This window comes from Stenella coeruleoalba, assembly GCF_951394435.1.
Source record: "Stenella coeruleoalba genome assembly, chromosome: 20".
Lineage (NCBI taxonomy): Eukaryota > Metazoa > Chordata > Mammalia > Artiodactyla > Delphinidae > Stenella > Stenella coeruleoalba.
The window spans coordinates 49,251,478-49,376,658 of NC_137166.1; the positions used below are offsets into that span (position 1 = coordinate 49,251,478).

Consider the following 125,181-nt stretch of genomic DNA (forward strand, 5'->3'; position numbering starts at 1 on the left):
CCGCGGTGGCCTAGAGACCCAGTTTGCAGCGGCAAAACATTGGTCTCCGGGCAACAGGCCCCGCCCGCCCCAGGGCGGCCCGCTGCGAGCCCAGCCGCGCCGAGGCCGAGACTGCGCGCGGAGGCGGGGCGGGCTCTCAGGGCAGGGGCCTTCGCCTCCGGAGGCCCGCAGGGCGCAGAAACCCGGGGAGACGGCAACGCGGAAGTAGAGATTCAGGGCCCCGGAGCCAGAAAACCTCGAGAAATTCGTGGAGGCTGAAGCCACAGGGAGCTGTCTGGGGCGCAGTGATAAAGATACCGCGCGACAAAGCAAACAAGGACCGGGCCCCGAAATAAACTCGGGGATGGCGAGGCTAAACACAGACACCCCACGTGTCCGCAGGGACGCCCCTGAAGGCAGGATAATCTGCCTCAGATCGTCTGGGCCATTGCGCTTCTGTCTCAGGGCCTCCCTCTCTGACCCTCAGTTTCCGTATTTGTAAAATGGGTAGCGCCCAGCACAGAGGGCTGTCGTGACAATAGGGCTGTCGTAAGGATTCAGTGAATTCACCGACCTGGAGCTCGTGGCACACTCCTGGCACATCCCATCCGTCATTCATTCGTTCAACAGATATTTATCGAGCACCCATTATGTGCCCTGCACTGTGGTAAGTGCTGGGAATTCAACAGAGAGCAAAACAAAGATCCCTGTCTTCGTGGGAGCTTCCACTTCGGGAGTGGGGAAGGAGGTGATGGACGATATAGAAGCACAAATTAGCACATTATGTAACACGCTGGAAAGTGGTCATTGCCGGGGAGGTGGAGAGGGAGGGAGGGTTGGGGCAGCCGTTTTAAATAGGGTGGTCAGAGAAGGCCGACCTGAGAAGGTGATGCTTGAGCAAAGCCTGGAAGTTGGTGAGAGAGGAGCCTGCAGATATCCCGGCCAAGAGCATGCCCGTCAGAGGGAGAAGCGGGTGCAAAGGCCTTAAGGTGGGAACATGCCTGGTGTGTTGGTTTAACAGCCGGAGGCCCATGTGGTTGGAGCAGAGAAAGCAAGGAGAGAGGGAGTGGCAGAGACACGGGGCCTGTGGGCCATGGTGAGCGCTTTGGTTTTTATTCTGAGTGAGTTAGGAGCCATGGGAAGGTTTTGAGCAAAAGAGGGACATGGACTGATTTTGATTTAAATAGCATCCCTCTGGCTGTATGTGGGGAATAGACTTTGGGAGGCCAGAGTGGAGGCAGGGAGACCAGTGAGGATCCCCAGGCAATCGTCCAGGCAAGAGGTGATGGTGACTTGGAAGGTGCAGCAGGGATCAGATTCTGGAGGTGTTTGAACATAGAGCTGTAGAATTTGCTGACAGGCACATTCATGGCAAGCCCGCAGTAGATGGCATTAGTTACCATGATGTTAGGGGGTGCTCACAAAATCTTCATAGAAGTCCTTATCATCCCCATTTTACAGATGCAGAAACTGAGGCCCCAGGAGGTCACTCAACTTGCCCAAGGACTCAGCTCAGTCTGGCTCCAAAGATGGTACCCCTCTATTAGGTTGGCTATTCCCAAATCCAAAACACCCTCAGAGTCTGGAACTATACCTAAACTTATCCATGTGGGCCCCAGGACCCCTGGAGCTATATCCTCATCAACCACACCCAGTGGGTGTAGAAAGTGGTGGCCTGATGGAGAATGCTGCCTGACTGGTGTTCCGGTTGTCAGGTAGTCACCCATGCTGGCCCGGAACACTTGCTTAAAGGCAGGCATGTACATGTAGAGAGGGTACACCCAGAACCTCCCAGCCCAGCATCCGCTTCCCGCACTCAGTCCCAGCACTGGACCCAGGCACACCCCAGTGCTGCCTGCAGTGACCTGTTTAATACAGTCACACACTCACAGGCAGATAGGTACGTGGCCCTCCCCCGTGGAGGTACCTTTTCAGGTGATGTGCAGCAAACGCAATTTCTGGCTTTATCTCTTTGTGTTTCCATATCTCTCGGTCTCTTTCTCTCTCTCTCTCTCTCTCTCTCTCTCCCTCTCTCTCTCTCTCTCTCTCTCTCTCTCTCTCTTTCTGTCTTGCTATCTTTGTCTCTCTCTGTCCCCACCCTGACCCCCAGATCTGTCTCTCTGACTCCTCACACTCAGGACCCTCTACCTGCAGGGGAAATCACTCTTCTCCCTGGCCACGTGTCTCCACAGAACCTCACCTATTATGTGACATCAGAACCTGGCATCAGCCAACAAGGACCTACTGTATAGCAGAGAAAACTATACTCAATATTTTGTGATAATCTATAAGAGAAAAGAATCTGAAAAATATATATATATATAAACTGAATCACTTTGCTGTACACCTGAAACTAACACAACCTTGTAAATCAACTATACTTCAATTAAAAAAAACATTTAAAAAAAACTGGCATTGGGACACATGTGTGGAGGCCTCAGGTCAGCTGCTCAGAATTACTCAGGCAGGATCTCACACGTCATAATCCCTGCCACTTCTTTCTCTGAGATTCCGACCCACAGCTTTTGGGTGTGGGACTGGGGCAATCCACTTTTATCAAGCTCCCCAGGTGATGGGGACTTGCACTAGCTACTCCATCTAATTTTGCACAAAAGGAAGAGCAGAGGTCCAGAGAGCAGAGGAGCCATCCCAGCACCCCACAGCACTCAGCTGTGAGGGGCTTGGAGCTGTCCAGAATCGATGGGAACAAGTTTGGGAGTTAAATTAAATAATAAAAGAGAATCACAAAGACACAGAGGCAGACCCAGAAATGGATAAAGGCTCAGAGAAAGGGAAGTGGGAGGGGGGCAGAAATCCAGAAAGGGACTCAGGGGAACAGAGACACAGAGTGACAGAAATGCACAGAGATGGTGCCACAGAGACAGAGAGACAGGGGTCAGAAAGATGCAGAGAGAAATTGGAGGCATATTAAGAGACAGAGACTGAGAGACAGACAGTCATTTCGGGGGATAGAGAGACCCCAAGAGGGGCACGTTTTCAACAGTATACATGTGGCCCACATTTTATAGGCTCTACTTCCTAGAAGCCACCAGTGCCGTAGTTTGACAATTGCAGGCTTACCAAGCCAGGTTCCCTCCCTAGGCCCTACATGTAGGATGCACGTTAAACACGTTTATATAACCTGCCCTCTGTGCAGAATCTAGGAGCTTTACATAACATAGCCCCATGAGTCATGCTGCAGACGTGGGGCAGTGACCTGACACGCCCAATGAGAGGGGACCCCTCACCCAGGACTGTTACCTGGAAGTGACTCTGTGAGAAGTGAGAGATCATAGGTTTCACTGAGGAGGACGTAGAGGGTCAGAGAGGGCAAGGCACTTGCTCTGGGGTCACACAGCCAGGGTCCAGTAGGACAAGAATTCCAACCTCATCTGCCTGATTCCATTGCCTTTGCACGCCAAGACACCAAGAAAGGCAATGACTGCCAATGCCCTGTGATGCGCTCCTTTACAGACTGGAGGAAATAATAAAAATATCAGTGATAATATGACAGCTCCCGTGTATTAAGCACGCTGTGCTGCAATAAGTACTTTACAAACACCATATCATTTATTCCAAATCCCAGTGAAGAAGGGACAGAACCCAGTTGTTAAATAACATAATTATACTTGTTATGTACGGAGCACTTACTATGTACTAAGTGCTTAACAGGATTTCATACACTCACAATTCTGGAGGCGGGTGATGTTTTCACTCCCAATTCAGGAAGGAAAGAGGCTCAGAAAAAGGAAGTTACAGGTCAAGGTCACAGAGTGGGTATTTGAACCCAGGGCTCTCTCTCCGTTTATTTCTGCCACCTACTGCCCCGTGGACGTGCGTGCCCACAAGTGCGCCTATGCACATGTGCAATCAACCTAACATCTTACACTAACATCTCAAAAACTTTAGTCCAAATATCAACAGCTCCTGCCTCGTATTCTTCCTCTACTCCAAGAGGGCGTAACCCGGTCTCCAATCCCCTAAACCTCCCCGACACCTGGGGAGCAACCCTCTCCTCTCCCAGCAGCGCCTCAGTCCCGCGACGCGGTCCGAGCTGGAGCCAGTAAAGTGTTCCTGGCCCTTTAAGAGAAGGAACAGTCGGCCGGCGTTGCCCGGCAGCGCCACGGCGGTTGCCAGGCAACGTCAACAAACGACACGGCCACTGTCTCCGCACACCCCCCTCCCCCCGCCCGCGCCGACGCGGTGACGCGACGGGCTGTGGAACGCCGTCGCTTAGCAACGTGAAGGCTGTTTGTCCCGGGCCTGGCCGCGCGGCCGCACAGGGCGCAACCAGGACCAGCCAGGGCGGACAGACTGGCCGGCCGGGAGCCTGGTGGTGGGGGGTGGGGGGGCGCTGCGGTGATGGGAGCGGGGGAGAACCAGGTCCCCAAATTGCCGGTTTCCCTTTAGACAGCCGCCGTCTGCTTGTCACCAGCTCCTCCTGTCTGACCTGGGACCGCCTCCGCTGGGTATCTGTCCGTCTGCGCCCCCTCGTCCCAGGCATGTCTGTCTGTCCAGCATCTCCTGCGCCGTGGCTGTCTCATATTCCCCCAAACAATAACAACTGAAATAGATCCAAGCACTCTTCTCTGGCCTGCTGCTTTTGCCTCCGACTCCTGGGTTTCTGGGTGCACTGTTCCGTTTGGGGTCCCAACCAGTGGAGACAGGCACAGTGAACAACCTGTGCGCGCCCATACATACTCAGAGCCACAGCGCGAGAGCTCCCTCCCGTTCCTTTCCCCGCTCCCCTCGGGTTTTCTTTTCTTGCGTGTCTTTCTGGAGGCTCTTTCATCAGACAAGCAGCCCGAGGTCCTTCCATCCTGTGTCCAGGAAGCTGTCCACAGCTGGAAGGCTTTAATAGCTCATCCCCAACACACACCCCCGACACCCCCCATTCAGTAGCTTCATGTGACCAGGGCTGGGGCGAATGTCCAAGGAGAGAGAAGAAATTGGGTGTGTGACTGTGAATGGCTGTGACTGTTGGTGAGTGATTCTGTCGGTGACAATGTGTCTACCTGGGATTTCCTGTGTGAGAGCATGCTCAGGAAGGCTTCCTTCGTGTGTGAGAGCAACTGCTGGACTGAGTGAGTGGTTTCCCCAGTTTGCATTTGTGTATCTGGATGTATGGGTATTTGAGCCCTGCTGACTTATGTTCATGTATGTGTTCACGTGTGTGTACTTGTGAGAGTCTTTTTGTGTGGTCATACATGAAACAATGTGTGTGTAGGTACCTATGGATGTGTACGGTTTTGCCTCTAGCTTGCATTTCTGGCTGTGTATGTGTGTAGTTCTGGATCTCAATGTACGGTCATCTGTGTGTAACTATGCAGGTAACTGTTTGTCAGCCAGTTGTCTCTCACAGTTCTTTCCACAGTGTTTATCACAATTTTTCATTATATATTTGTTTGTTTACTGTCTCCCCAACTGGGCTGCGTGCCCCACGAGGGCAGGGCCCAGGGCTGTTGTGGTCACCACTGGGTCCTCAGCACTGCCCTGCACACAGTAGGTGCTCAGTAATTATTTGTTGAGCAAATGAATCAGTGACTCGCGTGTGTCCATGTCAAGTGCACACATTTGTGTAACTGTGTGAATGGTTCTGTGCTTCTGGGTGGCAGTCTCCTCTGTGTGCCTTCCAGCTTTGTAGCTGCATCTGGCTGTGTAGCTCTAATTTTCAGCACCCACCACACTGTGAAATATAGCAGAGCTTCAGTCAATATTTGTGGACTTGAACTGTATTAGCATTAGGACCTCTGTGTACCTCAGGTTTCTCATCTGTAAAATGGGAATAATTGTACTCACTCATGGGACTGCTGTGGGGAGTAAATGAGTTCATGTAGAGAACATTTGGAAAGTGCTCGGCACAGAATAAATGTTTACAAAATACCACACTTGACTGTCAGCAGTATTACTACTTCCTCTCTGTGTGCCCCTGTATGCATGTGTCCAGAATCCGAGCTACAGACTCAGGCGTGGTTCTGAGCTAGTGGGTACCAAAATACCTCTGTGTGTCAGTTTCCTTCCTACAAAATGGCAACAGGCCTCCTCCAGGGGTGGCTGTGACCAAATGAAGCTGTGTCTCTAAGTCTTGACCCTGGTGTAAGGACCTAGGGAGCGCTCAGTGTCTGCAAGGCCAATCATGATCATCACTGTGAAGCTCAGGTTCTGGGGAAGGCAGTGGAGGGGCAGAGTTTGGGGATGGGGAAAGTAGAGGTTCAAATCATTCAATGGGACTGGGAATGAGTAAAGTCCATGAGGGAAGAAAAGGCTGCAGCAGGCTGGCTGAAGGTCAGAATCCTGAAAGGACTTCCCTCAAGGGACGGTTTGGGGGCTAAGGATTAAAAGTAACTGGAACTGTTTGGAGAGCTGCCTGGAGGAACAGAAACCAGCCTGCGTCTTGCAGGCTGGTGGAATTTCGGGAGGGGGTAACGATAGCAATAATAATGTTGTACAGTGTTCAGGCTCTGATGGGCCTTTGTGAGGAATTTCTGTCTTGTTCTCAGCTCTGTCTCTGTTGCCTAGAGAGCCTGACACAGGGGAGGTGCTGAGAACATGTGTTTGAATGGCTGATTGAATGAATAAATGAATGAATGAATTTCATCCTACAATAACCTGTGAGTTCTGGTCTCCAGGGGAGGTCCTGGTGGGCTGCCACCAGGTGGGCCCCTAGTCTCTGAGATCTGCCTGGTGCCTGTCCCCAAGCCCGCTGTTCCCACAGCTCACGGGTGTGGAGGGTGTGGAGGGCGTGGAGGAGGCCGGGAAGGGAGGGTCAGGCTGCTGGCTGCCGGCCCTGGAGAGCTGCCCAGAGTGTCTGCAGGAGGGAGAGGGTAGCTCAGGCGCCTGAGTCACCTCGGAGAAACCCCGGCCGCATACCTGGCCGCTGACATCACCGGCCAGGGCACCCCCCAGTGGCCCAGACAAGCCGACTGAATCACAGGTGGAATTCAGCCACCCGGGGCGGCGCGGGCACGTGGCCCGCTGTGAACCCCCCCATGACACCCCCCCCCGTGTCCGTCTGGCTGCGGGGGCCGGGCAGGCCGCATTCGGGTCAGTGAGGGGGCGTGGGGCCTGAGTCAGGGACGGGGCAGCTCCAGCCTGAGACCACCCAGTCCAGCCGCAGGCGTCCTCAAGGTGCAGGAAGGGGAGGCGGGGGAGAGCCGGTGGGGAGGCCCCTGGGCCGTGAAGAGGAAGCCCGCTCGGGTATGACTGGGAGGCTGTGGGTTGTGGCCAGCAGCTGGTTGACCTGCTGGGGGTGGGATGGGGTCTGGGTGTTTGCGCAGAGAACAATGGAATCACCATACGTGCGCTCACGCATGCAAACACCCCAGAGCGGGGAGGCCCTGCCTCCGTCCACCCACAACTGTGAAGCCTCACCACCTGGGTTGTAACCGGCCCTCACTCCGCAGAAATCCACAGGTCAGGCAAGTTCCCTAAGGGCTCCTGGCCTCAGTTTACTCATCTGTTGAGTGGGGATAATAATAATTGCCATTGTAGCTTATACTTACAGGGAATATACTTTCTGCCAGGCACTGTTCTAGGCATTTTTACATACAACCTCATTTACTCCTCAAAATGCTGGGAGGGAGGTACTATTATTAACCCTGCTTTACAGATGAGGAAATTGAGGTCCAGAGAACTTAAGTTACTTGCCTGCTGTCACACAGCTAGTGCCCTCCTTATAATGGTATTGGAAGAGTTAAACAAGAAAATACAGTGGATCTGTATGTAGCACCTGGCACCTGTTTAGTTTTCTTAAGTGACTGCCAGCTATATTATTAATTCTACTCATATTATTTTCACTCAGAGTGCAGCTGGAAAGGTCTCCAAAACCGTTATCCGCACCACCTTGGTCCAGTCCTTCCTTTTAGCTTCCCACAGTCTCCTGCTTCCTCTTCTTTGTTCTTACATGTCTACAGTAGGGAGAGAGGGACTTTCCGGGACTCCCTCCTTATCTGAATCTTTTCAGGACTTGACAGTAGTCCAAACACCTCCACCAGGAAGTCCTCATGGTTTGCTCAGGCCTCCCTGAGCACTCCTGCCACCCAATGCCTGGAGTGGTTATAGTCAGTGATACACCACCACACTGTGAGGGTCTGGGTTGGGGTGGGTGAGAGGTTGGCCCCTACAAGAGAGAGGTTGGTCCACAGCGCACCTGGACCAGGGCCTGAGACAAGCCAGCATCTGAGGGTGGCCTCTACTTAGCTGTGTCTGCATGCCCGCACATGTGAAACTATGCGTGTGTGTAATTGTGAGCATACATGGGAAAGAGTGTACACGATAATGGGATCTGAGTGTGTGATGCTGTGTATCTGTGTGCCTTGTCCTGTAGGCATTTATGCAGATCTGAGCAAGACAGATATGTTTCCGTCCAAGGCAGTCTGTCAGAGTTTATGGATGAATAAATGAGTGGGTGGTGAAGATTCATTTAATCAACAAATATTTACTGAGCACCTGCTGAGTGCGTGGCACGGTGCTGGGGACTTGGCCGTGACCTGGACAGCCTTGGCCCGGGCCTGAATAATAATACAGACCAGTGAAGAAGACCAGACTGTCCCCAGACAGTAATGAACCCAGAGAGGCAGAGAGGAGAGGGGGGCTCTCAGGGGGAGGGGTACTGACCCAGGGAGGGCTTCCTGGAGGAGGGGATACAGGAGCTGAGAACTGGAGGAAGAGAGTATGAGCTAGAGGGAGGAAAAAGGGGCATGCTCCAGGCAGAGGGAAGAGCACATACAAAGTCCCTGAAGACTAGGGAGAGAGACCACGGCATGTAGAACATGGCAAAGAGGAGGGGGAGGTAAGGCTGCAGCGGTCGGCCTAGGCCAGGTCATGCCGGACCTTGTGGGCTGTGGTGAGTGAGGAGTTTGAATGCAGGATGCAGGGGTATTGGGAGGGTCAAGCTAAGAGTTTCCAATCTGGACCACTCTGCTTCCTTGAAACACCACAGACACCCTCTCCAGGAGGCAACCAGGATTGCTCAGTGGGGAGTGGGCCCAGCCAGCCAGTAACACTCACTACTCAATGCTGGACATGGAGAAGCCAGCAGTTACTAACCACCTGGGCTCTACCCTCACGGAGGTCACAGCAGGACACACACCCAAACATGCACACCCCACTCCTCTCGTGCTTCAGAAATTCTCACAGACATTTCTTTTGGAGCCAGAGCCTTGGCATCACCCAGGGGCTGCATGGAAACACAAAAGACTATACCAGATGTGAGTTGTAACCAGATTCCCCAGCTTACTTGATTTCACATAACAGCTGAGAAGCACTGTTCTCAGGTTTAACCTCCCTGTGCCTCGGTTTGCTTCTCTGTACAATGGGGACAATAACTTACTTATGGGGCTGATGTGCTATGAGGATTAACCGAGATAATGCATGTGAACAGAGCTAAGTGTTTACTTTCCGTATCTTCCTCCTCATTTTTATTATGAAATTTCAGAACTGGAAAGGACTTTCAGAGCCCATGGTCATCCAACCTTCTTGCTTTATGGATGGGGAAACTGAGGAATAGAGTAGCAAGGGTTTTGCCAAAAGAAGAATGGAAGAATGTGCTGAGGGCTCCCTTTGGCAGAGTTGGGTCCCCAGGGCTATTTACAGGATGCTGTGAGCAAACAGAGCTGGCACTGCCACCCCACCCCCAACAGGGGCAGAAGGCTGAGGGCTCTGCCTGCTCCCACACACACAGATCCAAGCCCTCGGGAGCCAGAGCAGGGGTCCTGCCCTCTCCCCTACACTCAAGTCCTCCTCCTCCTGGAAGTTCCCTGGGATTCAGCCTCATGGCAAGAGACTTGCCTTGCCCATGCCATGCTCTGGGGGCAAGGTGTTCACGTCCATGTGTATGTTTGAGTAAGACTCTGTGTGTGTGAGAGTGTGAGTGAGTGTGTGTGTGTGTGTGTGTGTGTGTGTGTGTGTGTGTCTCCAGGGCCAATTTTTACCTTAGGCCCTAGGGCCCATGATAATTTTAGAGGCCCATGAAAGTGTTTAATTTCTTTTAAAATCAAGGAAGAACTAAACTTCTAGGTCAAATGAAATGTTTTAATACTTAATATTTGTCTTTATACCAATGTAGTCATGATAAATAATTTTAAAGATGTCTTTATGGAGCAAGAGGCCCACAAAGGCAAAAGTGCCTGGACCCATGAAAGCTATAATGGGATCTTGTGTGTCTCTGCTTCTGGTCACGTCTCTATGAGAGTCTGCAAAGGTCACGGTTCTATGAGGGTCTGCAAAGGTCTGCATAGCTTTGTTTCAAAAACAAAATAAGGCCTTCCCTGGTGGCGCAGTGGTTAAGAATCCGCCTGCCAATGCAGGGGACACAGGTTTGAGCCCTCCTCCCAGAAGATCCCACATGCGGCAGAGCAACAAAGCCCTTAAGCCACAACTACTGAAGCCGGCGCGCTTAGAGCCCGTGCTCTGCAACAAGAGAAGCCACCACAATGAGAAGCCTGCGCAATGCAAGGAAGAGTAGCCCCCGCTTGCCGCAACTAGAGAAAGCCCGCGCGCAGCAACGAAGACCCAATGCAGCCAAAAACAAAATAAATAACTTTTTTTAAAATTAAAAAACAAAACAAAACAAGTGCCTACAATGTGCCAGGCATGTTCCCGAAGCTTTACTGATATTCATTTCACATAATCCCCTCACCAGCCCCATGAGCTGGGCACTATTCCTGCCCTCCTTTCCCCAGTGAGGAAACTGAGGCTCCAGACATCACTAGCTCAAGTTCACCCAACTACTAAGTGGTGGGGCCAGAATGTAAGCCCAGGCCACCTAGATTCTGGGTCTGCCTGTCGGGGGTTGAATGTCCAATGTCTGCATGAGTGTGACCATCTGCATGTGGATATATCGACATATATAACTCATTTAATAATAATTAAAAGCAAAGGCTCTGAAGCCCTGCAGGCTACATTCTTATCCCAGCTCTGCCACTAATTTGCTGTGTGACTCTAGGCAAGTGACTTCACCTCTCTGGGCCTCCATTTCCTTGCCTGTAACATGATAGTTCCTACCTCATAGGAGTGTTGTGAGAATTAAATAAGTTAATATGAGTGCTCAGAAGAATTACTCTTGTTATTGTGTGTGAGGAACACCACGTGCATCTATAGTGAGGATGTGTGTGTCATGTGTGTTGGTAACCGTGTGAAGGTGTGTGTTTCTATCTGCAGGTGTGTGTGCGCGTGAAGCTGTTTCTCTGTGTGGCGGTGTGTGTTGCTGCTTGTGGGTGGATGTCTGAATGCCTGTGTGCCCCTGTGAGAATATGTGTGGATGTATGGGCCACCTGGGGCGGGGTGTGAAGGTCTTTGGGCAGCTAGGGTAGGTATTTGTGTGTCTCCTTTATTCCGTGGGAGAGGAGATGAGGGGCTTGGACAGGACAGGAATGAGGGGTCACTCCCTGTCTGATGCTGGGGCCGAGTCACTGCCTGCTGGTGGTTGCCGTGTCATCTCCTAGTCCCTATCCCTCCTCCCAGACTGGTTGCAGACAGAGGGGGCGTGGGGGAAGAGGTGTTTGAGGCTGGGCTTTTGTCTGGAAACCTCAGTCTCCCTGTATTGTCCCCCTGTCCCCTCAGCCTTCCAGGTCTCCCTACCCCTTCCCCACTATTGGGACAGAGAATCAAGACTCTCCTGGGAATTAGGAACCACCCAACCCCTCCAGCTTGGCTTCATACCTGCTGTGTGACCATGAGCCAGGCCGTCCCCCTCTCTGGGCCTGTGGGATTCAACAATTTTAAAGTGCTTCACCCTCTGTGCCCTGGCTGGGCCAGGCTCTGCACTGGGAGGCAAGGGCCAGGAAGTCAGGTTTCTGAAGCAGCTAGTGAGATCCTTACCAGTGGATGCCCAAGAGTTGGAGGCCGTGGTGTTTGAAATACCCTAATTAGACTCTTGAACTACATTTCCTAACTGGGTGGCTAGGTAAGCAGCTTTCCCCTCTGAGCCTGGGTTACAACAGTGTACGCTGTGAGCAGACAGGATAGGTCTGCAAAGCTTATAACTCCCCACCAATGGAACTGTCATTAAACAATCCCAACACCCAGGTTTTTCAGGGAGTTTCACTGAACCAGGCAGCTCTCAGAAGTCAGGAAGAGAATAGGAATCCTGGGTTTGAATTTCTTGATGGGATGGGATGAGATGGGATCTTGGGCAAGTCACAAACTCTCTATCATTTTCCTCTTCTATAAAATGAAGATTTTTCCTCCCTTAACCTTCCAAAGCTGTTTTAACGATTGTAAATCTTGTATTGAAAGGCTTAGTACAAGAGCCGGTATTTGGTAAGTGCTAAATACATGGCATTTATTATTACTATTTCATCATCATCATTATTATTACTATTATTATTAATTATGCCCCCACACACATACATTATTTCTGACTACGGATAGAATGATAAAGTAGAAAGGAGAGGTTAACAACACCATCAGCAGGAGGGACACTTCACCCTGTTTTATTCCCCATCCCCACCAAACCCGCGTACCTCCCAAACGCCGCCGGATCTCTGGGGGCAGCGGGGTCCAAGACACACATCCTTTGTCCATCCGGGAAAAGTGAAGCCGAAGCTCAGAGAGAAAAGACATTTTTCAAGGTCGCACAGCCAGTCAGGGCAGAAGCTGGTATGAGCCTCGGGACTCCACCCCCACTTCCACTTTCACCTGGAGCATCACAGCCCCTCCCACCCGGTTCGGGACTCAGTTTCCCCGCCTATGCGACTACACCACAGAGCCAGAGCTGCTTTTGGAGATTGACCTTATTCTTGAGAGAGAGCGCTGCACCACCAGGGGAAATGGGAGGGGCGGCCAGAGGTGAGGGGCACCCCCATCTGGGGTCTTCCCTGCGGGGATCCTCCGCTGGGTCAGTCTAATAGCCTATTAATATCAGCCCCCGGGGCGGCGCTGCACTGCGCAGGCGCGGGCGGGTTCCGCAGGCGCGCGGGGCGAGCGCACGAGCGAGCGAGGGATTCCCTCTGACGTAATTGCTAGGATACCAAACAAACACTCAGCGGCGCCGGCCAAGCTCCTTATATGGCTAATTGCGTCACAGGAACTCCGGGGAGACCAGGCCGGGATCCCCTCCCGCCGAGTGCTTCAGAACGCAGCCCCCGAGACCCTCAGGGCCGCGAGGGTGATGCAGGTGATCAGATCGAGGCTAGGGCAGGCCTGTTGCCGGACGGTGCGTGGCTGGGTTCACCAGGGCCGGAGATATTGAGAAGTTCGCGGAGCGCGGGAAGGGTGACGTAAGCAGGGGGGCCGGGCCCCGGGCATATAAATACAGCGGCTCTGGGCTTCATTCATAAGACTCAGAGCTACGGCCAAGGCTGGGATACGCGGAGCTGGGACTTGATTGTAGTGGTTCTTCGTCTTGGGGGCTGTGAAATTCAGTTTATTATTTTTCCGGAAAGTTTTTGGAAGGATTCTTCTGGATAATTCTACATTTTATTTTGGAGGATCGACTTACTTTTTTTCGTCTTCCTTATTACTCCCCTCCCCCCGTGGGACCCGCCGGACGCGTGGAGGGGACCGCACCCGAAGCAGATTCTGTACAGCAGGACAGAGCTTTCCGCCTCTGGGGGAGCGATCCCCCCTCGCCCCCGGGTCCTACGGAGCCTGGACTTTCAGGAGGCACAGCGGCATCTTGTGGGGGCCTGGGCACCGCAAAAGAATTACACAGAAACTTTGCCTTTGTTGGAGCGGGACGCTGCCCCCATCCCGAGTTTCCCCGGACTCTCACCTTTCTTTCCCCCACCCGGCCATAGCCTTGGCTTCCCGGCGACCTCAGCGTGGTCACAGGGGCCCCCCTGTGCCCAGGGAAATGTTTCAAGCTTTCCCCGGAGACTACGACTCCGGCTCCCGGTGCAGCTCCTCACCCTCCGCCGAGTCTCAATATCTGTCTTCGGTGGACTCCTTCGGCAGTCCACCCACCGCCGCCGCCTCCCAGGTAAGTTCTAGAGGGTTGGGGTGATGCTTTGTGGTTTATAATTTTTTTAAAGTCAAGGGTGGAGCGAGCAGTCCCCCCACCCCAAATAAAGACGCGTCAAAATCCAGGATCTGAGAGGGGATAGGCTCACGGCGCACTCTGCAAACTGCAGAGTCCGGACGTGCTTGCAATTGGTTGTGTGCGTGGAACGCAGGGAGGGAGCACAGAGGGGTGAGCTTTGGGGGTGGGGTGAGTACGCCGTTCAGTGCAACGTGTATGAGGTAGCAGGGCTGAGAACTTTTAGCCGGCTCGGGGACTGCCCCCCACTCAGGTCACCAACCTGAAGCTAGCGCCGTTAGGCAGGTGGGGGAAATCCCGGGGAAGCTTCCAGTAGCCTCCTCCCTTTTTCCTCCTCCATCCGAGCGCCTACTCCGGCGCCGGGTCACCCTCGACCCAGTGGGAAGGCGGGCCTCGAACCCTCAGTGGCGCTGCCTCCGCCTCCTGCGCGGAGACGTAACGGGGAACCCGTGCGTAACGGCTGACGCGCTGGAATCCTCCGTCTGACGCGGGGCACGCACGGCGCGTGGCGCCCCCTTCGTCCGCCCCGCCCCTGACGTCCCGGGAGCGTTCTATTTTGGAACGCCGGGGCCACGTTGCTAAGGGAGGGGGCAGCCCGGCGTTCCGATTGGCCGCCGCGGCGCAAGCTTTGGCCAATCAACTTTCCCTTCCTATTTGTAGGGTGCAGTTTCCTTCCCCCAGTTCGTCCCCGGAACCCGTGGTTCTTCGGCACTAGGGTCTCTTTTACGGGCCTCTAGAGGAAGAGCGAGGGGATTCCTGTCGCTACAGGAGCGATCTTCTGCGATCCAATGAGTCCGCAAGGACCTTGCCGGGATCCTGTCCCTCCGCTCTCAGGGTCAGAGGGTGTCTGTGTGCCGGAATTTCTTTGGGAGACATAGTGACCGTCACCCACTTCTCCAGGCACACACAGATACATTCCCACTCCTAATGCTCCCGACGCCGGGTGTCTCCGGTTTGTCCGAAGACAGGACTAGAACCGCTAGCCCTAGGGGAACCAGCCAGGTGGTCTCCAGGAGCCCCGCCCCCTCTGGGTTTCCAGGATGCTGATTGGCCAGCGAGCCAGCCTGTCCCTCACCACGCCCCCTGGGAGAGTAGTTAAGCCTTCCGAGCAGTTCTAGGATTACATTTTGGGGGTGGGGGAGATGAACGGTGCTTGGGCTTGGGGCCTCGGGACCTACACCACTCCACCTCCGCGACAGTCTGAGGGAGCCTGGCTGCTCACTTTCTCTCCTTGTCTGCCCACCGTAAACTGTCGCTTGTCAGTCTTACTCTGGGGAGAGACAATTACTTGAAACGTTGTTCTAAACTCCTAGGCCCGTCCCCCAACACCCTTTTAACTGGGACCCCCGCCCCTGCACGGGGGTCTCATGGACCCTCCAGTCTCTCATCCCCTCGCTCAGAGGGGTGTGTATATGTGTGTGAGTGTAGAGGGAGGCTTAGCCTAAGGCCTCTCCCTCTCCCTCCCCTTGCCTCTGGGGTGGGGGTGGGGTGTTGTGGCTGTGTGTGTGGCTGTGACTCCATCCCGGGGGTTCTGTCACCCGGCTGTGTCCAGCCTCCTCCCCACCCCCCACACCTAAGAGTCACCAACCCGGGGTGTGATTCACCACCCGCTGGAACCGTGCAACCTTTCCCCGAGGAAGAAGGAGGAGGTAGAAGCCAGTTGCACAGAAATCCTCTCATTAACCACTGCGTCACGGTGTAGTGGAAGGGTGGGTGTTGTGGCTTTTTGCCTGTGACACACACATCCACACCCGCTGGCCCTGTGCTCACTCACAGGGTCGGTGTGTGTATGTGTGTTGGGTGTGTGTGTGTCGGTGTCTCTGTTTGTGTGTCTACGCCTGTGTGTGTATGTGTCACCCTGTAGGAGTGCGCCGGTCTTGGGGAAATGCCCGGTTCCTTCGTGCCCACGGTCACCGCGATCACAACCAGCCAGGACCTCCAGTGGCTCGTGCAACCTACCCTCATCTCTTCCATGGCCCAGTCCCAGGGGCAGCCACTGGCCTCCCAGCCCACAGCCGTTGACCCCTATGACATGCCAGGAACCAGTTACTCCACGCCGGGCATAAGTGGCTACAGCAGTGGCGGAGCTAGTGGCAGTGGTGGGCCTTCCACCAGCGGAACCACCAGTGGACCTGGGACTGGACCTGGGCCCCGCCCAGCCCGAGCCCGGCCTAGGAGACCCCGAGAGGAGACGGTGAGTAAAGGGCATCAGAGCTTGCTCTGGGTGCAGGGGCAGGGGTGGGGGCAGGGGAAGAAGCAAGAGAGGCAGGAACTTTCCCACTGTTGGGGTGAGGGACCATCTGTAGCCTCAATGCTGCAGAAACCCTATCATCCTCCCCACAGTCAGTGAGGTCTAGAAGGTTCTTTTCTGACTCCTGGGGATTCTTGAAGAAGAGGAGGTTTGGGGTGGATGGGGAGGAACACATGTCCCCCAAATCTCACTATCTCTTATCTCCCCTACTCAGCTCACTCCAGAGGAGGAGGAGAAGAGAAGGGTTCGCCGAGAACGAAACAAACTGGCAGCAGCAAAGTGTAGGAACCGGCGAAGGGAGCTGACTGACCGACTCCAGGCGGTGAGGATGGTCCCTGGGGTGGGGTGAGGGTATGCTGAAGGGGGGCTCTCTCCCCATCTTCTGTTACCCACCACCACCTGTGCCCTTATCCTGGACTGAGAACCAGAGGTTCCACATGTGGAACGAGATACAGACGGGGTCACCCAGCTCATACACGCAGGCTCTCACCTACTCCTGGCTGCTTCCTGTCCTGGTTTATGACCCCGGATCTCCCCCACCACACACACCACTTGCCTGGCCTTCACTTCATCCTGAGGGGACATATGAGCGAACTTTAATAGAGGGGCGCTCCAGTCATTTCCCCTTTTTGGTCTTGGGCAAGTGATAACCCATTTTTGCCTCAGTTTCTCCATCTCTTCAACTCCTCAGTGAATCTCCCAGGTTCCTGCTAGATTTAACATTCTGGAGAGTCTGTGAAACGAAATTCTTTGATTCTATATCAATTCCCCCACCACCTGCCCCGGCCACCCGTAGTTCTCAGAGCTTGGACTGGTGGCCTCTGCCACGATGCCCCTCTATTTTCATGCCCTACCTCAGTCTGAGAGTTTTCTACTTTATACTTGCAGGGGGTTCCCTGCTAAATCAGGGAAATTCTTTACTTCCCTGAGCTACCTGGTCTCTTCCCTGGGAGGCAGAGGGAGAAAAGTAACAGAGGGGAATAGGTGGCCTTAGAAACATATGACGATCGTTCACTCACTCAACAAACCTCTGAGTGCCTCTTGCAACCAGAGACTTCCTATGTGTACCTGGCCCTTTCCCAACCATCCACTGGACAGACGGGGAAACTGAGGCTCCTAGAAAGCAAGACCCTTGCCCCAAGTCCCATAGCACACCAGGCCTCCATCTCAGGGGGTCTTTCAGTCCAGAGCTGCCTTCCAACCCTGGGCCTCCGCAGTCAGTCTAGGAGAGATGGCTTCAGCCATGACTCACCTTCTCTAGTCGCTCACGGCCTTTTTCTCCTTCCTCGCTCTTCTCTGCGACCTGGCCGCCCGGGCCTCAGGAGACAGACCAACTGGAGGAAGAAAAGGCGGAGCTGGAGTCGGAGATCGCCGAGCTCCAAAAGGAGAAGGAACGTCTGGAGTTTGTGCTGGTGGCCCACAAACCGGGCTGCAAGATCCCCTACGAAGAGGGGCCCGGGCCGGGCCCGCTGGCGGAGGTGAGAGATTTGCCGGGGTCAGCATCCACTAAGGAAGATGGTTTCAGCTGGCTGCTTCCGCCCCCGCCACCACCGCCCCTGCCCTTCCAGACCAGCCAAGACGCACCCCCCAACCTGACAGCTTCTCTCTTTACACACAGTGAAGTTCAAGTCCTCGGCGACCCCTTCCCCGTTGTTAACCCTTCGTACACTTCCTCGTTTGTCCTCACCTGCCCGGAGGTCTCCGCGTTCGCCGGCGCCCAACGCACCAGCGGCAGCGACCAGCCTTCCGACCCCCTGAACTCGCCCTCCCTTCTCGCTCTGTGAACTCTTTAGACACAAAACAAACAAACACACAAGGGAGAGAGAGATTTGGATGAGGAGGAGAGAGGGGAAGAGACAAAGCGGGCGAGTGGCCTCCCTGCCTCTCCTGTCTGACCCTCCGCTGCCACTGCCGTCGGACAGGAGGACTTCCTTGTGTTTTGTGCCGCCTCTTGTTTCTGTGGCCCGGCGAGACCAGAGAGCTGGTGACTTTGGGGACAGGGGGTGGGGAGGGGATGGACACCGCCCCCCGGCTGCCTGTCGGCTGTCTGGCTTCAACCCAACCTCTGGGGATGGGGGAGTGGGGGCGGGGGTGACGCCCACCTTTGGGCTGGAGGGAGAGGGGTGCTGGCGGTGGGCTTTGGGGTGAGCTGTAGTCCTCTGCAGAGAGGCCCAACAAGGAAATGCCACAGGACCCCCAAAGAGTCTCCCACGCCCACCCTTCAAGGGGTGACCAGGCTGGTTCTCCCTGCTCGCCCCCCACCACGACCTTAGCTTATTTATCTAACATTTCCATGTGGGTAGGTCCTCCCCTGAATTGAGCCCCCCTTTCAAGGGAAGTTGATGCCCCCCTATGATGATCCCCTTCCCCCCCCCCCCCCCGACCCAGACTTAGTCTGAAATGTGAACCTCCCTCCCTGACCGTCCAGCTGCTCCCTCCCAGCGAGACTGGCTCTGATTTAAATTTCCTGAACCCTAAGGATCCCCCGCACATTCAGCCCCCAGCCCTCTTTTGGGATTCCAGTGTTAGTCTACCCTCCCCCACCGCCCGTCAGCCTCCCCTCCGGGCCTTCCTTGTTGGGCCTCTCTGATTCAGGCAGCAGTGGGTGCTGTGATGCCTGTCCCGCGGGAGTGTTTTATACTGTGAAATGAGTTGGCCGGATTGGGCGGGGGGAGGAGCCCGGTGGGACAGAACCCCTCCGGAGGGACTGTGCCGCCCACTCCCCAAAGCCGTTCCGTGGTCTCCCCTCCCCCACCTGCCTCCTTCCTCCCCTCAAAATGAGTTTGACTCAAGGGGGTGACAGAATCGAGAGGGGCTGACACTTACCCATTCGCGTGGCCTCTCTCCTCAGGACCCCCGCCCCTCCCCCCAGACCAAGCCCTGGCCTTTTCCTTTAAGGCCTGTCACCCTAACCCAGCCTAGGACGCCAATTTCTCCCTCCCCTCGGCACCCCACATCCTTTCTAGAAAGGGAGCAAGGGGAGATTGCCAGGGGGCCCGACGTTTTTCCGGAGAAGATTTAAAGGCTGAGGCTTTGAACCCGAAGGGGCTGGGCTCCCGCCCTCCCAGCTTCCCCTCCCCCTGCCCCAGCCCCAATTCTTGGTTTCGGCTCCCTCCCCCCTCCCCCCGCCTTTCCCTGTGTTTCACCTCATGAGAATTTTATCATGAGGCCAATTGATATTTTTTAATATCGGGTGGGTCACGCCGCCCTCCGTGCTGCATGGAGAACATTCCACTGCCCCGTCCCGCAGCTCCCGCCCTGAACCCAGACCCCCCCCCCCCCGCTATTTATCCCTTTCCTGATTTCCGAAAGGCACTTATATCTATTATGTATAAATAAATATATTATATGTGGGTGTGTGTGTGCGCGTGAGTATGTGAGAGCTTCCGCAACCTTGTTCTAGGTCATGTTGGCCCTCAAAGCCATGCCGTTGAATTGGAAACACTGCTTCTGGAAACTTCGAGGCGGCCTGTCTTGGGCTGCCTCTGTCTCTAGCTGTCTCTTTTCTGATTGTCTCGGCCCCTCTGGTTGTTTTCTGGCCGTCTCTGCCTGTCTCTTTCCCGAGTGTCCCTTCCCCTCTGTCTTTTCTCTGCCTGTTTTTACTTGACCGTTTCCATCTGACTGTCCCTGATCCTCCAGCGGTCTTCCGACTCCGGGTTCGTTGGGGACCTGAGATTTTATTTTTGTGAGTAAGCCTGTGGGATTATAGATGTTTGTAATCTGTATCTTTGAGGATTCTGGGTGTGAGTGTGAAGCTGTGAGCAGGGCCTGCCGCTGCAGACCACAATTTATTGAATATCCAACTACCCCCACCCCATGCTGTATTTGTGATTCTCTTTTTGTATTTTGCACCTAACCCCTGGGGGGCTGGGGCTGGCTGGCACTGGGCCGCTACCCTCCCCTTCGTGGTTCTGCACTGTCGCCAATAAAAAGCTCTTAAAAGTGCATCCACCAAGCTTCAGGGTCTGTTTGCTCCTGACACCCATCGCCTGCCTTCCTTTCAGCATGAAGGAGTGAGGTTAGATTGCTATGGGACTGCACACGCACGCACACACGCTGGAACTCTTACTAGTGAATCAGCCAACAGCAGGATGGAGGGAGGCTAGACAGTCAGGAGGACTTCCCACACACACAGGCTGTACCTCCTCCTTGAAGAAGTAATGAGGCAGAATATAAGCCATGAGGTGTCTGATACCAGAATGCTAAAGGTCAGGGAGGTTTCCTGGTGAGGGAAGAATTTATACAGTAAGCCCCCTACATACAAATAAGTTCTGTTCCGAGGTGGCGTTCGTTAAGTCCAATTTGTTCATAAGCCCAACAGAGTTAGCCTAGGTACCCAGCTAACACAATCGGCTACATAGTACTGCACTGTAATAGGTTTATAATACTTTTCGCACAAATAATACATAAACACAAAAAATAAAACATTTAAAATTTTACAGTACAGTACCTTGAAAAGTACAGTAGTACAGTACAACAGCTGGCATACAGGGGCCGGCATGAAGAGGCAAGAAGAGTTACTGACTGGAGGAGGGAGAGGAGGTGGGAGATGGTAGAGCTGAAGGATAGTCAACAATAAGAGACGGAGGGCGAGCTGCAATTTCACTCGTGCCTGACGTTGATGGCAGAGGTTCTGGTTTCTTGCTGGCTTCAATTCTATCTACCCTCTTGAAAAAACGATCCAGTGATGTCTGGGTAGTACCTCTTTTTTTGCTAGTCATCCAGTGATGTCTAGGTAGTCTCTCTGTTTTTCTCGTCATAGATGACATGGTAGCACTGGATTGCATTCTGAACGGCTGCTGCAACCTTCGTGTATCATTGCACGTGAACTAACTTACATGATTAGGCATGCAAATGAATGTTCACATCTTTGAAAACTCACAACTTGAAGGTTCATATATAGGGAACTTATTGTACTTGACCCTGTAATGTTCTGGGAATTGTCTGAGCAAAATTTAGAGGTAGAAGAAGTTTATGCTGCTGAAGACCACTCAGGCATATGGCAACTCCTCAGGGTTATATGACTCACAAAACTTGGATCACTTTTACCGTGAAGATCAGTTTCCTTTTGCTTTTTCACATGATCACTTCTTCTGGGTTTGGAACATATTGGGGACAAACCAAGATTGACTAAACCAAAACCATTGCCACTTTGTCCAAAGATACAGCTGAGCCATCCCCATTGCAAGATCCAAACCTGCTCTCATTTGCATAGCAGCAAGCACTCTGGGAATGGAAGTACTGGTCCAGAGGTCAGATGTCTTAGTAAATGACTAAGCAGGGGTATTTGTCAGGATGGAATTACTTAATTTCTTAGTTAATTCACAAAATTTGCTAAGCATTTATTGTGTGCCCAGCCCTGTGCTGGGCAGGGTTGGGGATAGTGCAGAGACTGAGACAGCCCCAGGCTCCCCCCTCCTAAGGTTCACAGTCCAGTGGGGGACACAGACCTGTTCATAGGCAGGGATGATCTAAATTGGACAAGGTTGGGGGAGTCCATGGGACTTGAGGGGCCCGGTGGAGGCACCTAACCTGACCTGGGAGTCAGGAAAGACTTCCTGAAGGAGAGGATAGCTAAGCTGAGCCTTAGAGGATAAATAGACAGCATAGAAGGGAATAGAAAAAGGCTGAGTCTAATGAAATAGTGAGTGCAAACAGCTGTGAGTGGGGAGAGGGCTTGATACATTGAGGGAGCTAGAGGTTCACAGGCGCTAGAACAAAAGATGTGAAGAGAAAGGTTACCAGGGAGCAGATTCTGCAGGCTGAAATTCCAGTCTAAGAGTTTAGATCTTCTCTTGAGGGTACTGGGGAGCTCTGGCAGGTTTTGAGCATAAGAAGGTCAGGGACAGGTTTGTGCTTTAGGAAGACTCCTCTAGCTGCCAGGTTGAGGGTAGCTGGGAGAGGAAGGGGGCAAGGATAAGGCAGAAGATCAGAGATGAGGCTAGGGCGAGGACACTGAGATGTGAGGGGGAGCCTGGAATAGGACCAGGGCTGTGGGAGAGAGAGGAGGGGAAGGATTCAAAAGACTTTGAGGAGGCAGAACAGACAGGACGTGGTGAGTAGCTGATTTGGGAAAGACAGCACAGGGCAGTGGTAAATAGCACTGGCCAGAGGTCTGAGAGCCCTGGGGCTGGAGGCTTCCCAAAGCTGGGTGACCTTGGACAAGAGACTTCATCTTTCTGAACCTCAGTTTCCTCAGCTGCAGAATGGGGCTGAGGGGAATCAGTGAGCTAGTACACACCAGCGCTGAGCGCAGAGTAAAATGCAGTTATCACCATCTTCATCGCTGTTATTGGGGCCACCCTGTTTCCCCACCTGGAATATTCCCCCTCTCTGCTGGCTAATCCACTCTCTCATCCTTCAGGTGTATATTCAGTTATTACCCTGACACCCTACCTGAACTCAGGTCTCCTTGTAAGATGTCCTCATAGGTTCTGTGCCTGCCTTCCCCGTACTTACCACTTTTGTAGTTGTTAATTAAATGGGTAATTGATTAGTGTTTAAAGTTTGTCTCCCCCACTTGACTGGGAGCACCATGAAGTCAGGGTCAGGGTTTTGTCGTCACCAGTGTGTCCCCAGGACCGCTCAGTGCAGGGCCGGGCATAGAGCAACCACCCCGCAGATACTTGTTGAATGAGTGAATGAATGAATGAATGATCAAATGAATAAATATTTGCTTAGTAAGTGCATGCGTGATTAAGTACATGAGTGAGTAAATGAATAAGTGAGTAAGCAAGTGAAGGGGAGGAATCCAGGATCACTCTCAAACTGTAAATATCCTAGAACAGAGAGTGTAGACGAATTTTTCTTAATCTTTTGGAGTTCTTTGTTATTCGCGGAAAAAAAGAAATGCATTGTCGAGCGCAAAAGTGAAACAACGTTCTCCGTGCCAATTCGCACGCTATAACGGATAGCTTAGAGGAAGGAACTGAGTACAACGCCCGAAAGGTGGAATTGAACCACTCTGTCGCTAGACAGCTACAGGTTTGAAGCCTGCACCCCAGACCACTGAGGATCATCCGGGCGAATAACTTTCCTTCCCACACAGCTATATAAAACCCATAAATTTCCACTTTTTTAACCTATGGTGATGTAGTTTCGGAGAGTGTGATACTGTTGACTTCAATATACATAAATTCTCCCAAGCTATTTATTACGGTGCATATCCTTCCAAAATGTTGAGTTTGCCTCATGAGTTGAATCATTGTCGCTTTAGAAACTGTCGCATTTGCATTGCGCCGTGCATTCTGGGAAACGGCGCCAGGGGACCTGGAGCCCTCCCTTCTTGCTGTTAAAGGGCCAGAAGCCCCTTTTTTCCAAGTAAGAAGTCCATTTTTTAAGAGAAAAGATTCATAATTCGGCATTCAGAGGCCCCTTTCCTGAAAAATCCGAATTCGAGTGGGTGGGTTCCTGCTAGAGTCTGATTTAGCCCAGCCCCGGAGGCTCCGAGCTGGCGGCTATAGGGCTGGGGCGACACCTGCTGTTCTTTTGTGGAACTTCAGCGATCTACAGAGCCCTACGTTTTTTCACATGTTCAGTGAGCACCTAGAGTCCCAGACGCAGTCCTAGGTTCTGGGGATGACAGAATTTCTGTCCCCATTGAGCTTAGGCACTAGAGATCATCAGTTTTTGCATCTGCATTTTATGGACGAGGAAAGTGAGGCGTAGAAACGGATAGTACCCTACCCTATCCACACAGCCCAACCACTTGGGAGAACAGAACTTGTGCCATTGTAATTATATTATTACAAAAAAAGTGATCCTTTTAAAATCCAAGTCAGTGCTCCTTTGACAATATCATTCCCCGACATGAAAGCTTCCCAATGGCTCCCGTCTCAGAGTAAAAGTCAAAGTTCTCATCACAGCCTTACAAACCCGATGATTAGACCTTTGCACTCCTCGGACCCGATCTCCTACTCCTCTCTCCTCATATACTCGGTTTCTGGCTCACAGATCTCTTGCTGCACACATCAGGCATGCTCCCTTCTCAGGGCCATTGCGTTTGTTGATCCCCCTGACTGAATCTCCTTTCCTCCGCATGTTCCCATGACTCACTGCCTCTCTTCACTCTGGCCTCTGCTTAAATATCACTACTTAATGAAGCCTTCCCTGAGCACCCAATCTAAAATAGCAAGCCCTGTCACTCTATCCCCTTCCACTTCTGGACTTTTCTCCATCACCCTGATCACCACCTGCCATATTCTACTTCTGTTTGCTTATTGTCTGGCTGCTCCCGCTAGAATATCAGCTCCATGAAACCGTGGACTTTGTTTCGGTGGATTTTGTTTGTTTATTTGGCCAGGCCGCGAAGCTGATGTGATCCTAGTTCCCTAGCCAGGAACTGAACCCAGGCCCTAGGCAGTGAGAGCACGGAGTCCTAACCACTTTGGTTCATTTCTATGTCCCTGGTACCCAAAGCGTGCTTGAGCACTTGCCGGATGCTCACTAAATGTTTGTAGGATGAACGCAAGAATATTATCACTATCCTTTTCTGAGCCTCAGTTTCCCCATCTGGAAAACAAGACTAGTGCAACTCGGGGGAATCATAACGAGCAGCTGGCTATAGAAGGCTGACATGGCACCAGGCAACTGGCAGTCACTCAATAAAGGCTGTTTCCATCTCCAACCTGTTTCTTGCCTCCAGTGGGGGTACCAAGGATGGGCTTGGGGCTTTAGCCATTCCTGAACCCATAATCGCAACCAGTCCATCTTCCTCCTTTCTTTGAGATGGACAAACGGACACTTTGTCTTATGGAAAGTATGAATAAAAGTATCTTTAGGAAAGGTTGCTCTTTTATCTGGAAGTTTAAAACACTACCCCTGCTTGGCAAATTCAGATTTAAGAGAAGCCCCCCTAAGTCCTGTTTCTTTCAGTTAGCTAGCTGCTGCTAGGCAACCCCTGTATACAAAACCCGAGGCTGTAACTACTACGCCTGTAACATCATTATCTATCTCCTAAAATGTGACATGCATCACAGGAGGCAAGATTTTAGGTGATGCACAAACATTTTTTTTTTATATATAATTTTTATTTTTTTTTTTGCTGTACGCGGGCCTCTCACTGTTGTGGCCTCTCCCGTTGCGGAGCACAGGCTCTGGACGCGCAGGCTCAGCGGCCATGGCTCACAGGCCCAGCCACTCTGCGGCATGTGGGATCTTCCCAGACCGGGGTACGAACCCGTGTCCCCTGCATCAGCAGGCGAACTCTCAACCATCTGCGCCACCAGGGAAGCCCCCAAACATTTTAAATGGTAATAGTTTCGTGTTTAACTGTTATCTTCTATTTCTGGCAAGCGATACTGACTTCCTTGGTGGTGGAGTAACATTTCCTTTTAAAAGACATTTGTTTTATTTTTTTAATAAACCAATTTAAAGAAAAAATTAGGCAAATAGCAGAACAGGTGATATAAAGATCATCAAGGTCCTGAGGGCTGACTGAGGTTTGGGAAACAATGTCATAGCTAACAATGCAGCTTCTGTTTACTGGACATTTATTCTATGCCAGGCCCTGTAACAAGGGCTTTACATGTAGGTAGTTTATGGCGACAATTTTCTATTTGAGGAAATGAGCCTTCAAGAGGTGAGTTCACTTGCTCAGGGTTACGCAGCCAAAAAGTGAAGATGATTCAATCCAGGTCTGTCGGTCTTTAGACTCCAGTCTCCTGCCTCCTCCTCCCCCAATTTAGTTTTGGAAACTGAGGCCCAAAGAGGCCACGAGGCCCTATGCTTATTCCCAAGGCAGTTGGAATGGAGAGAAACGGGTGGAGAGGTTGGAAAGAGAGAAAAGACATGGCTTGCTGACTGACTAGATGTGGGGGGTGAGGGATTAGGAGTCCAGGGCCATACCTGGGTCTCTGGCTGGGCAGGAGGGGATGTCCCTGAGTAGGAAATCAGATAGGACAAGAAAGAGGTTTAGATGTGTTTGAGGGGGGAGTCTTCCATTAGGCAGTTGGATACATGGTTCTCGGACTCAGGTGAAATGGTTGCCCAGCAGGGAGAGTGTGGGGATCGACTCGCGATGTCTGCCTTGAGCACAGGCATGGAAAGTGGCTGTCAAGGTTTGGCTAGCCCTGGGATCAGCCAACTCTCAGATGGCAGAGGGGAAGTTTCTTCCTCCGCAGAGATGGGGAAGGTTCCTCCTTGAGTATCACTTACCTGCTTTTCAGTACAGGAAGGTGAAAACTGGACGGGGCTGGAAGCACAGGAGGCCTTGGGTTTTCCACAGAAGTCTTTATTACAGTGTAAATCCAAGCTCAGGCCTCCCCTGGGCCCCATGCAAAGCCCCAGCGTTGGGGCCAGTGGCATCCAGGAGACACCACCCCCTCACGGCGCCTCCAGCGGTGGGGTCCCGGAAGTGCAGGGCGTGTGCCCTATCTAGGCAACTACAAGTCCCAGCAGGCCCCGTGGCCAAGGTGCCTTGCCTTTCCAAGACTCCTAGAGCAGAGCCTCTTGGGAAATGTAGTCCTGGCCACTCAGGCAATTTGCGCAAACTCCCTGGTGTGAGCGATCCTGACACCCACTGGGAAATGGCTTGGGATGAGGCAGGGAGAGGGTGGGGATGGAAGGGAAATGGAGGAGGGCAGAGGGCTACAGGGGGTGGGGGCAGGCGTCCCGCAGGCAGAGGCACCCCTTTCATTCGGCTTTGGCTTTGGATCCGGAGACTGCGGCTGCTGCCGAGGCAAGGGCTCCGGTCCCTGGGAACTTAGCTCGGATCCTGAGGGAGAAACAGGTGGAGTCAAGGGGTGGGGCAAGCGACAGGATAAGTAGTATCTAGGAACTAAAAACTCGATGGAGGAACTGAGTGCTCAAGCCAGCCCCTGCCCTCCACCTACTGGCCTGCGATGGAACTGTCTCTCACCTTTTAAGAAAAGCAGGCACTCAGCCCCAGGAGACTTAGGGACAGGGAATATTGGGGGTGGGGGCGCGGAGGAGCATTCCCAAGTTTTCTCATTCCCCAGCCCATCCGTCTCTACCACATGCCCTTACTTAGCTTTGATGTGGCTCAACTGATTGGTCACCAATCCCACATACTGGTCAATCTGGGCCTGGGGAGACAAGAAGGGGTGAAAGGAGAGATTGGAGGGGGTTCTTCTCCCTAATTCATTAAGAAAGCTTCTTCCTCCCCCACCCCCAGATCAGGAGTTGGGAGGAGTGGCCCACCACTCCACCATCAACTCTAAACCTGATAAAATACCCTTGGAAATCAGAAGTCCAAGGTGAAGTGTCAAGTCAATTGGACCACACTCTGTGTGGGAAGTGATGTCAGGTAGACACACAAGAATCTGCCGGTGGCTTTGCGTCCTGGGAACTACTGTTAATCTTTGAGCGAGTTTTGTGTGTGTGTGTGTTTAGGGGCAGCATAAGAATAGAGGGTGTTAGTGTTGGTTGTCGCGTCCCTGAGTGGATTGATTTAAATATTAGTTTAATTCAGTGTTAACTGACTTTGTGAGCCTCAGCGATTCCAGCATGTGAGGGAGTTAGGGCTATCTCCCTGGCAGGAACATGTATCGTTTGGCTCTCAGCTGTGCCGGAGAATGTTAAAAATGGAATGTTGGTCCATCTGCCTGTCTCTGGATAGGATATATGTCAGTTGGCCCTGGTTCTGTCAGTGTTCTGGGCTGGGATGGGTGTCAGTCAGACCCAGACTATGTGTAGGGATAGATGGCGTCAGTCTGTCTGCAAATGGAATATGTGTTTGTCAGTCTCTGGTGGTATCAGGGGAGACAGGGTATCGGGGTATCAGGAGAAGGCATTCATCTGTCTGCCTGTTTCTGGCTAGAAAGAGTGTTGTTCAGCCTCGTGCTATGTCAGGGAGAGAAGACACCAGTCAGGCTGCCTCTCTGGAGGTAGGACGTGTCAAGGCAGACCTTGGATCATTGTTGGGGAGAAGCATCAGTTAGTCTACCTGCCTTGGGTTGGAATGTGTCAGATCCTGGCTCTGTCACGGGCCACCTATTGAAATGCCTGTCTCTGGCTGTGGAAACGTCTTAGGTAGACCCTAGCTGCATGGAGGAGGGGCAGCAGGCAGACCACCTGTGCCTAGCATGTGTCAGTCAGAGCCTGATTCTGTCAGGGGTGGGAACACCAGCTTGTCCTCCTGTCTCTGGCTGGGACATCTGTCACGGACCCCGGCTGTGTGTGTGTGGGGGGTGGTTTGGCCGGGGTACTACCAACTGAGGGCCTGTCGCACTTACCTGGTGCTGCCGGTACAGCAGAGGGACTGTGAATAAACCGATCACTCCTGCGGGCACAGAGATGGGGGTCAGGGCTCTCCAGGGAGATTAACAGCTCCATTCAGAGCCCTGTCCTCCAGCAGACCCCAGCAACCCACCTCCCCGCGCCGCCCCTCACAGCCTTCCCAGCTCACCCAGAATGAGAAGAGTCAAACCATTGAAGACGGCACCCACGAAGGTCAAGATGTAGAAGAGAAGGGCCAGCTGAAGGTGAGGGTCGGGGTCAGCAGAGTCTATGGGGTACACCCTGGGCTGGGAACTTCCCCAGCAATGGCCCTTCTCCCCTCCTCCCCCCAGGGGCAGGGAGTTGAATGTTGGGACCCAGGAGGGAGTGTGGGGCTTCAGGGCACCTTGAGGGAATCCACGAAGTCTTCTACCAGAAAGAAATGCCGCAGCTGCATGGCCGCAGAGACCACACAGGAGGCAATCTGTTGGGACATACGTTCTGTCTGCTCCCGAGTCAGTGTCAGGTCCACATCCAGGTAGGCCCTGAGAGAACAGAGGTGTGTGAGGCCACTCAATGGGTGGATGGGACCCAGGCTGAGGGGCGTGGCTGAGTCAAGGGCAAGAAGTGAGGGTTGGGGAGTAAGGCCAGGTGTAGCATGCTAGGGTGGAGGTCAGGGTCAGGAGACGGGATCAAGGATTAAGGGTAAGAGGTTAGGGTCTGAGGTTACGGCTGGAAGTCAAGGGTCAGAGTCTGGTTTAATGTCAGGGTCAGGCTGGAGTCAGGAACAGGAACAGGATGGGTCAGGGCCAGGGTGAGAAGTCAGTGCCTGATCTGAGGTCATGGGTCATGACTTAGGGTCAGCGCTGAGGTCTGGACAGAGGTCAGGTTTGGGGGCCAGGCTGCAGGCTCTCACTGGAAGGGGTTGGCGCCGTCTCCCCGGTGCACGGCCTGCAGCACTTTTCGGTAAACCCTGAGAGAGATGGTGCCGCAGAGCAGCAACAGGGCCACGTGGGCCGCCACGGACACGATGCTAAAACGCAGGAGGCTGAGCAGGGAGACCATGAGGCCTGTGAAGACCACTCCCGACGTCCTCGTGTCCTTCCAGTACAGCAGGTCTGCCACTGTGGAGGGAGGGGGCGGCAATCAGGCTGGGGTTTGGAGCTGGCCTGGCTGACCTCCTGACCTCCTATTTCCTGTCTCGGGGCCGAAACATCACCTCTCGACACACCTGTCAGAGCCTTAACCCAATTTCCAGATTTTTATTTATCTTCTTTTATTCCATGCTTGCCTCCTGGAAAACCCAAGTTAACTGTCTAGCAAGGCCCCTCAAGCTTACTCCTGCCCATAGATAATGTGTGAACACAATTTTGGGTGAAAAATCAATCTTCTGCATCATGCATATCTCACTCTATTTTCCTCCTAGAATTCCCTCCTAGTCAACGGGAATAGCTATTAATTCATTCATTTTAAGGGCTACACGATATTCCATGGTGTGGCTACACCATCATTCATTTTATTCAACCATGCAGCTATTGCTGGGTCGTTTACTCTGTTTCCTCCCCCATCCTCTTCCCTGACAGTACTACAAGGACCAGCCTCCTGCAGATATTCTTACCTCCGGGAGGTTCTATTTCTGAGATAGAGTGCCAGGGGTCGAATCGCTGGGTGGACTAAGTATGTATTTTTGAATGTCGTAATTATTATCAGATTGCTTACTAGCAAGACTGTAACAATCCTTATTTCTATGAGCAACACGCAAGTGATCTTTTCCCAGCATCCTGCCCAGCAATGGGTGTTACTGTTCTTTTTATTTTTTGCACCCTGACAGGTGTAAAGTCACATCTCCTTGATACCCCTACCAACACAAACATCGAAGTCCTAAATGTATTAATAACATCATCCTCCTTCTTAGGCCCTAACTCAAACTTCTGACCCCTTTCAGAGATCCTAAACTCACCTCCCAAGCCCAGCCTCTGTCCTGATCAGTGACCTTTGGACCTCAACCTTTCATCTCACTCATCTTAACTTTTAACAGCCGTCCCTATAATCGGCTCTGCTTTGAGCCCTGAACTGAGAGCCCAGTACCCTGCCATCTATTTCCAGACAGTCTCCATCCTCCCACCCTTAACTCCAATCAAACTGACCCATCCCAACCAGTCCCCCTCAGAGTCTGACTCTCCTCACTTCTGTATCTTCCCTATGCACATCCTCCCGTCTACCTCTAACTAGGGTAGACCTCCCCTCAACCCCTCCCCTGCAGGCTCCCCAAAGCCTGAGCCAGTGGTGGGGGAGGGGCCGGGTCGCCTGAGGCGGGGTCTAAGTTTAGGCACGATGGGGGGAGGGTGCCTCTCAGGCAGCTGTGCTGGCCTGTCCAGCTACTGAGTGACAGCACCGCCTGGGCCTGAGGCTGGGGGAGGGGGCCTCGCTGCTCTTGGGCCCCAAAGCTCCGGCTCGAGAGAGAGGGAACCCCATACTCCCTCCACGCCCTCCCTAGACACCCCCGCAGCCCCTCTGCCCCAGCCTGCCGCTCTGGGGAATCTGGGACCAAGAGGAAACATCCCCCAGATTTGAGGGCGATAAAAGTGAATCTGGGTCCCTTTCCACGGTCCCCCAGCGCCCGCGTTCCAACCCGCCCCGAAAGCCCACCTTTACTCCCCATCTCGGCTCCGAGTGAGAGGCTACAGACACTGCTGCTTCTCAGGGATTTTGCCCACTTCAGTGGAACCCGGAGGGAGGGAGTAAGGGGGCGGGGCCCCTTTGTACCCAGCCAATGACTCTCCATTGCGGTGGGAACAATTCCAAAACGGGGTGGCTCTCTTTGTAAACAGCCCAAAGCAGTGATGTCTATAACCTACCTATAGGAACCGTTCGTGGAGGCTGAGCATACTTTAAAGTAAGGCGGGGTCTATTTACAATTGGCCAATTCATGTGGTCAGGGAAGAGGAGAGTTTTTAAAACGCACGGAGTTTACTTTTACTTGCCCGGTGGCCACATTCAGAAAAGAGCATTATTTTTTCAGGGATTTGGCCTGTCCAAAATCAGCCTCTAGGGGGAGCACTCCAAAAGAGGGATTATTTTTTAGCAATTAGCCAATCCTAATGCTTCTTCCAACTTCTCAGGTGGGAGGGCTAACTTCTCAAGTGGGCGGGGGAACCATTTAAAAAGAGCCAATAGCAATCTCAGGTAACGGGAAAATTTTTTTAAAGGGTGGAGTTTACAATGTCTTGCCAGTAGCAATACCTCCTCGCTTCTCCATTCTCCTCCCTTCCTTCCAGAGGATGGTCCCTTTTAAAAATCAATCCTCCACCCTCGCTGTAGTCCAAAGGAGCACGTTCCCTCATGCACTTTACCTAGAAAGTGTGGTTCCAATGTGAATTCTGATTGGTCCGTGCTATCGAGGCGCTGCCCCGTGATTGGCTCCCGCTCCAGCCCTCCCCACGGCTCTTCCTCCTCCTTCTTGTCCAGCGAGGGCTCATCTGGCCAAGAGTTCGAATCCCGAGATCGATGTGGAGATGGGGTACGGGCCTGAGGGATTCCAGAGCCAGGGCTGGGCTGTGGAGTCAAGACTTCGGGCAGTGAGGACTGAGCGAGTCCGAGTTGTAGGTCCAGTTCTGGTGCGTTAGAGAGAGAAGGCTGTGAGCTTTCACCATGGAGGTGCCCTAAGGAGAGACCACCCACCCCTGGTGGCTTTTGTCCCAGCACCTGGGACATCTCACCTTTCCCAGCCTCTCCAACCTCTGATCCGTCGGGCTCTTCGTCATCCAGCGGGGTGGAGCTACTGGTGGCAGAGTCTTCCCCGGACCCTGCTCCCCGGGCCGCCCAGCCCACTTGGTCCAGTTGGAGCCCCAGGTCCTCCAGGGGGCGCTCAGCTGGAGGGGCAGAATCGGGGTGACCACGGCGCCCAGGCTCCGGGGATTGGCTCAGGCTGGGGATGCTCTCCAAGCTGTCGCCCAGGCCAGGTTGCGGGGGCGGCTCTCGCGGCTCCGAGACTGAGCGGCCCTGGGGCCGTGGGCGGCGAGCAGCTGAATCCCTGCGGGCCCCAGAGCCCAGCACGCCATCGAAGGCGATGTAGGAGAAGGTCAGCTCCCGGGGAGTGCCCCAGTCCTGCGATGTGGTCTCCTCCTCGTCTTCCTCTGAGAATTCCCGGGCTGTATGCAGCTCCCGAAAATCCGAGTCGTCGTTCCCTCCTGCCATGAGCAAAGGAGGGCATGAACTCCTCTGACCAAGACCCTAGCCCACTCCCCTTAACCCCTTTACCCAGCTCTGAGCCCCCTTCAAGTCCCACTCTCACACCCTCCCTCTCTGCTTACCTTCTGTGGAGTCAGGAGTAGAGGAAGCTGTAGACGGAGCTTCTTCTGCAAGAGGGAAAGAATCAAAGACTCTTAGAAGCTTAGATTGCCCGAGTTACAGAAGTAGTGTGCTAGTCCTGGAAACCTGTCTGAATTAAGGAACCTTAGAGTTTTAATTACAGGACCTCTAGAACATTCTGTATACAGACTGTAAAACCTTAGTATCCCTGCTGTCTGAAGCTCAGTCTTAGAAGTTCAAATCCAGGAATCTCGATCTTAGTGTCTTTAAATTAGGGATTTTAGGAGGCTTCAATTAATTAATTCTTTCAACAACCATTAACTGAGTGTTTAATACATGCCAGGCACTGTTTTAGATCCTGAGGATACAACTGTGAACAAAACAGACAAAATGTCTAGTCTCATAGAGCTTACACTCTATAGGGGAGATAGACAGTAACAATTAAACTTATGATGTTGGGTGCTAAGTGTGTGGAGAAAAATTAAGGTAAGGGAAGAGAAAGTAAGGGGGTGCTATTTCAGACAGGTTGGTGAGGAAGACTTCCCGGATGCCATTTGAACAGAAACCTGAATGATGTGAGGAAACCATGCGGATATCTAGGGAAGCGTCTTCCAGGCAGAGGGAAAAGCCAGTGCAAAGGCCCTGAGGCAAGCACTAAGCTTTGCATATCTGAGGAACTGAGAAGTGTGCAGATGGGACTGGAACAGGGTGACTGATGGGGAGATGGAAGGGAGATGAGGGCAGAGAGGAAAGGCGGGGTGGGGTGGGGGTGGGGAGATCACGTAGGGCTTTCCTTTGTAAGCCCAGGTAAGGATAAGATATTAGAATGTTGGGATGATACTCTAAAATGTTCAAATAACAAATTCTCAGAATTTTGGCATGTTGACTCCCAAGACGTGCAAGTGGCTAGGTCGGCGTTGCAATCCCCAGCTGTCAGAACCATAGGGGTGTGAGACAGAGCATGTTAGACAAGGACTGTTAGAGCCCTGGGCTCAGAAATCATAAGGCTCAGGCAAGGCGTTTTCAATTATGGAATTCAGCCTCTCAGAGTTAGCTTGGGGCTTTGCCTACAGGAGATGCTCAGTACCGTTTGGAGATTGAAATCAGATGCCCCCCCGCCCCCACCTCGTTTCTTCAGCTAGGGAATAGGAGGCCAGGAGTCAGAGACCTGGAGTGGTAAAACCTAAGGACCCAGGAGTCCTAGTCCCAACCCAGGGATGGCTGTATCCCGGGGACAGGGGATTGTACAATTCGGGCGAGGTCGGGGCTGCCTCTGAGTCTGGGGAGAAAACGGAGGTGGGATGCGAAGATGGGTGATGCGGGGGAAGGGGGGAGTCAGACCCTCTTCTCCATCGTGGCTCTACGCCTCTATTCGAATCCCCTCACCGCTGGCTGTGGCCAGCACCAGGGCGAGGGGACAGCTCCCGGAGAGCTTCCTCATCCCCGGGCGGAGCCCCGGGGCACATTCAAGGGCCCAGAGCGCCCCCCGTCGGCTATCTCAGTGCCCCCAGCCTCTGCCCAGTCTCACTCAGGTTGTCCGGGTCAAGTCGCCCCCATCGCCGCTAGAACACGGTGGGGAGGGAGAGCTTCCTTTGTCTCCTTCGCTTCCTCCCCATCTCGGCTCTCCCGCGGCCCAGGTCGGAGGGGAAACCGGGGAGGAGCCCACCCGGGCCTCTGGGCCCCACACCAGGCCTGAGCCTCCCCCTACTCACTGCAGTGGGCGAAGACCGGCAGGACCTGCCCCATGGCCCCCTTCGGGCCTGCATCGGGACCCCCGCCCACTCCGGCCACGCCGCCCTGGGCCTGGGGCCGCGAGCGCTCATCTCCGCCGCGCCCAGGACGCCGCCGCCGCCATCCTCGCTGCCTCCTCCTCCCGGGCCGCTCCAGCAGCCGCCACAGCCGCCGCCACCACCGCCGCCGCCGCCGCCGCCGCCCTCGGTTCGGCTCAGCGGTGGCGGGCGGGGCCGCTGTGGGGCGACTGCAGCGCGGGGCCCGGGGGCGGGGCCAGAGAACGGGGGGCGGAACATGAGGGAGGGCGAGGGGGAGGGGAAACACCCGGGAGGCTGGAGGTGGGCGTGGCCTTCCTAATAGAGGGGCGGAGCTAGGACCGTAGGCTACCCGTCGAGAAGGCCTGGAAGGCGGTCTGAAGGGCGGGGTCTAGGCAGAAGAGGGCGGGGCCTTTAGGGGGAGAGAAGCGGGACCGAGGGTAGCGTGAGGGGCTCCGGGAAATGATGATGAAGGAGCCTAGGCGGAGAGGATGGGGGCGTGGATCTCAGAGTGGGTTGGGGTGGAGCTAGAGGTGGCATTGAGGGGAGGATATAAAGATTTTACCGCTGAGAGGTAGAGGTATAAGCCTAGATTCTCAATGGGAGTGGGAAAGGGGGCGGGGAGAAACTACTCGGAAAGTTTTGAGACAAGGGGAGGAACTCAGACTTGGGGAGGTTTAAGCCAATTTAGAATTGTTCTAAATTGGGTGGGGTCAGTCCGAGACTGAGGAGCTAGAGGCGTGGCCTAGAGGGAATAGGGCAGAACAATCAAGGGTGGTGGTGCTGCCCAGAAGGTGAGCTGAACCTGGAGTGAGGCGAGGAGAGGGGAGGGGTCGAAATAACAAGATTAAGCATGTAAAGCTTTTGGAACCCGGATGGGACCACTGATGTGGGCAGGGATTGAACAGAGTCGGGCTGGGCAGCCGAAGCCGAGTGTTGTGTTGAGAAAACGGATTCTAGAGATTGTTTCCTTGTAACACTGTTTACTTCTGTGACTCAGTTTCCTCTTCGGTAAATTGGAGATGATGATGTATAACAGTGTGTAGCTCATGGTAAACGCTAGTTTGGTACTATTATCTTTTTTCCCTGACCCAAACCCCAATCCTCACTTTGAAAGTGCGGAAGAGAGGAGAACGAAGAGTTCAATCCCTTCTAGTGATTCGACTTGAGTGCAAGTCAAGGGCATAGGAAGGAGATTTAGGTGGTTTAAAATTTCACAGTGCAGAGGATTAGTGGAGGTGACGGGGGCGGGGTTGCGGGGTTGCGGGGCTGTTAGCAGGTGCAGAGGGTGGAGCTTTCCTGATCCCCAGGCTGAAGGATGGCGGCCCTTGCCCGCCTGCTGGAACGTCTCCTCTGGCCAGCTCGCAAGCAAGAGAGGGTGGAGGAGGCAGAGGAGAGGCGCAGCTCTCCCGACGGGCCTCAGTCCCTCCTGGACGCGCCGCGATGCGCCCAGCGGCCGCACGGGGGTGCGGCGGCGTCTTGGGGCTTGAGCTTCGGGGCGAGCGCAGTGCAAGGGTGGCGCGCACACATGGAGGACGCGCATTGCGCTTGGCTTGAGCTACCCGGGCTGGGCCCGGGCTGGGCTTTCTTCGCGATCCTCGACGGCCACGGTGGGACGAGAGCCGCCCTCTTCGGTGCGCGCCACCTGCCGGGCTACGTGCTCGAGGCGCTGGGCCCAGCGCCCGGCGAGCCCGAGGGCGTGTGCGAAGCACTGCGCCGCGCCTTTCTGAGCGCAGACGCACGCCTGCGCGCGCTCTGGCCCCGCGGCGAGCCGGGAGGCTCCACCGCCTTGGCGTTGCTGGTTTCCCCGCACTTTCTGTACCTGGCGCACTGCGGTGACTCCCGCGCGGTGCTGAGTCGCGCCGGCGCCGTGGCCTTCATCACCGAAGACCATCGGCCCCTCCATCCCCGGGAACGCGAGCGCATCCATGACGCGGGCGGCACCATCAGCCGCCGGCGCCTCGAGGGCTCTCTGGCAGTGTCCCGAGCACTGGGAGACTTTGCCTACAAAGAGGCTCCGGGAAGGCCCCCTGAACTGCAGCTCGTTTCCGCGGAGCCTGAAGTGACCGCCCTGGCACGCCGAGCAGAGGACGAATTCATGCTCCTGGCCTCTGATGGTGTGTGGGACGCCATGTCTGGCTCTGCCCTGGCGGGACTGGTGGCGTCTCGCCTCTGCTTGGGCTTGGCCCCACAGCTTCTCTGCGCGCAGCTGTTGGACACGTGTCTTTGCAAGGTCCTGGGGGCGGGGCTTGAGATCTTAGAGGGAAGAACCTAAGGGATTTAGTGGGGAGGAGCTTTGATGCAGAGGCAAGAGTAAAACTAGAAAAGGAGAGGTGGGACTCCAAATAGGGGACGGGGCCTGCTGGAACGGGGCAGGGCCAAAACGTGCAGGGAGCGGAGACTGAGGGAAGCCTTGAGACAAGACGGAAGAGTTGTAGTTCTCGATAGATAAGTGGGAGGGATTTACGAGGAAGGGCGTGGTCTTTTGGAATGGGACAGCCCTTAGACCTAAAGATGGGTCCTGAGGTGTGACTAGTGGCTGAAGGAAGAACAGCTCAACAGCAGAGTGGGAGGAGCTTTGGAAAAGGGAAGTGGCTCTGTTTAATAGGGTGGTGCTAGGACAGTGAGAGGGCGTGGTCTAAGGAATTGGTCCTCGTGAGAGGCCTGGTTTAGACTGACAGAAGGGTGGGACTTTAGAGATATGGGCATAACCAGATTGGGAAGGGGGCACTAGAGCAAGGGGAGTGTTGGGAAACTCTGTTTCCTAGGGCATGGAGCCCTGTGCTGGGCATTCAACCGTGTTCCACCAGGCTCCCTTTTCTCTGCCTTCTCCAGGGAAGCCTGGACAACATGACTTGCATCCTGGTCTGCTTCCCGGGGGCCCCCAGGCCTTGTGAGGAGGCCATCAGGAAGGAGCTAGTGCTGGACGCAGCCCTGGGACGCAGGGTTGCAGGTGAGCAGGTGCCAGGAGCCCGGCGGAAGGGGTGGTCAGCAAGCAGGGTAACTCTCACAGTCCTTGCCTCCTTTTCAGAGCTGTGTGCCTTTGGCCAGGAGCCCCCCAGCTTGAACACAGTTTTCAGGACTTTGGCCTCTGAGGACATCCCGGATTTACCTCCTGGGGGAGGGCTCCACTGCAAGTGAGTTGGGGTGGGGTGGGGTGGAATGGGAGGGTGGGTGGTAGGAGGAGGGTCCCCTCCTGAGGGACTTCCTTTGCTCTCCAGGGCCACAGTCATCGCTGACGCTTACTCTCAGTTCTGCCAGGCCTCAGGAGAGCGCTGGGTGGTAAGGACCCTGTGTTCTTGAATGTTTCTCTTAGAAGCATGTAATTCAGCGCCCCCCCTCATGCCACCTCTTTAAGTGATGGGGAAATTGAGGCCAGAGGGGACAGGAATTTACCTGATATAGTAATAAATTCTCACACCTGGTCCTGTGCTAGGCATGATGGTTGGTGCGGCGGGGGGAGCGGGCGGTGGTGATGCAGAAGCAGAGGAGAAGGGATTGTGCGTCTCCTCCAAGAAGTGTGCCCCCTACATTGCTTTGTGAAGCCCCACCATCCCAAGCACCACCCCTTCCATCCAGAAATAAGGCAGAAAAACTCAAGGGATGTTGATGACCGATACCAAGGGCTAACTGCACTGCAGAGACCACCAGGACATCTCTGCGGGTGGCCCAGGTCTTAGAGGAGAGAGGTTGTGAATTAGGCCCAGATAGCCTATTTAAAGATGTCCAAGGAGGTGGTGAGTGGAGCCACATAAACTAAGGTATGGGGTGGGGGACTGGGAGGAAATGTGAGGGAGGAAACCAGAAGGCCTTTGCAGGGCAGAGAAGGGAGTTGGGTTATTACCAATCGGGGCGGGGGGTGGGGGTGTTTGGTGACGGTTTCTCAGCAGCGGAAAGGAGGTCTTTGTCAGGATTCTTTTGAGTTGTGAGTGACAGAAACCCCATTCAACCTGGGAAGACAAACCAGGGAGTTTACTGGGCCATGTAATTGAAGAGTACAGGGACTTGAGGCATGACTGCATCCGGTTGTCAGATGATGTCATCAGGAACTGTCTTAGTTTTCCTTTCTCTGAGTTGGCTTCATTCCCAGGCAGCGTCTCCACATGAGGTAGCAGAGAGTTGCTGCTCCATCCCCAGTGGGGAGAGCACGCCAGTTTCCCAGTAGTTGCAGCCCTGCTTCCAGAGCTGGTTCTCATTGGCCACACTGGGTCATGTGCCTGACCAGTCTCTGTGTCTCTGATTGGCCGGGCTGGGGTCACAGGCCCATCCTCTAGCGCTTGGCCTTGGGGTCCACTCCACCCAAAACTGAGGAAATGAGAGATAGGGAATGCTGGTTCCTCAAAGGAAAAATAGGAATGGTGCTTCCAGAATACAGGGGAGTAAATGCTGAGGGGCAAGAAGGGGTTCCTATTCACCATCTTCCACATTTTGTGTTACAGATGGGGCAGAATGGGGCTGAGAAGCCCACTGGCACCCATTCAAGCTCTGCCTTGGACTTGGAGGCCTGACAGCTGTCATCCTTTAGGGACCCTCTGCCCAGCTGGGGCCTCAATGGAATTAAGGAAGAAAACTCCCCTTCCCCAGCTATGCAGACTAGCGGAAGGAAGAGAAACCAATGGAGGAACCCCAGAATGTTTATTTCCCTTTCTCCTACTTCCCTCTCATAAGACAGAAAGTCTTATGAGAGAGGGGAAATTCCGCCGACCAGCTAGACCCAAAAAAAAAAAAAACCAAAAAAACCCCAAACCTCAAAACCCCAAAACTAAATGTCTTTGAAATATTTCGAGCTGAATGGACCCTGAAAATCACCCAGTTCAATAACCTTCTCTTCCCTTCCTATTTTTCATCTGTTTGGAGGGGAGGTAGGGGAAACTTTTTACAATTAAATTTTAATTACATAATTCAAAATACATTTTTCTTGTGGAAAAAACCCCGCACACACGATTTGCCCAGTCATTTGGCAAATACGTATGGGGCATCTGCTATGTGCAAGGCCCTGCTCAGGCCATCAACCTGGCAGACCCACTGAGGTTTCTGCCCCTGGAACCACCTAGTGTGTGGGGTGGAGTGGGGGAGGGACAGCAAACAAGGGAACCTGTAAATAAGGTCATCTCAGACACTGACAAGTATCTCAAGGAAAATGAAACTGGGGGACGTGATAAGAAAATGTCTTAGGGGAGCTATGCTGGGTTTTTTACATTGTTATTTTTTGAATGGGTGGTAAGTTCACTTAGTTTGAAATTCAAAGGGCACAAAACGGTATACAATGAAGTCTCTCTCCATCCCTCACCCACTGCCACTCCATTTTCCACCTGGGGATGGTTGCTTTAGACGGGGGTCAGTGAAGACCTCTGAGGAGGGGACAACTGAGCAGGAACCTAACAGAGAACTCGCCAGCCATGCAAAAACCGCAGGGAAGAGGGTCCCAAGGCAGAAGGAACAGCCAGTGTGAAAGCCTAGAGGCAGGATTGAACTCAGCATTTTCAAGATGAGGCTTGAGATTATGACCATCAGACTCTCCACGATCCCATTCTGTGTCCTACTGGTAACGCCTGCAGTGAGTTTGGAGTGGATTTTTCAAGACCTTTTATTGGGCATGTACACACATGTATATGGTACCTTAGGTGTCTCCTTGATTTTTTTCATACCCTATGTATCATTTGGCAATTTGTTTCCTTTTACTCAATAATGTGTTGGAAACTTCTTTCATGCCACTCACACACCTCACTCTTTTTAGCTGCTACTCAGCACTTCAGACAAGAGACGGATGGTTTCACCATCCGTCATCCTCTTGATGGGTATTTAGGTTGTTTCCAATTTCTTGCCCTTACGTCACTGCTGCCGTAAAGATCCTTGATCAGGCTCCTGTGTACATATGCAGGAGTTTCTCTAGTGCAGGGGTCTTGCTACCTGTTTGGTACAGCACTTGGGCTAAGAATGGTTTTTACATTTTTAAAGGGCTGTAAAAAAATATGCAAAAGAGGCCCTATGTTTAATATGCCTAAAGTATTTACTATTTGGACATTTATAGAAAAAGTTTGCTGACTATAGTGTAGGTGGCACACAGAAGCACCACCCCTCCCATTTCACAGATGGGAAAGCTGAGACCCAGAGAGGAGAAAGGACTTGCCCATGGTCACACAGAACTGGGGTTTTCATGCAGTTGGATAAATGTAAATACGTGTTGAGCTGCTGTTCTGGGCCTGGCTGGGTTAGTAAGGCTCAGAAATTGATTAAGTCTACCTCTGTCCCCAAAGAACTCAGTCTGAGGAGACACACAGAGAAACAATTATAACCTACCATAGATCAGGGTTCAAGGTTTCCCAGAGTGGGGTGGATAAGGGGAGAGGATTACTCCATTCTTTAGAGAAGAATTAATGTCAGAGCATGGCCTAGAAGAATGAGGTGAAGGAGATCAGGAACGGCACCCAGCAGCAGATTCCTCTTGGAAAAAAAAGCCTGGGAATCTTGATTCCCTCACCTAGTCAGCTGGGCCCCAAGAGTTGTTTTACACTCATACCTTGCACCACTGGAGTCCTGGTGGCTCAGGCAAGAGGGCTATACCCCAGATTTACTTCCTGCCTCCAGGCCTCAATTTATCCATTTCTAAATGTCGAACTGATTCCCCAGTTTCCTGCCCCAGCCTAAGGCACCTTACCCAGGCCAGGTGGCGCTCTACGAGAGGGGCGTGAACATATTGGTGACGTCACGTAAGGCGGAGTCTGCAGGACCAGTGGCGGAAGCCTGGGAGGGTGTTGGGGCTCAGCCCGAATCTGGCGCGTGGGGGGAGGGGGCTCCCGGGAGCCGGCTTAGGGAGGGTCCCCCACCTCCGTTCCCTCGGATTGCTGGATGATCCCACCATCCTCCGCAGACGAAACTGAGTCACGGCGGGGCGTGCGTGGAGAGGGGACAAGGGGCCTTATTCACACAGGGACTGGGAGTCCCATTCCCACCGAGGTCCAGCGCCGCACACACACACCCCATAACCCCCACCCCCACCCCCGCCTCGCCCCACACACACCCTGCGGCTGTGAGTCAGCGGCCAGCCGCGCCCCCTCGGCCCACTTCCTCCTCACCTTCCCAGGGCGGGCGGAGCGGGGGGGGGGCAGTGAGAGGAGTGGGCCCCCTCCCCACCCATTCCGCTCTTCGGCGGGGGAGGGGGTTCGCCCCTTAGTAATCCCTCATAAATTGGTGGAGAGAGACCGTTGAGGGCTCCGAAGGCAGGATTTAAGGGACAAAATTTGAGAGAATCTATGCTTGACCAGAAGGTCCTCTTCGCCCCCCAAACTGAGTAGAATGTAAAGAAATGGAGAAGTCGATGGGGAGGGTGAGAAGAAATTGTGCCCCCATTGATATTCCCCTAAGAATTTCCATCGTGGGAGAGAACGAAGGATCAAGGAAGAATCCCTTCCCCTCCATCAAACTTCCCCTCTAATTTGGGGGGGGTGACCCCCAGAGTGTATCGCTATGCAGTAACGTTGGGGAAGAGGGAAATAGCGGAAGTCTAAGGTTCCGCGTTGCCCTTTTAAGCACCCTCCACCCCCCTCAACCTCACCGCCTTGAAGTGTCCGCGGCCCCTTTAAGGCGCAGGGCATTATGGGTGCGGGGAGTGGAATTTTGGAACGAAATGTAGCGAAGAGAAGTACAGTAGTAAGAGTAACATTGTAGCCGCCGCCGGCCGAGGGGGCGCGCCGGGGAGGGGACGCCGCACCCCCTTTCTGCTGCCGGGACCCCCGATCAGAGCCCCCGAGAGAGGAGGCGCCCGAGGACCCGCCCCGGCCCTGTCCACGTTCCCCCCAGGAAGCCGGACTCTATGGGGCGGGACCCTGGGGGAGACTGAGCAGAACCTGGAGCCAGCCCTGAACCCCTGAACCTCAAGCCAGGGGCGCCCCGGGAGCACCTACCCCGTGGGCGCTCCGCCCGCCCGCCGAGCAGCCATGAGGTGAGCCTCGAACTGCCTTCAGACCCTTCCCCGCCCGGCGCGAGCTCCCGCCCCGCCTTTGTCCCCCTCCCCCCAGCTTGCTCCGGGCTGGTATTTGGGGACCGGGCACTGGGAACCTCGGATTTGAGGCCGAGCCCCCTTTGACGAGCTCCAAATACTGACCACTTCCCCTTGACTCTCAAGGCTCCGCGTGGTGCCGGTGAGGTTCTCCCGGGAGCCCTTAGATTTGGGGGCGCTCCAAGGACTCCCGAATTTTTAAAAGACTTTTTCAGAGGACCTTGAAGTTGGCAAATACTCCCCGCAGGGAGGCTAGGATTTAGGCAGGGCTCAGACTCCCCCCAAATCTCAACCCGGCCCCTAGAGGGATTGTGGGGGGCCGGTTTGGGGGTCCCTGGGACCTGGAAGAGAGATTGAGACGTAGACTTTGGTTTTCGGGGGTCCCCTTTTACGTGGCGCTGGAAAAAGTCTTCTCAAGAGCGACCTTGCTCCTTAACTTCGGGGGTACTTAACCCCCTAAATTTGGGGGGCTCATCCTCCTGTGGAGGAGGTTGGTGTGGACGGATCCACGGACCCAGACGCAGCCTCCAGAGTCTGGCTGGGACTCCCCTCCCCCGCCGCTCCCCACCCACAATTTGCTTAAAACAGGCTGTGCCTAGGACCGAGCGAGCGCTCTGGGCCGAGGGCGGCTCCCCGGCCCCGGGCCAGAAGGGCGGCCCCTCTCCCCAACCTGCACGGCCCTGGGGAGGGAGGGGGCGCGGCAGCTGGGGGAAGGGGGGCCTTTGTCTTCCTGACTCACCTGTCGAGACAGCTGGTGTGGGGAGGGGCCGGCAAAGAGCGCCGTGGGCCGGCTGCTTTCCCCACCACGGCGCCTCCCCCTTCTCTCAACACCGCCCCCCCTTCCCCAGCAGTCCCGAGTTGTGCGGTTGGAGGAGGGGGCGTTGCAAAGCGTCAAGGTCATAGCCCTCTCCCCAAGGGACCCAGGCTTCCCAGAGAGTTCCAGCAATCTTCCCAGGAATTTAATCCTGGGGGCTGGGGGCCGAAGGGACCCAGGGATTTTGTCTTTCCCGGGCCTCCCTCAAAACTCCTGGGCTCACCTGAGGGCGGGGCCCGTGCGGCTGGGGGACCCGACTAGCCCCCCCTTATTCTTCCTTTCCCCTGGCCCCCCATAATCTCTCCCTTGAGGCCTGAGCCTGACAATACTATCTCCCTTCCTCTACGCTGTCAGGGACTTCCTGCCCCAAAGCCCCCAGCTCGAGGGGGAGGCCCCTGGGGGCGGCTGGGGATTAACCCCCTGGCGCCCACATCCTCCCACATTCCCCATACCCCTGCCCTCTGACATAGGGTGGCATTCGTTTTTACGGTCAGTAGAGAATCCCCCTCGTACATTTGTTCCTTCTGCTGTAAAGGGATTGCTGGAAAATTTGGAGCAAGGGGGCACCCACAGACACCCACAAGACTTCCTGCCTACCCTTTCCCCCATTATAGCAACATCCCTTCAAGGTCTGGCCCGGGAGAGGGGGCGGTTTTCGGGAGTCAGGCTCTCTTCCTTCACCTTCTTCCTGGGGGGCTCTCCTCTCCCACTGCCCCCCAGCCCCGCCCCTTGCCTCCCCCCCACCCCCCCACCCCGCCGCGTTTCCGGTCCCAGGCACGGTGGAAGGCGGATGGCGGATGTCCGAGTTAGTGCTGCCTCACTCACTGAGACCGTAAAAGGGCAGGAGCAATGTCTGGGCCAGCCTCCCCGCCCCCAGTCCCCGAGGCCCTGGCCCTCCCACAAGGCCCCCCTACTGCTGGCCACGACCAAACCTCCCACCTCCTGGGAGGTGGGCAGAAGTCGAGCTGATGCCTGTCTCACCAGAGAGTTACTCCCACCTCCTGAGGGGTCTTCCCTTCTGATGGCCACACCCGACTTACTGGGCTGTGCCCCTTCTCCCAGGACAGCTAGGAAGGATTCAGAAAGACCCATGGCCTTGTCTGGGGGCAGCTGGGGAAACTGAGGCTCAAAGAGAGAAAGGCCTGGCCCAAGATCCCTCAGAAATTCCTAAGCAGTATTGAGGGAGGGGAGGGGGCTGGGATCCTCAGATTTCTGGCTGATTTGGCTGGGGACAGTCTTGGGGGCAGTTGGAAGAGAGGATGTTAAGATGGAAAATTACAAGATACAGTTCCTTTTCTCCCAGTTTGACAAATATTTGTTGAGTGTCTGCTGTGTCCGGGACTCTGAGCTGGAATTCTGGGAAGTGGGGCAGAGGTCTGAGAATCTCAGGGCAGAAGGGACTCAAGAAGTGTTTGGTTCATTTCTTTCCTCTTCCAATAATAGTAATTATTATTGTTGTTGTTTTTTTTTAAATAATGAGAGACTATCTGATCAAGCATCTACTTTGTGCCAGGCACTGTACTAGGTGCCTGATTCAATTTAATCCTCATAACAATTCTAAGAGATTGATACTATTAGAACCGTCCCCCTTCCCCAGATGGGAAAACTGAGGCACAGAGAAATTAAGCAAATTGCCTATTAAAGTCAGATTGGAAGTGGGCAAGCCTGAATTTGAACCCAGGCCTCTTTCCAGAGTATTATACTATTAGAGAAAAAGGAAAATCAAACCTTTAGTGGCCTTTAAAAAAATAATAATAATACAAGTAACGTGCTTTCACTGTACCAACACTTAAGATAATGCCGATAAACAAAAAGGAACCCAGTTACCTTCCTAATCACTTATGGGGAACTGAGGCCTGTCAGGGAGGAAGGACTAGAGTGAACCCATGCAAGCCCTGCAGACCCTACATCTGAGTTTCTATCCAGGGTTTCTTCAAAGATTTGTAGTTTGGAAAGGTTGTGTGTGCCTGGGGCTTTGGGGGGTAGATCACAAGTTTTGCGGTTTAAGGGGCTATAGGATGAAGGGGTGAAAGGAAGGGCAAGCCTCTAATATGGAAGGTTTGAGTAAACTAGAGTGACTATGTTTGATTGCCTCCCGTGATGAGAAGCTCTCTCCCTCCTATATTGCCTCTCAGCTCCCTCATATGAATCCTTGCCAAATTCCAAGTCCTGTGCTTAGGGCTTCTTTTAATCTCTTTCAATCCTTACCAAACCCCAGTGAGTTATGGCTTCCAGGGCTGGAAACTGAGGTTCAGAGACGGGAAGCCACACAGCGAGGGGGTGACTTGAACCTTCTTTTATCTACCACATGCTAGAGTTTACCAGAATGGGAGGACTTGTGGGAGAGTTCTGGGCTGGTTGGGGATTAAGGCTCTCATGTCCAATTGAGGGTATGAGACCCCAGAGACCACTGGAATTAGGCAGACCCCATTTCCATCTCACTCCCTGCTTCCTGGCTGTGGGATTTTTCCATTCTAGCTTTTTGCCTAGTTTATAGTTTTATTTTTTGAACTTAAGTAATGAATTCGTTTTTTATAGGTAATACCAGCCCATGTTAAAACAAAATGAAAAGAAAAGTCATAATCAAGCAATTCAAGAAGGTAAACGGTACAAAATGTCCACTTCCTGCCTCCTCAGGCCCCCGGGTCCCCAGTGCCTCAGAGGCAGCCACGGTTAGTCACCTGAGAAGCAGCTTCTGCATATATCACCACTCTGTGTGCAGAGGTATTTATATCCTCCCCACCTTTTCTTTTTTTAAAAAAAAATACTTCTGATACACACCACTTTATACCTTGCCTTAAAAAAAAAAAATCAGCTTAGCTGTTTTCTCATCTTTAAATAAGGTTAAGAACATTGCCGGGGGGGGCGGTGGTGGTGGTGGGGAACTTGGTTCAGATATGAGCCCCTCTGCTTGTTTGCTGCACGACCTGGGATAACTGTCTTCACCTCTCTGTGGCCACGGTTCCTCATCTGTAAAAAGGGTGAGCACCAGAGTCCATCTCATGAGGTCATTGCAAGGTTCACTGTGGAACTTGCAGCTTAGTACCTAGAACAATGTCTGGTACACAGGCTAACCAATAAATACCAGCTGCCATTGTTAAAAGCTTTTCCTTTTTTATAGATGGCTAATTTAACAACTCTTGGATACCTACTATGTCCTAGGCATGATTCTAGGTTCCGAGGACACAGCAGAAAGGACAAAAATCCCAGCCCTCATGGTCCTGACCTTTTGGTAGGGGAGACAGGGATCTGTCAGGCAGGGATCAGGTGCTATGAAACGTGGGACGTGCAGTGAGAGGGAGAGGAGCTTTTCCAGATAGTGTAGTCAGGGAGGGCTTCTTGGAAGAGGTGTCGGCTAAGTGGCGACCCGAAGGAGGTGAAAATCCAGGATGAGGGAGAACAAGAGCACCAGCCTGCGGTAGGAATGTGTCTGGCACGTTGAAGGAGCAGCGCGGAGGCCAGTGGGGCTGGAACAGCAAGCTGGGGGGAAGGAAGGGAGATCAGAGATCAGAGATCACACAGATCACGAAGGCCCTGGAGAGAACTTGGCCAGAATAAAAATTCTGTGGGAGCTGCCACGGGAGCTTCCAAGAAGAGGAGGGGCACGATCTGACTTGTGTTTTAACAGGATCCTTTTGCTGTAATGGGGACACCACAGCCTGGAGAGGGACAAGACCAGTCTGGGGTCATTCTGCAGACATCCAGCTCTCTGGCCAGTCCAGAGACTCAGCAGGGCAGGGTCGCTTGGGAGAGCAAAGTGCAGCCAGGGTTGGGTAGCAACGAAGGCCCCGGGCACCTGGGCAGAGTCTGCCCTGGGTGTGGGTGGCAGGTGTGGGCGAGGCCTTAACCCTGCCCTGCCAGGGGCAGTGGAAGCCAGAAAGAGCCCCTGAGGCTGCACTTGTCTGGAAACAGCACCTGGTGTTTGGGTAGGGCCCACACAGTCCCCGGTGGTTAAGATTGTGGACTTGGGAGCCAGGTGGCTTGGGTTCAAACCCTTGCTGGGCTACTTACTAGCTGTGTGACCACAGGCGAGTCACGCAACCTTTCTGGGCCTCTGTTTGTAGTCCTTGCAGAATGAGGATGAAATAGCCCATCCAGAAGGGCTGCAGTGAGAATAAAATGAGAGACTCTGAGGAAAGGGCTTAGGGCATCTGAGCAGCTGAAGTGCCTGATAAGAGGGAGGTGCCCCAATTATGTAAACCTGGAGGGAGGGTCTGGGGCCTCAGCTTCCTGGCCTAGGAACCCAGATCTGGGTCTGCTGAGGGGCTTTCCCTGCCTTGTCTTTTACAGCGTCAGTGTTATGCACCAGCCCCCAGCCCTGGTAGAGACAGAGCCATTGTGGGGTATAATTTCTCTCCCCGGAAACCTCTGACCACCAACTTCTTCTTTTCAGGAAAAAGTCCGGTGGGGGTGGGGACCATTGCTTCCCCCTGGTTTGTGTGTGACCTTGGGCAAGTCACTTCCTGTCTGGGAGCCTGAGTTTCCCCACTGGGGGAGGAGGGCATTGAACCTCCCCAGAAGGACTGGTAGGGGGTGGGAGGGATGTGGCTGTCCAGGGACCCAGGGGTACCTGTTCAGGGTGCCCGTGGAAAGGATGCTGACAGTTACTCAGCACTCAGTACATGCCAGGCACTGTGCCAAGCACTTTACATGTCCAGACTCATCTGCTTCTCCCACTGCCCTGGGGGAGGTGGGGTCTGTCATTTCCCCAGTCTGCAGGCAAGGAAGATGCCTTCTCTCATGTGGGAAGGCTGCTTGCCTGAGTCATATGGAGTAGGTGGCCCAACGGGGATTTGAACCTACATCTGTGGATATCAGATCCTGAACCCTGAACCAGTTTACTGACCCCCTCCCCACAAGGCTAAGTCAGATGTCACCTCCTCCAGGAAGTCTCTGATCCCCAGGCTGGGGCAGGCACTCCTTCTGGGCACCCCAGGCCTGGTCTTGGATTATCACTGTCTGCGGACAGGACAGGCCACTGTGATGCTCTCCTGCCCTGGAGGGTGGGGCCGGGGCTGTCTGGGTCCCTGCCTGACACGGAGCAGTGAGTGTCCACTGATGGCCGTTGGCGCCAGGGGGGCCGGAGGGACGGGGTTGGCAGCAGGAATCTAGCCTTGGTCCCCAACTTGCTGCAAGCCTCACCCTTCCCCTCCCTGAGCCTCAGCTTCCTCCTCCTGAGTGGGGAGAGGTGGTTGGGGGAAGGGGGGGCTCCGAGCACCCCAGCAGAGATGGGGAAACTGAGGCTCCAAGGGCACCAGGCAGGGGCTGGTTCCCAGCACTGCCCAGAGCTCCTGCCCCACCCCTTCCATCCGCTTCTCCCGGGCCCCCTCCTCCAGCTCACTCTGCATCTCTCAGACTGCCTCGGTCTCTCTGTCCATCTCTCTGTCTTTCTCCATCTGCCTGTCTCTCCATTTCTGTATCTTTCTCTGCTCCCTGCCTTTCCATCTGTTTTCCCCCACTACTCCTCTGTCTGTCTGTCTTTCAGTCTGTCTCCGCTACGTCAGTCTGATTCCTTTCTCAGCTCTCTCTCTGCATCAGTCTGTATGTTTGTCTCTTCCAGTCTGTCTGACTCTTCCTCTTCCTGCCTTCTTTCCCCCCATCTGACTGTCTGTCTCTTTCCTTGTCTGTCTCCCATCCCCTGTTTGTCTCTTTGTCTGACTCTCCCAGTCTGTCTGTCTCTCTATCCCGTCTGTCTTTTCTCTCCCAGTCTCCCTGTCTGGGTCTCTTCAAGGGTCTGTCCCCAGCCCTCTCTCCCCGTCTGCCTGTCTTCCTCTGCCTTTCCATGGGTCCCTCTTCCTCTCACACTGTCTTTGTGTCTCCTACTCTCCCAGGGGGCCCCAGATGGAGAAGGTGACCGGCCCCCGGAGGGAGGGTGCCAGGCTCCCCTCAGCTAACTGGCCTCTCTCCCCTTTCCTCCCTCCGGGCAGTGAGACGGTTGTCTGCTCCAGCCGGGCCACTGTGATGCTCTATGATGACAGCAACAAGCGATGGCTGCCTGCTGGCACGGGCCCCCAGGCCTTCAGCCGCGTCCAGATCTATCATAACCCCACTGCCAACTCCTTCCGCGTGGTCGGCCGGAAGATGCAGCCAGACCAGCAGGTGAGGCTTCCCTCCCCGCCCCCTCCACCCGCTGCGCCCCACCACTCCTCACCCACTTTCCCCCCCCTGCCAGGTGGTCATCAACTGCGCCATCGTCCGGGGTGTCAAGTATAACCAGGCCACCCCCAACTTCCACCAGTGGCGTGACGCCCGCCAGGTCTGGGGCCTCAACTTCGGCAGCAAGGAGGATGCAACACAGTTTGCCGCCGGCATGGCCAGCGCCCTAGAGGCATTGGAAGGTTAGAGAGAGCGGGCAGAGGGGACCACCGAGCCCTGCCGTGTGGCCTGGGGCCGCCACTTCACCACTTGGCCTCGGTTTACTCATCTGAAAATGAGGCCAATTGACAACTTCTGTGGAGAATTATTATGAGGGTTTTGTGGGTTCCTGTGTGCCCCGAGTGCACCCACGTATAAAACGCATGGTTCCTGAGAGTACATTTTGCTCCAGGAATTTTTACACATGCACACTCCTGTGTGACCTCCCAGATCAAGATATAGATATTTCCAGCCTCCAGAAAGTTCCTTGTGCCCTTTCCCCAGGTAACCATTATACTGACTTATGTCATCATCGGTTAGTTTTCAGGCAACAGTATTAAGAAAAAACCTTCAGTTGGTATTTCTTAAACTGGAATGTGCCCACGAATCATCTAGGAGAAACGCAGATTCCGATTCAGTTGGGTTGGCCGGGGCCTGAGCCTCTGTACTTCTAACAAGCTCCCTGGTGACGCCAAGGCTACCGGTCCATAAACAGTACACTTTGAGGAGCAAAGTGACGGCTATGCATGTGGGGTCACAAATCACCAAATGGCGGAGGTGTTTGCTTCCTGGAGCGGCTTCAGGGCTGGTGGGGAGGGGCCTGCTTGTCCGAGGCACAGAAAAATACATGGGAGCCAGAGGCCTGAGGGGGGGTGAGGAAGAGGCTGTCAGCCTTTCCTGGGTCTTCGGGTGGGGCGGTCTGAGCGGCTGTGACAGGTGCCCTAAGAGCCTGGATCTTCAGGTGGGGCAGTCTGAGCAGCTGTGACAGGTGCCCTAAGAGCCTGGATGCCGGAGTGGGCCTGATTTCAAGCCTTGTTCCTGCAAATTCGGGTCTGCAGGACTTGGGGCAAGCGGCTCCCCTCTCTGGGCCTTTGCTGTTCCGCCTGTGACCTGGGCATCCTCCCAGCACCCACCTGACATCAGCTCAGCCAGGGGAAGCTCGTGCTGACCCCTCATCGCAGAGTCCCTGGGAGGCCCGGGAGAGCCGAGGGAACGTGCTGAGGGGTGGCGCCCGCTTCCTGGGTGACTCAGCAGCCTTTACTCTCACCTTCCAGGAGGTGGGCCTCCGCCCCCGCCGACACCGCCTACGGCACCGCCCACTTGGTCTGTCCAGAACGGCCCCTCCCCAGAGGAGATGGAGCAACAGAAAAGGTGGGGCCAGTCCCTGGGTGGGGAACCCTACTGCTGCCCGAGTTGTAGATTGTTCCAGAACCCCTGACTCCTAGAGTTCAGACCTCTCCAACTTGCAGTTTTCAGAATGTTCCAACTCCCAGGGGACTAGAAACGGACCTCTTTCAGAAACCCCCCACCTCCTGGAGTTTGAAAAACTCCTGACACCCAGAGTTGCAGAACCTTCTGACCCTTCAAATCCTGGTCCCCCAGATTCCCAGAGTCCAGAATTTGGTTGTCTAGAGGATCCTGGGTGTTCTGTATTCTGGTGTTCTTGACAGTCTGATGACTAGATTGCTCGCCTCTTGCTCTCGCTCTGTCCCTGTCCTCCCCCTGCAACCCTTTCCTGGCCCCTGGGGAATGGAGGACATGAGTGGGGCTTAGGAGCCAGCCTTGCTGGAGACCTCTGAGGGGCGATCCGGGAAGTTGCTGGCCAGCCTGGGGCTCTGAGTGATGGCAGCTCGCCTTCCCTCCGCAGGCAGCAGCAGTCGGAGCTCATGGAGCGGGAACGCAGGGTCTCCAACGCAGGTGATTGCTCGAATGGCCTCGGGGCTCGGGTGACCACCCCAGAGGAGGGGGTGGGCCAGCCGGACAACAGAGAATAAGGCTTCTCTCTCAGCACCCCTCCTTTTTCGTGTTTCTTACAGGAGGCCCAGCTGCTCCCACAGCTGGGGGACCACCCCCGCCTCCAGGACCTCCCCCTCCTCCGGGTCCCCCCCCACCCCCTGGTCTCTCCTCCTCGGGGATCTCGGCTGGGGGGCATGGAGCAGGGGGAGGCCCACCCCCTGCGCCCCCTCTCCCCACAGCACAAGGCCCCAGTGGTGGAGGGACTGGGGCCCCCGGCCTGGCCGCAGCCATTGCCGGAGCCAAACTCAGGAAAGTCAGCAAGGTGAGGGGGGCAGGCAAAGTGGGTGTGGGTTGACGGGGCCTGATATTATAATGGGATGAGGCCAGAGTTTCCTGGGAGCCTCACAGGAGGGCTGGAAGGCCAGGAGGCCCGCCTATAAACCCCCACCTCTTTGTAATTTCTCCAGCAGGAGGAGGCCTCAGGGGGGCCCTTGGCCCCCAAAGTTGAGAGCAGTCGAAGCACGGGCGGGGGGCTCATGGAAGAGATGAATGCCATGCTGGCCCGGAGGTGAGCCTGAGCCTGGAGCCCTTAATAGCCGCAGAAAGCCCTTGGAACACACCCCTCAGACCAGCAGTTATCACCTGGAGATTCCTGTTCAGTAGGGCCGGGTGGGGGGGAGGGCTCAGATTCCCAGTTAGTTGGTTTCTTTGGGTGAAAGTTTGCCCTTTGATAGCCAGGTTTGGGATATAATGATGGGGATTGCATTCTCCTGAGATGGCTGAGGTTTGCAACCACCCAGGTAGCCTCTGGAATGTTCTAAACCCCAGAATTCCAGGACCTTAGGAGATCCTGCCTCAGAACCTGGGAACTCCGCCCTTAGAATTGTGTTACTCCCAAACGTGGGAATCGGAGAGCCCCACCCCAGTTCGAGAGCAGTACTCTCTTTAACTTCTAAAACTAAAATTTTCTTAGCCCTGACAAATTCCAGAAGTCTGCACGCTAGAATCCACCTTTCTAGAGCTCCGGGGAAGGGAATTGTTGAGTGGCTGAGGGAGGGCTGAAGCCATCTGTTTTTGCCCTTCTCTCTTACAGAAGGAAAGCCACACAAGTTGGGGAGAAAACCGCCAAGGATGAATCTGCCAATGTGGGTCAGGGGCTCTTCCTGCCATATACCCCTTAGGATGTACCGTTTGTGTAGGAATATCGGGGAGGGGGCTGTGACAGGAATGGGCTAGGTTTGAAGGTGGAGGAGGAAAATGAGCAGAGGTGCGGCGTCGGGGGTGGGGGGCTGGCTCATGACAGTTTCTTTTTTTTTTTAATTTATTAAATTTATTTATGTTTGGCTGCATTGGGTCTTCGTTGCTGCGCGCGGGCTTTCTCTAGTTGTGCTGAGCGGGGGCTACTCTTGGTTGCGGTGTGCAGGCTTCTCATTGCCGTGGCTTCTCTTGTTGTGGAGAACGGGCTCTAGGCGCGCGGGCTTCAGTAGTTGTGGGTCATGGGCTCAGTAGCTGTGGCTCGCGGGCTCTAGAGTGCAGGCTCAGTAGTTGGGGCACACTGGCCTAGTTGCTCCGTGGCACGTGGGATCTTCCCGGACCAGGGCTCAAACCCGTGTCCCCTGCATTGGCAGGTGGATTCTTAACCACTGCGCCACCAGGGAAGCCCTTGGCTCATGACAGTTTTATTTCCCACCAGCAGGAGGAGCCAGAGGCCAGAGTCCCAGCCCACAGTGGTGAGTGAGAGCCCAGTCTAGTCACAGGAACTACAAGTCCCAGGATGCCCGCTTCTCACATATAACACACGTCGATGGGAGAGTCTGTACAAACAGTGCTGGGGATTGTAGTCTCCTGAGATGGTTCTTTGAACAGGGGCTGATGAGGCTGGGGAGAAAGATTGAGGCAGGGCATTCCTTGTCCCTGATCTTTTTGATTTATTGCCTGTCCCCTAGAATCTGTGCGGAGACCCTGGGAGAAGAACAGCACAACCTTGCCAAGGTGGGCCATCAATACTGGGGCCCCACCCCCCAAAATAGTTGAATTTGCCAAATTTGTAGGGAGGAACACTGTGTGACCCCTGGAATGGGAGGCAGGGGAGGCAGACCCTCTCTCTAACCTCATTTCCGCCCCAAACCACACCAACTCTCCCAGGATGAAGTCATCTTCTTCAGTGACCACTTCCGAGGCCCAACCCTCTACGCCCAGCTCCAGTGATGAGTCAGACCTGGAAAGGGTGAAACAGGTAGCTTGGGGAAAGGACTGGGAGTGAGGTCCGGGGGATAGAAAGGAGATCTGGGTCCAGACTCTGCCACTGACCTGCCATGTGATTCTAGAAAAGGCCTTGGGAACCTCAGTTTTCCAGTCTGAGAAATGGAGAGAGATTGGATCATGTCAGGGATGACACAGACACCATAACCACCTTACCCAGTGCCCATGACAGACCTTACTAATCTTATCACTGGACTCACTTCTGTTGAGTACCCAGAATCCTTTTCAGTACACTGGACCCAGACATTTATCACCAATTGGAGGTGGCAGGAGACTGCAGTGTATTTGCCAGCCTTGGTACTGGATGTTCTCCAGTACTTTCCTTCTGGCTCCAAGGATCCAGAATTCTCCCCTAGAATTCTCACTTTGTGGCCTTGCCAGTGATGTCGTGGTGTGTGTGTAATAGGGGTCTTGAACCTCCTCCTTCTGGCCCCTCAGTCATTAAGAAAGGGGGGATTCACTTTTGCAAGTCCAAGTACCCTTCCTGATTGGTACCCCATCATTTTCAGGAGCTTCTGGAAGAGGTGAGGAAGGAACTGCAGAAAATGAAAGAGGAAATAATTGAAGGTGAGGTGGTTTTTTATTTTAAACATTTATTTATTTTGGAGGCATCATGTCCCTTGGAAAGCCCTGTTTTGGAAGGGAAGGGGGAAGAAGCTGTGCCCCTGACCTCTGCCCAGTTTCCTTCCAGCCTTTGTCCAGGAGCTGAGGAAGCGGGGCTCCCCCTGACCACAGGGCCCCAGAAGATCCAGTTTCTCCTTTCCGCACACGCCCTCCGCCTGTCACCCTGCTTTCCCTGCCTCAACTTGACTTGGAATTGGCTGAAGACTACACAGGAATGCGTCTTCCCCACTCCCTATCTCACTTGGAAAATTCCAAGGGGGTGTGGCTTCCCTGGCACCATGCCCACACCCATACTGGCTGCTGATTGGCTGGGGAGGCCCCCACCCTTTGCTCCCTTTGGTCCTTCCCCTCTGCCATCCTCTTGGGGCTGGTTCCTCTGCTGGGGATGTACCAATTAACCCCACAGTAAGGGGGAAGGAAGGAGGGAATTTCACATTCCCTTGTTCTAGATTCACTTTAACGCTTAATGCCTTTGAAGTTTTGTTTTTTAAGAAAAAAAAGTATATATATATATTTAGGTTTGGGGGGGAGGAAATGTTTTTTCTCTTTGGTTTTGATAAAATGGGATGTGGGGAGTTTTTAAATGCTGTGCCCCTGGCTTGTCCCACTTGGGACAGCTATTTAAGGGGGGTTGTCCCATCAGGCTGGGGGCAGCTCCCCCCACCCCAGGGACCTCCCTTCCCTCTGGCTCCTTCCCCTTTTCTATGAGGAATTAAGATGCTGTAACTTTTTAGAACCTCAGTTTTTTGGTTTTTTATTTCGGTAGGTTTTGGGGTCCAGGCCATTTTTACCCCCTGGGGAAAAAAAGAGGAGGGGGAAAGGAAAAGGGGAGGAAACCTCCCCTCTCCCACCTTCACCTTTAGCTTCTTGAAAATGGGCCCCTGTGGAATAAATCTGCCAGTTTTTATAAATGCTAAGATTTCTGGAGTGATTTGAAGGGCTGCTCTCATGAGGATGGGGGCGTGTCCCTTCCTCCCCCAGTAATCTGCCTTCCCCTCACCTTCCTTCTTCCCACCCGAACCTGCCCTCAGACTCCTGCAGCTAGGGTGGCCTCTGGCCCCTCTCGGCCTTCCTGCCTCCCTTCCTCTCTGTGCCCCTCACCAGGCAGCTTCCTCACTCCTTCCCACCCTGCCCCAACCACTTCACCACCCTAGAGAAAGCCAGGGGCAGTCCCTCATTGACCACGTGCCCTTGGACAAGACCCTTTGCTTCCCCTGGGCCTCAGTTTCCCCAACTGGGAAAGGGCTCAAAGGATGACACTGGCCCCTTCCCACCAGATCCCTCCCAACCTCTAATTTTAGTGAGCCTGCCACCCATTTTGCAGACGTACATCGTGGTTCTCAGACACATTCTCAAGATGACTTTCCCCCAGAGCTCCTTAAATTATACAACATTTACAGTCTAAAAAAAAAATAGAATTCAGAAATAACAGAGCTCATAACACATCCCCTTTAATGGTTCAATGGGTTGGCAGGGGATAGGTGAGGTAGGTAACACTTAACACTACCTGGTGGAATTATTCCATTTGGTTGGAGGTGGTGAACTTCAGGGCTGAGGGGGCAGGTGGAGGAAGCCTTTGCATGAAGGACGGGGGTGGACACTGGGTGTCCAGTTCAAAGGCAAGAAGTAAGGGGGAATCCCTGAGTACTCTGAAGAGGAGATTTGGATGGAGGAAAGGGTGGAGGGATCTGTTGGAATGATCCACTTAAAGAGGGGAGGACCCCAGTCAAGGCACCAGTGGTGGACTAGAAGAGCCACAGGGAGACCCACTGGAGCTAATGCCCACCAAGATCCATCCTATTCCCTGCCCCCCCAGAAGAGTGAGGTAGATGGAAGGTCAAGGGGTAGGGAAGTCCATCAGAGGTTTCTATATTTTCACTACAATGGTCGGTACCAGTGAAGAAGTGGGATGAGGTGTCCTGGTGTAATGGATGAGGGTCCCAGGGAAAGGACCACTCCTCAGGTAAGTTGGAGGTATGAGTGACAAAATTAAATGGTCCATGTGCCCTGCTGGCCCTCCTGTTGGTGCGTGGGTGGGGTCCAGTGGAAGACACTGCTTTTCCATTCCAAAGTGCTAAACCAGTGGATGCGGTGGGGCGATGGGGGTCGGGCTGGAACGTTCCACCGGTGGATGGGGGTGTCCCAGTGGAAGGTACCCCTCACTGGGCAGGTTAGTAGGGAGGTGACCAGAAGCCTGGTTGGATCAGCCCCAGTCCAAGATCCCTTCTGACTCTAAAGGGACCTGGTGCTATTAGCTGGGCCGGTTCAGGAAGGGACAGTGGGGACAGACATGGCAGCCCAGGCATCAGTCACGTCTGAGACCAGGGCCCTGCGGCCCCCTACTCCTCGGGCGTGGGCTCTGCCTGGGGCGCGGGCGGCGGGTCCAGGGCGCAGAGCTGGGCGCGCACCTCTTGCATCTGCGCCTGCAGCTCCTCCAGGGCGCCCCGCGGCGGCGCCGCCTGCACCTGCGCCTGCAGGGCCTCCAGCGCCAGCGCCAGGCGGCCCCCCTCGTCCCGCATCGCGTCCCAGGCGGCGCGCTGCTCCCCCTCCTTGCGACGCTGATACGCCTGGTGGCGCCAGTACTCCAGCACCAGGCAGCCGCCGCCCACGATGAAGACGGTGGCCTCGCCCAGCAGCTCGGCGCCCAGCTCGGCGGCCGCCGCCTCGTTCAGCGGCTTGACGGCTTCAGCATTGAAGCCCATGAGGCGCATCTTGGCTCGCATCTCGGCCCAGTGGTACACTGCGGGGGAAGACAGGGGTCAGGGATCTTTGCTGGGAATGCAAAACCCCGCCCCTCGACGCCTCGGTGTCCGGGTCGGAGCAATGGCGACACGGCAGCCAGAACCGCGGGCGCCAGCGGGGAATGGGCCCCTTAGCCAAGACCCGCGCCGGGCCTCGCACGCGGAATGCCCAGTTAGTTATCTGGCCAGGGGTGGCCCTGACGGCATCTTTTGGAAACGTCCAGAAGATTCTGGTGATCGGCTGGGGATGAGAATTGCTGCCCTGGAGGGGAGGTCCAGAGTGGAGGCCGCAATCTCTGGGAGGGGGTGGGAGCGGTCAGAAGTCCAGGGCGGGTGTAAAGCTCGCTCCTTCTGCCCCTCCCACAACCCACCTGCCAGGCTCCTTCCCTCTCCCCGAAGGTGGGGCCGACGGTGCTGCGCTCCGTCCTGACGTGTGTTCACTGTGGGGTTTGGGGCTTTGGACGGAGCTCAGGGCTGCAGCGCCTGCTCCAACGCCAACTCCTTCCTTCTCTAATCACTTACTCATGTGAACAAGGATTATCAGCATTGTGGTCACTTGTAAATGCAACGTAAGCCTAGAGTTGATGTTGAAACCTGATTCACTGCAGTAATAATTAATATTCATCCACTGATACGTGAATTGATGGGAAAAATAAGGTTCCTTGGGCTCATTAAGGGATGAATTTCTGAAAACATTTATACTTGACCCCTTCCAACCATCCTCCACAGCAACCAGGCTGACCTAATTAGGTTTTCTTCCTTTAAGTTAGAAGAATAACATGCACCTGGGGGGAATCATTTAGACTACATAGAAGGGGGTAAATTGCAAGACAGAAGTCCATCTTTCCACCTCCAACTTTAGTTCTCCTATTCCTCAAAGGAATAGGAGGACTATTTTTTGGGGGCTGCACAGCGTGGCTTGTGGGATCTCAATTCCCACACCAGGGATTGAACCCCGGCCACAGCATGGAAAGCCTGGAATCCTAACCGCTAAGAGGTTAACCACTTCTATTGGCAGACCAGCCAATAGAGAAGGACTTGAATCACCTAAGAGGATAAAATCTAAATGGCCACTAGACATGTGAAAAGATGCGGTCTTTTCATTACATGTCAGGAAAATATTAATTAAAATCACAAAGAGAAAGCACTCTACACACCCCAGAATGGCTGAAATGAAACACCCACACATCCTAAGTGTTGCCAAAGATGTATCACACTCAGACTCGGAGGAGGTAATTGAGGACACCCACTTTGGCAGCTGGTTGGCAGTGACTCCTAAATTTAGCATTCAGTGCTCTATGAGCCAGCAATTCCGCTCCTGGGTGGACACCCACAGAAACCTGTCACATGTTCTCTGAAAGACATGTCCCTGCATGTTCACCTCAGTGCTATGAAAAAAAAGACTCTAGACCACCCAAATGCCCACCATAGAAGGACTGGTAAAAAAGGATGCACACAGTGAAACACTCAACAGCAATGAGAACAAATGAACCACAGCGACACACAAAAAGCTGAATAAATCTCACAGACAATGTTGAGTGAAAGAGGCCACACAAGCATACATGCTGCGTGATTCCATTTATATAAAGTCCCCAAAGAGGCAAATTCAATCCACAGGGTTACAAGTCAGGATGGTGGTTACCCTTGGGAGGCATAGTGACTAGAAGGGGGGCATGGTAGGGTTTCTGGGGGGCTGGTTATATTCTGTTTCCTGTTCTTTCTGTGAGTTTATCAAACTATATACTTAGGATTTGTACACTTTGCTTTAGGTATACTGTAAAGAAGTTAAAAGTTTTCATAACCCAGGGCCTCCCTGGTGGTGCAGTGGTTAAGCATCCGCCTGCCAATGCAGCGGACACGGGTTCGAGCCCTGGTCCGGGAAGATCCCACATGCCGCACGGCAACTAAGCCCGAGCGCCACAACTACTGAGCCTGTGCCCTAGAGCACATGCTCTGCAACAAAAGAAGCCACCACAATGAGAAGCCCACGCACCGCAACGAAGAATACCCCCTGCTCGCCTCGACTAGAGAAAGCCCGCGCGCAGCAACAAAGACCCAACGCAGCCAAAAAAAAAAAAAAGTTTTCATGACCCAAATGAACGGGAGTTGTCCAGCCACCTTCCTGATCTCTTCCAAGTGACTTTCACTTGCAGCCTCTGGTGAGGCCCAGAGAAATGCCACTGTCTGGTGCCACGCCCTTGGTCAGTCTGTTTCCTCCCTGTTGCCCATGGGCAGCCAGACTTGGCCTTGGCCACCTGTCAGATGAGCCTGAGACATCTAACTTCAAGGTGTCCTGACTGCCTATTTAACACTCTTCCTGTTGGGAAAGTACACTGGCCCCTCCCAAAAGGAGCCCCAGTCTTATGATGTCCCCCAGGCTCCTGCCTGGGTGCAGGAAGCAGGGTTGTGATGGAACCTTGAACTCTCTATTCTCCCTGAGGGTCTGTTAAAAGGCAAAATGGATTCAGAATCCAGGACTGAGAAAGTCCAGGCCCCCACTCAAAATGGGAGGGGGACGGGCACGACTATGGCCTGTGTTAAAGGGACTCAAAGACAGGATGACAGCACATTCCTTTCTTTTTTTAAATTTTTTAAAATGTATATATATATTTTTTGGCTGCGCTGCGGGGCCTGCGAGATCTTGGTTCCCCAACCAGGGATTGAACCCACGCCACCTGCAGTGGAAGCGAGGAGTCTAAACCAATGGACGGTCAGGGAATTCCTCACATTCCTTTTTGTTTAAAAACCAAAATTTGAATCCATCTGTCAATGACCTCCATAAATCTAGACAGTTTCTTAAAGGCAAAGGCTCAAAAGGGAATCTCAGCCTGAAATTGAGGAAGATTTTATGTCACAACCTAGAAATGAAGCTGTGCTTGCCGAGCACAGTAGTTAAAACAAAACAAAGCAAAAATGGTGAAATTACTCGTTTGCTTCCCTAGCAGTGTCTTACATCCCCAGGCATGCTTTTGCCAACTTACCAACGCTTCTGAAATATTTCGCTACTAATCAATCTCACGATTTGCAACGGAAAAAATTAAAAGAACGAATGAGCTTTATGTACTTCAACACAGAAAAATCTCCCAAACGTAACGAGAAGAAATACTAGGTCCAAAAGATACAAACAGCGTGAACAAGAACGTGCACTATGGACACACATATATATTCAGGAAAAGTATAAAGTCTCACAGGGACTAATACTCAGCAACTTCAGGACAGATGAAGGAGGAAGGAGTGAGAACGGGGTGAGGCTTTTTAGCTTTAGTCCCTAAACAAGGGAATAAAACTCAAAGCAAATAGGGCAAAGTGTTAATATCTATTAATTCTAAGTGGTAGGTCCACGGGTGTTGGTTATAGTATTTCCTCTATGTCTGCAATATTTCACAATTAAAAGGAAAAAATTAGTTCAAAAAGAATAACAAGTATATTTTTTGGCCATTTGGAGAAAAAAGGATTTGGATGAATGCACAGTGATAGAAATCAGGTCAGTGCTTCCCTGAGGTCAGGTATGGCGGGAGAGATGGACTGCAAAGGAACACAAGGAAATTTGGGGGGTGAAGGAAATTTTTTTTTTTTTTTTTTTTTGCTGTACGCGGGCCTCTCACTGTCGTGGCCTCTCCCGTTGCGGAGCACAGGCTCCGGATGCACAGGCTCAGCGGCCATGGCTCACGGGCCCAGCTGCTCCGCGGCATGTGGGATCTTCCCGGACCGGGGCACGAACCCGTGTCCCCTGCATCGGCAGGCGGACTCTCAACCACTGCGCCACCAGGGAAGCCCAAGGAAATATTTTTAACTATGGTGGTGGTTTCATGGCAAATACCTGTGATAAAACCCATCAAAGTGAACCCTTAAAATAAGTACAGTTTATTGCATGTAAGTCATACCTCAAAAAAAGTTGTTAAATAAAAAGGAATTTTATAAGATTAAGAAAGTGAGAAGCCACAGACTAGGAGAAAATATTTGCAAATCATATATCTGATAAAGGACTTGTTGCAGAACATATAAAGAGCTCTTAAAACTCAACAATAGGGGCTTCCCTCGTGGTGCAGTGGTTGAGAGTCTGCCTGCCGATGCAGGGGACACGGGTTTGTGCCCCGGTCCGGGAAGATCCCACATGCCACTTCCAGGTGCCACAGGTCCATAAAACCTGTGCTCTCTTCCTTCATGCTCTTTACTGACCTCTGGCTGGAGTGGACATGACCCCCAGGGTGACCTTGAAAGGTGCAAGCTGAAGATGGTGGGACTGCATCAGCCTGGGTCCTTGAATGACTGAGCAGAGGAAGAGGGCTGTCCTGCCACATGACTCCCCTGCAAGAACTGCTATACAAGCAAGGAATAAACCCCTGTTCTAGGTGCCATTACACATTTTGGGTCTCTTGGTGACAACACTGGTGTCCTGAACTATAGACCTCCAAGATTCCTGCTGATTTTCCTAGCCTTGGTCTCCAATATATCCTTCCAATATATTCTTTTTCTGCTTCCGTTGGCCCAGGATGGTTTCTGCTGCTGGCAATGCAGAGTGTTCACTGATGATGACAAAAATTCAATGCTTTGCTAGTATTTCCTCTGAGCTAGGCACCTCCCTAAGTGTTTTACATGTATTAACTGTTTCGATGTCGTAATAATCCCACAGAGGAAGTTCTGTTGTCAAGCACGAAGACATCCGGTGAACTCCAGCTCATCCAGATAGTATGAGGTGGATCTAGGGCTTGAGTCCAGGAATTTCAGTGTCAGAGCTCACACTCTCCTCCACGATGCTCCACTGCCCTCCAGACAGATTCTCTAAGCCTAGAAATGACTGCCAGTTACATCCATTTTCACACAGCACTATTCACAATAGCCAAAAGGAGAAACAACCCAAATGTTCATTGACAGATGTACAGATAAACTGTGGTCTATCCGTACAATGGATATTATCCAGCCATAAAAAGAAATGGAGTACTAATACCTGCTGCAACAAGGATGAACCTTGAAAACATGATGCTAAGTTGAAAGAAGCCAGACACAAAAGTTCTGATTGTATGATTCCACTGATAAGAAATGTCCAGAACAGGCAAATCCCTAGAGATAGAAATCAGATTGCTGGTAGCCAGGAGTTGGAGGGGGAGGGGGTGGAGAGTAGCCACTTAATGGGTACCAACTCTTATTCTGGGGGTCATGAAAATGTTTTGGAATTAGATAGAGCTGATGGTGGTACAGTGTGGTGAATGTACACATGCCACTTATTCACTATAAAATGGTTAATTCTATGTTATGTGAATTTTACACCAATTAAAAAACAAAAAAACAAAACTGCAAAACTCCACACAAGGGGCACCCTCGGCCACAGCTTCGGCTCCTACCACTGCCTGAGCTACCCTCACTGCAAGAAGCCAAAGAAAAGCAGCTGTGGAGGAAGGATCCTGCTTCCTCCATGGGCCCTGGAACTTGACATGTTTTAATTTTTTTAATTGAAGTATAGTTGATTTACAATGTTGTGATAGTTTCAGGTGTCCAGCAAAGGGATTCAGTCATACATGTGTATCTTTTTCAGATTCTTTTCCATTATAGTTTATTACAAGATATTGAATGCAGTTCCCTGTGCTATACAGTAGGACCTTGCTGTTTATCTATTTTATATACAGTAGTGTGTATCTGTTCATCCCAAACTCCAAATGTATCCCTCTCCCCCTTTCCCCTTTGGTAACCACAGTTTGTTTTCTGTGAGTGCAACCTGACGTTTGTGACGAGGCTGCTCAGGGGTTCCTTGGGGGAGGGGAGAGGGGAGGGGGCAGGGGGAGGGGCTTGAGGAGACTGGGGAGCGATGAGATGTGTCTACTACCTTCAATGTGGTGGTGGTTTCACGGGTGCATACGTATGTCAAAACATCAATTAATACGCACTACTTTACATAAAAGAGGTATTTTATAGGTAGAAAAAAATAGATATTTAAATATTGTAAATCAACTGCACTTGAATAAAATTAAAAAAAATTTAAACCATCAAATTATACACTTTATATACGTGCATTGTACTGTGTGTCACTTATACCTCTCACTTAAAGCTTAGACCTCACTTAAAGCTGCTTTGACAAAAAAATTCGAGATAAGGCAGAGAAACAGAGAAAAAGGACTGAAAGAGTTTGTGGCAGGAGAAAGGGTACAGCGTGGGTAGCGTGGGGCTGGGAATTGCTTTTGATAAGCCTTAGAGAATGTTTTGTTCTTTAAACTGAGAATAAAAATAAACATTTAGTGTAATTACACACGTGCACACGCACAGACACAATACTCGTGGGACCTGAGCACTGTTATCTTGGATCCTTGCCCCCTCACCTGATTAGTCACCGGATCTGATGAATCCCAGTCTCTGCCCCTCAGCGCCCCCTGCAGCTCCCCAGCCGGCACTACTTCAGCCCCGTCCTCTCAATCCACGCTCCCCACGGAGTGATGGTCCCAGAAAATAAAAATGCACCGAAGCCACAGCCCTCTCCTGACGAAAACCCTACTGCAGTGGCCTCTACTAGCTCACAGAAAACGTCCTGACTCCTTAAAATGGCCACAAGGCCCAATGGGATCTACCCCATGGTTGATGGGGAGTTTCCAACTGTTCATTCAGTGCCCAGACCCCTCTGCTCTCTCCCACCCCTGGGCCTTTGCATATGCTATTCCCTCTGCCTGCAACACTCACTCCTCTCCACACCCACCCTGAATTTTCAGATGCCTCCTCCTGTTGGGAGTCCTTCGTGACCCCCCAGGCTGGGTCCATCACGAGTCATGCGGGTTCCCCCATCCCAGGTCCACGCACTGTGGGTCGTCACTATCTGTGGCTGGACTGTCTCCCTCGTGACCTGGGAGTCCCGAGAAGGCAGGATCCAGAGTGTCTTGGTCACCACTGTGTTCCCAGCACAGCCCTGCCTAGCACAGGACTGGGCACAGAGATGATATTCATGGAATATTTGCTAAAAACATAAACGAATGAATGAATGAATCAATCAATGAATAAATAAACTACTGACCAATTACAAAAGGGCAAAGGGCACTTTTCCAGAGGCAGACCTGGTGGTCATCACCTGAACCAAGTGATCAAACTCACCATCATCAGAAACGGGACACACCGACATCGTGTCCTGATGGAGTTGCCAAGGGAAAGACGCAGCACCACACACATCGTTTTCCCGCTGAAAATGTTCACTCTGAATCTAATTATGGTCCAGAGTGTGGGTCAGTTGCTACAGGGCAACTGAGCTGGAAGTTCCAAAAACCCAAAGTTATAAAAATCCAAAAGAGCTAAGGAACTGTCTTAGCTTTTTCAAGATTAAAGAGATGTGACTATGAAATATAATTTGTGGATCATGATTGGATCCTGGATTGGAGGTGGAAGAAAACTCTACAAAAGACATTTTGACATTGTTGGAGAAATTTGAAAAGAAGCAGTTTCTTAAATGACATTATGAAATTATTAATCATTTTCTTAGCGTATAGTGGTTTGTGGATTATGTGGGAGAAGGTCCTTATTCTTAGAAGACACTTGCTTCAGTTTTTAAGGATGGGGACTTCCCTGGCATTCCAGTGGTTAGGACTTGGCGTTTTCACTGCCGAGGGCTCAGGTTCGATCCCTGGTCGGGGAACTAAGATCCCGCAAGCCGCACAGCATGGCCAAAAAAAAAAAAAAAAAAATTTAAGGACAAAGTGTCGTGGCATCTGCAAATTACTTTCAAATGATTCAGCAAGAAAATCTGCGTATATATAGAGACAAAGATATAGATGTAAACTGTTATGGACTAAAATGTTTGTGTGCCCCCGAATCCGTATGTTGAAGGCCTTACCCCCAATGTGATGGTGTTTCTTGAAAGTGGGGTCTTTGGGAGGTAATTAGGTTTAGATGAGGTCTTGGGGACAGGGACTCCATGATGGGATTAGAGTCCTTATAAGAAGAGGAAGAGACACCAGGGCTCGCTCTCTCTCTTTGCCTTGTGAGGACACAGTGAGAAGGCGGCCGTCTGCAAGCCAGGAAAAGGGTCCTCGTCAGGAACTGAATCTGCCAGCGCCTTGATCTTGGACTTCCCAGTCTCCAGAATGTGAGAAAATATATACCTGTCGTCTAAGCCACCCAGCCTATGGTATTTGGTTATAGCAGCATGATAGAAGACATAAACATGGGTATAGATGGAGACCTAGGTATTTGAAGGACATAAACAGGACACAGTGTGAACAAGGGATGGATCCAGTAAGGGCACTTGGGTGTTGATTGTGTATTTCCTTCCATTGCTCTGTAGGTTTGAAAAATTTTCCAAATAAAATATTGGAGAAAACTGAAATATAAATAACAAACAAATAAATAGTATTTATGGAAAATACTCCAAAATGTAGGAGCTGATTATTTCTGCGAGATGGGTTTGGTGGTGGTCTATGATTTTTAAATTTTCTCCTATGAACACTGATGACTTGTTTGTTAAATCAAAGAGGAAAATTCAAAACCTATGCATGATCAGATCCAGCAGCGTCATTTCCAGGAATTATTCTTAAGAAGCTAAGGATGGAATGCACGAAGATTTAGCCCATGGTCCCTGAGGACACCCCTCTGCCTAGCATGGCTGTTTGGGAAGGTCCTTTCCTTCCAATCACCAAGGCATCCTAATGTTGCCTTTCAAGTCAAGTAGAAGTGGGGCCGCTGTTTGGTGTGATATGTCCATCTTCTAAGCTTAAAACTCAAAACTCATAGGAAACCTGGAGGGGTGAGGGGGCAAACTCTGGGGTACCTTATTCACTGTCTCTTGGAGGGTCCCTGCAAGACTGAGCCCCAGGTACTCACAGAAGTAATCTGCTTACTAACATACCCTGTAAAGACTTCCTTCCTTTTCTGTCTCACTTCCCTCCGGAAGAGCCCCTTGTTCCTCCCCTTCAAAGAGTCAAAGAATAGCAGTAATTTATTATCCCTGTAATTACTTTCTGAAGAGGGGAATAAGGGCCCCTATTGGCAGCTAACTTGGTTATTTAAGAGTCAAAGAGTTTCCGTCTGGAATGATGAAAGAGTTCTGGAAATAGATGGTGATGGTTGAATAGCACTGTGAATACACTTAATGTACTTAATGCCACTGAACTGTACACTTAAAAATGGTTAAAATGATGAATTTTATGTTATGTATATCTTGCCACAGTTTACAAAGAAAAGGTAACTTGGTAATGAGAAATTGGTTTAGGTACTGGCCTATTTCACCCCCAACTGGTCAACACCTACTGGGTGTACTGCAATGCGGTCCAGAGTTAGCGCACACCCCACAAGGTAAGGGCTCAGTCCCACGAGACTGCCCACACTCCAGACATCAGCCACAAGTGGGCTTCCCAGGCCATGTTCACTTCTGACTCACTGGCTGCAGATTCAGGGCTCCCACAATTCTCTCAGATTCAATAGCTGGCTAGAATGGCTCACAGAACCCCCTGAAAATGTTATACTTACAATTACAGTTTTATTATAAAAGATGTACAGAGGGTGAGGTCTAGGAGGGAACACAGAATTTCCTTTGCTCTCTCCCTGTATCAGAACAGCAATCAGAACAGGACTCAGGCTGCCACCCAGGAAGAGCTCAGTTTCATCAAGAGTGATGAAATCTTCGGCCAAGTGACTGAACTCAATCTCCAGAGCTCCCCATATAGCTAGTTTAAAATCACAACCTGGGACTTCCCTGGTGGTCCAGTGGCTAGGGCTCTGCACTCCCAGTACAGGGGGGCCCGGGTTCGATCCCTGGTCGGGGAACTAGATCCCGCATGTATGCTGCAACTAAGAAGTCCACATGCTGCAACTAAAAACCCCCCACACCGCAACTAATACATTTATTTATTTAAATCAAATCAAATCACAACCCTCTGGGGGCAGGGGGCAGAGATAAATTAGGAGTTTGGGATTCACACATACACACTAATATATATAAAATAGGTAAGCAACAAGGACCTACTGTATAGCACAGGGAACTCTACTCAATATCTTGTAATAACCTATAATGGAAAAGAATCTGAAAAAAATATATATATATATAACTGAATCACTTTGCTGTACACCTGAAACTAACACAACATTGTAAATTAACAATACTTCAATAAAATAAAAACAAAATCACAACCCTCTATATCTTATATCTATACCTTATGTCTAGGTCTTTCTGGTGACTGGCTCGGTCTGAGTCATGCCATTAGCATAACAAAGATACACCCATCCTTTAGGAATTTATGAATGACTTTGAAGGGTTGTGTTAGGAATTGTGGTAACGCTTACATATATTCTTTATTACCAAGTGAGTTACTTGCATCTGGAGCTCATTGGTGATTGACTTTGCAGGACAGAGGGCAGAAGACAGAAGCTGTCTTCCCCAGGTGCTGCTGGCCTCCGTAACAGGTGCCAACCAGGGGCCTCCAGACGCAGGCCAGGGCCCAGGACCAGTGTCAGCGGCGGATCCGGACTCCTTATCTTCTCAGGTACAGGCCTGTCCCCACCACCCTCCTCCTCCGGCCCAGCTCCCCGACCCTCACGTCTCTCTCCCCTGCAGCTCTCTTCCTCGCGCTGTTCCCATTCCTGCACGGATGGCCCCATCTCTCTAAAGGTGACCATGGGTGCGGGGAACAGGGAAGTCTGACCCCTCTGGGGTGGCTGGGCAGCAGCGAGGGGCTCAACCTCCACCTCCGTGCTCCGCACCAGCTGAAATGCCAACCTGAGTGTGGAATTCTGACCCACTTCCCACCCCCGGGTCCTGGGGTCGTCTGTGTGGATCTCCCATGCCAGCGCCTTGCGCTGAATATGGGTGCAGGGGGTTAAGGAGTGCTTCCCGGGAGGGAGGAGAAATGGGGCATCTGCTGGGCTGGGAGGGAGAAGGGGCGTGATCGGCCGAGACAAGAGCCGAAGTCGAGAGTCCGGTCCCAGCAATTCCCTGGAGGTCCCTGGAGGTTAGGACTCGGTGCTTTCACTGCTGAGGGTCGGGGTTCGATCCCTGGTTGGGGAATTAAGATCCCGCAAGCCACGCGGCGCGGCCAAAAATAAATAAATAAATAAAGAGTCCCACCTTACCACAGGCCCAGCTGGCGAAGCATTTCTATTATCCCTTATTTCAACCCCACTACCTGACAGCCACTTTCACTCTGGGTGACACCCCCGTGAAGCAGACAATCCCATTTTAGAGATGGGAAAAGTGTGGCTCAGAGGGGTGAAGTTAACTGCCTGAGGGGGAGAACGGAGCTTAAACCCTGACCGGGCGCTACTTGCCTAAGCAACTTCAGTGACATTAGTTGCAGCCCTAGAACCAGGTAAGTGTACTTCTTTGGTTGTGACCGGGGCGCCCAAGGTGAGCGGTTGGTAACCCTGCGCACAAGGGCAGGAGCCCACTGAGGGTTGGAGAGCTCAGCACAGGACCCACGCCCCTGGGCCAGGCAGAAGGCAGATGAGAAGGAGGCAGCCAGAGGAGAGGGGTCACGACTGCTCTGGGGACAGAGGCGGATGGGACGTTGGACATCAGTGCTGGGTAAAGGATGAACGGATGCAGGGAAACGCAAATCAGAACCACAAGGAGATACGACTTCCCACTCACTAGGGAATGGGATAATCAGAGAGTCAGATAACACGGGTTGGCAAGGATGTGGGGAAATGAGAACTCTTATACACTGCTGGTGGAAATGGAAAATGGGGAGGTCAATGTCCGGAATAGGCAAATCTATAGAGACAGTAAGTAGACTGGTGGCTGCCCAGGGCTGAGGGGGCTGGGGAGGTCGGAGGGAATGGGGAGCGAGTGCTAATGGACACGGGGTTTCCTTTTAGGGTGATGGACATGTTCTAAAATTGATTGTGGTGCTGACTGCACAACCCCGCAAATATACTAAAACCCACTGAATTGTAGGCTTTAAATGGGTGAATTGTATGATATGTGAATCCTACCTTAATAAAGGTATTTAAGAAAAAAAACAAAAACAAACAAGGGAAAAGGGAATTCCTTGGCGGTCCGGTGGTTAGGACTCCATGCTTTCACTGCCAAGGTCCCGGGTTCAGTCCCTGGTCGGGGAACTAACATCCCGCAAGTCGAAAAGAAACAAAATGAACGGATGCGAGGGGGATAAGGGATGGGAGCAGGGCGCAGGCAGAGGCCCTCCGCCCAGGCCCTCCTTCTGAACCGTGTCTGGCCCCAGGTGAAGAGCTGGTGGTGAGAAAGGAGCCGTGGCGGCTCTGTGGCAGTGTGACGCTGGACCCCAAGCACGGGAAGTGGAGCTGCTGCAGAGACTTCTGCCGTTTCCACCACCTCACGCAGAGGTGCTGCCAACCTGGGGAAGTTCATGGTCATCCCCATGAACCCGGAAAAGTTAGAGGCTGAAGACTGCAGGACATACACCCCAGAAAATTCTAGGTAGGTCCTGGCCCCGCCGGCGGCTTCCCTTTCTGCTCTGGGGGTCACAGAGACCCTTTTCTCTCTCCTTCCTTCCCGGGAGCTCTGCCCTCCGCGGAGGGGCTTGTCTGCTACTGGACAGGGCGTCTGTGTCATTAACTTAGCTGCGTTCCAGCTTCCCACTGTGTGACCTCAAACAAGGGTCCTGCCCTCTCTGGGCCCAGTCTCCCTGTCACCAGGTTAAGGTATGCACAAGAACTTCTCATCCACACAGAGGGGGGCTGGGGCTTTCAAAGTCCCTTCCCACAGTTCCAGAAGTGACGTCAGGGGCAGCCCCTCCTGTGTTCTGCCCTCCTCTGAGCCCCTGCCCCGCTCCAGGTCCCAGATGCCCACATGTGTGTGATGGGAAATCTCGGTGTCTCACAAGAGTGGCCGACTCCAAACGCAGGCAGGCACGGGGGCGGAAAAGAGGCTCAGCTCCTGGTTGTTGGAAGTCACAACCGCGTGGAAATCACTGGAGGGCCACTGCACCGCACTGAGGCCTGCTGCCCCCCTCAAGGGTCCCACAGACACTTCCAAGATCAGGGGAAGCCCTGTCTCTGAAGCTGGGCTGGTGGTGACCCGGGTGTTTAGTTTTCTCTTCTCTGTATTTTACAGAATAAAGTGAAGACTGGTGATGAGATTTGTGTATGTTCTCATGCGAAGACGTCCCTGATGGAACAAGTCTGGTATTGATGGGCACACACTCTCATCTGGTTTTGATGAAAAGCAAATCGTACTATTAACTGGTTAGAAATGTGGGACTTGCCTCTTTTCCTACTGGCTGATTACATTTTATGAACAGATGTTACAGAACAGGAAAGAACAAGAGCAACCTCCTTTCTAGGAATTGGAACCTCTATGGATCCAAAAGTGAACTCCTCCCAGGAGCACGCGTCCCACCCGCCCCGTGGGAAGCGTGCACTAACTCGCAGTCACGTGCAGTATTCCACGTTGCAGGGAAGCCCATCCACCTGCCGTCCCGGGGGTTGTTGCTATCTGAGTCACACTTGGGAAGGGAGAGAGAAGCCTTGGAACCAACCTGATGCTTTGAGTGTGACTCACCAAGCCCAGGACCTTAGCTCCCGAACTGCAAGATCACACGAGGTAACTGCACGTGACTGGCTGGTGTTGGGTGTCCTGGTCTCATGCTCCCCTGGAAAGCTGGGGAACGCTGGGGCTGTGATACTTCCCTCTGCTCCCAGACCCCCTCTCTACTCTTGCCTGCCCTTCTCTGCTCCCAGGAAGCTGAGTGCCTATCCTCTGTTTCTGGTGGGCACGACTTTGGGCAGTGCCCTCAAGAGAGGAGGGGACAGGTGGACTTCCCTGGTGGCGCAGTGGTTAAGAATCCGCCTGCCAATGCAGGGAACACGGGTTCGAGCCCTGGTCCGGGAAGATCCCACACGCCGTGGAGCAACTAAGCCTGTGCGCCACAACTACTAAGCCTGTGCTCTAGAGCCCGCGAGCCACAACTACTGAAGCCCGCGAGCCACAACTACTGAAGCCCACGCACCTAGAGCCCGTGCTCCACAAAAAGAGAAGCCACTGCAATGAGAAACCAGCGCACCGCAACGAAGAGTAGCCCCCGCTTGCCGCAACGAGAGAAAGCCCGCGCACAGCAATGAAGATCCAGCATAGCCAAAAATAAATAAATAAAATAAAATTTAAAAAAAAAAGGCGGGGGGAAAGGAGAAGGTGGAGGTGGGCATGTCTCCCCTGTCCCCTCCGTGGCTGGGCTGCAGCTCTTACATCTGCCCATCCTGGTGCTGGTCCTGGTGCCTTTCTGACCATCTCTGGGTGGTGTCCAGTCCCTGGGAGCCTTAGCTCCTCCCTGGATCCTTCACCACTCCTGCCCACACTGCTGTCCTGCACGCGCTTCAGTAAACAAAACGAACAAAGCAAACACACGGGAAAAACTCACACAGCTGCTCAGGGCTCTCAGGGGTCCTGAGGTCCTGCACAAATCTGCCATCGCCAGCTCATCTTGCCCCACCCCTGCCCTGCTCCAGCCATTCCGACCGTTCCCTGTGGCCACCGGGTCTTTGCACATGCCGCGCCCTTTACGAGAACGCCCTTCCCTCGGAAACTGCTGCTCATAAATGAGAAGGGCTCATAAATCCATCCTCACCTGGCCAAGGGGGTCTGACACCTTCTCCTCCAAGACTCCTTATTGGTCACTTAAAATACAGATCTAGAGCATTTTATAGAATGATTCCCACTTTGTACGTATGTGTGTATCTACCAATATATATACGATGCCTCACTTTTTTCTCTATACACACGCGTGCGCCTTTAGGATCATGAAACAGAGCTAAAAGTTAACAATGATCATCTCTGGGTAGTGGAATTACAGACGATTTTTTTCATTTCTCAGTGTTTTTGTTTCTCAGTGTTTGCTGCGGTTTCTATAGTGAGCCTGCTGTCTCTTGAACTCTGTAGAAAATATGATTGGGAAACGAAGTGATCGGAATGGGATTCCTTTTGACACTGACTCCTTGAACTCCAGGCCATCCAGTGCCCTCAGCTCCCAAGTCAAGAAAGGCCTGGAGCCATACCTTCCTTTCCATAGCCCCAGGCCCTGTATGATCTGGTCACTCGCCCCTCGTCCTGCCCACTAGCTCCAGGACTAAGCCATGAAATCGTTTTTTTTTTTTTTTGCACATCCCTCCTCACTCACATCTCTGGGCCTTTGCACAAGCTGTCCCCTCTGCACCTGGACTTCACCCCATGTATCTTTTCCTTTGTTGAATGTAATCTGTATCCTTCCACTGCAATAAATTATATATCAGCTTTTCTGAGTCCTACTTAGCAAATCATCGGGTCTGAGGGTGGTTTGGAGGAACCCCAGCACAAGGAGATTCAAGGATTCAAAGATATGACTCTCGTAAAATCCTTCTCACAGTGCCTGGAGCCTAAGAAATGTGAACTAAAAGAGATTAGTTTCCTCTGGGCCTCAGTTTCCTCCTCTGTAAAATGATGGTTATCATCATCCTGCACTCTTAGGGTGGGGATGCTTATAACTTGAGGCAAAGAAGGTCTTCCCAGACAAGGGAGGAAAAGTAAAAGCCATAAAGTAAAAGATGGAAATCTGGCTTATTAAATTGAAAAACTTGGGGACTTTCCCTGGTGGTCCAGTGGTTGGGAGTCCACCTTCCAATGCTGGGGATGTGGGTTTGATCCTTGGTCGGGGAACTAAGGTCCCACACACCGCGGGGCAACTAAGCCCGCACGCCCCAACTACTGGGCCTGCGCGCCTCAACTAGAGAGGCTGCGTGCCGCAAACTATAGAACCCACGCGCCGCAAGTAGAGAGAAGCCCGTGCATCGCCACTAAAGACTCCACATGCCACAACTAAGACCCGACGCAGCCAAAAATAAAAGAATAAATAAAATAAAATAAATTTTAAAAATTGAAAAACTTTTGTAAAAGTACAGAAGACCCCACAAAAAAGCATTAAGGATAAGCAAAGTAGGCATTTCTTTTTTTTTTTTTTTTGGCCATGCCATGCGGCTTATGGGATTTTTTAAAAATTTATTTTTAGCTGCATTTGGTCTTCATTGCTGCACACAGGCTTTCTCTAGTTGTGGCGAGCGGGGGCTGCTCTTTGTTGTGGCACACAGGCTTCTCATTACGGTGGCTTCTCTTGTTGCAGAGCACAGGCTCTAGGCGTGCAGGTTTCAGTAGTTGTGGCATGCGGGCTCAGTAGTTGCGGCTCGCGGGCTCTAGAGTGAAGACTCAGTAGTTGTGGCGCACAGGCTTAGTTGCTCCGCGGCATGTGGGATCTTCCTGGATCAGGGCTCGAACCCGTGTTCCCTGCATTGACAGGCGGATTCTTAACCACTGCACCACCAGGGAAACCCGGTTTATGGGATTTTAGTTCCCTGACCAGGGATCGAACCCAGGCCCTCAGCAGTGAGAGCACGGAGTCCTAAGCACTGGACCACCACTGGAATTCCCCAAAGCAGGCATCTCTCACAGAATTCAAAGGTCCAATAAACAGCTGAAAATATGCTGAGCCCACTAGGGATCATCTGGGAAGCACAGACCACACCCTCCATGCCAGCCTTCTCACCTCAAGGCTCTAACGAGAGGTTTACCAAGAGTATCCCCATCTCAAAAGAAGGGGTAGTATGCAAATTCTGTGAAGTGCACCAACAAATCACTAGAGAAGGATGACGGAATAGCCTAGAAAAAGTGGATGTGGTATATTAAATGGTGGTTCCCAATCCCCGGACCTCGTGAATCTTACTTTATGTGGCAAAAAGGACTTTACAGATGTGATGGAGTTAAGGATCCTGAGATGCGGAATGTTCCTGGAGTATCTAGGTGGGCCCTAAATGCAACCCAAAGTGTCCTGATGAAAGGGCGGCAGGGGGAGATCTGATCACTGTAATAGGTTGAAGGGATGAACACACCCAAATCCCTGAAACAGGTGAATGTTGCCTTATTTGGCAAAAGGGTCTTTGCAGATGTGATTAATGTTAAGGATAGTGAGATGAGATCATCCTGGATTACCCCGCTGGGCCCTAAATCCAGTGACAAGTGTCCTTATATGAGAGAGAAGAGGAAAAGATACAGGCATATAGAGGAGAAGGCCACGGGAAGATGGAGGGAGAGACTGGATTGATGCAGCCACAAGCCAAGGAAAGCCTGGAGCCACCAGCAGCTGGAAGAGGCAGGGAACAGATTCTCCCCTCAAACCTTTGGAGGCAGCACAGCCCTGCCAATGTCTTGATTTCAGCCCAGGGATACTGATTTCAGTTTTCTGGCCTCAGGAACTGTAAGAGAATAATTGTACATTGTTTTAAGCCACCAGGTTTGGGGTAATTTGTTACAGCAGTCACAGGAAACGAATACGATGGACAAAAGACTTGAACAGATCTAATTTTTATCGAATAATTGTATTAACAGATGCAATTATTATCTTCTCCAAAGAAGATGCTGAGAATGGCCAATAAGAGAGATAAAGATGCTCAACATCATTACTCATCAGAGAAAGACAAATTAAAACCACAATCAGATACCACTACATACTTAACAGGATGGTTAAATTAAAAAGAAAGAGAGAGAAAAAAAAAGACTGTCGACATGGAACATTGTGAAGAGCAGGAAAATTTATTATGGTAAAGCCACTCTTTTTTTTTTTTTAGCTGCACCGCATGGGTTGTGGGAATCTTAGTTCCCCAAGCAGGGATTGAGCCCAGTGCCACAACAGTGAAAGCACCGAGTCTTAACGACTGGACCACCAGGGAACTCCCCTACAGTCACTTATTTAAATATTTTATTTTATTTATTTGTTTGTGCTGGGTCTTAGTTGTGGCACGTGGGCTCCTTAGTTGTGGCATGTGAACTCTTAGTTGCGTCATGTGTGTGGGATCTAGTTCCCTGACCAGGGATTGAATCTGGGCCCCCCCCTGCATTGGGAGCACAGAGTCTTAACCACTGTGCCACCAGGGAAGTCCCACTTTTTTTTTTTTTAATTGGCATTTTCTCCTAAGGGTAAACATAGGCTCGTCCTGTGACCCAGCGATCCCCCTCCTAGATATTCCCTAGGGAAACGAGCGTGATGCCCACCAAAGCCTGGTGTCAAAGTGGCCCTAGCGGCCTCACTCAGAACAAGCAGGAGCCTGGAGACAATTTGTGTGCCCGTCAGTCAGTTGGCTGGTAAACAAAGTGTGTTCTAGTTGACAATGGAATACTACACAGCACCAAAAAGGACAAACGATTGCTACACAGAACAACACAGATGCATCTCCCAGATACTATGTTGAAGAAGCCAGATCCAGAGAAGAACATTCCCTATGAGTCCATGGATATGAAGTTCAGGAACAGGCAAATCTAATCTACGGTGACAGATTTCAGCACAGTGGTTACAGCTGGGAGGGGGAGGGGGTGCTGCCTGGGAAGTAGCAGGAGGGGGCCTTCTGGGGTCCTGGAAGGCCCTCTGTCTCCATCTGGGTGCTGGTTCCCAATGGATCCCCATTTATAAGCATTCATTGAGCCCTCCCTATACCAGTGCACACGTTACTGTGTGTTTGTTTTATTCCAACTAAAAAAAAAAAAATCAGACGAAAAGGGTAACATGCAATGAGAAAATTGACCCAAGGATAGAAACAGAGCTTCTACAATCTGGAAAAAATAAACTGCTCAACAAAGTGTGGGCTAGTTGGGACTTCCCTGGTGGCGCAGTGGTTAAGAATCCGCCTGCCAACGCAGGGGACATGGGTTCGAGCTCTGGTCCGGGAAGATCCCACACGCCACGGAGCAACTAAGTGCGTGCGCCACAACTACTGAGCCTGCGCTCTAGAGTCTGCGAGCCACAACTACTGAGCCCGTGTGCCACAACTACTGAAGCCTGTGCGCCTAGAGCCCGTGCTCCGCAACAAGAGAAGCCACTGCAATGAGAAGCCCGCGCGCCGCAACGAAGAGCAGCCCCCGCTCGCCGCAACTAGAGAAAGCCTGTGTGCAGCAACGAAGACCCAATGCAGCCAGAAGTAAAAATTAAAAATATATATATATGAAAGAATAAAAAACATTAAAAAAAATGTGAGCTAGTAAACAAAGGTCTGCCTAGTCTTTTGATATAGACTACTAAACGTGCTGTCAAAATACCCAGGTCCAGAGTTGAGGAATAATTTTCTCTCCCAGGCAACAGAGGGGAAAGCCATGAGAAGTCTCTGGAAAATCCAGGCCCTCCACACCTCCAGCAAAGTGGAGTAGGCTTGTTCTTTCCTTCTTTCTTTCTTTCTTTCGGCCACACCGCTCGGTATGCAGGACCCCAGTTCCCTGACCAGGGATTGAACCCAGGTCACAGCAATGAAAGCACCGGATCCTAACCACTAGACCACAGGGAACTCCTAGGCTTGTCCTTTCTTTAACTGAAAGGCCAGAACTACTCGGGATGAGCCATCAGATCGTGGGAGCAGATTAGTTTCCTGTGGCTACTATGACACATTACTATGAACTGGACGGCTTAAAACAACAGAAATTTATTCTCTTACAGTTCCGAGGGACAGAAGTTCAAAATCAGCATCACTGAGGCAAAATCAGGTGTCAGCCGGGCTGCGCTCCCTCCCAAAGCCTGAGGGGAGAATCTCTTCCTTTTTTGTTTGTTCTGATCATACTCTGAGTCATGCTTGTTCAATGTCCTCGTGACCTATCACCTGTTCATCAAGTCTTTGCATCTCTGTTTAAGTAAATGAGGAAACTGGGGTTCAGAGAATAACTTTCTCTGGGCCACACAGGAAAAGGGCCAGGACTAGAACTGTTTTCTCTTGCCTCATAGCGCAATGTTCATGTTACTACTGCCACACCATGCTTTTTTTTTTTTGGGGTTCGCGGGCCTCTCACTGTTGTGGCCTCTCCCGTTGCGGAGCACAGGCTCCGGACGCGCAGGCTCAGCGGCCATGGCTCACGGGCCCAGCCGCTCCGCGGCATGTGGGATCTTCCCGGACCGGGGAATGAACCCGTGTCCCCTGCATCGGCAGGCGGACTCTCAACCACTGCGCCACCTGGGAAGCCCCTCAATACCTTTAACTCAATCACATCTGCGAAAATTTTTATCAGATAAGGTCACATTCACAGGTTCCAGGGATTGGGACCTAGGCTCCTTAGGGGGCCACCATTCAGTTCACTCTATAGGATGGGAGGGCCTGGAGGCTATCTGGCTGGGATTTGGCCAGGTATCTTTTGACACTCATGGATTCACAGACTCAGCAAATGCAGGAGTGTCAGTAAGTGACAGACAGAGGTGCAGAGGGTTCATACCATGCCAAACTATGGAGAGAGTAAAGAGATCAGTGTTGCCAGGGGCTCAGGGTCGGGGAGGGAGCAATGAACAGGTGGAGCACAGGGGATTTTGGGGGCAGCAAAACCATTCTGTGTGACATTATAATGGTGGATACACGTCATTATACATTTGTCCAAACCCACGGAATATACACCACCAAGAGTGAACCTTAATGTAAACTACTGACTTTAGTAATATATCAATATTTGCTTCTCTGTATAACTGATTCACTTTGTTATAAAGCAGACACTAACACAACATTGTAAAGCAATTATACCCCAATAAAGATGTTAAAAATATACATATATTTGCTTCTCAATTGTAACAAATGTACACACTAACGCAAGATGTTAGTAATAGGGGCAACTACGTGTGCCTATGTGGGGAGGGGATATGTGGGAATTCTCTGTACGTTCTGCTCCATTTTTCTCTAAGCCTAAAACTGCTCAAAAAGTAAAGTCCATTAACCTTCAAAAATGCATATCAAGGAGCAAAGGCACAGGAATAACTCAGATAAGTTTGAAAATAAGAACGAGACTGGCAGGTTGCCTTGAAGAGACCAAAAACTATTTTCAAGCTCTTGGCTTTCAAAAGACCTGGTGTTGGTGCAGGATGGACAAACGGTTGACAGAACAGGATTGAGAAAAAGGTACTTGTGACCGGGGAACACAGCGAACGCGGCTGTCCAGTCCCAGGTGAGGAGGGAAAGGATGGGCCATTCCATGCACTTCGAGATGTCAGCCAGCCATACATTTAGAAACTGAAGAACGCAGATCCCAACGTTATACTCATTAGGAACCAAGACACAATGCAACACAAGCTCAGTGAATGACAAGCACAAAGAGAACGTCGATACAAATATTAGAAGAAGGGAGAGTTGGAGATACAAATTCTTGGGGTTGAGAAGCCCTTCTCAAATAAAGACAGAAAAAACAAGTGCCTGAAAGAAAAAAGACTCATAGATTCAGTTACTTAAAAATGAAAAAACTTTCAGTAGGACAAAACACACCAGAAACGAACATTAATTTCAGACAATGAAAACGGGCATTTTTCAAAAGCAGAACAAACGTCCAATAAATGGCCGAAAAGACGCTCAGCTCAGGTAAAACAAGAAAATGCAGCTCAGGTAAAACAAGGTAAATGCAAATTAAAAGAATAATGAAATTCTACTGTGCACTGTTTGGGCTGAAGAATTTTTAAGTGTGATAACTGCAAGTGTTGACAGCTCCTCTGACACTTCGCAGAGCTTTTAGGGGGCATTTTTACATTAACTATAAATGTTTGTAACCTATGCTGTTCTTTAGCACTTGGCATCTCCCTGAGGAAACGTTCATGCTGGCCAGAGAGGCGTGTGCAGATCGCTCACGAGAGGGAAGAGGGGGACAGCGTCCAAGCCCACAAAGGTGGCATGGCCAGATCACTCCCAAAAGGGTTCTGCCAACATTGCCCCCAAACCAGAGACAGGATTCCTTTCAGGGAGGGGACTTTGGTTTCCCTGGAATGGCTGAACTCTAGGAAGAGACTATCAAAATATAGTAAGTATCAAGGCACAAGGATGTGGCCTCCGAGTGAGGCAGGCATCTTGGACGTGACGGACCCCGCGGTACCCCCGCCCCCAGGTCCATATCAGCCCTTACTAGGTGGAGGCGCCTCTGGGAAGCCTGGTCTGGGTGCTGCCGTTCCAGGGGTGAGGGGAGCCCTAAGACTGGAGTCCCAAGCCCGAGCCCACCACCTCCAGTTGCCTCCTTCCTCCAGGACGTCCCAAATGGACTCCAGTAGCATGCCCTGCTGGAGGCAGCTGTGAGATAAAGAATGTCAGTTTCACAGCGCGAGGAGAGAGACCAGGACTGTCTTTCCAGCCCTCGCCGGCTGCCATTCAGAACAAATAACCAAAGCCTGCCAGAGGGCTCCCAAATCTGAGGCGACCAGGGGCAAGGCAAGGGCAAGGCTATCCATGTCTCCTCACACTGCTTCTGCTGCAGCCTCACCATCTCAGCACCAGTATGTCCCTTGTCCATACACAGAGCAAAAACCTTGAAGCCATCAATGACTCCCCACCTCCCATCACTCAGTAAATCCTGTCTGCTCCACCTCTGATATATTAATATGCCCAGAATCCCACTTCTGTCTACCTCCACTGTCTCCGCCTGGTCCAGCCACCATCGCCTCCCGCTTGGACAATCAGAGCTGCCTCTTCGCTGGGCTGGCGGCTTCCACCTTTGCCCACAATAGTGCGTCTGGGGATCCTGTTAAAACTAAGCCAGCTCACATCCCTCTTCTGCTCAGAGCACCTCCCGTGGCTCCTGCTTACCCCACAGGAAACGCCAAAGTCTTCGCCGTAGCCCAAGGCAGCCCGCTTTACGTAGGTTTGTATAGTCCATACATGTGTGTATGCTTTTCTTTATGAAAGAGAATAAAAGTGAATAGAAAGTAACAGAGTGCGTTGCACACGGTAAGGGCGATTATTGTTTAGCGAAACTTTTGTTCTAACAAGATATGTAATATATGATATATAATATATATTATCCTGTGTTATATAATACAATAGATTTTATATGGTTAGGATACATATTAGGTATATATGATCATATCTATATACAGCTGTAGTTTTTCTTCATGAAATGCAATACAACAGGAAATATCAAACTGCACTGCACATATTAAAGGTAGCTTTTAGCGAAATTTTCCTTCCAATGGTAAATATATACACACACAACACACACAACATGGAATATATAACGTCATGTGACATATTACACAAAAAAGATTTTTATATTCCATTCTATGTGGCATCATATTCCATTACGTCACATAATGCATGAATTACACAGCGCTTATCCTACGTATATAGGGTGAATTGCGAATTATATAAATATGAACATGGTGGACTATATTAACCATGCGTCTCATTGTGCCTTGCTGCCGTAGACTGAGGGGGAGACTCTGAGATCTTTGAACAGCGGGGTTATCGCGGCGTCTCCAGGGAGTAGCTCCTGTGGGTGGGGAGTGACGGAAGCGGGAGCGGACAGGGAGGCCCAGGAGGACACCTGATGGGGCATCGGAGCTGGTAAGACCCTCCAGAGCTGTGCCAACTGAGGCAAAAGGGGGCCAGCCTTTGTGCTCCTGAGCCCCTCGCCCATCCTCCTCCCCTTGCTTACTCTGTTCTCCGGCCGTAAACTCTTTACGGAAAGGCCTTGACAGTAAATATTTGCATCTTTGAAGGCCACGTGGTATTTATCGCAAATGACTCAAATCTGTCATTGCCGTGCAAAAGCAACCATAAAAAATATACATAAACACATGGGTGTGGCTACGTCCCAATAAATCTTTGTTCCCAAAGACAGGCAGCGCCAGGCCCTTGGTCCGCTAGCCCGGGCTCAATGCTGATAGCAGGGCTCAATGCTGATAGCAGATCCTCCCGCTGTTCCAGGGAAAGGCTGATCCCCACACCTGCCTCAGGGCCTCTGTAGATACTAACAACACTCTCTGGCAGCTCCTGTCATGTCACCTCCTCCCTGAGCACCTGATCGAAATCAGCCATCCCTATTACTCCCGAACTCTTTCTTCTCAGCCCTCGTCACCCCGACGCTGGATCATTTTTCTTTATTGTCTGCTTCCCTGCACTAGATGTTGGCTCGTGGTGGCGGTGACCTTGCCTCGTTCCTGGCTGACTCCCAGCTACTAGAATGGGGCCAGGCACACAGCAGGTGCTCAGTCAACGTTTGTCTAGCGAGCCGGTGGATTCTCCTCTGGACATGCTTCTCCTCTCCCTCTGTCTGCTGGGGCTGGGGGACCCCGGCCTGCAGTCACAGCACCAGTGGCCAGCTCAGAGATGACCATATGGGCCAATGGATCAGACGGGGCTTTACAGAATCCATCTTCTCCTGGGGTGGCTCTCCCCAGGCAAGGGCCTTCCCAACAGGGAAACCAGTACAGGGGACAATGGGGCCTGACAAGGGACAGGAGAAGCAGAGCCCTTGGGACATCCTATGAGGCTTTTCAGAGCCAGTGTTTAAATAAACGTTTCTGTTTTTTAATGCCCTAAAGCACTGAGTCCCTCAGGAGGGGAGGAGCTGGGATTCAGCCTGGTCCCTTCTTCCCAAATAACCACAGGGCAGGTAACACTGGAAAAGAAATGTCTGTATGTGCATCCGTCCCCCCACTGGACTGTGAGCCCCCATGAGGGCAGGGTTGGGGTGGTCACGGCTGGGACCCCAGCACTGCACAGAACATGGTGAGGAACATGGTGGGCACCTCAGTTTTTTTTTTTTTTTTTAATATTTATTTATTCGGTTGCGCCGGGTCTTAGTTGCAGCAGGTGGGCTCCTTAGTTGAGGCTCGTCAGCTCTATAGCTGTGGCATGCATGGGGGATCTAGTTCTCCAACCAGGGATCAAACCCGGGCCCCCTGCATTGGGAGCGTGGAGTCCTAACCACCGCGCCACCAGGGAAGTCCCATCGGTGACAGTTTCTTGAATGAAAGAATAAACGAAGGATATTTTTTCTCAGGTTAACGGGGCTTTTTTTTAAATATGGGGAAAAAATGCATCAACTTGAAGACAACCAATTTGGATTACAAATTTATTCTAACCCCTCTCCCCAAGTCACAAATGTATACAAAATTTTAGCTAGCAGGAAACCAGAGCGATGAAGCATCCTCTGGCCTTGTGCATTCTGAGAGGGGACTCTTTCCACTTCCACACATGCTGATCCCACCCCCACCCAGTGGGTGAAGCGGATGCATCCCACGAGGTATCGCCACACGTAAGTACACGTCAGGGCTGAGTTTTGAGTCTCGGAGATGTGAGCGCAGCACTACGTCAGGGTCAGGATGGCGCAGGGGTTACGGGTTCTGACTCAGACTGCCCGTCTTCACACCCCACCTCTGCTTCTTCCCTGCCTGTGTGACCTTGGGTAGGTGATTTTCCCTCACTGTGCCTCGGTTTCCTCATCAAGGCAACAAAGAAAATGTTATGGGGACTATGTAAAGCACCTAGAACAGTGCCCCGCACCTAACCAGAGCTCAATAAACTCCACCTATTTTGATGATGACCACACCTTATTGACAAGATGGGTCACTGACATTGACATGATGTGGGGAGGGCAGTAAAACAGTCCCTGGCCTGTGGCAACCCGTGCTCCAGGGATGTGTCAGTGCCAGAGTGGACTGCCCTGGGGTAACCATGGCAACAGGCACTAAGCCTGCTCACCTGGCTCCATCAATCACCCCATCATCCAGTGGTAGCTCTGTCTCTTGCCTTCTTCCCCTCGTCATTTAACCCACTCAAGTCACTTCCAATTTTAAAGACACCCCTACCTGGGGTCCACCTCCCTCAGCTCCCTCTACATCAGAGGGGGCTCTTCTAGAAGGAATTAAGATGCTGTTTCAGAACCCTGGTTTCTTGGTTTTCTCTCTGGGGAGGTCTTGTGTCCAGAGTATTTTCACTCCGCTGGGGCAGTGAGGTGAGGGAGGGAGGGAGGGAGAGAAAGCTGGCCCCTCCCACTTCACCTAGAGCTGCTGGGAAACGGGCCCAGGTGGAATGGATCTAACCTCATTCATTAAATGCTAAGATCTTGGGTGTAATCTGGGGCTGTTCTGACACTCTCAATGCTGCCCCTCGGGTGCCTTTGGCCTCTGCGTAGAGATCTCTGCCCCTCTCCCAGCAATCCACCTCCCTCTCATCTTCCTCCTTGCCCTGTACCGGTACCCTCAAGCACCCTGCATCCCTTCTCCATCTCCCTCCCTGCCTCTGCTCTTACTGCTTCATCACCTCACTGGCTTGCTGGCCTCAGGCAAGTCCCTTTGCTTCCGCTGGGCCTCAGTTTCCCCATCTTGGACGATGCTCTACCACTCACCCCCATCAGAACTCTCCCAGCTTCTCTCCTAATTTTAATGAGGCTTGTACTCATTTTGGAGATCAGATCATGATTCTCTGACACACCCTTCAGATGACTTCCTCTCTCCAGGGCTCTTTTAATTGGAAAACATCTACAGTCTGAAAGACAGGATGCAGACTGGTGGGGCCCAGACCCCTCCCACTTCAGAGGTGAGTCCTGGAAGAGACTCCAGGCAATGAATGGTGGTTCCTGGACTGTTCCTCTCACCCTTGTGGTTCCCTGAATGCCCCACGGGGTTGGCAGGAGTCCCAGCGTACTCCTGGGGTGGGGAGGTGTAGTGGGTTGAATGGTGGCCCACCAAAAGATGTGTCCACATCCTAACCCAGGGAAAGTTATGGGAGCTTCTGTGGAAAAAGGGTCTTTGTAGATGTAATTCAGTTAAGGATTTCGAAGTGAAATCATCCTAGATTTAGGGTAAGCCCTGAATCCAACGACAGGAGTCTTTCCAAGAGACAGAGAGCAAAAGAAGGCCAGGTGAAGATGGAAGCAGAGACTGGAGATAGGGGGCCCCAAGCCAAGGAATGCCTGAGGCCAAGAGAAGCTGAAGAGGTAAGGAAGGATCCTCCCCTAGAGCCTGTGGAGGGAGCGTGACCCTGCGAACACCTTGATTTCAGATCTCTGGCCTCCAGAACTGTGAAAGAATAAACTCCTGTTGTGTTAAGCCACCGAGTTTGGGGTCACTTGTTATGGCAGCCCTGGAAACTAAATAACAAGGGTAAGACCAACTGGTGGCCTAGCCCGGTGGGATAGAGGGGGTTACGGAGGCAGGAGGGGGACAGCTGGACCAGTCCAGAGCTGCAGGGAAGGAAGGCGATAGCACAGAGATCTATAGATCGGACGGAACATGGGGGCTGTGATCATGGCCGGCAGTCCCCTGAGAGAGGCCACTGAAGAAACAGTGGGGAAGGTAGGAAAGGACACGTCAGGAAAGGCCCAGGGACTCTGAGGACAGGTTGACAGGGGGCTGAGGCTGAAAGACGGGTCGGACTAGCCACAGACAGGATCAAATTTTCCACCAGAAGCAGGGTTGGTAGGGCATTACCAGGAGACCCTGCATAGCCCTTCCAGTGGGTTGTGCCGCAGATTGAAGGATGAGGGGGGTTCTGTTGGAATACTCCGTTTGAGCGTCTCAGGGGAAGGTACCACGGATCAGGTTAAGGTGAAAGGTGTAATATTTGATGGATCAACTGCAAGCCAAGATCCCTTTTTTTTTTCCCTCATAAGAGGAGTGATGCCCAGAGAAAGCCCACCTTAGAAGGTGGGAGAGGCAGACGCTCACTGAAAGACACTGCGCTTCCTTACGACAGCCTGTACCAACTGACAAAGGGAAGGAGGTATTCCGATGTAAGAGTCCCCGGGAAAAGTTAACACTGATCAGGTAGATGGAGGGCTGATAGATCGATCTGGCTCAAGTCCGGTTCCATTTTTTCTTCTGCCGGAGGAGTGAGCACGTTGTCCTGCTGGCTGGGACCCCATAGGTCTTTGTGGTTTGGAGTGGGCTGGAGAGACAGCACTGCAGACTGTACCAAATGAGCCGGAGGTTGGAGGGGGCTGTGTTGGAACGCTTCACCTGCTGGGGGCTGGCCGCAGGGGAAGGTACCACGGGTCGGTATGGGGTGACCTAATCCAAGTTCCATCCACATCCCGGTGGTTTCCACTGGGCCAGCACAGGTAGGGGTAACGCAGGGAGAAGGCCACATCAGGACACACAGGGCCACGTCTAAGTTCAGGCTTCGGCAGGCTCCTTTTCCTCGGATGAGGACCCTTCCTGGGACGTGGATGTTGCCTGGGGCGCGGGCGGCGGGCCTGCGGCGCAGAGCTGGGCGCGCACCTCTTGCATCTGCGCCTGCAGCTCCTCCAGGGCGCCCGGCGGCGGCGCCGCCTGCACCTGCGCCTGCAGGGCCTCCAGCGCCAGCGCCACGCGGCCCACCTCGTCCCGCATCGCGTCCCAGGCGGCGCTCTGCTCCTCTTCCTTGTGACGCTGGTGCGCCTGGTGGCGCCAGTACTCCAGCACCAGGCAGCCGCCGCCCACGATGAAGACGGTGGCCTCGCCCAGCAGCTCGGCGCCCAGCTCGGCGGCCGCCTCCTCGTTCAGCGGCTTGATGACCGTGCCCCGGAAGCCCATGATGCGCATCTTGGTCCGCATCTCGGCCCAGTGGTACACTGCGGGGGAAGAGAGGGGTCAGGTCATGCACTGGGAGCCCCCTGCCAACCCCGCCCCTCCACGCCTTGGTGTCCAGGTGGGAGAAATGGGGACACAGCAGCCAAAATCACCAGGGGGCACTTTATTTTATTTTATTTATTTATTATTATTATTTTTTTGCGGTACACGGGCCTCTCACTGATGCGGCCTCTCCCGTTGCAGAGCACAGGCTCCGGACGCGCAGGCTCAGCGGCTATGGCTCAGGGGCCCAGCCGCTCCGCGGTATGTGGGATCCTCCCGGACCAGGGCACGAACCCGTGTCCCCTGCATCAGCAGGCGGACTCTCAACCACTGCGCCACCAGGGAAGCCCCAGGGGGCACTTTAAATAAACCCCTGCACCTGGCCTGGTCCCAGGAATGCCAGTCACCCCACCTGGGGTGACCTTCACAGCATCTTTTTAAGTCTCCCAGAAAATTATGGCAAGGAGCCAGGAATGAGAAACTCTGCCGCAGAGGGGAGGTCCCGAGACTGGGGACCAAGCCCCTGGAAGGTCACTAGGAGCTGCCAGGCTGCAAACTCCCAGGAAGGTGTAAAGAAAGGGTCAACTGCTGGAAGCTTAGCTCCTTCTGCTTGCCCCTCGAGCCACCGCCCCTGGCACCGTCGCCCCACCCACTGCCAAGAAGGCAGACCCCCTTTCTTTCCAGATCTTCCCCAAATGCAAAATCAGGGCTGCAACGGAGAGGGACCTCCTGGATCCAAAGAAAGGGCAGCAGAAATGTAGGAATCAATGCTAGGCGACTGTGAGCACAGGGTGCCCAACCCTCTTCGCAAGTCTGGTGCCTCCCATCCGAGATTTTCACCGGCCCTGAAGATGGAGCTGATAAGAGCCGTGAGCTCTTCCCGGTGAGGTTTTGGGCACACGCCTTGGAAGAAGCTCAGAGGTGACTGACGCTGCTGGAACAAGAACCTGCTTGCCCAGCTGTTCCTTTGTGAAGGAAGATTCTCAGCATTTGAGTCTTAGAAACCAAGGCCGAATTGATGCTGACCCCTGACTCCCTCCTGTAATAGTTAACATTCATCCAAGGACACATGGGATTAGTGGGGAGGCCCTGTTTTCTAGCTTATTTGGAGATTCATTTCCTACGTATCATTTTACTTTGAACGTTTAATAATTATCCATGAAAATGCACAAAATATAAAATGTTTTCAATTAATTGTGGACTAATAATCTTAAAGGTAATTCAATCCAGGAGAAAATATTTTAACATTTAGAATCTCATGGTCTCAGGAAATTACACAAATTAAAAATTGAATTTCTGTACATGTCTTCATTGCGGGCACATCATTTATTAGATAGAATTCGGTGGGAAACGGAACTGTAAATATAAGTTCAAGGACGAAAAGGAACAATGTAAAATTTCCGACTGTAAAAGAAGAGCTTTGCTCATTTTTTTTTCTTATAAACTGGACATCGGCAGGTACCACATCACAAGAGTATGTGGATTGCATTAGATACTTCAAAGAAAGGATGCTCCAGGTGCTTAAAAATTTCAGTATTCCTAACACACCAGAAATTACTGGGCTGGCCAAAAAGTTCGTTTGGGTTTTTCCATAAGATGTTTTTTGTTTTTAAGTAATTAATTTTTGGCTGCGTTGGGTCTTCATTGCTGTGCGCGGGCTGTCTCTAGTTGCGGCGAGCGGGGGCTACTCTAAGTTGTGGTGCGCAGGCTTCTCACTGCGGTGGTTTCTCTTGTTGCGGAGCACGGGCTCTAGGTGCACGGGCTTCAGTAGTTGTGGCACGCGGGCTCAGTAGTTGTAGCTCGCGGGCTCTAGAGCGCAGGCTCAGTAGTTGTGGCGCACGGGTTTAGTTGCTCCGCAGCATGTGGGATCTTCCTGGACCAGGGCTCAAACCCGTGTCCTCTGCACTGGCAGGCAGATTCTTAACCACTGAGCCACCAGGGAAGCCCTTCCATAAGATGTTACAGAACTTTTTGGCCAATCCAATATATCCTTTGCAGGTACTTGAACTTATGAACAGAAGTTTTAGCTGTCAACTTGAAAATGCACTAGAGGGTATGTAACTTTTCAATTTTTTAAAGGAGTAAACTTAAAAAAATTTTTTTGTTTTCATGAAAAAAAATTTTTTTTTAAGTAGAAAAATGTTTGAGAGGCTCTGCCTGGAGCCGGCGGTAAGATCCGAGGCGTGTACCCAGGGCCCTCTCAGTATGCCAAGTGCTGCGGTCACCATTACTACTAATTGTTACGTAGGCCCTGGTGCTGTGGGGTTCCTGGGGTCCAGGCTGCAAAGAACCCTCCCACACTGAGGTCCCAGCATCAGGTCATCCTGAGGCCCACGTGGGGCTCTGCCACCTACTGTGTGGGTAATGACAGTTCATTTTGAGGCTCCTCTGTAAAGGGGAGATGATGACCATACACCAGCCCTGCTGCCTCTTAACACCACACTCCCTTCCACTGTTCTGGTCCAGGCTCTGTCCCAGCTCTGACCAATGTCCCCTTCTTGACCTCCCTGTTCAGGGACCCTCTATCCCTCCCATCAGTCTGTGTATTCCTTTCAAAGCGCCTATCACAACTGGGAATGATCCTGTCATCCAGCCAGTTATTGGCACTCCATCTCCGCACTGGGCTGTGAGCCCCACGAGGGTGAGCCCAGGGCTGTCACAGTCATGGCTGTGTCCCTAGCACTGTCCAGAACCAGGCCAGGCACACAGATGATGCTCAGTACATCTCGTTGACTGCGTCAATGGGTCCCCGCGCCAGCTTCCTCCCCATCTGCCAGCCCCGGCCTCACCCCCTGCAACTGTTCTCCATGGAGTAATCAGGAGCTGGTTAAAAGACAACAAAACCCCAAAAAACTACCATTCTTTTCACTAACAAAAGTAACGCACTGCATGAAAATCAAGTACTCAAAGTATAAAATTAAAAGCCAAGAATTCCCTGGTGGTCCAGTGGTTAGGACTCCGCACTTTCAGTGCTGAGGGCATGGGTTCAATCCCTGGTCGGGGAGCTAAGATCCCACATGCCACCTGGTCCTGATCCCTCAAGCATACCTCTAAATCTTGCCCTAATAGGCCTCTTTGTCTCCTAGCGTCCTCTCCTTGACATCTGATAATAAGCATACATTGCTCATCTATTTCTGAGTTTTCCAATTGGAAATTTGCTTGTATTTATACAACTATTTCCTGTTGGTCCCCCGGCCCCACCATAAAAGATGAGTCCTTCTTCCCCATGCAGCCTGTCTTTCCCTGGACCCTCTGCTCCCCATTCCTACAAGTGGTTTGTATATTTCTTATTCTTGTATTTATACTCTTTTCACCATCTCCCTCAGCTCCCAACATGGTCAGGGAGGAAACGAGCAGCCCCTTTTCCCCTCCCCACCCTCCACATCTCCCTAGGCCAGACCGTCCTTTCACATGACCAGGATTTAACATACAGGCTGTTCGGGGGCTATAATACGGCCCCTTGTCCTCTGTGCATCAGCGAAGTCAGAAAAATGAAAATAAATGGCACATACACGGTGACAGTCGTGGAAACACTGTTCAGTGGGGTGTGACTAAGCTAGAAAGGAGCCCCTGTGATGGGCTGTGTTAGGGCGGGGCCGCCTGGAGGAAGCACCTGGACGCCTCGAGGCGTCCTCAGGATCAAGGTCAGACAGCTTCTCTACCCTTACCCCACAGAGCACACGTCGGTTTGCTCTCAGCTGGACGGTGATTTTCTAGGATGACGTGATCTTCCCTCGCATGACAGTTCTCAAACTGCAGATCCTGTCCCGTGAGTCCCTATCTAATGAGATCAATGTGGTGGCACAAACCAGCGTTAAAAATATAATCAAGAATATAATTGTTAGGGAACCGCTGACTGAAGCCGCCAGCCCCGGCCAGGCACGATGATAACCACTTGCATGAGTTGTCTCTCAACAGGAGGTTCTGATAAAGAATGAGGTGTCCGGCTTCCCTGGTGGCACAGTGGTTGAGAGTCCGCCTGCCGATGCGGGGGACGCGGGTTCGTGCCCCGATCTGGGAAGATCCCACATGCCGCGGAGCAGCTGGGCCCGTGAGCCATGGCCGCTGAGCCTGCGGGTCCGGAGCCTGTGCTCCGCAACGGGAGAGCCCACAGCAGTGAGAGGCCCGCGTACCGCAAAAAAAAAGAAAAAGAATGAGGTGCTGCCACCGAAAACTAACTGGGAGAATTCAGGAGGGGCTGAAAGGAGGGAGGACATGCCAGCCCACAGTATGTCTTCTACAACTAGCCCAGGAGAGGTCAAAAGGAAGAGGGAGGACACAATATGTCCCGCCAACCTCCCAGAATCCTCCTCACTGAAATCCATCTTGGCTGAGAGAAGCGGGCCACCAGGAAGGACCCTGAGTCAGAGTGATTAGCCAGAGACAACCCGGAAACTAACCCCATCACCATATAACCTGAGACTGCAAGCCATGTGGCGGAGCGGTTCTCCGCGGTTCCCTTACCCTGCTGCTCTCCGCCCAGGCGCCCCTTCCCAATAAAGCCTTTTGCTTTGTCAGCATGTGTGTCTCCTCAGAGAATTCATTTCCAAATGTTAGACGAGAGCCCACTCTCAGGCCCTGGAAGGGGTCCCCCTTCCTGCAACCTAACAGAAAATATTCGATGGACTTTGAGGGCATTACACTAAGTGAAGTAAGTCAGAGAAAGACAATTACCATATGATCTCACTTATATGTGGAATTAAAAAAAACAACAGGGACTTCCCTGGTGGCTCAGTGGTTAAGGATCCACCTGCCAATGCAGGGCTCGAGCCCTGATCCAGGAAGATCCCACATGCCGCGGAGCAACTAAGCCCTTGCGCCACAACTACTGAGCCCGTGAGCCACAACTACTGAAGCTCCCATGTCTAGAGCCCGTGCTCCACAACAAGAGAAGCCACCGCAATGAGAAGCCCGCGCACTGCAACAAAGAGTAGCCCCTGCTCGCCACAACTAGAGAAAGCCCGCACGCAGCAACAAAGACCCAACGCAGCCAAAAATAAATAAGTAAATAAATAAATTTATAAAAACAACAACGACAAGCCAAGCTCACAGATACAACAACAACAACAAAATAAAACATCAAAGCCAATCTTAAGCACTCAGGGAAAGTACCGTTTCACAAAACTTTTGGTCTTGTTTTTTATGTGACTGTACGAATACGTGTGTGTGACTGGAACATAGTCAAAAGGTTGAAAGCCACTGTCCTAAGTTTTGTTTGGAATTCCCCAGTCTACAGATCATTTTCAGGACAGTGACATCTTCCCAACATTGAGTCTTCCAATCCACGAATGTGGTATCTCTCTCCACTTAGCCTCTCATTTTCTCTGCAAGTCTTACACCTCTTTGGTTTTACTTATTACTAGGTAATGATATTTTTTGCCGTTACTCTTCATGGTATATATATATTTTTTGGCTGTGCCACCGGCTTGCAGGATCTTAGTTCCCCCACCAGGGATTGAACCCGTGCCTCCTGCAAAGTGCAGAGTCCTAACCACTGGACCGCCAGGGAATTCCCTGTCATGGTATTTTAAATTTCATTTTCAATTTGGTTGGGGCTGGTATATAGAAATACAATTGAGTTATGTAAATGACTTTCTTTCCAGTGACCTCCCTAAATCCATTCTTTTTTTTCCTTTTTAGTGAAATATAACGTATACAAAGTACACAAATGTTAATTGTAGAGCTGGATAATTTTTTAATATGTAGGCATCACCTAGATCAAGATCTAGAACATTCCCACACTCCAAATGGCTCCCACTTTCAAGCCCTCTTCCAGTCAGTACCCCTAATGTCACTATTCTGACCTCTTATGATAGATGATATGTTCTCTTTAAATCCTGTTCTGTCTTCTTCGTGATAGATCATTCGTTCTCTTTCTGGTCTGACTTCTTTTGTTCAGCAATATGTCTGTGAGAGCCACTGTGTTGCCATGTGGTTCAGTTCATCTACTGTATAGATGGACCAGTTCATTCATCCATACCCCACTGAGGGACATTTAGGGAGCCTAGAGTAGAAAGGTTTCCCAGGAGTGAAACTGCTGAATCACAGGGCATTGCATCACCCAGACAATCGCAATAAACATCTTAACGAGTTTTTCTGTTGTTGGGAACAAGTTGATCCTAAAATTCACAGGAAATGCAGAGGTCCTAAGAATAGAAAAATTTAAACAAGAACAAAGTTTGAAGATTTACACTATCAGATTTCAAGACTAACTGCAAAGCTAAAGTAATTAAGATCGTATTGGTACGAGGATGGACAAATAGAAGACTGGGAAAGAACAGACTGTCCAAAACTAGACCCACACATATCTGATTGCTTTTCAAATGCTAGACCAACCTTGTAGTCTTGGAATAAATCCCACTAGGTCATAATTTATTATCTTTCTTATGTCATGTTGGATTCTATTCGCTAATATTTTTGTTTAGGATATCTTAATCCACGTTCAGAAGAGATCTTGGCCTAAAATTTTCCTTTCTTGTAATGACTTTGTTAGGTTGTTGTATCAGTATTCTACTGGTCTCATAAAATGAATAAGGAAGTGTTCCACTTCCTCTATTAATTTAGAAGAATTTGGGTAATGACATTATTTCTTTCTTAAATGTTTGGAAGAATTTACCAGTGAAGCCGTCTGAGCTTGTGGTTTTCTTTATGGGAAGGTTTTAAATTATAGATTCAATGTCTCTAACAGATATAGGGCTATTCAGATTCTCTATTTTTTCTTGTGTCAATATTGTTAATTGTGTTTTTCAAGGAAATTGTCCATTTCCTCTACATTGCCAAATTTTTTGGCTGAAATTGATCATAATAGCCTCTTGTCATCCTAGAATTAGGACGAATTAATGTGTCAGTTTTCATCCCTTTTAATGGAAATTTGTGTTTTTCCCCGTAAGTAGTATTAATCTTTTCAAAGAACCATCTTTTGACTTTGTTGATTTCCTCTACTAAATGCCTGCTAACTCCTAGTTGTTCTTCAAGGTGCGTCTCAGGGATTTCCTTCTTCAGGACTAGGTCAGACGACCACTCTGGGCATCCTCAGCTCCCTGGGCTCTGACATCCCAACTCTGATCAATCTTGGGTGTCACTGGTGACAGATCTGTCTCCCCCACTGGATCATGCGCTCTGCAAGGGCTGGGCCCAGGCCCGTTCTGCTCTCCCTTCCATCTCACACCTAAATCCACCTCTGCCTGGGATACCATTCCCCCACTCCTCTTTTCCCACTGTGCCCCAATTCATCTTTTAGGTCTCACCTGGAGTGTCCCTTCCTCTAGGAAGCCCTCTCTGATACCTAGGCTGCATCAGACATGTCCTCTAGGTTCCCAAAGCTCCCTGGGCTTCCCTCATCATGATGCTGTTTATTCTAGGTTGAATTTAAAAAAAAGAATATGGAGGCAGAACTCCTTGCTTCTAAAATGGATATAGAAATATGTTTCGCCCAGCTCACCAAAAAGGCTGGTTTCACTGTTTTTAATATCCTGAGGCCTCTGGGCTCTCCCTGCTTCAAGGGAACTCTTTCATCATTGCCTGGAGGCTAGCCTGTAGCTCCTTAAGGGCAGGTTCCCAGAAATGCCCAGCCCGGCACCTGGCATCGAGAAGGCACTCGGGGAATGTTTCATGAGTGGATGAACGGCTCATCTTTCCTTCAGGTTTCCTCAAATTTACTGTATTTAGTCACGATAAGCACCGACATTTTGTCAAAACGTCGTCTGTTTCGAAGTTTACATCTTAAGTTTGATGTTTACTCTATCTCTGAGGAGTCGAGAATGCTGCTCCTCCCAAGGGGGAGGGAATTTAACAGGTTGCTTTAGCCAAGGAAAAGGCAGGACTCACCTAACCTGTTTATCTGCCCTGAGCCACCCTGCTGAAACTTCTAACATCATACCACGTGGCATACTGCTACCTTCACTTCTACTTTTTTTGGAAGTATGTTGATGTACAATTTTGTGTTAGTTTCAGGTGAACAGCATAGTGATCGATTATACTCCATTATAGTTTATTACATGATAATGTGTATAATTCCCTGTGCTATACAGTACATCCTTGTTGCTTACCTATTTTATGTATAGTTTGTATCTGTTAATTCCATACCCCTAATTTGTCCCTTCCCACTTCCCTCTCCCCTTTGGTAACCACAGTTTGTTTTCTATATCTGTGTGTCTGTTTCTGCTTTGCATATACATTCATTTGTATTATTTTTTAGATTCTGCACATAGGTGATATCATATTGTATTTATCCTTCTGACTTATTTCAGTAAGGATAATATTCTCTAGGCTCATCCATGGAGCTGCAAACGGCACTACTTCATTATTTTTTATGGCCAGGTAATATTCCATTATACATACATACACACACATACATATATATCTCACATCTTTTTAATCCAGCTGAGGTAGGAGATAGATGAGGCCCCAGGCTGAACAGTTCCAAGCATCTCCTGCTGATACTTCGAGATAAGATACCATCATGAGTAGTGGGCCTTGCCTGGGTAACCGCCAAAGCGACTACATTCTTCTCATGCTTGTGGTGAAGGGGATTTCCCGGCCTGACACATGCACAGAGAAGGTCCTCAGTCTAGGGGAGGGAAAAAGGGAGGGAGGAGGCACCAGCTCAGGATTTGTCCTGCCAACCTCCCAGAAACCTTCACACTGGAATCTACCTTCACTGAGAGATGCGCATGCACACCGGGAAGGACCCTGAGTCAGACCAAATATGGACACAGGCGAGATGATTGGCCAGAGGCAACCCGGAAGACTGCCCCGATACTTAAGCAACTTAAATCCTTCCTATTGGCACGCAACTCACTCCAAGTTCGCCCGTGTGTTCTTCCACACGTACTTTGCTTGTATTAAATGCTTTATCTGTTTCATAATCTTGGTCTCTTTGCTGAATTCCTTCTTCAAAGAAGACAAGGACTGAGGTCCCTCTTCTTCCCAGAAGAATCACAACCGTCTGTTGATGGGCACTTGGGTTGCTTCCCCTTGTCTTGGCTATTGTAAATAGTGCTGCTATGAACCCTGGAGTGCATGTATCTTTCCAAATTAGTGTTTTCGTTTTTTCCAGATATGTGCCTAGGAGTAGAATTGCTGGATCATTTATAGCTCTATTTTTAATTTTTTAAGAAACTTTCATACTATTTTATTCCCACAACAGTGTAAAAGGGTTCCCTTTTCTCCACATCATCTCCAATACTTGTTGTTTATAGATTTTTTAATGATAGCCATTCTGGGGACTTCCCTGGTGGCGCAGTGGTTAAGAACCCGCCTGCCAATGCAGGGGACATGGGTTCGATCCCTGGTCTGTGAAGATCTCACATGCTGTGGAGCAACTAAGCCTGTGCGGCACAACTACTGAGCCTGCGCTCTAGAGCCCAAGAGCCACAACTCCTGAGCCCGTGTGCTACAACTACGGAAGCCCGCGCACCTAGAGCTCGTGCTTTGCAACAAGAGAAGCCACAGCAATGAGAAGCACGTGCACTGCAACAAAGAGCAGCCCTTGCTCGCAGCAACTAGAGAAAGCCCGTGCACAGCAACGAAAGACCAATGCAGCCAAAAATAAATAAATAAAATAAATTTATATATAAAAAAATGATAGCCATTCTGACAGGTGCGAGGTGGTACCTCATTGTGGTTTTGATTTGCATTTCTCTAATAATTACTGATGCTGAGCATCTTTTCATGTGCCTGTTAACCATTTGTATGCCTTCTTTGGAAAAACGTCTATTCAAGCCTTCTGCCTATTGTTTGATTGGATTGGGTTTTTTAAAAAAAATATTGAGTTGTATGAGCCATTTATATATTTTGGATATTAACCCCTTGTCGGTTGCATTGTTTGCAAATACCTTCTCCCATTCCATAGGTTGTCTTTTGGTTTTGTCAGTGTTTTCTTTTGCTGAGCAAAAGCTTTTAAGTTTAATTAGACCCCATTTATTTACTTTTGCCTTTATTTTATTTTTTAAAAATTTATTTATTTATTTATTTTTGGCTGCGTTGGTTCTTCATTGCCGTGCGTGGGCTTTCTCTAGTTGTGGCGAGCGGGGGCTACCCTTCGTTGCGGTGCGTGGGCTTCTCATTGCGGTGGCCTCTCTTGTTGCAGAGCACGGGCTCTAGGAGTGCAGGCTTCAGTAGTTGTGGCATGCAGGCTCAGCAGTTGTGGCTCATGGGCTCTAGAGCACAGGCTCAGTAGTTGTGGCACACGGGCTTAGTTGCTCCACAGCTTGTGGGCTCTTCCTGGGCCAGGGATTGAACCCATGTCCCCTGCATTGGCAGGTGGATTCTTAACCACTGCGCCACCAGGGAAGTCCTGCTTTTGCTTTTATTTCTTTTGCCTTAGGAGACTGGTCCAATAAAATGTTGTTACGATTTATGTCAAAGAGTGTTTCTTCTAGGAGTTTTACGGTTTCAGGTGTTACATTTAGGTCTTTAAACCATTCTGAATTTATTTTTGTACATGGTGTGAGGAAATGTTCTAATCTGACTGTTCTACGTGTGGCTGTCCAGTTTTCCCAGCACCACTTGTTGAAGAGACTGTTTTGCTCTCCATTGTACGCTCTTGCCTCCTTTGTCTTCGATTAATTGACCGTAGGTGCGTGGGTCTGCTACCTTCACTTCTGCCTGTGCACTTGAGGAGCAGACACTGAGTCCAAGTTGGGCCATTTGGCTGCGGGCAAGGGAGTGTTCTTCTCTAAGCCTTCATTCATCTTCAAAATAAGGACCCTCCCTCCTACAGGATAGTACTGCTGAAAAGACTAAATGAGTTCACGCAAAAACTTTGCACTCAGGGCCAGGCTTAACAAACGGCAGCAAGGCCTGTGGAGTCATACAGACCTGGACTCAAATCTTGGCCCTGTCACTTCCTGGATATGCAAGCTGTACCTCAGTTTCCCCATCAGTCAACTGGGGATACCCAACTGGCAGGACTGGGAGAATGGCAATGCAAGACTAAAAGAGAAATTGCTCAATTTAATAAATGTTAAATGTTAGCATCCTCTTCCTGACTCCTGTGCAGAGTTTTATTCCTGGAAATATGTCCTACCCAGTGGGCTGAGCTCTATGCCCTACGGCTACATAGAACAGTTTTCAGCCTCCTCACTGGTCTCTGTATCTCCAGTCTCACTCCCTTTGATCCATCCTCCATACCACAGAGTATCCCAACTCAGATATCCTCTCCTCCCTGAGCCCCAGACTCCTGGGCAACCCCGCCGTAGCTTTTTTTTTTTTGCTTTTTTTTTTTTTTGCGGTACGCGGGCCTCTCACTGTTGCGGCCTCTCCCGTTGCGGAGCACAGGCTCCGGACGCGCAGGCTCAGCGGCCATGGCTCACGGGCGCAGCCACTCCACAGCATGTGGGATCCTCCCGGACCGGAGCACGAACCCGCGTCCGGTCAACCACTGCGCCACCAGGGAAGCCCCCCACCCTAGCTCTGACCACTCTGGGCCATCAGTGTGTGGTGACAAGTCTATCCCCTCAACTGGACTATGAGCCCCACGAAGGCAGGATCTGGGCTGAGCTGGTCGCTGCAGTGTCCCCAGCCCTGGATGGGGCAGAGAACAGGTACTCAGTGACAGGGCTGATCTGTGGAAGTCCCTGGGAGGGAGCCGTGGACCCCTTGCGCGGCTCCCTCTCACCTGGCTCTACGCATCACCACACTCAACAGTTCGTCATCTGCCTTATTGTGATGTTCACTTTACTGTGGGGTTTGCTTTATGTGGTGGCCTCGGAACAGAACTGGCAATATTTCTGAAGTCTGTGTATATTGTGAAAGTGTCTTCCTGCACGTGAGACTGCATCTGGCTGGAATGTATCTGTTTCCTCAGGAAACTGTGCTCGTAAGACAAGGACAGGGCCGGCGGGGGTTGTGGGGGGAGAGAGGCCAGGCGCCTCGGGAGTTTAAGGACATGAGACAGAACCAAGGGCCTCTCCCCCAATACTGGAAACACATCTTCATACACACAATGGCTGCTTCCTTGTAAAATAAAGGGAACGTGTTCCTAATATGGGCCATCATTCAAATGTGAGCAGTGAGTCATCCTAACTACACTACCTATTATATACCTACTACTTAGGTAGCCTGGGATGATGAAAGGGCTGTGACAGAGATGCTAAATACTGAACTGCTAAATGCGTTAGCTATGGAGAGGGGAGTGCTTTTTAAAACATGGGAGGGGGAGAATAAAAGCACTAAATCCTTACCTTCCATAATAAGAAGTCAACAGGTAGTAAAAAATAGGGAAACAGGGACTTCCCTGGTGGTCCAGTGGTTAAGACTCCACGCTTCCACTGCAGGGGGCGTGGGTTTGAGCCCTGGTCAGGGAACTAAGATCCTGCATGCCGTGCAGCGTGGCCAAAAAAATAAAATAAAATTTAAAAATGGGGAAACAATCTTTAGAAATATGGTGGTAAATACCAAAAAACAGCTAAAACATTTAAACTGTTTACCTGTGGGGAACAGGAATTGAAGTGGAAATTCAATTTCAAATTCAATTCAATCCAGTTTTCTTCTTCTTATCATAAATCATAGATATATTTGACTTTAAACTAAGTACTCGTACTCCTTTGACAACGTTAGTAATTAATGTAATTTTTAAAACACAAATACATTTAGAAGACTTGTCCAAGCCAAATATTCCACCCAAAAGCCACAGAATAGACATTCTTCTCAAGTGCACATGGAATGTTCTCCGGTATAGATTATAAGTTAGGCCACAAAACAAGCCTTAACAAATTTAAGAAGACTGAAATCATATCAAGCATCTTTTCTGACCCCACTGATATGAAGCTAGAAATCAATTATAAGAAAACTGGAAAATTCACAAATATGTGGAGATTAAACACCATGTATTGCACAACCAATGGGTCAATGAAGAGATCAGAAGAGAAATTTTAAAAAATAGTATGAGATGAATGAAAATGAAATAACAACATACCAAACCTCATGGGATGCAGCAAAAGCAGTTCTAAGAGGGAAGTTCATCATGATAAACACCTACCTCAAGAAACAAAAAAAATCTCAAATAAACAACCTAACTTCCAGAAAAAGGACAAATGAAGCCCAAAGTTAGTAGAAGGAAGGAAATAACAAAGATCAGAGTAGAAATAAATCAAATAGAAACTAAAAAGACAATATAAAAGGACAATGAAACCAAGAGCTGGTTCTTTGAAAATATAAACAAAATTGATAAACCTTTAGCTAGACTCACGAACAACAAAAAAAGAGAGAGGAATCAAATAAAATCAGAAATGAAGGAGGAGGGGCTTCCCTGGTGGCACAGTAGTTAAGAATCCACCTGCCAATGCAGGGGACAGGGGTTTGAGCCCTGGTCCAGGAAGATCCCACATGCCGCGGAGCAACTAGGCCCGTGCACCACAACTTCTGAGCCTGCGCTCTAGAGCTCATGAGCCACAACTACTGGACACCGTGCACCTAGAGCCCATGCTCTGCAATAAGAGGAGCCACCGCAATGAGAAGCCGCGACAAAGAGTAGCCCCTGCTCGCCACAACTAGAGAAAGCCCGCGCAAAGCAACAAAGACCCAATGCAGCCATAAATAAATAAATAAATTTATTTATTTAAAAGAAGAGTTAGTGCTGGGATTCAGGGGTTCCAAGGCTGGAGGCCCAGCGACGCTCCCTGTACAAGCCTCAGTTTCCTCCTTTATGAAAAGGTTTAATAATAATCCTTACCCATAGGGTGTGTGACATCCATTAAGAAGGTTTCCACACAGGGCATCCACTGTCATTGTTATAATTAGCCCTGGGCTGGGGCTGCTGAATCTTAGAATTGAAAAGCTTTCACCCAGTGTGGTACAGGGGAGCTGACAGAAAATACAGTGGGGTGTGCTCCTCCAGGCCTGGGAGATGAGGTCACCGTTAGCAATACCCAGCGGGTCCTCTTTCCTCCTGCGAATGCCAAGACCACAGGATTGGAGACAAGCCAGGCCTGGATCCAGTCTCCACATCCTCCGTGAACCCCCTTTTCCCTCACTGCAGAATGACTGGTAAAAACAGCCCCCAAGAAGAAGGGATAGTTCTTCCCATAGTGGATTTCCAATTAATAAATGGAGAAGGAAAGAGGGAAAGAGAAAATCAACACTGGACAAATACCACAATAATAACTGTTGCAGATAAGATCCACAGATGATGCTAAGATTAGTGGGCATATAAAGCAGAAACTAACACCATTGTAAAGCAATTATACTCCAATAAAGACGTTAAAAAAATAAAATAAAATTAGTGGGCAGAAGTTTGAGGAGCAACAGCCTATCTGTATAGTCTCAAAATGTCTTCCCCAAGAGATTTATTTCATTTTATGTTTTATTGAGGTATAATTAACATACAGTATTACATTAGTTTCAGGTGTACAACCTAATGATTTGGTATTTGTATACATTTCAAAATTAGATTAACTGCAAAGGGAAAGATACTAAGTTTATACTGGACCAACTTAGCAGACACCACCTCGACCACGTGACCAAGGTCAATATGACCACACATCAGACAGGCTGATATCATGAACCCCGTGATGTGGTGCACAGAGAGGCACACAGCATTGGTTCTGCGGTATGTTTGCCAACGATGTGGAACTTCTCTCCAATCATGAGAAAGCATCAGACAAACTCAGACCAAAGGACAGCCTACAAAATTAACTAACCAGTATTCTTCAAAAGGGTCAAGGTCGGGCTTCCCTGGTGGCGCAGTGGTTAGGAATCCGCGGGCCAATGCAGGGGACACGGGTTTGAGCCCTGGTCTGGGAAGATCCCACATGCCGCGGAGCAATTAAGCCCATGTGCCACACCTACTGAAGCCCGCGTGGCTAGAGCCAGTGCTCTGCAGCAAGAGAAGCCCGCGCACCGCAACAAAGAGTAGTCCCCACTCACCGCAGCTAAAGCAAGCCCGCGCGCAGCAATGAAGACCCAACGCAGCCAAAAATAAATAAAGAAATTTATTTTTTTTAAATAAAGGGTCAAGGTCATGAAAGACAAAGACAGACCGAGAAACTACCATAGGTTAAAGGGGACTACAGAGACATGACAACTAATTCAGGATACAGGATGAGATCCTGGGACAGAATAAGGACTTTGGTGGAAGAACTGGTGAAATGCGAATGACGTGCGTGGTTACGTTACCAGCACTGCACTCATGTTCATTCCCTGGGTTTGCTCCCTGTACTGTGTTTACATAAGATGCTATCATGGAAGGAAGCTGAGGGAAAGGTCTACAGAAGCTCTGTACCATTTTTACAACTTTCCTGTAAATCTACACTGAGCTCAAAGTAAAAAGGTAAGAAAAGAAATAACCTCCAGGTGGCAAGACTGGGAGGAAATGGACCCTCGCGAACATTCGTGGCTGCCAGTGGAAATCTTCTGCACACCCCTGAGTCAGCAATTCTGCTTCTGGGGATGGATGAGAGATTTCAGTCACGCAGGTGTGAAAGGCGTGCCTGCCACGTTAGTCCTGCAGCATCGTTTATGACAACAATAAAAACGCCAGGAAAGACCCTACAGGACTATCTACAGTCTCATAAATTACAGTAACTCTGTCGGCAGCTGAGATAGAGAGTAGGGAAGTTTTTCATGTGCTGATAGATAATTCTCCCCAGGATAACATGTAACATGGTCAGTGAAAAGCAGTGAGGACCAGCACAGTGTATACTGTTTGCTGTATTGTGGGGAAAAAAAGGGCAGGGGGGCGGGGCGCGTTGCATATCAGCATCTGCTTGGAAATGCATAGTTGTTTTTTGTTTTTTCTGGAAAATACTCAAGATAACAGTGGTTGCCTCTGTGGAGGAGAACAGGGTGCCTGGGGAACAGAAGTAGAGGGAGAATTCCTCCTACATACTATTGTGAACCTGAAACCATGTGAACTTAAAAACAAAACCAAAAATGAGACAGATAATTAAAATTTTTTCCAAAAATTCAACAAATAATCCTGGACCCAGGATTTGTGGTCAAACCTGTTTAGATGAAATACTCTGCTCTTCCCTCAAGCCCCACTAAGATGGCATTCAGGTAGAAAGAAGCCAGAAGCCACAAGAACAGAGGGAAGAGGGAGTGGTGGCCTGGAGGGGAGCAAGCCAGGGCAGGCCCAGAGGCCGGAAGCAGATGGCTGAGAGTCAACTGACAGAGCCAGCAGGAAGGAGACCTAGGCACCCATGGGTGTGTCTGGGGGGGGGGGACAGGTTGCAGGCAGCTGAACTAGGACAGACTAGGATGGCACGCACCAGTCCCTCTGAGAGCGGGGATAAGCTGAGGATATCCAGAACTCCTCCCCAGCCTGACAGGAAGCTGCAGAGGGTGAACCAGGGGGACTCCAGGAACAGCCCAGGGGGCGGGCGCCATGCTGGAAACACGCCTGACCCTCTTGCCTGGGGCTGGTGGCCAATGCACAGAGGTCAAGAGTCAACCCCAGTGGCCCTAGCTGGAGGTGATGAGAGTGAGGTCACACCTTCCACTGAGGTACAGAAAGGGGCTCTGCTCAGCTGTGACCTTGGTAATCCAGGGAGATGGGAAAGATCTAGGCCAAGGACATCCCCGTGGCTCCCAGGCCCCCTCTCCTCTCTTCAGGAACACAGAGACCCCTCCTCTCTCTCCCTCTAAAGCCCTGGTGAAGTGGGTATCTGCCCAGCAGCCACTTCTCTTTTTCTGGAAACTTCCCCTGACTCTCCTTTGAGGAAGGCCCTCCCCTCAATGTTCCCTCATGTCGTTCAGGTAAAACCGATCCTACCCCCATGTTTAGATGCTGGCATTTAGCCCTGGGATTTTTCCCGGAATTTCAGGAACGAGGTCCTCTCCTTCTGCTGGTGTTGCTTAGTGAGTGGGCTGTGAACCTGGAGCTACTGAGGCCATCTGATCCCCAAAGGGAGAGACTACCTGAGAAAGAAAGACAGCACAGAGAAACACAGGGCCCAGGGATGGGACTGCGCCTTCCAGGAATTGTCTGAGTTCCTGAATCTAGCTGAGGCTGACGCTATATACTTCCGGAGCTTTTAAGCATCTGACCGTTAGCTTAGAATTCTGTCACTTGTGAAGAGTTGAGGGAGGAGTTCAGAGTGAGGTCATCACCCCTTCCTGACAAATATTGAGAGACGGGAGTTTCAAGGAGCACTGAGGGGGAAATTCCTAGAAGAAGTGCGTACCCATGAACGTGTATATACAACAGCACGCCAACATCACAGAAAAGAGGCAAGATAGGTCTTCTGCACTGAACAGGTGTTACTTTTATAAGCAGAAATCAACTTTCTTTGAAAAATAATACAGCAAATTAATTCCTCGCTGTCCTTGATTTCTTTTTTTTTTAAAGATAATATATTTAATCAAACCTTAATTTTTATTATTTATTTATTTTTTGCGGTATGCGGGCCTCTCACTGTTGTGGCCTCTCCCGTTGCGGAGCACAGGCTCCGGATGCCCAGGCTCAGCGGCCGTGGCTCACGGGCCCAGCCGCTCCGCGGCATGTGGGATCTTCCCAGACCGGGGCACGAACCCGTGTCCCCTGCATCGGCAGGCGGACTCTCAACCACTGCGCCACCAGGGAAGCCCTGTTCTTGATTTCTTTTGTCATCATGACATATTGTCCCTGCTGCCTTCAGAATCAAGTCCAAATGTATTAACATGGCCCTGTGTGGTCTGTCCTTGGATGGCCATCCAGTCTCTCTTCTTGCCACTTTCAGCCCCACCGTCTACATTTCAGCCCCACCAGCCTCTTCTGATTCCCCTCGTTCACACCTTGACCCTTGCACATGCTGTTACCTGTGCCTCTGTCTTTCCACTTTGGCTCACTTCTCCTTGAGCTCTGCTATATCCCCTTCTCCCAAAAGCCCTCCCCAAACCCACAGACTGGCTAAGCTCCCCTCCAGGCTTTCCCAGCCCAGCACTGACCCACTGACCTCTCTGGATCGTCTGGAGAAGGGCCTGTCTCCCCTCTGAATTGTGAGACCCATGAGGGCAGGGCTGTGTCCCCACCACTGCTCAGCACAGGACCCAGCACAGAGAAGATTCTGGGGAGTGCTGGTTGCACGGATGAGATAGGGATGAATAAAACAAGGCAGGGACAGGGTTTGTTTCAGCCCTGTGTCCCCAGCACTCAGCACAGGTATAGAGAAGATGCTCATAGGAGATATGTTGAAAGAATGAGACCAAAAGTGAAAAGTCTGAGGTATAAAAACATATCAGCTTGGTGATAAAAAGACGCTTTATTCAATCAGTGCTGTCGGGACAACTGGACAACTAGGAAAGAAAATAAGATGGATCCGGAGTGGGTTGAGGTATCGGTGGGAGAGTCAGGTGGCGGAAGAAGCTGCTACAGGGACTGGAGCTGTGGATTAAGCCTGAACAAGATGACAACTTCCCAGGACTTCCCTGGTGGTCCAGTGGTTAAGACTCCACGCTCCCAAGGCAGGGCACACGGGTTCGATCCTTGGTCAGGGAACTAAGATCGCGCATGCTTTGTGGTATGGCCAAATAAAATAAAATAAAATAAAATAAAGAATATTTAAAAGACGACAACCTCCCAAAAGCACTGAGATTTCGTGGCAGAGCCCATGGGGAAAAAGCCAGTGGGAAGCCTAGCCGGCACTGGCAAAGTCCTGGGCAAGGAGCTGGAGGAAAGGGGCTTTGACAAGGCCCATGTGGTTCTTGGCTGGTTTCTGGTGCTAAAGAAAGATGAAGACCTCTTCCGGGAATGGCTGAAGGACACACGCGGCGCCAACGCCAAGCAGTCCCGGGACTGCTTCGGGTGCCTGTGAGAGTGGTGCGACGCCTTCCTGTGATGCTCTCTGGGGAGCCCTGATCCCGAGCCCCAGCACTGAGTCTCCAGAGTTTGCAGCCAAGTGAGGACTCCTCCCCCATCCTCTCCAAGGGAAAAGACTGCTGTGGTGGTGCAGACCTCCCGTGTACTCCAGGGTCTTTTGGGAGATCTCTCCCCTCATCATTTCAACTTTTTTGGAATTCTCAGCCTTGCATGCATCTCCCTTCTCCTTTCCCTGCCAAGTTTTGAGTCAGCTCTTTTTGGTAGAACGGTTACTGCCCTTGTAAAGTTGTTTTTTTTTTTTTTTTTTTTTTTTTGCGGTACGCGGGCCTCTCACTGTTGTGGCCTCTCCGGTTGCAGAGCACAGGCTCCGGACACGCAGGCTCAGCGGCCATGGCTCACGGGCCCAGCCGCTCCACGGCATGTGGGATCTTCCCGGACCGGGACACGAACCCGTGTCCCCTGCATCGGCAGGCGGACTCCCAACCACTGCGCCACCAGGGAAGCCCTGCTGGTTGTTTTTATACCTGGGGCAATGCATCACCAAGAAGGGAGAGGCGATTTGCCTTTCTTTTCATACTTCTCCCATAATTTCTTTTCTTGGGAGCAGAACCATCGGAAAGGGAGGGAAGGAAGGAAGGAAGGAAGGAAAGAAGGGAGGACGGAAGGAGGGAGGGAGGAAACCCAGCAGATTCCTCAGGCAAGTCAGGTGAAGCTAGAGCTCTGGAAAGGATTCCCTTAAAACTCTCCTTGCAGGAGTGCGGGGAGTTGGGGTGGATTCACGTACAACAGCATGAAGGCTGCCTGCCAAGTGCCACATAGACTGGAATACTGAAGGCAGCATTCTTTGGGAGAGCATAACCCAGAAATAACCTAAACGTCCACCAACAGGGGCCTGGTACGATCACACTAAGTACCAAGTGCTATGAAAAAGAATGTGGGATGAATTTTCAAGGTTATGTAGTTAAAGAGGAAAAAAATAGGGCACAAAACGAGGTGAACAGTACACAACCTTTTATGTGAGTTACACATATGCATACAGTACACCTGATTATGCACAGAACACCTCTGGAGGGTATCTGGGGAGTGAACTTTGGTGGTTTCCTTTCTAACCTCTGACCTTCTACTCTTCCCATCACCCTCTGCCCCAGCCACACAGGCCTCCTCACTGTTCCTGGAACCCAGCAGGCATGCTCTAGCCTCAGGGCCTTTGCACTTACTGTACCTTATGCCTGAAACACTACTCTCCAAACATGCATACTTCCTCATTTTACTCAAGTCTCTGTAATCACCTCCTCAGAGAAGGCTTCCTAAACCCACTCTAATAGAGCAAATACCTTCTCCCATTACACCTAATCCTTCTTCTTTCCTGCTTCATTTTTCCCTTAGTACCATCTAACATGTAATATATTTACTTTCTTTTTTCTTTTTTTTAATAAATTTATTTATTTATTTTGGGCTGTGTTGGGTCTTCGTTGCTGTGCGTGGACTTTCTCTAGTTGCGGTGAGCAGGGGCTACTCTTCGTTGCAGTGCGCGGGCTTCTCATTGCAGTGGCTTCTCTTGTTGCGGAGCATGGGCTCTAGGCGTGCGAGCTTCAGTAGTTGTGGCTCGTGGGCTCAGAAGTTGTTGCTTGTGGGCTCTAGAGCACAGGCTTAGCAGTTGTGGCGCATGGGCTTAGTTGCTCCGAGGCATGTGGGATCTTCCTGGACCAGGGCTCGAACCCATGTCCCCTGCATTGGCAGGCAGATTCTTAACCACTGCGCCACCAGGGAAGTCCTATTTACTTTCTTATTTACTATCTGTCTCTTATCAGGAGAACCTCAGCTCTAAAGGGCAGCAGAGACATGGGTCTCTTTTTAAACAGCTGTATCCCCAGTGCTTGGCAAGTAGTAGGCCTTTGATAAATCTTTCTTAATGAACAAAGAAAAGAAGGAAGACAGGCAGGCTGATAGGGATAAGAAGGTATGCACTTTTCATCATATTTCCTTTTGTACCACCTGAATTTTTCTATCACACGCATTATTACTGACCATGATGGAACTAAATTGGAAATCATAACAGTGAGAAATCAAAAAGGCCCCAATATTTGGAAACTAAACAACTCACTTCTAAATAACCCAGGGGTCAAAGAAGACATCACAAGAGAAACTAAAAAATATACAGAACTGAATGACAATAAAGACATAATGTGGGACTTCCCTGGTGGCGCAGTGGTAAGAATCTGCCTGCCAATGCAGGAGACATGGGTTCGAGCCCTGGTCCAGGAAGATCCCACATGCCGCGGAGCGACTAAGCCCATGCGCCACAACTACTGAGCCCGCGCGCCACAGCTACTGAAGCCCGTGTGCCTAGAGCCCATGCTCCGCAACGAGAAGCCACTGCCATGAGAAGCCCGTGCACTACAACAAAGAGTAGCCCCGCTCACAACAACTAGAGAAAGCCCGCACACAGCAACGAAGGCCCAACACAGCTAAAAATAAATAAATAAATAATTTTTTAAAAAGGACACAATGTGTCAAATTTTATGGAACACAACTAAAGTAGTGCTTAGAGGGAAATTTATATTTAAGTGCTTATATTAAGAAAAGAAGAAAGATTGAAAAAGCAATAATCTAAGATTCTATCTAACTAAAAAAAGAGCAAGTTAAACACAAAGTAAATAGAAAAAAATAATAAGGATAAGAGTGGAAATCAATGAAATAGGAAACAGAAAAATAAAAGGAAAATAACACCGCTAAAAGGTGATTCTTTGAAACATACTTTGATAAACCACTAGCAGGATTGGTATTCAAGAATAAAGAAAAAAGCAAACATAAATTATCACTATCAGGAATGACAGAGGAGACATCACTAGAGATGCTACAAATATTACAAGGATACCAAAGGAACATGATGCACAACTTTATCCCAATAAATTCAACAACTTATATGAAGTGACTTATATCTTGAAAAACATAATTTATGGAAATTGACACAAGAAGGAACAGAAAATCTGAAGAGTCCTATAACTACTACAGAAATTGTATCAGTTATTAAAAATCTTCCCTTAAAAAAAACTACAAGCCGAGCTGGACATTTATATCAAATATTTAAGGAAGAAATAATTCCAATTTTACACAAAATCTTATAGAAAATGAGGGAACATTCTCCCAATTGTTTTATGAGGTCAGCCAAACCGTGATATTAAAACCTGAGAAAAACATGACGGGAAAAAAAGTTACAGACTATATCACTCATGACTACAGATACAAAAACCTTTTGGAAAATATTAGCAAATCAAAGTCAGCATATATTAAAAGGATACTACACCATGACCAAGTGGGGTTTATACAAGAATATAAGATTGGTTTAATATTCTTTAAGAAAAAAATCGATCATTTTAGCTCATGATAGTAGTAGAATTACGGTAGCCAACCTCCAAGATGGCCCCCAACAATCCCTGTCTCCTGGTACTTACACCTCTGTATAGTCCCTTCCCACAGTGTACCAGGGTTGGCCTGTATGATCAACACAATGTGATCAGAAGTGTTAGTATGTCAATTCCCAAATGACATTATAAAGACACTGCTTCTTCAGTCTCGGTCACTTTCACTTTTGGATCACTCTCTTTGAGGGAAGCCAGCTGCTAGGTCACGGGTAGCCCTAAGGAGAGGTCCATGTGGAAAGCAACTGAGTCAACAGCCAGGGAAGAACTGAGATCTTCTACCAACAGCTAGGTGAGTGAGTCACCTTGGAAGCAGAACCTCCAGTGCCAGGTGAGCCTTCATGCTGAGAGACTCTGAGACAAAGCCACTCACTGGGCCACTCCTAAATGCCTAATTCTCAGCGACTGTGTGAGGTAACAAATGTTTATTTATTATCACACGAAAAAGTACTCAATATTACCATTCCCCAGGAAAAAAGCAAATGAGTTGCCATTTTACGCCAACTGTAATAGCTAAAATTAACCGTGAAAACATTAAATATTGGCAAGGATGCAGAGTAACTGGAACCACTTTGTAAAACTCGTTGGTAGTTTCTTATAAGATTAAACACACCTTTACCATGTAACTCAGAAATTTTACTCCGATGTACTGAACCAAGAGAAATGAAAGCATATGTCTACATAAAGACTTGTACAAGAGTGATCACAGCAGTTTTACTTGTAATAACCAAAAAAACTGGAAACCCAAATGATTAAGAGAATGGATAAACAAAGTGTAGGATATTCATATATGTATTGGAATAAAAGAAAAGAATATGCACTAAAAGCAATAAAAGAAAGGAACCACTGATACATGCAGCAACAAGGAAATATCTCAAAAGCATCTTGTGAACAAAAGCTAGACGTAAGGTTCATACTGCATGATTCCGTTTATACGAAGTTTAACAACAGGTAAAACCAATCTATAGTGAGAGAAGTCATACAGGATGACAGAACGGGAAAGGAAGGAACTTCTCCCAGGGTGATGGAAATGTTTTATATCTTTAATATTGGTTATACGGGCATATGCGTTTGTTAATACTCATTAAACCACAGATCTTTATTAAACTTTAGTATTATACTGTATAGATACGGTACTTCAATAAATAATACGCAAAAAATCAAATATTAACAACTAAATGTAAGAGGAGGAGCTTGGGAGCCAGTAGGCTTGATTCCTTATTCAGTGTTGCCTCAGGGAACTTGCTGGTCTCTGGGCTATTTCCCCACTCATACAACCAGGATGATCATATAAACTCCCTAATAAGGTGGTTCATATATTTTGTTGAGATCACAGAAAGCATAATAAATAAAAACTATTGTCATCGGTTACAAAATTACTATTCAGAGTAAACAGAGCTTCGAGCCAGTCCCTGCGCTGGCTGCCCTTTCCTGAATGGGTTCCAGCCAGTTGAAAGCTGGCCCCAACAGTGCTCCAGGTGTTAACAGACTTGCGCGCTGCTACAAGCAGGGCGGGAGCCTCCTCTGGTGAACCTGGTCCCATCCTCCATGACTGCCCAGAGACAGCAGTGCTGCGCAGCCCACCAGTCACCAGAGGAAACATGATTGGTTCTGTCTCTCAGTGCGGGAATCCCATCTGCTGCACTCTGGGTCCAAAGGATTTCGCAGGGGTTAACCCAATCCTTCAGACTGACCAATCAGAGCACAGCATTCCCGGCCCATAGTGACTGGCTCGGGGATGGGGATGTGACCCAAGCTGGACCACTGAGATTCACCCTGGGAAGAAGGACCTCTCTGTGCCCTGGAGTCACTACACAGGTAACTAATACTTTCCAATGTGAGCTCCATGAGAGGAGCGTCTTTTGTGTTGTTAGTCATACCTCCTAGGATAGTTCCTAGCAGACAGCAGGCACTAAATTAAGATTTGTTGAATGAGTCAATTATACAGCCGCTTAATGGACTGAAGCAAGTCCTTGTCCCAGAAAATAATCCCACTTCTACTCCCTGCCCATATCTGGAGACTCTGTCCAACTTAACTTAGTACAGAAGGCATCTGTGGGGATTTAAGAGGGACAAGGGTATAGATGATCTTATCTGCAAAGTGGAAATAGAGACACAGATGTAGAGAACAAACGTATGGATACCAAGGGGGAACGGGGGGTGGGATGAATTGGGAGATGGGAATTGACACATATACACTATTGCTATTATGTATAAAATAGACAACTCATGAGAACCTTCTGTAGAGCACAGGGAACTCTACTCAATGCTCCGCGGTGACCTAAATGGGAAGGAAATCCAAAAAAGAGGGGATATGTGTATACGTATAGCTGATTCACTTTGCTGTAGAGTAGAAACAAACACAACATTGTAAAGCAACTATACTCCAATAAATAAACATCCAGTATAAATGAAAAAAAAAAAAAAAAAGAGGCACAAGGGAAGCAGCTAACGAGGCTAAGAGCTTAGTGCGCTCTAGAGTCGGGTGTTCCTGGATTCAAGTTCTGGCCCTGCTACTTACATGCTGTGTGAGCTTGGGGAAGCTTCTCAACCTCTCCGCACCCCCACTTCCTCTTTTTCAAAATGGGGATCATAACCCCTGGCTGGCAGGGATGTTGGTGCATTCAAGGCCTGTACCTGAATTAACTGTCTAGTGGGAGATTTGGCATGGCTGCCTGCAGAGACTGGGGATGGGGGTGAGCACGGGGAGTGCAAAGTAAAACCAGACAGTCTGGTCCTAGCTCTACCACTCAGCACCTGTGTGCCCTCAGGCAGGTTACCTAACAGCTCTGCTCAGTTTCTTCATCTGTTTAAGTATGTTAGGGATGGCAATCTACCTCACGGGGTGTGGGGAGAATAGATTAATATACAGAAAGACTACAACAACCTTAGTGCTCATTACTATTAATACTACTTTATATCATTCTGTACTGTCTTATTAACTCCATCCTCTCCTGCCATTAGTCTAGAAGCTATGTTCATTCACCACCCTGCCCTCCCATATAGCAAGGGATGGTATGTAACTAAATTTTGGCCAATTAGCAGTGAGGGGAGTCCCCTGGGGGCTTCTGGGAGAATATTTTTCTCCTTGAAGAGCTTTCTCTCATTTCCCTAGAACCCCCGTCCCACATATAAACGCGTGCGCGTGCGCGCGCGCGCACACACACACACACACACACACACACACACACACTTTCTCCCTTTGGATACTGCAGTATAAAGGTACGATGCCTGGAGCTCCAGTAGCCTCTTTGAGGCCTTGAGGGGAGTTACTGCCTGAACACCAAGATGGTAGAGACAGAAAGAGTCCTCAGGTCCCTAATAACATCACCAAGCCACCAAACAACCACAAAGCCACCTTCCTCCACCAACAGTAAACATCCCTTAGACTTAAGATTTGGGTAAGATTTATTGGCTGGGTTTTCGATTAATCACAGATGAGCACAAACTGATTTGTGTCTTGTTCTTTCGTTCACAATAAGCATATATTACTTTTGTAAATTTAGTAAGTCCCCAAAAAAAACTTCAGAGGAAAAAACCCCTAAAACCCCAAAATAAAATTAAAATTTGATTCAATTTTAAAAAGAAAAGAGATAAAAATGGCAACACACGCAGCACAGAATTCAGCGCACACTAGGCCTTCAGTAGAAGGTAGCTGCTGTGGCTGTGTGCTCATCAAAGGCAGGACCGAGGTGGGTCTGGAAGCCGGAAGATCACTGAGGAAAGAGGGGGAGTGGGGGGCTCTGAAGAAATCACCAGCTATGTGGAGGCTTAGTGGTCTGAGGTGGGGTCAGCTGGAGCCAGGACAGCAGGAACAAAGGAGGAACCAAAAATTAGAAACAAGGGGTAAGACCCTAGTTAGAGACAGAAGCACATCCTGGGAGGCCGAGAACATTGGGGTAGACCAAGGAGTCTCAAGGACAGGTGAACAAAGAAGGGTGAACAAGGTGTTTCTCTGGAGCATAGGAAGAAAATATCAACTTCCCGTTATGTTTGGTTTGAAGAAAGAGAAGAGAAGGGAAAGAAGAAGAGGAGAAAGGAAGGAGAGGTTCACCCTTAAGAAGAAATTAAGCTTTACTAGGCATACAGAGACACACACAGATGGACTACAGAGAAGCCCTCTAGTGCCCCTCAGCCGCAGGTGCCAGCATCCTCAGGCGCTGGACCTAAAGGCTAAAGGACCGACACGGGCGCCCTCTCCTGTCCATTCAGCGCATTGCAGCCTGGGCAAATTGATTCCCGGGGACATTCTCAGGTTGCAAATCAAGTCCTCACACCAGGGCTTCTTAAAGAGTCCTGCTCAGAAACCAAGGACGGAAGATTTACCAAGGCCAGCACGAGAAAATTCCAACAAACACCTCTGCATATGAAGGGTGGGAATGAAAGCTGAGCAGGGGGGTTAAATTCAGCTGACGGCACACTTCTCTCATTTGGTCTGTACCTCAGTTAGGACTTTGCCAGCTGTGACAGCCAGCCATGCACAAAGAATGTCAAAACGACTCTCAAAGATGGTTACAGGGCTTCCCTGGTGGCGCAGTGGTTGAGAGTCCGCCTGCAGATGCAGGGGACGCGGGTTCGTGCCCCGGTCCAGGAGGATCCCAAGTGCTGCGGAGCGGCTGGGCCCGTGAGCCATGGCCGCTGAGCCTGCGCGTCCGGAGCCTGTGCTCTGCAACGGGAGAGGCCACAGCAGTGAGAGGCCCGCGTACCGCAAAATTAAAAAAAAAAAAGAAAGAGATGGTTACACTGAGAGTTTCCAAATGCATTAACAATGCCTGTATAAGAAAATATTTTTAGTGAGAGCAAAAACATTTGGAGGGCTATGAATATATAAAATAAAAATTTTATTATTAAAATATTAATTTCAAAAAATAAAAAATTTCATCCCCTCCAATTTTTGAATGTTTTTAAATGCACATAATATATTCACAGTAATATATGTCAGTACTATTCATGACTCCTAAATAACTATGTCTACACATTCATATCACACACACACACACACACACACACACACACACAAACACATTCATACTAGGGGAGAGTTGTCAGAACGTTTCCTTAATAGGAGAGCATAATAAAACCGTTTGGAGGTCACCAACAGCAGCCCGCTGTCATGTAACATAACTGATGTGGTACTCTGGAGATTATAAATAGACTCCAGGGAAGTGGTTTTCAAGCGCTCATGCACACGCGGATCCTGTCTGGAAAATACTGAAAATAAAAATGGGGACTTCCCTGGTGGTCCAGTGGTTAAGAATCCGCTTTCCAATGCAGGGGACACAGGCTCTATTCTTGGTCAGGGAACTAAGATCCCACAGGCCGCGGTACAACTAAGCTCATGCACTCTGGAGCCCGCACACCACAACTAGAGAGAAGCCCGTGCACCCCAATGAAGAGCCCGCGTGCCACAACTAAGACCCAACACAGCCGAATAAATTAAAAAAAAAGTCCCTGACTTCCCTGGCGGTCCCGTTGTTAAGACTCCATGCTCCCAACACAGGGGGCACGTGTTTGATCCCTGGATGGGGAAGATCCTTCATGTTGAGTGGCACAGCCAAAAGAATAAAAAATAGATAAAAAAATAAAGTGTCCAGCCCTTCCTTCCCCAGGTGGACCAATCAGGATCCTGGGCAGCTGAGGGGAGCACGCCACAAAGCTCACATTTTTCCCTTCAGGGCATCTACCTTTCAGCTCACCAATCCTCTTAGCAGCTATATTTAGTCTGGTGTTTCTTTAGTTCTGTCGAGCTCTGAACTTCAATTGTATCTGTCACTTCTCGAAGTTCTATTTAGCTCTTTTTGCAACTTCCTGGTGATTTTTGATTGTACTCATTCATGTTTTTATATCTGTCCTATTTTATCCTTTTCATATATAAACAGAGCTATTTTATATCCGTATCTGATCATTCCCACATCCACAATGTTTGCGGGTCTTTTTTGTTTGTCTGTTTGTTTGTTTGTTTGCGGGTCTTGACCTGCCATATTTTGTGTCTGCTGACTCTCGATCATGGTGCCTGCTTCTCTGTACGGCACATAATTTTTTTTATCATGAGCTCATATGTGCCGGAACTCTACCTGAAGGAATTCTCCAAGGCCCAGGCAGAGGGTGGGGCTCCTCCAGGGAGGGTTTATGTTTGTCATGGCCAGGTACTTAGGGGCACACAGATCCGGGTTCATTCTCAGCCTACTGTTTCCAGGACCTTCCAAAGAGTATAATTGAAGCCTCAAACCCACATGAGGGACAGTCAATTCTCAGAGGAAAACTTTTTCAATCTCTACCTAGATGTAAGGCTGTGTGCCTTTGCAGGATGGGATTTTTTTTAGTTCACACTTCCCCTGAGGGGTACCTTCCCCAGGACCTGGCTGTTCACAAGGTGGTCCTCTGTCCCCAAGGCCATGTGAATCAGTCAATGTCCCCAGAGCACCAGGAGGGTTCAGCGCTCCCTCCCCTCCTTGGCTCTTTGCTCTCGCTTTCTCCTTACTCTGGGAGGAGTCCCTTTTCTTCATTGCAGGTACAACCATGCATTTCAAAGGATGCTTTAAATATTTTAGGAAGCATTAGGTCATAGGAGGCTCTCTACTCAGCCACATTGCCCTCTCTCTGTTTGCCTTTCTCACTTTTCTTTACTCCAATCCCAGCTTCTGACCAGACAAACATCATAATTGCCCCGCGCTAGTTAGAAATGTTCATGGGAGAGCCCAGACCCTTCTGCTTGTGGTAAGCCTGTGAGGTCTGACTGAGGAAGAGGGACCAACGCCACCTAGAGGCCTGAAGTACTGACTGCTTGGCTGCAACAGGCCACCAGAGAAGGAATGCACTAGAAAGTTTAGTATTAAGATGACGATGATGATCAAAATAATAATGGTGCCTGATATCTCTACACATTCAACAAACAATTATGCAGCACTTAAGAGCCAGGCACTGTTTAATGCTTTATGGATATATTAACTCATGGAATATGAGTTATAATGATATAATTTACAGATACAATTTAACCAGAGAAGTTAAATAACTTGCCCCGGAAGGGACTTCCCTGGTGGCGCAGTGGTTAAGAATCCTCCTGCCAATGCACGCGACCCGGGTTCGAGCCCTGGTCCAGGAAGATCCCACATGCCGCGGAGCAACTAAGCCTGTGCGCCACAACTACTGCAACTACTGAGCCTGCACTCTGGAGCCCACGTGCCTAGAGCCTGTGCTCCACAACAACAGAAGCCACCGCAATGAGAAGCCCGCACACCACAACGAAGAGTAGCCCCAGCTCGCCACAACTAGAGAAAGCCCGCACACAGCAACAAAGACCCAATGCAGCCAAAAATAAATTAATTAATTAAAAAAAAAAAACTGCCCTGGGGCCACATAGAAAATGGTAGAACTGGGATTAACATGTAGGCAGCTCAGCTCCAGAGGCCGCGTTCTTGACCACTCCGCCCCACTAAGTTACTGAGTTCACTTTAAGTCACTGAACTTAGAACGTGCCAGGCCTGCACTGAGGGTACTCACGCACGCAACAGACCCTCCCATCAGACCTATGAGGTGAGTGCTATACCATGCAGAGGAGGAAACCGAGGTACAGAAAGGTGGGGTGACTTGCGCGGGACGCACGGCAAATGGCAAAGCGGAAAGCTGAGTGCAGGAAGCCTTTATCTGGAAGCAGGGTTTCCAGCCTCTGGACAGTAATGCCCACATATGCTAAGAACAGATTATCACAGCCAGCACTAAAGACCAGATGCACATGCTCTGGGCCAGGCCTTGATATCCACTGGCTCTTGGATCCCCACAAGAATCCTGGGAGGTGAGTTCTGTCATCACCCTCATTTGATGAACGTGGATTTGGAGTCTCGGAGAGGTCGAGCTGCTTGCCCAAAGTCACACAGCTCATTAGCGGCTCCAAGATGCCAGGCCAAGAGTATCGACTCTGTGGCAAACTGCCTTTGGTGACTGTCTGCATCACGCCCTGTGCGGTCCCCTCTCACACTCACTCTGGTCTGTGCCAGAGCTGCTTGGACTGATAGCGTGTTCTGGAAGTGATGCTGTGTGGATCCAGGCCCTGCCCTTAAAAGGCCTGCGGCTTCTGCTTCTTCCCTCATGGAAATCTAGCTCCTGGGGGCCCTGAGTGACCATGAGAGGCGAGACCACGTGGAGAGCAGAGGTCCTGAGACAACACTGAGACGGAGGGAAGGAACTGGCCATTCCAAGATCCCAGTAGAGCCTCCTGATGACTCCAGGCCCAGCCACCCTCTGACTGAAACCCCCTGAGAGACTACCTAGCAAGACTGGCCGAGGCCCAGCTGGCCCAGTCAAGCCACGAAACTGTGAGAGAAAAATGGTCACTGTGTAAAGTCCTTAAACTGTAGGTCAGATTGCTTTGTAGCAAAACTGAAACCAACTCCAAAGCCAAAACTTGTAAGAATGACCACAGAGCTAAACTCTTCTGAAAAAATTATCCCAGCAGCCTGAATGAATCGTGTGGCATATTAGTTTCCTATTGCTTCTGTAATAAATGACCACAAATGCAGTGGTTTAAAACAACACACAGTTATTCTCTACAGTTCCAGAGCTCAGGAGTCCAAAACGGTTCTCACTAGCCTAAACTCTAGGTGTCAGCAGGCGAGAGTTCCTTTCTGGAGGCTCTAGGGGAGAATTTGTTCCCTTGCCTTTTCCAGCTTCCAGAGGCCGCCTGCATTCCTGAGCTCACGGTCCCTCCTCTATCTTCAAGGCCAGCAGGGTAGCAGCTTCAAATCGGTCCCTTTCCTGTCTCCCTCTTTCACCTATAAGGACCCTCGTGATTACACTGGACCCACCTGCATGATCCAGGCAACTCTCCCAGTCACCAAATACCTGAGTCAATCACATCTGTAACGTCCCCTTTGTTGTGTAAGGCAACACATTCAACAGGTTCCTGGGATTAAGATGTGGGCATCTTTGTGGGGGCCGTTATTCTGCCTACCAGAGTAGCAAACTGGAAAAATGACCAGTGTTCTCCAAAGGAATAAGCGGAAACCAACTGGACTTTTCCCACTGCCCAGAGACCTCCCACAGTTCCCCTGGCAGCATCAGCAGTGCACTTTGCATGAGTGGCCCCAACCTTCCAGGCATCACCAACCTCTTTTATTTTCTCTCCCCCAGAAATCTTTGTTGAAAAAGATCTTTGTCTCCCCGACACAGTGCATCATCGATGATTTATGCTTCTTGCATTTACTGTTCTTTCCCAGGCAGAAACACCTACCCCTCCGGCCCCTATTGTGAGGAGACTGACAGCTAGGTCTACCCTACTGTGTCAAAAGAACCTTAGCCAGGGACTTCCCTGGTGGCACAGTGGTTAAGAATCCGCCTGCCAATGCAGGAGACATGGGTTCGAGCCCTGGTCCAGGAAGATCCCACATGCTGCGGAGGAACACAACTACTGAGCCTGCGCTCTAGAGCCCATGAGCCACAACTACTGATCCCACATGTCACAACTACTGAAGCCTGTGTGCCTAGAGCCCATGCTCCCCAACAGGAGAAGCCACCGCAACGAGAGGCCTGCCCACTGCAACGAAGAGTAGCCCCCGCTCACCGCAACTAGAGAAAGCCCGCGCACAGCAACAAAGACCCAACGCAGCCAAAAATAAAATAAAATTTTAAATAAATTTATTAAATTATTAAATTATTAAATTATTATTAAATTAAATTATTAAAAATAAAAAGTGTGAATATGAGAAGTCAGGGCATACCAACGTCGAAAAGCATCTCCAACCAAACCTGTCCCCCACTGAGCCCCTGGTACTTTCCGTCCAGCCTGCCCCTCTTCCAGTTGGCCTGTCACACCCAATCCACAGGAAATCCTGCCGCCACTACCTTTCAAACAAATCTACTGCTTATTCATTACTAAGGGGAAAAGGAAAGGTTCTTTTAGCAGTCACCACCTTAACCAAGGGATCCAAGGTACCGCCACAAATGACGGAACAAACAGACATCAGGAGCCCCCTGAGGTGATGTCCTTAGGTGTTCTGTGGTGTTCCTGCCAAATATGCTCAACGTGAATCAAATCAGGGGAAGCAATCAGAAAACCCCAGATTGCGGGACACTACGGGACAACTGGCTTGGACCCTTTCCAATGTCAATGTCACAAAAAACAAGAAAGGACAAGGATACTGTTACAGAGGAGGGCCAGCAAACTTTTTCTGCTACGGGCTACAGAGCAAATATTTTAGATTTGTGGGCCATGGAAACCCGACTCTGCATCCACAGACAATGTACAACGAATGGGCAGGGCTGTGTCCCAATAAAACTTTATTTACAAAGACAGGCAGTGAGCCAGATTGCCCAGCCTGCTGTAGATTAAAGGACACTAAAGAGGCATGATTATCAAATGCAGTGCATGATCCTTGAGCTGACCCTAGGTTAAAAATAATAAACAGCTAAAAGGACATTTGGGGGACCAGAATATGAGCTATATATTAGATATGAGCTGTATATTAAACAATATTGTCATCAATATTATTGTTATCAATGTTAAATTTCTCAGGCGTGACACTCGTTCTGTGTCATATAGAATGCCTTTGTTCTTAGAAGATACAGACTGAAGTATTTAGGAGTTTAGAAGCATGTCCAAAACTTACTTTCAAATTGTTCAGAAAAAAAAAAAAGATTGTGTATATACATTCATACACGCATACATATATGGTGTTGAAGACAAAGCAGATCTGCTGAAGACTAATAAGAGATGAACTAGGTGTTGAAGGGCATATACCTGATGACCATACCATTCTTTCTTTCAACTTTTCTCAGGGTTTGAAACTTTTTTTTTTTTTTTTTGCGGTACTCAGGCCTCTCACTGCTGTGGCCTCTCACTGCTGTGGCCTCTCCCGTTGCGGAGCACAGGCTCCGGACACGCAGGCTCAGTGGCCATGGCTCACGGGCCCAGCCGCTCCGCGGCATGTGGGATCTTCCTGGACCAGGGCACGAACCCGTGTCCCCTGCATCGGCAGGCGGACTCGCAACCACTGCGCCACCAGGGAGGCCCCAGGGTTTGAAATTTTAAAAAGAAGTAGTTGGGGAAAAAATTGTCTCTGGGATCTGACCCCTCCTCCCCACTCACCTCCCACCTGGACTGCTGTAGTCATGTCTTCCCTGCATCCACGCTCACCCTCTGATTGCTAAAAGGATCCTATTAAAATCGAACTCAGATCCCATCCGTCCTCTGCTCAGACCCTCCAGTGAGTCCCATCCACTCAGAGTAAAGCCAAAGCGTTTGTGGTGGCCCACAGGCCCTGCACGATCTGCCCCCTTCCCACCACCTTCTCGGCCCTCAGTCTCCACTCGGTCTCACTGTTCAGCCACACTGGCTTCCTCGATGCTCATCAAACAGGCCAGGCGCACACTCACCTCAGGGTCTTCACACCTGTGGAAACTTCGGGCTAGAAAGCTCCTCCCCCAGATGCCCGCACTGCGTGCTCCCTCCTCTCATATTTTCAGTGAGGTCTCCCTGGTAATCCTATCTAAACTTCACAATCGTCCCCCAAATACTCCTCCTCCTGCATCCCTGACGTTTTCTCCAGAGCAATTAGTGCTATCCAATATCTAACTTTACATTTTAACTGTTTTCTTTATTGTCTGGCTTCCCCCCATGCCAAGAACGCAAGGTCCCCTGAAGATAAAATTTTTTACTTTTTCTTCTCAGCTGTAACCATAACATCTACACAACAGCCACAACTCAGTGCCGTGCACTGACCTATCACTTTACATCCATTACTCCTCACAAAAACTTGATGAGGTAAGTGTTATTTATAGCATAAATGCATATGTAGATATACACAAAATAGGAATAATAACGATGTCTACCTCATAATAATTGGTGAGGACTTAATGCTGTGACGTTCTCAGCAGACTGCCTGGCACAAAGTGAGCGCCCATTAAATGCCACTATTATATAATACTCACTGTACAGAGGAGGAAACTGAAGCTCAGAGGGGTTAGTGACCTGCCCAAAATCACCTGGCTGAGAAGGGGACGGGGTGCGTGCGTGTGTGTGTGTGCGCCAGATTGGAACCCATGTCAGTCTGACTCAAGCAGCCACTTTCTAAACCACAACGCTGAGACACATCACAGTGCTTGGGAGAAAGACAGAGGCAGGAAACAGGCACCAGCTCTGGGAATCCCGAACGCAGGATTTGAGTCAGCCTCTGGCACTAACTCCATGTGTGACCTCAGCAATTCCCCTCTGCTCTCAGGCTTCAGTTTTCTCTTCTATAAACTGGGGGAAGTCATTTCCCCTCCCTGACATGGGGACAAAAAAAAGTGTGAGGCTCAAATGAGAGAGCTTACATGGAAGCACTTCAGAAACTGTAATCCAACACTTCTCCGTTCTAAGATCTGCAGCTCTGGCAGAGGACCGACCAAACACCAAAAGACCAAGAATTCCAAGCCCTGGAAAGCAAATTTTAAGCATCCAAACTTGTAAGGAAAAAACGTGTGCTCCCTGTAACCATTTGGCCTTTGCGCATGCTCCTCCTTCGCCCTCAACATCATCCCTGTCCCCGTGTTGTCTGGTGAGACTCTCCTCACCCTTCAGTTCCCAGCCCAGAGGTCTCCTCTGCCAGGAAGCCCTCCCTGAACCCCATGTCAGGTCAGGCGTCCAGTGGGATCCCCCATGCAAGCTCTGCCCACTCTGGGTCGTCACCTTGAAGGATGGGTCTGTCCCCACCTGACTGCGAGTTCCTTGGGGGCAGAGACTGGGGCTAGCTTGATTCCTGCTGTTTCACCATCACTGCCCAGCACAAGGCCAGGTACAAAGCAGACGCTCAGTAAACACTAACTAAATGAAGTAACAGATGGATTACTGGTGGTTCCCTGACCCAGCAAATTACGTTAAATTTCCATACTTTGTGCTCCCACAGGCCCACAGCACATAGATCGCCTTTTGACAGTAGCTCATAGTTTGAATGTTTACTGTGCCCTTCAGATCTCAGCTCAGGCAGCCCTCGTCTAGACAGCCTTCCTGACCCCACGCCCCCGGGTCAGGAGGTCTTTCTGAGCTCTGGAGTTCACACCGTCCTGACCACACTGGGGTGACAGTGATGGGTCATAAATGTGTCTCCCAGCCCAGAAAAAGCCAGCATGGTCTGTCTACTGAATGAATGGACGAACAAATACGGAGTATGGGTGGATTAATGAATAGACGGACAAATGTTCACTCTAGTTAAAATTACTCCTTTAGCCGGATTCCCAGGTCACGCCCCCAGACCCCAGACTTCGCCCCGAGCCACGCCTCTACCCAGGCCTATTTCCCGGAGTACAACTGGGGCAAACCAATGAATGTTCTAAACGGATGATACATAAGCACCTCTCAACTCCCAGGACGGGAGGGAAACTGAGGCACGAGGTGGCGTCTTCAGAGCGAACCCTCCCACGGATAGTCTGGCAAACGACCCCACTTGGTCAAATGACCGGAGCTCCGGTCTCCCCGGGCTCCTCTCAGCCCTGGAATGCCCCGCCCAAAGCGCTCCCATTCCCCAGGTTATTGGTCCGTCTAGACGTCAGTCTCCACGCGCTCTTTTCCTCTATTGGCTAGTATTCCCAACTCAAGCGCGGGCGCCCTGCCCCGCCCTTAACCCCATGCCCTTTCTTACTATTGGGCTACCCGCATGCCCCTCTCCCAGGGACCATCCCTACTGGCTGAAAGACTTTGCCGGTTCGGGCTGTGATTGGTCATGAACAGAAGTCCACCTCTTGAGCAACCACCTGAAAGGGGTTAGAGAATGGGAAGGTTGGAGGGACGTGGGGTCAGACTCACGCTGAGCTGGCGGGAGGCAGATATAGGTCTTGAAGAACTCGCTTCGGCGGGCGGCTTCCTTAATGCGGTTGGCAAGCGGCTTGCTGACCTGCCGGATGCCCAGGTATAGCAGCTTCGCCATAGGGAAGGCGCCCACCACCATCTTGGCGGTTGCAAGGGGCATGCGCAACCTTGCTGACTGGGAGGGGCGCCTCCGATCTCTCCCTCCTCCCCCGCCCGCTCGTCGCTGTGCGTGCCTACGTACGTGCGTACGCCCTATTGGGAACTGCAGGGGCGCTCCGTGACGACACCACGTCAACGCTGACGCTCCGACGTCCGTTCCGATGAATATGCAAATATACGGCGAAAGTAAGTGTCAGAGGGTGGTGCCGTTAAACGGCAGCTCGCGGAGCTTGCGTGGGTTCCCACGCCCGCTTCGGCTGACGTCACCGCCCTCCTCCGTGACGTCACACACCTGGGTGGCATCTCCAAAGGAGGAGTCTTAATTAGTCCTAATTAGGGCTAACGAGTCCCAAAAGCACCTTCCCCCCCCCCCCCCCCCCCGCAGTTTAGAGCTCTCACTGGGCGTAAGAAACTGTCCAGGTAGTCATACAGACCTGGATTGGGAACCCAGCTCCACTGTTTACTTGCAGTATGTGACGAGTGACTTAACCTCTCTGGGCATCAGTATTCCCATCTACGAAATGGGAATCATAAGAACACTTACACCTTGGGACTTTCCTGGTGGTGCAGTGGTTAAGAATCTGCTTGCCAATGTAGGGGATATGGGTTCAAGCCCTGGTCTGGGAAGATCCCACATGCCGCGGAGCAGCTAAGCCCGTGCGCCGGAACTACTGAGCCTGCGCTCTAGACTCTGCGAGCCACAACTACTGAGCCCGTGTGCCACAACTACTGAAGCTCGTGCACTCTAGGGCCCATGCTCCACAAGAGAAGGCACCGCAATGAGAAACACGGGCGCCGCACGGAAGAGTAGCTCTGCTCACCGCAAGCAGAGAAAGCCCTTGCGCAGCAACGAAGACCCAGCACAGCCAAAACTAAATAAATTTACTAAAAAAAGAAAAAAAAGAACACTTACCTTATTGGGTTGTTATAAGCCTTGCATGCAAATTTTGAATATAAAAACATAGTGAACTATGTTAAGAGCTTAGAATGGTGCCAATCACCCAATAAACAGCCCTTATTACTATACAGGTATTAGCATTACTATTGCTAACTCCAGCATGAGGGCGCGTTTCATCTCCAGAAGCAACTAATCCAACCATTTCCCAAGTAACTGACAAACTGAGACTCAAAGAGGGGCCAGGAGAGTGGCACAAGTTCCCCCAGCCAGCAGAGGTTGATAGCCCAGCATCTTGGCTAATAAACTATACCGTTCTCAAGCAGCCCCACTTCCTCCACTGGGGGGCAAGGGTCCCTAGGGAGCTGGCTCAGGAAGGAGTTTAAGGAAGTGTCCCAGACTGTCATCCCTTACCCAGCAGGGAGCAAAATCATATAAACAAGGTCAAGAAGAGGTTGAGAGAAATTTCTGGATGGTGGAGTGCTGATGGGTAATTGAGAGATTCTCGAAGAGGCAGAGGAAGAGGGGAAGTGCAAGGAACAGAGAAGCTGTGTACAGGAGGAAACATTCAGGACACAGAGTTGGGGGACCCAGGGCTTTACTTGGCATCCTCTCGGACTCCCTGAGTGTCCTTTGTCACTTTCCTGGCCCTGATGGACTTCCATTTCTCCATCTGTAATGATGATACTGACATGTGTGAACCTCGATATTCTAAATTACTAAGAATGCCAAGACTCCATAAAAACAACTTCTCCCCAGGACCCTTTCTGGGCTAAAGATGTTAAGGAGCTTGGGACCATTCAAGGTCCATCATCCACTAGGGACCTCCCCCCCCATTTTACTGACTGACCAACTGGAGCCAGAGGATGACAAGGGTTTATCCAGAGTTCCAGAGGTAATCAAGATGGAACTGAGGCTGGGGTTTCTTGAGTCCCAGCCCAGAGTCTTCTCCTGATCCCTGGGGGTGTTAGCCTGGGGCCTAAGGACCTACTCGGGGTGGGGGTGGGGCGCTGAGGTTCCACATGATGGGTTTAGGAAGCTTCCAAACTTGTACATGACTTTTTTGTTTATAATTCACTATTGTTTCCTCAGCTCCTAGAACAATGTTTGGCACATAGTAGGTGCTCAATAAATATTTATTGAATGAATGGGAATGAGCATTTGGTGGAGGGGTAGCATGCAGGCTTTCATCTGATTCCCTGAGGGGACTGTGTTCAGAAAGCTTCTGTTCCCCTACATCTCCATCCCAGTAGCTTTATAGCAGTGAGACAGGGTGGGAAAACTACCAGCCCTCCCTCCCCGCCCAATCCCAGGCCTCCCTCTTTTCTCTTCCCCACAACACCGAAGACCCAACTTCCTGCATCTCAGTGACCCACCCCTCCTCCTGCAAAACTATTTTCCTCATTAAGTTCATTTTTTTTCTCACTCCCCTCCTCCCTCCTCTTTCTTTCTCTGAGAAGGGTTTCCAGGAAACTCTTCTGGGAACCTCTGGGGCAATGGTGTGTGTGTGTGTGTGTGTGGGTGTGTAGGAAGGGAGGGAGATGGGCTATCAGAAGGGGCGAGGCCTGTCCAGAGCTGTGTGTTTCCTCCTGCTCTCCAGCCTAGTTCTAGAAGGACAGCCATTCCTGGTTGACCCCTGAGGGCCAGGGGAGGGAGGGGAACACCATCAGCCAGGACAGCAGCCTTGGCCACTCTGGGGCCTGGGAACAGAGGCAGAGACAGGGAGGGGAGAGGGAGCCCAGGATGGCCCCAACGTTGACTCACTGGCTGTGTGACCCTGGGCTAATCACTTGGCCTCTTCGGTGACGGCCTTTGAGTAGGGCCTGGGATCATTCCCAGACGTCCTTCCAGTTCAGGTCCCCTGGTCACCCTTTTCCCAGGATAGGCAAGGGGCTTGAGTTACACAATCCCACCGGCCCTTGTGCTTCTTCCATCATCGAATTCCTTCAAGATAAATCCCAAAGCTGACACCGATCCTTCCCCACTCCACCACCACCCACCCCCGACCCCAGTCCAGCCATCAGCATCTCCTGCCTGGGCTCCTGGCTTCCGCCCTTACTTCCCATATTCTGTTCGCCACTCAGCAGCCAGGGAATCCTGTTAACATTTAAGCCAAATCCCAATCCTTCTCTGCTAAGAGCCCCTCTGTAGCTCCCATTTCTCTTGGAATAAAAGGCAAAGTCCTCACGTGGATTCACAAAGCTCTGTAATATGGGCCCCTGTTCCTGGCCTGTCTCAATTCCATTCCTCACATCCTCCCGCCTCTGGTTCCCGCCACACCGCTGTGTGTGCTTGCTGGCCCTCAAACGCAGGCAGTCTCTTACTCCATGTTTTGCACTTGCTGTTCTCTCGGCCTGCAGCGCTCTTCCATCTGACCCCTTTCCTCCTTCAGGTCGTTTCTCAAATGCCCCCTTCTCCGTGAGCCCTCCCCGACCTCCTTATCTAGATCAGACTCCACATCACTCTCTGTCCCCTCAGTCAGCTTTATTTTTCCCCATTACCCTTATCGATTCCAAATGTGATGTTTATCTCTATTCATTTACTGTGAGCTCCGTGAGGGCGGGGCCTGGGCTGTCTTGGTCACTGTTTTGTCCCCAGCTGCCGGCCAGCACAGGGCTGGGCAGAGGGTAGGTATAAACAAATCTCCCTTGAATGAATGAATAAATAGCCTTCTCTTGTCCGCAGCCCCCTTCCCAAGCCTGCCCTGCTCCCTGCTCCACCGGCCCGTCTGCTGATCGCCCTTCATTTGATCCTGCTCCCTCCTCCTCAGTCCTGACCTGGAGAATGCTGTTTACCTTGAAACTCTGAAACGCTCTGTCCTGCTCGCTCTCTCCCCTGTAGGACCGGGGGCTTCCCAAAGGCAAAAGGGACCACTCAGCATTCGGTGAGTTTCTTCTTCCACCTTCCCCGTGAGTCACAGACTTTTACCCCCTTGTTGAAAGTAATCCTAACTTTTTTGTCTTTACCTTC

General features: G+C 50.9%; 6 protein-coding genes across 16 annotated transcripts; 4 read left to right on the forward strand and 2 right to left on the reverse strand.

Moving 5' to 3' along the window:
- Positions 1 to 13,151: 13,151 nt before the first annotated feature.
- On the forward strand, positions 13,152 to 18,127 carry FOSB (FosB proto-oncogene, AP-1 transcription factor subunit). Of its 3 annotated transcripts, XM_079908138.1 has the most exons (5): positions 13,152 to 13,900; positions 15,822 to 16,151; positions 16,423 to 16,530; positions 17,531 to 17,686; positions 17,827 to 17,963. In XM_079908138.1, the coding sequence occupies exons 1-5, from the start codon at positions 13,775 to 13,777 to the stop codon at positions 17,827 to 17,829; spliced, it is 723 nt and encodes a 240-aa protein (XP_079764264.1). In that variant the 5' UTR covers positions 13,152 to 13,774; the 3' UTR covers positions 17,830 to 17,963. The 3 variants fall into 3 exon arrangements, with proteins under 3 accessions (XP_079764264.1, XP_079764262.1, XP_079764263.1); XM_079908136.1 differs by having other exon boundaries at positions 17,531 to 18,127; XM_079908137.1 differs by lacking the exon at positions 16,423 to 16,530 and having other exon boundaries at positions 17,531 to 18,127.
- An 8,299-nt stretch (positions 18,128 to 26,426) lies between these two features.
- RTN2 (reticulon 2) lies at positions 26,427 to 34,667 on the reverse strand. Of its 4 annotated transcripts, XM_079907306.1 has the most exons (10): positions 34,409 to 34,667; positions 32,699 to 32,743; positions 32,105 to 32,575; positions 31,739 to 31,999; positions 29,302 to 29,509; positions 28,792 to 28,930; positions 28,576 to 28,645; positions 28,403 to 28,449; positions 27,195 to 27,253; positions 26,427 to 26,922 (listed from the first exon to the last, which is right to left on the reverse strand). In XM_079907306.1, exons 1-10 carry the CDS (start codon positions 34,440 to 34,442, stop codon positions 26,841 to 26,843), a joined length of 1,416 nt encoding a protein of 471 aa, XP_079763432.1. In that variant the 5' UTR covers positions 34,443 to 34,667; the 3' UTR covers positions 26,427 to 26,840. The 4 variants fall into 4 exon arrangements, with proteins under 4 accessions (XP_079763432.1, XP_079763434.1, XP_079763433.1 ...); XM_079907308.1 differs by lacking the exons at positions 32,105 to 32,575; positions 32,699 to 32,743; positions 34,409 to 34,667 and having other exon boundaries at positions 31,629 to 31,772; XM_079907307.1 differs by lacking the exons at positions 31,739 to 31,999; positions 32,105 to 32,575; positions 32,699 to 32,743; positions 34,409 to 34,667 and adding an exon at positions 31,244 to 31,453.
- Positions 34,668 to 35,757: 1,090 nt separating this feature from the next.
- PPM1N (protein phosphatase, Mg2+/Mn2+ dependent 1N (putative)) lies at positions 35,758 to 39,363 on the forward strand. 2 transcript variants are annotated; one of them, XM_079907549.1, is made up of 5 exons: positions 35,758 to 36,695; positions 37,298 to 37,415; positions 37,494 to 37,599; positions 37,684 to 37,744; positions 38,902 to 39,101. In XM_079907549.1, exons 1-5 carry the CDS (start codon positions 35,781 to 35,783, stop codon positions 38,968 to 38,970), a joined length of 1,269 nt encoding a protein of 422 aa, XP_079763675.1. In that variant the 5' UTR covers positions 35,758 to 35,780; the 3' UTR covers positions 38,971 to 39,101. The 2 variants fall into 2 exon arrangements, with proteins under 2 accessions (XP_079763675.1, XP_079763674.1); XM_079907548.1 differs by lacking the exon at positions 37,684 to 37,744 and having other exon boundaries at positions 38,988 to 39,363.
- Positions 39,364 to 42,076: 2,713 nt separating this feature from the next.
- Positions 42,077 to 55,159, forward strand: VASP (vasodilator stimulated phosphoprotein). 4 transcript variants are annotated; one of them, XM_079906726.1, is made up of 13 exons: positions 42,077 to 42,404; positions 49,203 to 49,374; positions 49,448 to 49,613; positions 50,685 to 50,781; positions 51,278 to 51,327; positions 51,447 to 51,688; positions 51,837 to 51,934; positions 52,460 to 52,511; positions 53,063 to 53,096; positions 53,313 to 53,358; positions 53,512 to 53,602; positions 54,138 to 54,195; positions 54,320 to 55,159. In XM_079906726.1, exons 1-13 carry the CDS (start codon positions 42,400 to 42,402, stop codon positions 54,355 to 54,357), a joined length of 1,149 nt encoding a protein of 382 aa, XP_079762852.1. In that variant the 5' UTR covers positions 42,077 to 42,399; the 3' UTR covers positions 54,358 to 55,159. The 4 variants fall into 4 exon arrangements, with proteins under 4 accessions (XP_079762852.1, XP_079762851.1, XP_079762850.1 ...); XM_079906725.1 differs by having other exon boundaries at positions 51,834 to 51,934; positions 54,320 to 55,155; XM_079906724.1 differs by having other exon boundaries at positions 53,060 to 53,096; positions 54,320 to 55,154.
- A 178-nt stretch (positions 55,160 to 55,337) lies between these two features.
- OPA3 (outer mitochondrial membrane lipid metabolism regulator OPA3) lies at positions 55,338 to 121,412 on the reverse strand. Of its 2 annotated transcripts, none has more exons than XM_079906735.1 (2): positions 121,155 to 121,412; positions 55,338 to 56,992 (listed from the first exon to the last, which is right to left on the reverse strand). In XM_079906735.1, the coding sequence occupies exons 1-2, from the start codon at positions 121,315 to 121,317 to the stop codon at positions 56,592 to 56,594; spliced, it is 564 nt and encodes a 187-aa protein (XP_079762861.1). In that variant the 5' UTR covers positions 121,318 to 121,412; the 3' UTR covers positions 55,338 to 56,591. The 2 variants fall into 2 exon arrangements, with proteins under 2 accessions (XP_079762861.1, XP_079762860.1); XM_079906734.1 differs by lacking the exon at positions 55,338 to 56,992 and adding an exon at positions 81,549 to 85,218.
- LOC307178924 (barrier-to-autointegration factor-like) lies at positions 103,516 to 104,136 on the forward strand. The gene has a single exon (XM_079907596.1). The coding sequence runs from the start codon at positions 103,750 to 103,752 to the stop codon at positions 103,951 to 103,953; it is 204 nt and encodes a 67-aa protein (XP_079763722.1). The 5' UTR covers positions 103,516 to 103,749; the 3' UTR covers positions 103,954 to 104,136.
- Positions 121,413 to 125,181: the final 3,769 nt, after the last annotated feature.

Bases quoted from the DNA above. Each gene is read 5' to 3' on its own strand.
- FOSB (XM_079908136.1), top strand. From the start codon at position 13,775: ATGTTTCAAGCTTTCCCCGGAGACTACGACTCCGGCTCCCGGTGCAGC. The intron at 13,901-15,821 runs GTAAGTTCTAGA...GTCACCCTGTAG, and splicing joins CCACCGCCGCCGCCTCCCAG to GAGTGCGCCGGTCTTGGGGA. The intron at 16,152-16,422 runs GTGAGTAAAGGG...TCCCCTACTCAG, and splicing joins GGAGACCCCGAGAGGAGACG to CTCACTCCAGAGGAGGAGGA.
- RTN2 (XM_079907306.1), bottom strand. From the start codon at position 34,442: ATGGGGCAGGTCCTGCCGGTCTTCGCCCACTGCA. The intron at 32,744-34,408 runs GTGAGTAGGGGG...TCCCTCTTGCAG, and splicing joins GCCGGTCTTCGCCCACTGCA to AAGAAGCTCCGTCTACAGCT. The intron at 27,254-28,402 runs GTAAGTGCGACA...TTGTCTCCCCAG, and splicing joins TGCTGTACCGGCAGCACCAG to GCCCAGATTGACCAGTATGT.
- PPM1N (XM_079907548.1), top strand. From the start codon at position 35,781: ATGGCGGCCCTTGCCCGCCTGCTGGAACGTCTCCTCTGGCCAGCTCGC. The intron at 36,696-37,297 runs GTCCTGGGGGCG...TGCCTTCTCCAG, and splicing joins TGGACACGTGTCTTTGCAAG to GGAAGCCTGGACAACATGAC. The intron at 37,600-38,987 runs GTGAGTTGGGGT...GTCATCCTTTAG, and splicing joins GGGGGAGGGCTCCACTGCAA to GGACCCTCTGCCCAGCTGGG.
- VASP (XM_079906723.1), top strand. The intron at 49,375-49,447 runs GTGAGGCTTCCC...CCCCCCTGCCAG, and splicing joins AGATGCAGCCAGACCAGCAG to GTGGTCATCAACTGCGCCAT. The intron at 53,097-53,312 runs GTGAGTGAGAGC...CCTGTCCCCTAG, and splicing joins CAGAGTCCCAGCCCACAGTG to AATCTGTGCGGAGACCCTGG.
- LOC307178924 (XM_079907596.1), top strand. From the start codon at position 103,750: ATGGGGAAAAAGCCAGTGGGAAGCCTAGCCGGCACTGGCAAAGTCCTG.
- OPA3 (XM_079906734.1), bottom strand. From the start codon at position 121,317: ATGCCCCTTGCAACCGCCAAGATGGTGGTGGGCGCCTTCCCTATGGCG. The intron at 85,219-121,154 runs GTGAGTCTGACC...CTTCCCCCGCAG, and splicing joins CTGCCTCCCGCCAGCTCAGC to TGTACCACTGGGCCGAGATG.